This window comes from Phyllobates terribilis, unplaced genomic scaffold (genome assembly GCF_046119375.1).
Source record: "Phyllobates terribilis strain yellow unplaced genomic scaffold, ASM4611937v1 Scaffold_3__8_contigs__length_932513732, whole genome shotgun sequence".
Taxonomy (NCBI): domain Eukaryota; kingdom Metazoa; phylum Chordata; class Amphibia; order Anura; family Dendrobatidae; genus Phyllobates; species Phyllobates terribilis.
In genome coordinates this window covers 13,167,100-13,311,278 of record NW_027362763.1, presented here as the reverse complement: position 1 = coordinate 13,311,278, position 144,179 = coordinate 13,167,100, and the positions used below count along the sequence as shown (strand labels likewise).

Here is a 144,179-nt window from a genome sequence, read left to right as displayed (position 1 = left end):
ATAACAGTGACATCCACAGTGCCCCCATAATAACAGTGATATCCACAGTGCTCCCATAATAACAGTGACATCCACAGTGCCCCATAATAACAGTGATATCCACAGTGCTCCCATAATAACAGTGATATCCACAGTGCTCCCATAATAACAGTGACATCCACAGTGCCCCCATAATAATAGTGATATCCACAGTGCCCCCATAATAACAGTGACATCCACAGTGCTCCCATAATAACAGTGACATCCACAGTGCTCCCATAATAACAGTGATATCCACAGTGCTCCCATAATAACAGTGATATCCACAGTGCCCCCATAATAACAGTGATATCCACAGTGCTCCCATAATAACAGTGATATCCACAGTGCTCCCATAATAACAGTGACATCCACAGTGCTCCCATAATAACAGTGATATCCACAGTGTCTCCATAATAACAGTGATATCCACAGTGCTCCATAATAACAGTGATATCCACAGTGCCTCCATAATAACAGTGATATCCACAGTGCTCCCATAATAACAGTGACATCCACAGTGCTCCCATAATAACAGTGATATCCACAGTGCTCCCATAATAACAGTGACATCCACAGTGCTCCCATAATAACAGTGACATCCACAGTGCTCCCATAATAACAGTGATATCCACAGTGCTCCCATAATAACAGTGATATCCACAGTGCACCCATAATAACAGTGATATCCACAGTGCTCCCATAATAACAGTGACATCCACAGTGCTCCCATAATAACAGTGACATCCACAGTGCTCCCATAATAACAGTGATATCCACAGTGCTCCATAATAACAGTGATATCCACAGTGCCTCCATAATAACAGTGACATCCACAGTGCTCCCATAATAACAGTGACATCCACAGTGCTCCCATAATAACAGTGATATCCACAGTGCTCCCATAATAACAGTGACATCCACAGTGCTCCCATAATAACAGTGACATCCACAGTGCTCCCATAATAACAGTGACATCCACAGTGCTCCCATAATAACAGTGACATCCACAGTGCTCCCATAATAACAGTGACATCCACAGTGCTCCCATAATAACAGTGATATCCACAGTGCTCCCATAATAACAGTGACATCCACAGTGCTCCCATAATAACAGTGATATCCACAGTGCTCCCATAATAACAGTGATATCCACAGTGCTCCCATAATAACAGTGATATCCACAGTGCTCCCATAATAACAGTGATATCCACAGTGCTCCCATAATAACAGTGACATCCACAGTGCCCCCATAATAACAGCGACATCCACAGTGCTCCCATAATAACAGCGACATCCACAGTGCTCCCATAATAACAGCGACATCCACAGTGCTCCCATAATAACAGTGATATCCACAGTGCTCCCATAATAACAGTGATATCCACAGTGCTCCCATAATAACAGTGATATCCACAGTGCCCCCATAATAACAGTGACATCCACAGTGCTCCCATAATAACAGCGACATCCACAGTGCTCCCATAATAACAGTGATATCCACAGTGCTCCCATAATAACAGTGATATCCACAGTGCTCCCATAATAACAGTGATATCCACAGTGCCCCCATAATAACAGTGACATCCACAGTGCCCCCATAATAACAGTGATATCCACAGTGCTCCCATAATAACAGTGATATCCACAGTGCTCCCATAATAACAGTGATATCCACAGTGCTCCCATAATAACAGTGATATCCACAGTGCCCCCATAATAACAGTGATATCCACAGTGCTCCCATAATAACAGTGATATCCACAGTGCTCCCATAATAACAGTGATATCCACAGTGCTCCCATAATAACAGTGATATCCACAGTGCTCCCATAATAACAGTGACATCCACAGTGCCCCCATAATAACAGTGACATCCACAGTGCTCCCATAATAACAGTGACATCCACAGTGCTCCCATAATAACAGCGACATCCACAGTGCCCCCATAATAACAGTGACATCCACAGTGCCCCCATAATAACAGTGACATCCACAGTGCTCCCATAATAACAGTGACATCCACAGTGCTCCCATAATAACAGTGATATCCACAGTGCTCCCATAATAACAGTGATATCCACAGTGCTCCCATAATAACAGTGATATCCACAGTGCCCCCATAATAACAGTGACATCCACAGTGCCCCCATAATAACAGTGACATCCACAGTGCCCCCATAATAACAGTGACATCCACAGTGCCCCCATAATAACAGTGACATCCACAGTGCCCCCATAATAACAGTGATATCCACAGTGCCCCCATAATAACAGTGATATCCACAGTGCTCTCATAATAACAGTGATATCCACAGTGCTCCCATAATAACAGTGACATCCACAGTGCTCCCATAATAACAGTGACATCCACAGTGCTCCCATAATAACAGTGATATCCACAGTGCCCCCATAATAACAGCGACATCCACAGTGCTCCCATAATAACAGCGATATCCACAGTGCACCCATAATAACAGTGATATCCACAGTGCTCCCATAATAACAGTGATATCCACAGTGCTCTCATAATAACAGTGATATCCACAGTGCTCCCATAATAACAGTGATATCCACAGTGCTCCCATAATAACAGTGACATCCACAGTGCCCCCATAATAACAGTGACATCCACAGTGCTCCCATAATAACAGTGACATCCACAGTGCCCCCATAATAACAGTGATATCCACAGTGCTCCCATAATAACAGTGATATCCACAGTGCCCCCATAATAACAGTGACATCCACAGTGCTCCCATAATAACAGTGACATCCACAGTGCTCCCATAATAACAGTGACATCCACAGTGCTCCCATAATAACAGTGATATCCACAGTGCCCCCATAATAACAGTGATATCCACAGTGCCCCCATAATAACAGTGATATCCACAGTGCTCCCATAATAACAGAGATATCCACAGTGCTCCCATAATAACAGTGATATCCACAGTGCTCCCATAATAACAGAGATATCCACAGTGCTCCCATAATAACAGTGACATCCACAGTGCTCCCATAATAACAGTGATATCCACAGTGCTCCCATAATAACAGAGATATCCACAGTGCTCCCATAATAACAGTGATATCCACAGTGCCCCCATAATAACAGTGATATCCACAGTGCTCCCATAATAACAGTGACATCCACAGTGCCCCCATAATAACAGTGATATCCACAGTGCCCCCATAATAACAGTGACATCCACAGTGCTCCCATAATAACAGTGACATCCACAGTGCCCCCATAATAACAGTGACATCCACAGTGCTCCCATAATAACAGTGACATCCACAGTGCTCCATAATAACAGCGATATCCACAGTGCCCCCATAATAACAGCGACATCCACAGTGCCCCCATAATAACAGTGACATCCACAGTGCTCCCATAATAACAGTGACATCCACAGTGCTCCATAATAACAGCGATATCCACAGTGCCCCCATAATAACAGTGACATCCACAGTGCTCCCATAATAACAGTGATATCCACAGTGCTCCCATAATAACAGTGACATCCACAGTGCTCCCATAATAACAGTGATATCCACAGTGCTCCCATAATAACAGTGATATCCACAGTGCTCCCATAATAACAGTGACATCCACAGTGCCCCCATAATAACAGTGATATCCACAGTGCTCCCATAATAACAGTGACATCCACAGTGCTCCCATAATAACAGTGACATCCACAGTGCTCCCATAATAACAGTGATATCCACAGTGCTCCCATAATAACAGTGATATCCACAGTGCTCCCATAATAACAGTGATATCCACAGTGCCCCCATAATAACAGTGATATCCACAGTGCTCCCATAATAACAGTGACATCCACAGTGCTCCCATAATAACAGTGATATCCACAGTGCCCCCATAATAACAGTGATATCCACAGTGCTCCCATAATAACAGTGATATCCACAGTGCTCCCATAATAACAGTGATATCCACAGTGCCCCCATAATAACAGTGATATCCACAGTGCTCCCATAATAACAGCGACATCCACAGTGCTCCCATAATAACAGTGATATCCACAGTGCTCCCATAATAACAGTGATATCCACAGTGCCCCCATAATAACAGTGACATCCACAGTGCCCCCATAATAACAGTGACATCCACAGTGCCCCCATAATAACAGTGACATCCACAGTGCTCCCATAATAACAGTGATATCCACAGTGCTCCCATAATAACAGTGATATCCACAGTGCCCCCATAATAACAGTGATATCCACAGTGCTCCATAATAACAGTGATATCCACAGTGCCCCCATAATAACAGTGATATCCACAGTGCCTCCATAATAACAGTGATATCCACAGTGCTCCCATAATAACAGTGACATCCACAGTGCTCCCATAATAACAGTGATATCCACAGTGCTCCCATAATAACAGTGATATCCACAGTGCTCCCATAATAACAGTGATATCCACAGTGCTCCCATAATAACAGTGATATCCACAGTGCTCCCATAATAACAGTGACATCCACAGTGCTCCCATAATAACAGTGACATCCACAGTGCACCCATAATAACAGTGATATCCACAGTGCCCCCATAATAACAGTGATATCCACAGTGCCTCCATAATAACAGTGATATCCACAGTGCTCCCATAATAACAGTGACATCCACAGTGCTCCCATAATAACAGTGATATCCACAGTGCTCCCATAATAACAGTGACATCCACAGTGCTCCCATAATAACAGTGATATCCACAGTGCTCCCATAATAACAGTGATATCCACAGTGCTCCCATAATAACAGTGACATCCACAGTGCTCCCATAATAACAGTGACATCCACAGTGCTCCCATAATAACAGTGACATCCACAGTGCTCCCATAATAACAGTGATATCCACAGTGCTCCCATAATAACAGTGATATCCACAGTGCTCCCATAATAACAGTGACATCCACAGTGCCCCCATAATAACAGTGACATCCACAGTGCCCCCATAATAACAGTGATATCCACAGTGCTCCCATAATAACAGTGATATCCACAGTGCTCCCATAATAACAGTGACATCCACAGTGCTCCCATAATAACAGTGATATCCACAGTGCTCCCATAATAACAGTGATATCCACAGTGCTCCCATAATAACAGTGATATCCACAGTGCTCCCATAATAACAGTGACATCCACAGTGCCCCCATAATAACAGTGATATCCACAGTGCCCCCATAATAACAGTGACATCCACAGTGCCCCCATAATAACAGTGATATCCACAGTGCTCCCATAATAACAGTGATATCCACAGTGCTCCCATAATAACAGTGATATCCACAGTGCTCCCATAATAACAGTGATATCCACAGTGCTCCCATAATAACAGTGACATCCACAGTGCTCCCATAATAACAGTGACATCCACAGTGCCCCCATAATAACAGTGATATCCACAGTGCTCCCATAATAACAGTGATATCCACAGTGCTCCCATAATAACAGTGACATCCACAGTGCTCCCATAATAACAGTGACATCCACAGTGCACCCATAATAACAGTGATATCCACAGTGCTCCCATAATAACAGTGATATCCACAGTGCTCCCATAATAACAGTGACATCCACAGTGCCCCCATAATAACAGTGATATCCACAGTGCCCCATAATAACAGTGATATCCACAGTGCCCCATAATAACAGTGACATCCACAGTGCTCCCATAATAACAGTGATATCCACAGTGCTCCCATAATAACAGTGATATCCACAGTGCTCCCATAATAACAGTGATATCCACAGTGCTCCCATAATAACAGTGACATCCACAGTGCCCCCATAATAACAGTGACATCCACAGTGCTCCCATAATAACAGTGACATCCACAGTGCTCCCATAATAACAGTGATATCCACAGTGCTCCCATAATAACAGTGATATCCACAGTGCTCCCATAATAACAGTGATATCCACAGTGCCCCCATAATAACAGTGACATCCACAGTGCTCCCATAATAACAGTGATATCCACAGTGCTCCCATAATAACAGTGATATCCACAGTGCTCCCATAATAACAGTGACATCCACAGTGCCCCCATAATAACAGTGACATCCACAGTGCTCCCATAATAACAGTGACATCCACAGTGCTCCCATAATAACAGCGATATCCACAGTGCTCCCATAATAACAGTGATATCCACAGTGCTCCCATAATAACAGTGATATCCACAGTGCCCCCATAATAACAGTGACATCCACAGTGCTCCCATAATAACAGTGATATCCACAGTGCTCCCATAATAACAGTGATATCCACAGTGCTCCCATAATAACAGCGACATCCACAGTGCTCCCATAATAACAGTGATATCCACAGTGCTCCCATAATAACAGTGATATCCACAGTGCTCCCATAATAACAGTGATATCCACAGTGCCCCCATAATAACAGTGACATCCACAGTGCCCCCATAATAACAGTGATATCCACAGTGCTCCCATAATAACAGTGATATCCACAGTGCTCCCATAATAACAGTGATATCCACAGTGCTCCCATAATAACAGTGATATCCACAGTGCTCCCATAATAACAGTGACATCCACAGTGCTCCCATAATAACAGCGACATCCACAGTGCCCCCATAATAACAGTGATATCCACAGTGCTCCCATAATAACAGTGATATCCACAGTGCTCCCATAATAACAGCGACATCCACAGTGCCCCCATAATAACAGTGATATCCACAGTGCTCCCATAATAACAGTGATATCCACAGTGCCCCCATAATAACAGTGACATCCACAGTGCCCCCATAATAACAGTGATATCCACAGTGCTCCCATAATAACAGTGATATCCACAGTGCTCCCATAATAACAGTGATATCCACAGTGCTCCCATAATAACAGTGATATCCACAGTGCTCCCATAATAACAGTGATATCCACAGTGCTCCCATAATAACAGTGATATCCACAGTGCTCCCATAATAACAGTGATATCCACAGTGCCCCCATAATAACAGTGACATCCACAGTGCTCCCATAATAACAGTGATATCCACAGTGCTCCCATAATAACAGTGATATCCACAGTGCTCCCATAATAACAGTGACATCCACAGTGCCCCCATAATAACAGTGACATCCACAGTGCTCCCATAATAACAGTGACATCCACAGTGCTCCCATAATAACAGCGATATCCACAGTGCTCCCATAATAACAGTGATATCCACAGTGCTCCCATAATAACAGTGATATCCACAGTGCCCCCATAATAACAGTGACATCCACAGTGCTCCCATAATAACAGTGATATCCACAGTGCTCCCATAATAACAGTGATATCCACAGTGCTCCCATAATAACAGCGACATCCACAGTGCTCCCATAATAACAGTGATATCCACAGTGCTCCCATAATAACAGTGATATCCACAGTGCTCCCATAATAACAGTGATATCCACAGTGCCCCCATAATAACAGTGACATCCACAGTGCCCCCATAATAACAGTGATATCCACAGTGCTCCCATAATAACAGTGATATCCACAGTGCTCCCATAATAACAGTGATATCCACAGTGCTCCCATAATAACAGTGATATCCACAGTGCTCCCATAATAACAGTGACATCCACAGTGCCCCCATAATAACAGTGACATCCACAGTGCTCCCATAATAACAGCGACATCCACAGTGCTCCCATAATAACAGCGACATCCACAGTGCTCCCATAATAACAGTGACATCCACAGTGCTCCCATAATAACAGTGATATCCACAGTGCTCCCATAATAACAGTGATATCCACAGTGCCCCCATAATAACAGTGATATCCACAGTGCTCCCATAATAACAGTGATATCCACAGTGCTCCCATAATAACAGTGATATCCACAGTGCTCCCATAATAACAGTGATATCCACAGTGCTCCCATAATAACAGCGATATCCACAGTGCTCCCATAATAACAGTGACATCCACAGTGCTCCATAATAACAGCGACATCCACAGTGCTCCCATAATAACAGTGATATCCACAGTGCCCCCATAATAACAGTGACATCCACAGTGCTCCCATAATAACAGTGACATCCACAGTGCTCCCATAATAACAGTGATATCCACAGTGCTCCCATAATAACAGTGACATCCACAGTGCTCCCATAATAACAGTGATATCCACAGTGCTCCCATAATAACAGTGACATCCACAGTGCTCCCATAATAACAGTGATATCCACAGTGCTCCCATAATAACAGTGACATCCACAGTGCCCCCATAATAACAGTGACATCCACAGTGCTCCCATAATAACAGTGACATCCACAGTGCTCCCATAATAACAGCGACATCCACAGTGCCCCCATAATAACAGTGACATCCACAGTGCTCCCATAATAACAGCGACATCCACAGTGCACCCATAATAACAGTGATATCCACAGTGCTCCCATAATAACAGTGATATCCACAGTGCCCCCATAATAACAGTGACATCCACAGTGCTCCCATAATAACAGTGATATCCACAGTGCTCCCATAATAACAGCGACATCCACAGTGCTCCCATAATAACAGTGACATCCACAGTGCTCCCATAATAACAGTGATATCCACAGTGCTCCCATAATAACAGTGATATCCACAGTGCTCCCATAATAACAGCGACATCCACAGTGCTCCCATAATAACAGCGACATCCACAGTGCTCCCATAATAACAGTGATATCCACAGTGCTCCCATAATAACAGTGATATCCACAGTGCCCCCATAATAACAGTGACATCCACAGTGCTCCCATAATAACAGTGATATCCACAGTGCTCCCATAATAACAGTGATATCCACAGTGCTCCCATAATAACAGTGATATCCACAGTGCTCCCATAATAACAGTGATATCCACAGTGCCCCGATAATAACAGTGACATCCACAGTGCCCCCATAATAACAGTGACATCCACAGTGCTCCCATAATAACAGTGATATCCACAGTGCCCCCATAATAACAGTGATATCCACAGTGCCCCCATAATAACAGTGATATCCACAGTGCTCCCATAATAACAGTGATATCCACAGTGCTCCATAATAACAGTGACATCCACAGTGCTCCCATAATAACAGTGACATCCACAGTGCTCCCATAATAACAGTGATATCCACAGTGCTCCCATAATAACAGTGATATCCACAGTGCCCCCATAATAACAGTGACATCCACAGTGCCCCCATAATAACAGTGATATCCGCAGTGCTCCCATAATAACAGTGACATCCACAGTGCTCCCATAATAACAGTGATATCCACAGTGCTCCCATAATAACAGTGATATCCACAGTGCTCCCATAATAACAGTGATATCCACAGTGCCCCCATAATAACAGTGACATCCACAGTGCTCCCATAATAACAGCGATATCCACAGTGCTCCCATAATAACAGTGACATCCACAGTGCCCCCATAATAACAGTGATATCCACAGTGCTCCCATAATAACAGTGACATCCACAGTGCCCCCATAATAACAGTGACATCCACAGTGCCCCCATAATAACAGTGACATCCACAGTGCTCCCATAATAACAGTGATATCCACAGTGCTCCCATAATAACAGTGACATCCACAGTGCTCCCATAATAACAGTGATATCCACAGTGCTCCCATAATAACAGTGACATCCACAGTGCCCCCATAATAACAGTGACATCCACAGTGCTCCCATAATAACAGTGACATCCACAGTGCTCCCATAATAACAGTGATATCCACAGTGCTCCCATAATAACAGTGATATCCACAGTGCTCCCATAATAACAGTGACATCCACAGTGCCCCCATAATAACAGTGATATCCACAGTGCCCCCATAATAACAGTGACATCCACAGTGCTCCCATAATAACAGTGATATCCACAGTGCCCCCATAATAACAGTGACATCCACAGTGCCCCCATAATAACAGTGATATCCACAGTGCCCCCATAATAACAGTGATATCCACAGTGCTCCCATAATAACAGTGACATCCACAGTGCCCCCATAATAACAGTGATATCCACAGTGCTCCCATAATAACAGTGATATCCACAGTGCCTCCATAATAACAGCAATATCCACAGTGCTCCCATAATAACAGTGACATCCACAGTGCTCCCATAATAACAGTGACATCCACAGTGCTCCCATAATAACAGTGACATCCACAGTGCCCCCATAATAACAGTGATATCCACAGTGCTCCCATAATAACAGTGATATCCACAGTGCCTCCATAATAACAGCAATATCCACAGTGCTCCCATAATAACAGTGACATCCACAGTGCCCCCATAATAACAGTGATATCCACAGTGCCCCCATAATAACAGTGACATCCACAGTGCTCCCATAATAACAGTGATATCCACAGTGCCCCCATAATAACAGTGACATCCACAGTGCCCCCATAATAACAGTGATATCCACAGTGCCCCCATAATAACAGTGATATCCACAGTGCTCCCATAATAACAGTGACATCCACAGTGCCCCCATAATAACAGTGATATCCACAGTGCTCCCATAATAACAGTGATATCCACAGTGCCCCCATAATAACAGTGATATCCACAGTGCTCCCATAATAACAGTGACATCCACAGTGCCCCCATAATAACAGTGACATCCACAGTGCTCCCATAATAACAGTGACATCCACAGTGCTCCCATAATAACAGTGATATCCACAGTGCTCCCATAATAACAGTGATATCCACAGTGCTCCCATAATAACAGTGACATCCACAGTGCCCCCATAATAACAGTGATATCCACAGTGCCCCCATAATAACAGTGACATCCACAGTGCTCCCATAATAACAGTGATATCCACAGTGCCCCCATAATAACAGTGACATCCACAGTGCCCCCATAATAACAGTGATATCCACAGTGCCCCCATAATAACAGTGATATCCACAGTGCTCCCATAATAACAGTGACATCCACAGTGCCCCCATAATAACAGTGATATCCACAGTGCTCCCATAATAACAGTGATATCCACAGTGCCTCCATAATAACAGCAATATCCACAGTGCTCCCATAATAACAGTGACATCCACAGTGCTCCCATAATAACAGTGATATCCACAGTGCCCCCGTTCCTCCTGCACATACATTTCGGATGACGCTGGCGCCTTTTCTTAGTCAGTAGAATATATAATTACAGGCCTGCAGGTACAGTGGTGGCCAAAAGTATTGGCACCTCTGCAATTCTGTCAGATAATACTCAGTTTCTTCCTGAAAATGATTGCAATCACAAATTCTTTGGTATTATTCTCTTCATTTAATTTGTCTTCAATGAAAAAACACAAAAAGAATTGTCCTAAAGCCAAATTGGATATAATTCCACACCAAACCTAAAAAAGGGGGTGGACAAAAGTATTGGCACCCTTTGAAAAATCATGTGATGCTTCTCTAATTGGTGTAATTAACAGCACCTGTAACTTACCTGTGGCACATAACAGGTGTTGCCAATAACTAAATCACACTTGCAGCCAGTTAACATGGATTAAAGTTGACTCAACCTCTGTCCTGTGTCCTTGTGTGAACCACATTGAGCATGGAGAAAAGAAAGAAGACCAAAGAACTGTCTGAGGACTTGAGAAACCAAATTGTGAGGAAGCATGAGCAATCTCAAGGCTACAAGTCCATCTCCAAAGACCTGAATGTTCCTGTGTCTTCCATGCGCAGTGTCATCAAGAAGTGTAAAGCCCATGGCACTGTGGCTAACCTCCCTAGATGTGGACGGAAAAGAAAAATTGACGAGAGATTTCAACGCAAGATTGTGCGGATGGTGGATAAAGAACCTCGACTAACATCCAAACAAGTTCAAGCTGCCCTGCAGTCCAGGGGTACAACAGTGTCAACCTGTACTATCCGTCGGCGTCTGAATGAAAAGGGACTGTATGGTAGGATACCCAGGAAGACCCCACTTCTTACCCCGAGACATAAAAAAGGCAGGCTAGAGTTTGCCAAAACTTACCTGAGAAAGCCTAAAACGTATTGGAAGAATGTTCTCTGGTCAGATGAGACAAAAGTAGAGCTTTTTGGGAAAAAGCATCAACATAGAGTGTACAGGAAAAAAAAAGAGGCATTCAAAGAAAAGAACACGGTCCCTACAGTCAAACATGGCGGAGGTTCCCTGATGTTTTGGGATTGCTTTGCTGCCTCTGGCACTGGACTGCTTGACCGTGTGCATGGCATTATGAAGTCTGAAGACTACCAACAAATTTTGCAGCATAATGTAGGGTCCAGTGTGAGAAAGCTGGGTCTCCCTCAGAGGTCATGGGTCTTCCAGCAGGACAATGACCCAAAACACACTTCCAAAAGCACTATAAAATGGTTTGAGAGAAAGCACTGGAGACTTCTAAGGTGGCCAGCAATGAGTCCAGACCTAAATCCCATAGAACACCTGTGGAGAGATCTCAAAATGGCAGTTTGGAGAAGGCACCCTTCAAATATCAGGGACCTGGAGCAGTTTGCCAAAGAAGAATGGTCTACAATTCCAGCAGAGCATTGTAAGAAACTGATTGATGGTTACCGGAAGCGGTTGTTCGCAGTTATTTTGGCTAAAGGTTGTGCAACCAAGTATTAGGCTGAGGGTGCCAATACTTTTGTCTGGCCCATTTTTGGAGTTTAGTGTGAAATGATCAATGATTTGATTTTTGCTTCATTCTCTTTTGTGTTTTTTCCTTGCAAGCAAATTAAATGAAGATAATAAGAACAAAGAATTTGTGATTGCAATCATTTTCAGGAAGAAACTGATATTATCTGACAGAATTGCAGGGGTGCCAATACTTTTGGCCACCACTGTATAACCAGCTCCCGCTGTTCTCGTCCATCACTGTGACTGGAGCAGGCTCAAGTGACATTAGACGCTGCTCCTGTAACATTAGAATCACTAGATTCCTCCCCAGAACACCATCGCCCCCTGTGGCCACAATCTGCATGACATTAGCACAGGTCTCAGCTGTCATGAACCACCTGGTGCTGAGCAATGGGGTATCTGTCAGAAGGTAGAGGCAAGTGTGATTGTGTAGGGTGGTCTTCATCATCTCCTCCATGAAATAAATGGAAGGGAAAGGGTTAAATAATGACTGAGGCCGATGTGCTGAAGCCGTGGGATGTGTCACTTCTAACCTGATATCTTCTCATACAGCGGATTACATCTATGTGTCTGATGACAAATCGCATCCCGGAGAGACAGAGACGAGGAAGAGCGATGTGCAGACCCGAGGTCGGTCCACCAGGATGATCAATAGTGTGTGCAGCCCCCGATCCCTGTACTACGCCTGGTGCCAGATACCAGTGTTATATCCTCCCCCTGATCCCTGTAGAACGCCTGGTGTCAGATACTGGTGTTATATCCCCCCTGATCCCTGTAGAACGCCTGGTGTCAGATACTGGTGTTATATCCCCCCTGATCCCTGTAGTACGACTGGTGACAGATACCGGTGTTATATCCCCCCTGATCCCTGTAGAACGCCTGGTGTCAGACACTGGTGTTATAACCCCCTGATCCCTGTAGTACGCCTGGTGCCAGATACTGGAGTTATATCCCCCCTGATCCCTGTAGTAAGCCTGGTGCCAGATACTGGTGTTATATCCCCCCTGATCCCTGTAGTACGCCTGGTCCCAGATACTGGTGTTATATCTCCCCTGATCCCTGTAGTACGCCTGGTGCCAGATACTGGTGTTATATCCCCCCTGATCCCTGTACTACGCCTGGTGCCAGATACTGGTGTGATAACCCCTCCTGATTCCTGTAGTACACCTGATGCCAGATACTGATGTTATATCCCCCTTGATCCCTGTAGTATGCCTGGTGCCAGATACTGGCGTTATATCCCCCCTGATCCCTGTAGTACACCTAGTGCCAGATACTGGAGTTATATCCCCTCCTGATCCCAGTAGTATGCCTGGTGCAAGAAACTGTTGTTATATCCCCCCTGGTCTCTGTAGTACGCCTGGTGCCAGATACTGGTGTTATATCCCCTATTTGATCCCTGTAGTATGTCTGGTGCCAGATACTGGTGTTATATGCCCCCTGATCTCTGGAGTACGCCTGGTGCCAGATACTGGTGTTATATCTCCCCTGATCCCTGTAGTATGCCTGGTGCCAGATACTGGTGTTATATCACCGCTGATTTATGTAGTACGCTGAGTGCCAGATACTGATGTGATATCCCACCGATCCCTGAAGTACACATGGTGCCAGATACTGGTGTTATATCCCCCCTGATCACTGTAATACACCTGGTGCCAGACACTGGTGTTATATCCACCCCCCGATACCTGTATTACACCTGGTGCCATATACTGGTGTTATATCCCCCCTGATCCCTGTTATATGCCGTGTGCCAGATACTGGTGTTTGATTCCTGTAGTATGCCTGGTGCCAGATTCTGGTGTTATATCCCCTCCGATCCCTGTAGTGCGCCTGGTGCCACATACTGGTGTTATCTCGCCCCTGATCTCTGTAGAACTCCTAATGCCAGATACTGGTGTTATAACCCCCCTGATCACTGTAGTATGCCTGGTGCCAGATACTGGTGTTATATCACACCCTGATCCCTGTAGTACGCCTGGGGCCAGATAAGGTCATTATATCCCCCCCCCCCAGATCCCTGTAGTGCGCCTGGTGCCAGATGCTGGTGTTATACTCCCCCTGCTCTCTGTATTACGCCTGGTGCCAGATACTAGTGTTAAACCCCCCCGATACCTGTATTACACCTGGTGCCAGATACTGGTGTTTTATCTCCCCTGATCCCTGTAGTACACCTGGTGCCAGATACTAGTCTTTGATCCCTGTAGTACGCCTGGTGTCAGATACTGGTGTTATAGCCCCACTGATCCCTCTAGTACACCTGGTGCCATATTCTGGTGCTATATCCTCCCTGATCCCCGTAGTACGCCTGGTACCAGATACTGGTGTTATATCCCCCACATCTCTGTAGTACGCCTGATGCCAGATACTGGTGTTATATCTTCCCCTGATCCCTGTAGTACGCCTGGTGCCAGATACTGGTGTTATATCCTCCCCTGATCGCTGAAGTACGCCTGGTACCAGATGCTGGGGTTATATCCCCCCTGATCCTTGTAGTATGCCTGGTGACAGATACTGGCGTCATATCCCCCCTGATTCATGAATTACACCTGGTGCCAGATACTGGTGTGATATCCTCCCCTGATCACGGTAGTATTCCTGGTACCAGATACTGGTGTTATATCCCCCCTGATCCCTGTAGTATGCCTGATGACAGATACTGGTGTCATATCCCCCCTGAATAATGTATTACGCCTGGTGCCAGATACTGGTGTGAGATCCTCCCCTGATCACTGTAGTACGCCTGGTGCCAGAAACAGGTGTTGTAGCCCCCCCCCTGATCTCTGTAGTGCGCCTGGTGCCAGATACTGGTGTTATATCCCCCCTGATCCCTGTAGTACGCCTGGTGCCAGATACTGGTGTTATAACCTCCCCTGATCTCTGTAGTGTGCCTGGTGCCAGATACTGGTGATAAATCCTCCCCTGATCCCTGTAGTACGCCTGTTACCAAATACTGGTGTTATATCCCCCGATCCCTGTAGTATGCCTGATGACAGACACTGGTGTCATATCCCCCCTTATCCCTGTAATACGCCGGGTGCCAGATACTGGTGTTTGATCCCTGTAGTATGCCTGGTGCCAGATTCTGGTGTTATATCCCCTCCGATCCCTGTAGTACGCCTGGTGCCAGATTCTGGTGTTATATCCCCTCCGATCCCTGTAGTGTGCCTGGTGCCACATACTGGTGTTATCTCGCCCCTGATCTCTGTAGAACTCCTAATGCCAGATACTGGTGTTATAACCCCCCTGATCACTGTAGTATGCCTGGTGCCAGATACTGGTGTTATATCACACCCTGATCCCTGTAGTACGCCTGGGGCCAGATAAGGTCATTATATCCCCCCCCCCAGATCCCTGTAGTGCGCCTGGTGCCAGATGCTGGTGTTATACTCCCCCTGCTCTCTGTATTACGCCTGGTGCCAGATACTAGTGTTAAACCCCCCCGATACCTGTATTACACCTGGTGCCAGATACTGGTGTTTTATCTCCCCTGATCCCTGTAGTACACCTGGTGCCAGATACTAGTCTTTGATCCCTGTAGTACGCCTGGTGTCAGATACTGGTGTTATAGCCCCACTGATCCCTCTAGTACACCTGGTGCCATATTCTGGTGCTATATCCTCCCTGATCCCCATAGTACGCCTGGTACCAGATACTGGTGTTATATCCCCCACATCTCTGTAGTACGCCTGATGCCAGATACTGGTGTTATATCTTCCCCTGATCCCTGTAGTACGCCTGGTGCCAGATACTGGTGTTATATCCTCCCCTGATCACTGCAGTACACCTGGTGCCAGATACTGGTGTTGTAGCCTCCCCTGATCCCTGTAGTACGCCTGGTACCACATACTGATGTTATATCCCCCCTGATCCCTGTAGTACGCATGGTGCCAGATACTGGTGTTATATCCCCACTGATCCCTGTAGTATGCCTCGTGACAGGTACTGGTGTTATATCGACCCACCAAATCCCTGTAGTATACCTGGTGCCAGATACTGGTTTTATATCCCCCCTGATCCCTGTAGTACCCCTGGTGCCAGATACTGGTGTTATATCCCCTCTGAACCATGCAGTATGCCTGGTGCCAGATACTGGTGTTACATCCCCCTTGATCCATGTAGTACGCCTGGTACTAGATACTTGTGTTATATCCCCCCCCCCACGATCCCTGTAGTACGCCTGGTGCCAGATACTGGTGTTATATCCCCCCATGATCCCTGTAGTACGCCAGGCACCAGATACTGGTGTTATATCCCCCCTGATCCCTTTAGTACATCTGGTGCCAGATACTGGTGTTATATCCCTCCAGATCCCTGTAGTATGCCTGATGCCAGATACTGGGGTTATATGCCCCCCTAATCCCTGTAGTATGCTTGGTGCCAGATACTGGTGATATATCCCCCCCCCAATCCTTGTAGTCCGCCTGGTGCCAGATACTGGTGTTATATCCCCCCTGATCCCTGTAGTACGCCTGGTGACAGATACTGCTGTTATAGCCTCCCCTGATCTCTATAGTGTGCCTGGTGCCAGATACTGGTGTTATATCCCCCTGATCCCTGTAGTATGCTTGGTGCCAGATACTGGTGATATATCCCCCCCGATCCTTGTAGTGCGCCTGGTGCCAGATACTGGTGTTATATCCCCCCCAATCCCTGTATTACTCCTGGTGCCAGATACTGGTGTTATATCCCCCCTGATCCATGTAGTACACCTGGTGCCAGATACTGGTGTTATATCCCCCCCAATCCATGTATTACTCCTGGTGCCAGATACTGGTGTTATATCCCCCCCAGATCTCTGTAGTATGCCTGGTGCCAGATGCTAATATTATATTCCCCCTGGTCCCTGTATTACACCTGGTGCCAGATACTTTTGTTATATCCCACCCTGATCCCTGTATAACGCCTGGTGCAGATACTGGTGTTATATCCCCCCGATCCCTGTATTTTGCCTGGTGATGGATACTGGTATTATATGCCTCCCCCCCGATCCCTGTAGTACGCCTAATGCCAGATACTGGTGTTATATCCCCCCTGATCCCTGTAGTACGCCTGGTGCCAGAAACTGGTGTTATATCCCCCTTGATCCATGTAGTATGCCTGGTGCCAGATACTGGTGTTATAGCCCCCCTGATCTTTGTAGTACGCCTAATGCCAGATACTTGTGTTATATCCCCCCTGATCCCTGTATTACTCCTGGTGCCAGATACTGGTGTTGTATCCCCCCCTGATCCATGTAGTATGCCTGGTGCCAGATACTGGTGTTATATCACCGCTGATTTATGTAGTACGCTGAGTGCCAGATACTGATGTGATATCCCACCGATCCCTGAAGTACACATGGTGCCAGATACTGGTGTTATATCCCCCCTGATCACTGTAATACACCTGGTGCCAGACACTGGTGTTATATCCACCCCCCGATACCTGTATTACACCTGGTGCCATATACTGGTGTTATATCCCCCCTGATCCCTGTTATATGCCGTGTGCCAGATACTGGTGTTTGATTCCTGTAGTATGCCTGGTGCCAGATTCTGGTGTTATATCCCCTCCGATCCCTGTAGTGCGCCTGGTGCCACATACTGGTGTTATCTCGCCCCTGATCTCTGTAGAACTCCTAATGCCAGATACTGGTGTTATAACCCCCCTGATCACTGTAGTATGCCTGGTGCCAGATACTGGTGTTATATCACACCCTGATCCCTGTAGTACGCCTGGGGCCAGATAAGGTCATTATATCCCCCCCCCCAGATCCCTGTAGTGCGCCTGGTGCCAGATGCTGGTGTTATACTCCCCCTGCTCTCTGTATTACGCCTGGTGCCAGATACTAGTGTTAAACCCCCCCGATACCTGTATTACACCTGGTGCCAGATACTGGTGTTTTATCTCCCCTGATCCCTGTAGTACACCTGGTGCCAGATACTAGTCTTTGATCCCTGTAGTACGCCTGGTGTCAGATACTGGTGTTATAGCCCCACTGATCCCTCTAGTACACCTGGTGCCATATTCTGGTGCTATATCCTCCCTGATCCCCGTAGTACGCCTGGTACCAGATACTGGTGTTATATCCCCCACATCTCTGTAGTACGCCTGATGCCAGATACTGGTGTTATATCTTCCCCTGATCCCTGTAGTACGCCTGGTGCCAGATACTGGTGTTATATCCTCCCCTGATCGCTGAAGTACGCCTGGTACCAGATGCTGGGGTTATATCCCCCCTGATCCTTGTAGTATGCCTGGTGACAGATACTGGCGTCATATCCCCCCTGATTCATGAATTACACCTGGTGCCAGATACTGGTGTGATATCCTCCCCTGATCACGGTAGTATTCCTGGTACCAGATACTGGTGTTATATCCCCCCTGATCCCTGTAGTATGCCTGATGACAGATACTGGTGTCATATCCCCCCTGAATAATGTATTACGCCTGGTGCCAGATACTGGTGTGAGATCCTCCCCTGATCACTGTAGTACGCCTGGTGCCAGAAACAGGTGTTGTAGCCCCCCCCCTGATCTCTGTAGTGCGCCTGGTGCCAGATACTGGTGTTATATCCCCCCTGATCCCTGTAGTACGCCTGGTGCCAGATACTGGTGTTATAACCTCCCCTGATCTCTGTAGTGTGCCTGGTGCCAGATACTGGTGATAAATCCTCCCCTGATCCCTGTAGTACGCCTGTTACCAAATACTGGTGTTATATCCCCCGATCCCTGTAGTATGCCTGATGACAGACACTGGTGTCATATCCCCCCTTATCCCTGTAATACGCCGGGTGCCAGATACTGGTGTTTGATCCCTGTAGTATGCCTGGTGCCAGATTCTGGTGTTATATCCCCTCCGATCCCTGTAGTACGCCTGGTGCCAGATTCTGGTGTTATATCCCCTCCGATCCCTGTAGTGTGCCTGGTGCCACATACTGGTGTTATCTCGCCCCTGATCTCTGTAGAACTCCTAATGCCAAATACTGGTGTTATAACCCCCCTGATCACTGTAGTATGCCTGGTGCCAGATACTGGTGTTATATCACACCCTGATCCCTGTAGTACGCCTGGGGCCAGATAAGGTCATTATATCCCCCCCCCCAGATCCCTGTAGTGCGCCTGGTGCCAGATGCTGGTGTTATACTCCCCCTGCTCTCTGTATTACGCCTGGTGCCAGATACTAGTGTTAAACCCCCCCGATACCTGTATTACACCTGGTGCCAGATACTGGTGTTTTATCTCCCCTGATCCCTGTAGTACACCTGGTGCCAGATACTAGTCTTTGATCCCTGTAGTACGCCTGGTGTCAGATACTGGTGTTATAGCCCCACTGATCCCTCTAGTACACCTGGTGCCATATTCTGGTGCTATATCCTCCCTGATCCCCATAGTACGCCTGGTACCAGATACTGGGGTTATGTCCCCCACATCTCTGTAGTACGCCTGATGCCAGATACTGGTGTTATATCTTCCCCTGATCCCTGTAGTACGCCTGGTGCCAGATACTGGTGTTATATCCTCCCCTGATCGCTGAAGTACGCCTGGTACCAGATGCTGGGGTTATATCCCCCCTGATCCTTGTAGTATGCCTGGTGACAGATACTGGCGTCATATCCCCCCTGATTCATGAATTACACCTGGTGCCAGATACTGGTGTGATATCCTCCCCTGATCACGGTAGTATTCCTGGTACCAGATACTGGTGTTATATCCCCCCTGATCCCTGTAGTATGCCTGATGACAGATACTGGTGTCATATCCCCCCTGAATAATGTATTACGCCTGGTGCCAGATACTGGTGTGAGATCCTCCCCTGATCACTGTAGTACGCCTGGTGCCAGATACTGGTGTTATAACCTCCCTGATCTCTGTAGTGTGCCTGGTGCCAGATACTGGTGATAAATCCTCCCCTGATCCCTGTAGTACGCCTGTTACCAAATACTGGTGTTATATCCCCCCTGATCCCTGTAGTATGCCTGATGACAGACACTGGTGTCATATCCCCCCTTATCCCTGTAGTACGCCGGGTGCCAGATACTGGTGTTTGATCCCTGTAGTATGCCTGGTGCCAGATTCTGGTGTTATATCCCCTCCGATCCCTGTAGTACGCCTGGTGCCAGATGCTGGTGTTATATCCCCCCTGATCACTGTAGTACGCCTGGTGCCAGATACTGGTGTTATATCCCCCCCTGATCCCTATAGTACACCTGGTGCCAGATACTGTTGTTATATCACCCCCTGATCCCTGTAGTGCGCCTGGTGCCAGATGCTGGTGTGATATTCCCCCTGATCTCTGTATTACGCCTGGTGCCAGATACTAGTGTTATGCCCCCCCGATACCTGTATTACACCTAGTACCAGATACTGGTGTTTTATTTCCCTTGATCCCTGTAGTACGCCTGGTGCCAGATACTGGTGTTTGATACCAGTAGTCCGCCTGGTGCCAGATACTCGTGTTATAGCCCCACTGATCCCTCTAGTACACCTGGTGCCATATACTGGTGCTATATCCTCCCTGAACCCTGTAGTATGCCGGGTACCAGATACTGGTGTTATATCCCCCCCCCCATCTCTGTAGTACGCCTGATGCCAGATACTGGTATAATATCTTCTCCTGATCCCTGTAGTACGCCTGGTGCCAGATACTAGTGATAAATCCTCCCCTGATCCCTGTAGTATGCCTGGTACCAGATATTGATGTTATATCCCCCCTGATCCCTGTAGTATGCCTGGTAACAGATACTGGTGTCATATCCCCCCTGATCCCTGTATAACGCCTGGTGCAGATACTGGTGTTATATCCCCCCGATCCCTGTATTTTGCCTGGTGACGGATACTGGTATTATATCCCCCCCACCGATCCATGTAGTACGCCTAATGCCAAATACTGGTGTTATATCCCCCCTGATCCCTGTATTACTCCTGGTGCCAGAAACTGGTGTTATATCCCCCCTGATCCATGTAGTATGCCTGGTGCCAGATACTGGTGTTATATCACCACCGATTTATGTAGTAAGCTTAGTGCCAGATACTGATGTGATATCCCACCGATCCCTGAAGTACACATGGTGCCAGATACTGGTGTTATATCCCCCCTGATCACTGTAATACACCTGGTGCCAGACACTGGTGTTATATCCACCCCCCGATCCCTGTATTACACCTGGTGCCATATACTGGTGTTATATCCCCCCTGATCCCTGTTATATGCCGTGTGCCAGATACTGGTGTTTGATCCCTGTAGTATGCCTGGTGCCAGATTCTGGTGTTATATCCCCTCCGATCCCTGTAGTGCGCCTGGTGATAGATACTGGTGTTATCTCCCCCCTGATCTCTGTAGAACTCCTAATGCCCAATACTGGTGTTATATCCCCCCTGATCACTGTAGTATGCCTGGTGCCAGATACTGGTGTTATATCCCCTCCTGATCCCTATAGTATGCCTGGTGCCAGATACTGGTGTTATATCACAGCCTGAACCCTGTAGTACGCCTGGGGCCAGATAAGGTTATTATATTCCCCCCCCAGATCCCTGTAGTGCGCCTGGTTCCAGATACTGGTGTTATATCCCCTCCTGATCACTGTAGTATGCCTGGTGCCAGATACTGGTGTTATATCCCCTCCTGATCCCTATAGTATGCCTGGTGCCAGATACTGGTGTTATATCACAGCCTGAACCCTGTAGTACGCCTGGGGCCAGAAAAGGTTATTATATTCCCCCCCCCCAGATCCCTGTAGTGCGCTTGGTGCCAGATGCTGGTGTTATATTCCCCCTGATATCTGTATTACGCCTGGTGCCAGATACAAGTGTTATACCCCCCCGATACCTGTATTACACCTGGTGCCAGATACTGGTGTTTTATCTCCCCTGATCCCTGTAGTACTCCTGGTGCCAGATACTGGTCTTTGACCCCTGTAGTACGCCTGGTGTCAGATACTGGTGTTATAGCCCAACTGATCCCTCTAGTACACCTGGTGCCATATTCTGGTGCTATGTCCTCCCTGATCCCTGTAGTACGCCTGGTACCAGATACTGGTGTTATATCCCCCACATCTCTGTAGTATGCCTGATGCCAGATACTGGTGTTATATCTTCCCCTGATCCCTGTAGTACTCCTGGTGCCAGATACTGGTGTTATATCCTCCCCTGATCGCTGAAGTACGCCTGGTACCAGATGCTGGGGTTATATCCCCCCTGATCCCTGTAGAATGCCTGGTGACAGATACTGGTGTCATATCCCCCCTGATTCATGTATTACACGTGGTGCCAGATACTGGTGTGATATCCTCCCCTGAACACGGAAGTACGCCTGGTACCAGATACTGGTGTTATTTCCCCCCTGATCCCTGTAGTATGCCTGATGACAGATACTGGTGTCATATCCCCTCTGATTAATATATTACGCCTGGTGGCAGATACTGGTGTGAGATCCTCCCCTGATCACTGTAGTACGCCTGGTGCCAGATACTGGTGTTGTAGCCCCCCCCATGATCTCTGTAGTGCGCCTGGTGCCAGATACTGGTGTTATATCCCCCCTGATCCCTGTAGTACGCCTGGTACCAGATACTGGTGTTATATCCCCTCTGATCCCTGTAGTATGCCTAATGACAGACACTGGTGTCATATCCCCCCTTATCCCTGTAGTACACCGAGTGCCAGATACTGGTGTTTGATCCCTGTAGTACGCCTGGTGCCAGATACTGGTGTTATATCCCCCCTCATCCCTGTAGTATGCTTGGTGCCAGCTACTGGTGATATATCCCCCCACAATCCCTGTATTATTCCTGGTGCCAGATACTAGTGTTATATCCCCCCTGATCCATGTAGTACGCCTAGTGCCAGATACTGGTTTTATATCTCCCCTGATTTCTGTTGTACGCTTAGTGCCAGATACTGATGTTATATCCCCCCTGATCCCTGTATTGCGCCTGGTGCCAGATATTGGTGTTATATCCCCCCTGATCACTGTAATATGCCTGGTGCCAGATACTGGTGTTATATCACACCCAGATCCCTGTAGTACGCCTGGGGCAAAATAAGGTTATTATATCCCCCCCCCCCAGATCCCTGTAGTGCGCCTGGTGCCAGATGCTGGTGTTATATTCCCCCTGATATCTGTATTGCGCCTGGTGCCAGATACAAGTGTTATACCCCCCCCGATACCTGTATTACACCTGGTGCCAGATACTGGTGTTTTATCTCCCCTGATCCCTGTAGTACTCCAGGTGCCAGATGCTGGTCTTTGATCCCTGTAGTGCGCCTGGTGTCAGATACTGGTGTTATAGCCACACTGATCCCTCTAGTACACCTGGTGCCATATTCTGGTACTATATCCTCCCTGATCCCTGTAGTACGCCTGGTACCAGATACTGGTGTTATATCCCCCTCATCTCTGTAGTACGCCTGATGCCGGATACTGGTGTTATATCTTCCCCTGATCCCTGTAGTACTCCTGGTGCCAGATACTGGTGTTATATCCTCCCCTGATCGCTGAAGTACGCCTGGTACCAGATGCTGGGGTTATATCCCCCCTGATCCCTGTAGTATGCCTAGTGACAGATACTGGTGTCATATCCCCCCTGATTCATGTATTACACGTGGTGCCAGATACTGGTGTGATATCCTCCCCTGAACACGGTAGTACGCCTGGTACCAGATACTGGAGTTATTTCCCCCCTGATCCCTGTAGTATGCCTGATGACAGATACTGGTGTCATATCCCCCCTGATTCATGTATTACACGTGGTGCCAGATACTGGTGTGATATCCTCCCCTGAACACGGTAGTACGCCTGGTACCAGATACTGGAGTTATTTCCCCCCTGATCCCTGTAGTATGCCTGGTGACAGATACTGGTGTCATATCCCCCCTCATTAATGTATTACGCCTGGTGGCAGATACTGGTGTGAGATCCTCCCCTGATCACTGTAGTATGCCTGGTGCCAGATACTGGTGTTGTAGCCCCCCCCATGATCTCTGTAGTGCGCCTGGTGCCAGATACTGGTGTTATAACCTCCCCTGATCTCTGTAGTGTGCCTGGTACCAGATACTGGTGATAAATCCTCCCCTGATTCCTGTAGTACGCCTGGTACCAGATACTGGTGTTATACCCCCCTGATCCCTGTAGTATGCCTGATGACAGACACTGGTGTCATATCCCCCCTTATCCCTGTAGTATGCCTGGTGCCAGATTCTGGTGTTATATCCCCTCCGATCCCTGTAGTATGCCTGGTGCCAGATACTGGTGTTATCTCCCACCTGATCTCTGTAGTACGCCTAATGCCAGATACTGGTGTTATATCCCCCCTGATCACTGTAGTACGCCTGGTGCCGGATACTGGTGTTATATCCCCCCCTGATCCGTATAGTACACCTGGTGCCAGATACTGTTGTTATATCACCCCCTGATCCCTGTAGTACGCCTTGGGCCAGATAATGTTATTATATTCCCCCCAGATCCCTGTAGTGCGCCTGGTGCCAGATACTGGTGTTATATCCCCCCTCATCCCTATAGTATGCTTGGTGCCAGCTACTGGTGATATATCCCCCCGCAATCCCTGTATTATTCCTGGTGCCAGATACTAGTGTTATATCCCCCCTGATCCATGTAGCACGCCTAGTGCCAGATACTGGTTTTATATCTCCCCTGATTTCTGTTGTACGCTTAGTGCCAGATACTGATGTTATATCCCGCCGACCCCTGTAGTACACATCGTGCCAGATACAGGTGTTATATCCCCCCTGATCCCTGTATTGCGCCTGGTGCCAGATATTGGTGTTATATCCCCCCTGATCACTGTAGTATGCCTGGTGCCAGATACTGATGTTATATCCCCTCCTGATCCCTATAGTATGCCTGGTGCCAGATACTGGTGTTATATCACACCCTGATCCCTGTAGTACGCCTGGGGCCAGATAAGGTTATTATATCCCCCCCCCAGATCCCTGTAGTGCGCCTGGTGCCAGATGCTGGTGTTATATTCCCCCAGATATCTGTATTACGCCTGGTGCCAGATACTAGTGTTATACCCCCCCGATACCTGTATTACATCTGGTGCCAGATACTGGTGTGTATCCTCCCCTGATCACTGTAGTACGCCTCGTGCCAGATACTGGTGTTGTAGCCTCCCCTGATCTCTGTAGTGCACCTGGTGCCAGATACTGGTGTTATATCCCCCCTGATCCCTGTGGTGCGCCTGGTGCCAGATACTGATGTTATATCCCCCCTGATCCCTGTAGTGCGCCTGGTGCCAGATGCTGGTGTTATATTCCCCCAGATATCTGTATTACGCCTGGTGCCAGATACTAGTGTTATACCCCCCCGATACCTGTATTACATCTGGTGCCAGATACTGGTGTTTTATCTCCCCTGATCCCTGTAGTACTCCTGGTGCCAGATACTGGTCTTTGATCCCTGTAGTACGCCTGGTGTCAGATACTGGTGTTATAGCCCCACTGATCCCTCTAGTACACCTTTTGCCATATTCTGGTGCTATGTCCTCCCTGATCCCTGTAGTACGCCTGGTACCAGATACTGGTGTTATATCCCCCACATCTCTGTAGTACGCCTGATGCCAGATACTGGTGTTATATCTTCCCCTGATCCCTGTTGTACTCCTGGTGCCAGAAACTGGTGTTATATCCTCCCCTGATCGCTGAAGTACGCCTGGTACCAGATGCTGGGGTTATATCCCCCCTGATCCCTGTAGTATGCCTGGTGACAGATACTGGTGTCATATCCCCCCTGATTCATGTATTACACCTGGTGCCAGATACTGGTGTGATATCCACCCCTGAACACGGTAGTACGCCTGGTACCAGATACTGGTGTTATTTCCCCCCTGTTCCCTGTAGTTTGCCTGATGACAGATACTGGTGTCATATCCCCCCTGATTAATGTATTACGCCTGGTGGCAGATACTGGTGTGAGATCCTCCCCTGATCACTGTAGTACGCCTGGTGCCAGATAATGGTGTTGTAGCCCCCCCGCATGACCTCTGTAGTGCGCCTGGTGCCAGATACTGGTGGTATATCCCCCCTGATCCCTGTTGTACGCCTGGTGCCAGATACTGGTGTTCTAACCTCCCCTGATCTCTGTAGTGTGCCTGGTGCCAGATACTGGTGATAAATCCTCCCCTGATCCCTGTAGTACGCCTGGTGCCAGAAGCTGGTGTTATATCCCCCCTGATCCCTGTAGTATGCCTGATGACAGACACTGGTGTCATATCCCCCCTGATCCCTGTAGTACGCTGGGTGCCAGATACTGGTGTTTGAGCCCTGTAGTATGCCTGATGCCAGATTCTGGTGTTATATCCCCTCCGATCCCTGTAGTACGCCTGGTGCCAGATACTGGTGTTATCTCCCACCTGATCTCTGTAGTACGCCTAATGGCAGATACTGGTGTTATATCCCCCCTGATCACTGTAGTACGCCTGGTGCCAGAAACTGGTGTTATATCCCCCCCTGATCCCTGTAGTATGACTTGGGCCAGATAATGTTATTATATTCCCCCCAGATCCCTGTAGTGCGCCTGGTGCCAGATGCTGGTGTTATATTCCCCCCCATCTCTGTATTACGCCTGGTGCCAGATACTAGTGTTATGCCCCCCTGATACCTGTATTACACCTGGTGCCAGATACTGGTGTTTTATTTCCCCTGATCCCTGTAGTACACCTGGTGCCAGATACTGGTGTTTGATACCTGTAGTCCGCCTGGTGCCAGATATTCGTGTTGTAGCCCCACTGATCCCTCTAGTACACCTGGTGCCATATATTGGTGCTATATCCTCCCTTATCCCTGTAGTACGCCGGGTACCAGATACTGGTGTTAAATCCTCCCCTGATCCCTGTAGTATGCCTGGTACCAGATACTGATGTTATATCCCCCCTGATCCCTGTAGTATGCCTGGTACCAGATACTGATGTTATATCCCCCCTGATCTCTGTAGTACGCCTGGTGACAGATACTGGTGTCATATCCCCCCTGATTCATGTATTACACCTGGTACCAGATACTGATGTTATATCCCCCTAATCCCTGTAGTATGCCTGATGACAGACTCTGGTGTCATATCCCCCCTGATTCATGTATTACGCCTGGTGCCAGATACTGGTGTGTATCCTCCCCTGATCACTGTAGTACGCCTCGTGCCAGATACTGGTGTTGTAGCCTCCCCTGATCTCTGTAGTGCACCTGGTGCCAGATACTGGTGTTATATCCCCCCTGATCCCTGTGGTGCGCCTGGTGCCAGATACTGATGTTATATCCCCCCTGATCCCTGTAGTACCCCTGGTGCAAGATACTGGTGTTATAACCTCCACTGATCTATGTAGTGTGCCTGGTGCCAGATACTGGTATAATATCCCCCCTGATCCCTGTAGTGCGCCTGGTGCCAGATACTGGTGTTATATCCCCCCTGATCCCTGTAGTGCGCCAGGTGCCAGATTCTGGTGTTATATCCCCCCTCATCCCTGTAGTATGCTTGGTGCCAGCTACTGGTGATATATCCCCCCACAATCCCTGTATTATTCCTGGTGCCAGATACTAGTGTTATATCCCCCCTGATCCATGTATTACGCCTGGTGCCAGATACTGGCGATATAGCCCCATTGATCCCTGTAGTACGCCTGGTATCAGATTCTGGTGTTATATCCCCCCTGATCCCTGTAGTATGCCTGATGACAGACACTGGTGTCATATCCCCCCTTATCTCTGTAGTACGCCGGGTGCCAGATACTGGTGTTTGATCCCTGTAGTATGCCTGGTGCCAGATTCTGGTGTTATATCCCCTCCGATCCCTGTAGTACGCCTGGTACCAGATACTTGTGTTATTCCCCCCCCCCATCTCTGTAGTACGCCAGGTGCCAGATACTGATGTTATATCCCCTCTGATCCATGTAGTACTCCTGGATCCAGATACTGGTGTTATATCCTCCCCTGATCCCTGTAGTACGCCTGGTACCACATGCTGATGTTATATCCCCCCTGATCCCTGTATTACGCCTGGTGCCATATACTGGTGTTATATCCCCCCTGATCCCTGTAGTATGCCTGGTGCCAGATACTGGTGTTATATCCCACCTAATCCATGTAGTATACCTGGTGCCAGATACTGGTGTTATGCCCCCTATGATCCTTGTAGTACCCCTGGTGCCAGATACTGATGTTATATCCCCTCTGAACCATGTAGTATGCCTGGTGCCAGATACTGGTGTTACATCCCCCCTGATCCATGTAGTACCCCTGGTACCAGATACTTTTGTTATATCCCCCCCATGATCTCTGTAGTACGCCTGGTGCCAGATACTGGTGTTATATCCCCCCTCATCCCTTTAGTACGTCTGGTGCCAGATACTGGTGTTATATCCCTCCTGATCCCTGTAGTATGCCTGGTGCCAGGTACTGGTGTTATATCCTCCCTGATTCATGTATTACGCCTGGTGCCAGAAACTGGTGTGATATCCTCCCTGATCCCTGCAGTACACCTGGTACCAGATACTGGTGTTGTAGCCTCCCCTGATCTCTATAGTGCGCCTGGAGACAGATACTGGTGTTATATCCCCCCTGATCCCTGTAGTATGCCTGGTGCCAGATACTGGTGTTATATCCCCCCTAATCCCTGTAGTATGCCTGGTGCCAGATACTGGTGTTATATCACCCCTGATCACTGTAGTATGCCTGGTGCCAGATACTGGTGTTATATCCAACCTAATCCCTGTAGTATGCTTGGTGCCAGATACTGGTGATATATCCGCCTCCCCGATCCTTGTAGTGCGCCTGGTGCCAGATACTGGTGTTATATCCCCCTTGATCCCTGTAGTATGCCTGGTGCCAGATACTAGTGTTATATCCCCCCTGATCCCTGTAGTATGCCTGGTGCCAGATACTGGTGTTATATCCAACCTAATCCCTGTAGTATGCTTGGTGCCAGATACTGGTGATATATCCCCCCCGATCCTTGTAGTATGCCTGGTGACAGATACTGGTGTTATAGCCTCCTCTGATCTCTGTAGTGTGCCTGGTGCCAGATACTGGTGTTACATCCCTCTGATCCGTGTAGTATGGTTGGTGCCAGATACTGGTGATATATCCCCCCGATCCTTGTAGTGCGCCTGGTGCCAGATACTGGTGTTATATCCCCCCCAATCCCTGTATTACTCCTGGTGCCAGATACTGGTGTTATATCCCCCCCAGATCTCTGTAGTATGCCTGGTGCCAGATGCTAATGTTATATTCCCCCTGATCCCTGTATTACGCCTGGTGCCAGATACTGGTGTTATATCCCCCCCCCCCCGATCCCTGTTTTACACCTGGTGCCAGATACTGGTGTTATATCCCCCCTGATCCCTGTAGTATGCCTGGTGATAGGAACTGGTGTTATATTGACCCACCTAATCCATGTAGTATACCTGGTGCCAGATACTGGTGTTATGCCCCCTATGATCCTTGTAGTACCCCTGGAGCCAGATACTGGTGTTATATCCCCTCTGAATCATGTAGTATGCCTGGTGCCAGATACTGGTGTTACATCCCTCCTGATCCCTGTAGTATGCCTGGTGCCAGATACTGGTGTTATATCCTCCCTGATTCATGTATTACGCCTGGTGCCAGAAACTGGTGTGATATCCCCCTTGATCCCTGCAGTACACCTGGTGCCAGATACTGGTGTTGTAGCCTCCCCTGATCTCTGTAGTGCGCCTGGAGACAGATACTGGTGTTATATCCCCCCTGATCCCTGTAGTATGCCTGGTGCCAGATACTGGTGTTATACCCCCCCTGATCCCTGTAGTATGCCTGGTGCCAGATACTGGTGTTATATCCCCCCTGATCACTGTAGTATGCCTGGTGCCAGATACTGGTGTTATATCCAACCTAATCCCTGTAGTATGCTTGGTGCCAGATACTGGTGATATATCCCCCTCCCCGATCCTTGTAGTGCGCCTGGTGCCAGATACTGGTGTTATATCCCCCCTGATCCCTGTAGTATGCCTGGTGCCAGATACTGGTGTTATATCCCACCTGATCACTGTAGTATGCCTGGTGCCAGATACTGGTGTTATATCCAACCTAATCCCTGTAGTATGCTTGGTGCCAGATACTGGTGATATATCCCCCCCCCATCCTTGTAGTGCGCCTGGTGCCAAATACTGGTGTTATATCCCCCCTGATCCCTGTAGTACGCCTGGTGACAGATACTGGTGTTATAGCCTCCCCTGATCTCTGTAGTGTGCCTGGTGCCAGATACTGGTGTTATATCCCTCTGATCCCTGTAGTATGCTTGGTGCCAGATACTGGTGATATATCCCCCCGATCCTTGTAGTACGCCTGGTGCCAGATACTGGTGTTATATCCCCCCCAATCCCTGTATTACTCCTGGTGCGAGATACTGGTGTTATATCCCCCCTGATCCATGTAGTACGCCTGGTGACAGAAACCGGTGTTATATCCCCCCCAATCCCTGTATTACTCCTGGTGCCAGATACTGGTGTTATATCCCCCCCAGATCTCTGTAGTATGCCTGGTGCCAGATGCTAATGTTACATTCCCCCTGATCCCTGTATTACGCCTGGTGCCAGATACTGGTGTTATATCCCCCCCCCCCCGATCCCTGTTTTACACCTGGTGCCAGATACTGGTGTTATATCTCCCCCCGATCCCTGTGTTACACCTGGTGCCAAATACTGGTGTTATATCTCCCCCTGATCCCTCTATTACACCTGGTGCCAGATACTGGTGTTATATCTCCCCTGATCCCTGTAGTATGCCTGATGCCAGATACTGGTGTTATTCCCCCCCCCCCTACATCTCTGTAGTACGCCAGGTGCCGCATATTGGTGTTATATGCCCCCAGATCCATTTAGTACCCCTGGTTCCGGATACTGGTGTTATATCCTCCCCCTGATCTCTGTAGTACGCCTGGTGCCAGATACTAGTGTTATATCCCCCCTGATCCCTGTAGTATGCCTGATGCCAGATACTGGTGTTATATCCCCCCTGATCCCTGTAGTATGCCTGGTGCCAAGTACTGGTGTTATATCGAACCCCCCTAATCCCTGTAGTATACCTGGTGCCAGATACTGGTGTTTTATCCCCCCCGATCCTTGTAGTGCGCCTGGTGCCAGATACTGGTGTTATATCCCCCCTGGTCCATGTAATGCATCTGGTACCAGATACTGGTGTTATCCCCCTCCCATCTCTGTAGTATGCCTGGTGCCAGATACTGGAGTTATATCCCCTCTGATCCCTGTAGTAAGCCTGGTGCCAGATACTGGATTTATATCCCCCCTGATCCCTGTAGTATGCCTGGTGACAGATACTGGAGTTATATCCCCCCTGATCCCTGTAGTATGCCTGGTGCCAGATACTGGAGTTATATCCCCCCTGATCCCTGTAGTAAGCCTGGTGCCAGATACTGGAGTTATATCCCCCCTGATCCCTGTAGTATGCCTGGTGCCAAGTACTGGAGTTATATCCCCCCTTATCCCTGTAGTACGCCTGGGGCCAGATACTGGAGTTATATCCCCCCTGATCCCTGTAGTACGCCTGGTGCCAAATACTGGAGTTATATCCCCCCTGATCCCTGTAGTAAGCCTGGTGCCAGATACTGGAGTTATATCCCCCCTGATCCCTGTAGTATGCCTGTTGCCAGATACTGGAGTTATATCCCCCCTGATCCCTGTAGTATGCCTGGTGCCAGATACTGGAGTTATATCCCCTCTGATTCCTGTAGTAAGCCTGGTGCCAGATACTGGAGTTATATCCCCCCTGATCCCTGTAGTATGCCTGGTGCCAGATACTGGAGTTATATCCCCCCTGATCCCTGTAGTATGCCTGGTGCCAGATACTGGAGTTATATCCCCCCTGATCCCTGTAGTATGCCTGGTGCCAGATACTGGTGTTATATCCCCCCTGATTCCTGTAGTATGCCTGGTGCCAAGTACTGGTGTTATATCGACCCCCCCTAATCCCTGTATTACTCCTGGTGACAGATACTGGAGTTATATCCCCCCTGATCCATGTAGTACGCCTGGTGCCAGATACTGGTGTTATATCCCCCCTGATCCCTGTAGTAAGCCTGGTGCCAGATACTGGAGTTATATCCCCTCTGATCCCTGTAGTACGCCTGGTGCCAGATACTGGAGTTATATCCCCCCTGATCCCTGTAGTAAGCCTGGTGCCAGATACTGGAGTTATATCCCCCCTGATCCCTGTAGTACGCCTGGTGCCAGATACTGGAGTTATATCCCCCCTGATCCCTGTAGTACGCCTGGTGCCAGATACTGGAGTTATATCCCCCCTGATTCCTGTAGTATGCCTGGTGCCAAGTACTGGTGTTATATCGACCCCCCCTAATCCCTGTATTACTCCTGGTGACAGATACTGGAGTTATATCCCCCCTGATCCATGTAGTACGCCTGGTGCCAGATACTGGTGTTATATCCCCCCTGATCCCTGTAGTAAGCCTGGTGCCAGATACTGGAGTTATATCCCCCCTGATCCCTGTAGTAAGCCTGGTGCCAGATACTGGAGTTATATCCCCCCTGATCCCTGTAGTACGCCTGGTGCCAGATACTGGAGTTATATCCCCCCTGATTCCTGTAGTATGCCTGGTGCCAAGTACTGGTGTTATATCGACCCCCCCTAATCCCTGTATTACTCCTGGTGACAGATACTGGAGTTATATCCCCCCTGATCCATGTAGTACGCCTGGTGCCAGATACTGGAGTTATATCCCCCCTGATCCCTGTAGTAAGCCTGGTGCCAGATACTGGAGTTATATCCCCCCTGATCCCTGTACTACGCCTGGTGCCAGATACCAGTGTTATATCCCCCCTGATCCCTGTAGTACGCCTGGTGCCAGATACTGGAGTTATATCCCCCCTGATTCCTGTAGTATGCCTGGTGCCAAGTACTGGTGTTATATCGACCCCCCCCAATCCCTGTATTACTCCTGGTGACAGATACTGGTGTTATATCCCCCATGATCCCTGTAGTATGTCTTGTGCCAGACACTAGTGTTATGTCCACCCACCTTCTCCACAGTATAACATAGGCACAGATTAATTTATTACATCGGCAGAGATTTTTGTCGGCATTCACAGCACTGGTGAAGTAGATCCTGGTGTTAATGGTGACAGGCGTCCCCACCTTAGTCTCATGGACGCAATTATAAGGGCACAGATGATGCAAAATTTTTAGGCTTACACTGAGGTGACGAGGGGGACACTTAATTATTTTTGATCCTGTGCCATCCTCATATGGTCGTGCATGGTATAACATGGGCACAGACAGTGGTATAACATGGGTACAGACTGTGGTAAAACATGGGCAAAGACTTTGGTATGACATGGGCACAGACTTTGGTATGACATGGGCACAGACTGGTATAACATGGACACAGACTTTGGTATATCATGGGCACAGACTGGTATAACATGGGCACAGACTTTGGTATAACATGGACACAGACTGTGGTATAACATGGACACAGACTTTGGAATGACATGGGCACAGACTTTGGTATGACATGGGCACAGACTGGTATAACATGGACACAGACTGGTATAACATGGGCACAGACTTTGGTATAACATGGGCATAGACTGTGGTATAACATGGACACAGACTGTGGTATAACATGGACACAGACTTTGGAATGACATGGGCACAGACTTTGGTATGACATGGGCACAGACTGGTATAACATGGACACAGACTGGTATAACATGGGCACAGACTTTGGTATAACATGGGCATAGACTGTGGTATATCATGGGCACAGACTGGTATAACATGGACACAGACTTTGGTATATCATGGGCACAGACTGGTATAACATGGGCACAGACTTTGGTATAACATGGACACAGACTTTGGTATAACATGGGCATAGACTGTGGTATAACATGGGCACAGACTGTGGTATAACATGGACACAGACTGTGTTATAACATGGACACAGACTTTGGAATGACATGGGCACAGACTTTGGTATATCATGGGCACAGACTGGTATAACATGGACACAGACTTTGGTATGACATGGGCTCAGTCTGTGGTATAACATGGGCACAGATAAGATTTGTCATGTTTATGAGGCTCCTTGTTTTCAGGGCGCCTCTTTGATGAAGTGCGGCGGGAGGTGAGAAGAATGGCAGGTAAGGAGCCATCCGTACTAATAATCCTGCAGAGATCAGTCTCACGGTTCTGTCCTGCGGTGACGTCCCCCCCGAACCGCGCCGTGGTGATGACAGCCCCCCCCCCCCCTCGACGCCTGAAGTTTTTGTGTCTCTCCGGAAAATCTACTATAGATAGATTCAGGGATGTGTTGGTGACCGCCCCTGTGGGATCTGTCATGGTGGCCTTATCTGTGTCAGAACCCTCGGTGATGGCCACCAGCAGATTCAGGGATGTGTTGGTGACCGCCCCTGTGGGATCTGTCATGGTGGCCTTATCTGTGTCAGGACCCTCGGTGATGGCCACCAGCAGATTCAGGGATGTGTTGGTGACCGCCCCTGTGGGATCTGTCATGGTGGCCTTATCTGTGTCAGGACCCTCGGTGATGGCCACCAGCAGATTCAGGGATGTGTTGGTGACCGCCCCTGTGGGATCTGTCATGGTGGCCTTATCTGTGTCAGAACCCTCGGTGATGGCCACCAGCAGATTCAGGGATGTGTTGGTGACCGCCCCTGTGGGATCTGTCATGGTGGCCTTATCTGTGTCAGAACCCTCGGTGATGGCCACCAGCAGATTCAGGGATGTGTTGGTGACCGCCCCTGTGGGATCTGTCATGGTGGCCTTATCTGTGTCAGGACCCTCGGTGATGGCCACCAGCAGATTCAGGGATGTGTTGGTGACCGCCCCTGTGGGATCTGTCATGGTGGCCTTATCTGTGTCAGGACCCTCGGTGATGGCCACCAGCAGATTCAGGGATGTGTTGGTGACCGCCCCTGTGGGATCTGTCATGGTGGCCTTATCTGTGTCAGAACCCTCGGTGATGGCCACCAGCAGATTCAGGGATGTGTTGGTGACCGCCCCTGTGGGATCTGTCATGGTGGCCTTATCTGTGTCAGAACCCTCGGTGATGGCCACCAGCAGATTCAGGGATGTGTTGGTGACCGCCCCTGTGGGATCTGTCATGGTGGCCTTATCTGTGTCAGAACCCTCGGTGATGGCCACCAGCAGATTCAGGGATGTGTTGGTGACCGCCCCTATGGGATCTGTCATGGTGGCCTTATCTGTGTCAGAACCCTCGGTGATGGCCACCAGCAGATTCAGGGATGTGTTGGTGACCGCCCCTGTGGGATCTGTCATGGTGGCCTTATCTGTGTCAGAACCCTCGGTGATGGCCACCAGCAGATTCAGGGATGTGTTGGTGACCGCCCCTATGGGATCTGTCATGGTGGCCTTATCTGTGTCAGAACCCTCGTTGATGGCCACCAGCAGATTCAGGGATGTGTTGGTGACCGCCCCTGTGGAATCTGTCATGGTGGCCTTATCTGTGTCAGAACCCTCGGTGATGGCCACCAGCAGATTCAGGGATGTGTTGGTGACCGCCCCTGTGGGATCTGTCATGGTGGCCTTATCTGTGTCAGAACCCTCGGTGATGGCCACCAGCAGATTCAGGGATGTGTTGGTGACCGCCCCTGTGAGATCTGTCATGGTGGCCTTATCTGTGTCAGAACCCTCGGTGATGGCCACCAGCAGATTCAGGGATGTGTTGGTGACCGCCCCTGTGGGATCTGTCATGGTGGCTCTATCTGTGTCAGGACCCTCGGTGATGGCCACCAGCAGATTCAGGGATGTGTTGGTGACCGCCCCTGTGGGATCTGTCATGGTGGCCTTATCTGTGTCAGAACCCTCGGTGATGGCCACCAGCAGATTCAGGGATGTGTTGGTGACCGCCCCTGTGGGATCTGTCATTGTGGCTCTATCTGTGTCAGGACCCTCGGTGATGGCCGCCAGTAGATTCAGGGATGTGTTGGTGACCGCCCCTGTGGGATCTGTCATTGTGGCTCTATCTGTGTCAGGACCCTCGCTGATGGCCACCAGCAGATTCAGGGATGTGTTGGTGACCGCCCCTGTGGGATCTGTCATTGTGGCTCTATCTGTGTCAGGACCCTCGGTGATGGCCGCCAGTAGATTCAGGGATGTGTTGGTGACCGCCCCTGTGGGATCTGTCATGGTGGCCTTATCTGTGTCAGAACCCTCGGTGATGGCCACCAGCAGATTCAGGGATGTGTTGGTGACCGCCCCTGTGGGATCTGTCATGGTGGCCTTATCTGTGTCAGGACCCTCGGTGATGGCCACCAGCAGATTCAGGGATGTGTTGGTGACCGCCCCTGTGGGATCTGTCATTGTGGCTCTATCTGTGTCAGGACCCTCGGTGATGGCCGCCAGTAGATTCAGGGATGTGTTGGTGACCGCCCCTGTGGGATCTGTCATTGTGGCTCTATCTGTGTCAGGACCCTCGGTGATGGCCACCAGCAGATTCAGGGATGTGTTGGTGACCGCCCCTGTGGGATCTGTCATTGTGGCTCTATCTGTGTCAGGACCCTCGGTGATGGCCACCAGCAGATTCAGGGATGTGTTGGTGACCGACACTGTGAGATCTGTCATTGTGGCTCTATCTGTGTCAGGACCCTCGGTGATGGCCACCAGCAGATTCAGGGATGTGTTGGTGACCGCCCCTGTGGGATCTGTCATGGTGGCCTTATCTGTGTCAGAACCCTCGGTGATGGCCACCAGCAGATTCAGGGATGTGTTGGTGACCGCCCCTGTGGGATCTGTCATGGTGGCCTTATCTGTGTCAGAACCCTCGGTGATGGCCACCAGCAGATTCAGGGATGTGTTGGTGACCGCCCCTGTGGGATCTGTCATGGTGGCCTTATCTGTGTCAGAACCCTCGGTGATGGCCACCAGCAGATTCAGGGATGTGTTGGTGACCGCCCCTGTGGGATCTGTCATGGTGGCCTTATCTGTGTCAGGACCCTCGGTGATGGCCACCAGCAGATTCAGGGATGTGTTGGTGACCGCCCCTGTGGGATCTGTCATGGTGGCTCTATCTGTGTCAGGACCCTCGGTGATGGCCACCAGCAGATTCAGGGATGTGTTGGTGACCGCCCCTGTGGGATCTGTCATGGTGGCTCTATCTGTGTCAGGACCCTCGGTGATGGCCACCAGCAGATTCAGGGATGTGTTGGTGACCGCCCCTGTGGGATCTGTCATGGTGGCTCTATCTGTGTCAGGACCCTCAGTGATGGCCACCAGCAGATTCAGGGATGTGTTGGTGACCGCCCCTGTGGGATCTGTCATGGTGGCTCTATCTGTGTCAGGACCCTCGGTGATGGCCACCAGCAGATTCAGGGATGTGTTGGTGACCGCCCCTGTGGGATCTGTCATGGTGGCTCTATCTGTGTCAGGACCCTCAGTGATGGCCACCAGCAGATTCAGGGATGTGTTGGTGACCGCCCCTGTGGGATCTGTCATGGTGGCTCTATCTGTGTCAGAACCCTCGGTGATGGCCGCCAGTAGAGGGTCAAGGACACCAATAGACATTTAATAAAGCCGTGGGACTAATGGTGGTAAACAAATCCTGACAACCTCCCGACCGTGATGCAAATTCTTCTTTCTTCTAGATTTTTGCATTGCCTGCGGCGATCTCGATGTCGCCACCCTGCACCCCCTCTTTATCGGGGCGCTGTGCAGCAGATGTACGGTAATTATCGCAGCACTAATATGGAGGGCGTATGACCAATCTGATATACAGAGGTCACGAGTCAGTACTCATCTGAGCCCAATCATTCTATATCGACCACTTGGCTGTTTCTGCCCCCCATTATAGAGCTGGTTCCTGAGCTGGGGCTACCATATAGGTGGGGATGGGCGGCAGAGTTACTGCAGCATCTGCATCTCCGGGGAACAGATTCTAATATGCAGTAAGAGGAGCTGCTGGAGGTGAGAGAAATGCAGAAATATGTGATAATGAAGGACACATTCACACATCTTATACAACAGCAGAGAAGAACGGATCCTGTGCGATTCAGTGGGGAGGCAGTGCCAGTCCTGGCCTCCAGGTGGCAGTGAAACCTACATATTTTGTTCATTGGTATAATAGGAAGTACTTTGCTGCCACCTGCTGGTCAGACTAGATACTGTCATTATTGAATTTTTGTAATTTACTGAATCTTCAGACTTGTTAATTTCTCCGGTCATCGGATTTATCTTGTCTTGTGTGCACATATCAAACTGTCTACATGGGGAACAAAAACCTTTTGCGTTCCAGGTGTTTCTGTGTGGACTGTGTGGACTTGTTGGTGGGACAAGGTACAGCTCAGAAGGCTAAAGAGCAAAACCCCTGGGACTGCTACATGTGCAGAGAGGAGGGCGTCCATGATTTACTGCAGAGACGAGAAGACTGGGCCAACCACCTGCAGTGTCTGCTGTCCAACACCCACGACCTGGACTATGTGAGCGCACACGGGGGGGGGGGGGGGGGGGGGCCACGGGGTCCGACACATGGCAGATGAAGGGTTAATGGGAATTACACAATATTTCATATGCATTTAACAGGACCCACCAGCGCTTTATCCCCCAGTACCAGCGAAGAGGAGGAAGCCCATACGAGTGCTGTCCCTCTTTGATGGAATTGCTACAGGTGAGCCGAGCTGCGGACTTTCACAGCAGCGCAGAGTATTTCAGGAGACGGGTGTGAGCCAGACGTGAATCAGGATCCACCAGCAGCTCAAAGGTTTCCATTAGGCTGCAATTGAGCTTGGACGGAGCCTCGTCCCCAGAAGCACAGAGTATTTCAGGAGAGGGGCGTGTGGTTGTTTCCTCCATTATATAAATGACCGTGAAGTAATAAGAGAATTAGGATTCCCCCGTGGCACAGAGTATTTCAGGAGATTATAGGGCTGATCTAGTGGAGGTCACAGGCTGATAGTTACATAGTGGAAGGGGGAAGATCATGAGCAGCACAGAGTATTTCAGGAGAGAAAAGTTCTACGTAATGGCGGTCAGGGACCTACCTGTCCATTCATATGATGATGATGGAGAGGACAAAATGGAGAAAATACGGAGAAAATGCCTGAGGTTTCATAGCAGAAAAATATCTACAGAGTCCAGAAATCACAGCAGATAATCTGCCCATCTCATACGTATCCATCATATCCACAGGACTGCTGGTGCTGAAGACCCTGGGAATAGGAGTACAGCGATATATCGCCTCCGAGGTGTGTGAGGACGCCATCGCCGTGGGAAGAAGACGTCACCCGGGAGAGATCACATATGTGGGTGACGTGCAGAATATCACCCGCAAACAGGTCAGCGATGAGGGGCAATATCAGAGAAAGCAGCGGGTGATCACCCTGAATAAGAAATCAGCAAAAGTACTATAATACCGCTCCCATATACAAGAATATAACTACTATAATACTGCTCCTATATACAAGAATATATCTACTATAATACTGCTCCCTATGTACAAGAATATAACTACTATAATACTGCTCCCTATGTACAAGAATATAACTACTATAATACTGCTCCCATATACAAGAATATAACTACTATAATACTGTCCCCTATGTACAAGAATATAACTACTATAATACTGCTCCCTATGTACAAGAATATAACTACTATAATACTGCCCCTATGTACAAGAATATAACTACTATAATACTGCTCTAATGTACAAGAATATAACTACTATAATACTGCTCTAATGTACAAGAATATAACTACTATAATACTGCTCCTATGTACAAGAATATAACTACTATAATACTGCTCCTATGTACAAGAATATAACTACTATAATACTGCCCCCTATGTACAAGAATATAACTACTATAATACTGCCCCCTATGTACAAGAATATAACTACTATAATACTGCTCTAATGTACAAGAATATAACTACTATAATACTGCTCCTATGTACAAGAATATAACTACTATAATACTGCCCCCTATGTACAAGAATATAACTACTATAATACTGCCCCCTATGTACAAGAATATAACTACTATAATACTGCTCCCTATGTACAAGAATATAACTACTATAATACTGCTCTAATGTACAAGAATATAACTACTATAATACTGCCCCTATGTACAAGAATATAACTACTATAATACTGCCCCCTATGTACAAGAATATAACTACTATAATACTGCCCCTATGTACAAGAATATAACTACTATAATACTGCCCCTATGTACAAGAATATAACTACTATAATACTGCCCCCTATGTACAAGAATATAACTACTATAATACTGCCCCTATGTACAAGAATATAACTACTATAATACTGCCCCTATGTACAAGAATATAACTACTATAATACTGCCCCTATGTACAAGAATATAACTACTATAATACTGCTCCTATGTACAAGAATATAACTACTATAATACTGCCCCTATGTACAAGAATATAACTACTATAATACTGCTCCTATGTACAAGAATATAATTACTATAATACTGCTCCCTATGTACAAGAATATATCTACTATAATACTGCCCCCTATGTACAAGAATATAACTACTATAATACTGCTCCTATGTACAAGAATATAACTACTATAATACTGCTCCTATGTACAAGAATATAACTACTATAATACTGCCCTATGTACAAGAATATAACTACTATAATACTGCTCCTATATACAAGAATATAACTACTATAATACTGCTCCTATGTACAAGAATATAACTACTATAATACTGCTCCTATGTACAAGAATATAATTACTATAATACTGCCCCTATGTACAAGAATATAACTACTATAATACTGCCCTTATGTACAAGAATATAACTACTATAATACTGCTCCTATGTACAAGAATATAACTACTATAATACTGCTCCTATGTACAAGAATATAACTACTATAATACTGCTCCTATGTACAAGAATATAACTACTATAATACTGCTCCTATGTACAAGAATATAACTACTATAATACTGCTCCCTATGTACAAGAATATAACTACTATAATACTGCCCCCTATGTACAAGAATATATCTACTATAATACTGCCCCCTATGTACAAGAATATAACTACTATAATACTGCTCCTATGTACAAGAATATAACTACTATAATACTGCTCCTATGTACAAGAATATAACTACTATAATACTGCTCCTATGTACAAGAATATAACTACTATAATACTGCCCCCTATGTACAAGAATATAACTACTATAATACTGCTCCTATGTACAAGAATATAACTACTATAATACTGCCCTATGTACAAGATTATAACTACTATAATACTGCCCTTATGTACAAGAATATAACTACTATAATACTGCTCCTATGTACAAGAATATAACTACTATAATACTGCCCCTATGTACAAGAATATAACTACTATAATACTGCTCCTATGTACAAGAATATAACTACTATAATACTGCCCCTATGTACAAGAATATAACTACTATAATACTGCTCCTATGTACAAGAATATAACTACTATAATACTGCTCCTATGTACAAGAATATAGCTACTATAATACTGCTCCTATGTACAAGAATATAACTACTATAATACTGCTCCTATGTACAAGAATATAACTACTATAATACTGCTCCTATGTACAAGAATATAACTACTATAATACTGCCCCCTATGTACAAGAATATAACTACTATAATACTGCTCCTATGTACAAGAATATAACTACTATAATACTGCTCCTATGTACAAGAATATAACTACTATAATACTGCTCCTATGTACAAGAATATAACTACTATAATACTGCTCCTATGTACAAGAATATAACTACTATAATACTGCCCCCTATGTACAAGAATATAACTACTATAATACTGCTCCTATGTACAAGAATATAACTACTATAATGATCTTTTTATTTAAAACTGACAACCAAATATTACAGAATAATTACATTAAAATCACAAAATAATAAATATTAAAGAAAATAAATCCTGTGTTGTTACATCACTTACACAATAATATTAGATAACATTGATAAATCCCGCCACATGAATGTTCCTCCAGTTCACATTACCGGAGTTAATCTTTATGTCCTTCTTATACACTGACTTGAGACTTTCCAGGATCTTATACCTGACACTATCACAGGACGGGACCTCCTTATTGATGAGCAGGCAGCACCGTGCACACCACAGATGATAGATGGTCACCACATTTATTACATATAGTGAGCTTCGGTTATACGCCCTGAGCTCAGGCTGGAAGTCTCCGTACAGCAGCTGACCATACGACTGTCCCACCAGGTGCCGTAACTTTAGGGACAAGGACACACACTCCCATACCTGCATACTGAAGGGACACTCTGGCAGCAGATGCTCCATGGTCTCCTGTATATGGGGACACTCTAGAAGCAGATGCTCCATGGTCTCCTGTATATGGGGACACTCTAGAAGCAGATGCTCCATAGTCTCCTGTATATGGGGACACTCTAGCAGCAGATGCTCCATGGTCTCCTGTATATGGGGACACTCTAGAAGCAGATGCTCCATAGTCTCCTGTATACAGGGACACTCTAGCAGCAGATGCTCCATGGTCTCCTGTATATGGGGACACTCTAGAAGCAGATGCTCCATAGTCTCCTGCATATGGGGACACTCTAGAAGCAGATGCTCCATAGTCTCCTGTATATGGGGGCACTCTAGAAGCAGATGCTCCATAGTCTCCAGCATATGGGGACACTCTAGAAGCAGATGCTCCATAGTCTCCTGTATATGGGGGCACTCTAGAAGCAGATGCTCCATAGTCTCCTGCATATGGGGACACTCTAGAAGCAGATGCTCCATAGTCTCCAGCATATGGGGACACTCTAGAAGCAGATGCTCCATAGTCTCCAGCATATGGGGACACTCTAGAAGCAGATGCTCCATAGTCTCCTGTATATGGGGGCACTCTAGAAGCAGATGCTCCATAGTCTCCTGCATATGGGGACACTCTAGAAGCAGATGCTCCATAGTCTCCTGTATATGGGGGCACTCTAGAAGCAGATACTCCATAGTCTCCTGTATATGGGGACACTCTAGCAGCAGATGCTCCATGGTCTCCTGTATATGGGGACACTCTAGCAGCAGATGCTCCATAGTCTCCTGTATATGGGGACACTCTAGCAGCAGATGCTCCATAGTCTCCTGTATACGGGGACACTCTAGCAGCAGATGCTCCATGGTCTCCTGTATATGGGGGCACTCTAGCAGCAGATGCTCCATAGTCTCCTGTATATGGGGGCACTCTTCTCTAGGACAGGGTCTGTCTGATACATTCCTGCACTTTAGGTTATCTCTGACGTACATCTTACCATGGAGCCCCAGCCACGCCACATCTCTCATATGAGTGGGAATTCTGGGATCTAGGACGTTTTTTGCAGCCTGTTTTACATCTAGACTTGGGGCGCCCCTCAATTGAACATGGACACTAAAGTGAGATGACAGCACGTTCTTATACAACTCCTTCCTACTGAGCTGCCTGACGTCCTCATACAGGATCCTCCATCTAATAACCTTACTTATTACATGGACACCATACCAAGAAACATTATTCTTTAGTCGTCCTGAGATTCTCTTGATGGGGTCCCCTACCGACCACACGGACACAAACTGCTGGATCTGGCTCTTAAACAAACAAGACCATGGCGTCTTCTCTGAATTCTTACAAAAAGAGAAATTCTTCATAAGAAACATGAGATTAAATAAGAGCTCAGGACAGGGCATGGAGAGACCACCCTCCTTATGGGGGAGATAGACAATGTTTCTCCTGACCACATTCACTCTGTTACCCCACAAGAAGTGAAAGAAGACATTGGTAAGTCTGGGGAGTAACGCATCGGGCACCGGGAACACCACACTGATATAGAGGAAGAGCGGGAGCGGGAAGGTCTTCAGCAGGCGGACCTTCTCCAGATACGTCAGCTTCCAGTGTCTCCAGCTCTGCACCTTCTGCTCACACACCACCAGCTTCTCCTCCCAGTTCACCTTCCCATCATCTACAGCTCCAAACACTACTCCCAAAATCTTTATCTGATCCTGAACTGTTCTGAAGGGCACAGAGAAGACATCACTGTCACCCCCCAACCACAACGCCTCGCTCTTCTCCATGTTCACAGAGGAGTTAGACACATTGGAGAAGGCTGTCATCTCCTGCTGTAGCGCCGTACAGTCTTCTCTAGAAGACACCACCACCGACACGTCATCCGCATAGGCGCAGAACTTTACATCCTCCACTGTACTCTGCAGGCAACACCTCAGCCCTGTGAAACCTCTATGATCCTGCACTTTTCTGAGGAAAGGATCCAGACTGAAAACATACAACAATGGGCTGAGAGGACAGCCCTGCCTCACCCCTGACATGATCCTGAAGGGCTCAGCCAAGTGACCATTAATCAGCGGCAGGCTTACAGCCTCCTTATACACAACCTGCAGCCACTGCACAAACCGCACCGGGAGGCCATAGTGTAACAACACCTGGTACAGGTAGTCATGATGGACTCTATCAAAGGCTTTACTCTGGTCTAAGCCCACAATATACGCCCCCACATTGTGCTGCTTAATGTACGTCACAGCTTCTCTCACCAGCAGCAATGAGTCCTCTATCGTCCGACCCTTCACACCACACGTCTGGTTGGCGATGATCAGCTCACCCGCCACCTCACTCAGCCGATAATACAAGATCTTGGCCAGGATTTTATAGTCAGTGTTTAGCAAAGACAGTGGACGCCAGTTCTTTACATCTTTTAGATTTCCCTTCTTTGCTAAGAGAACAAGAACAGATCTATACTGGGACTGTAGGAGCTTCCCTGCAGAGAGGCAATCATTATAAACCTGCACCAGGTCCGGAGCCAACAAGTCCCTGAACTCTTTGTAAAACTCGCTGGTCAGGCCGTCCAGTCCTGGGCTCTTGTTGGCCTTTAAGGAGTCAATGCTCCTCTTCACCTCATCCTCAGTTATGGGATCGGCCATACTATCTGCCTGCACCAGGTCTAACGTAGGTAGGGACACCCCCTTCAGATAAGCTTTAATGTCATCCTTATTAATATGAGCCCCTTTATACAGATCTCTATAATAATCCCCAATGATCCTGTGGACTTTCTCCGGCTCTGACTGCTCCACCCCATTCTCATCTAACAAGCCAGTGATCAGCTTCTTACTAACCCTGTTCTTACAGGCAATAAAGGGATCTGGATTATGGACGCCCCAACTATCAAACTGTCCCTCCGCCTTGAGAGACTTGAGGCGATCGTACTGCAGCTCCCTCATCCGCTGCTTTATATGGCTGACGCTCCGTCCGTCCACCTCCTCACCACCATTCATCCTGCTGTATAGCCGGCTGAGGTGCAGTCTCAGGGCTGTGTATCTCATATACTCCATATTACTACGTCTCCTGGCTGCTCGTATAATAAACTGCTTGATGTCACTCTTCATGATCTCCCACCACTCAGCTGTGTCATCACACATACACTGGGTGGTCCTACGTTCATTATAGAATGTGGTGAAGGCCTCTCTGAACCGAGGATCTTGGACCACAGAGCTGTTCACCTTCCAGTACCCCTTTCCACAGACCACAGCTTGGGCCAAATCCAGCGTCACACTCACCATACAATGGTCCGAATACTCCAGGGGGCTGATCCTGTACTGAGAGCATCTCACCTCCCTCTTTATATACACCCGGTCTATCCTACTGGCATTACCACCCTTATGGTAAGTGTACGTCTTACTGGTATGATGAGACCCATAGGGGTCTACTAGGTGGGCCTGCTGGACTATATTATTAAGGAACGTCTCATCATATCTTAGTTGCTTATGACTGCTGGATCTGTCCACATTACAGGACACATTATTAAAGTCCCCACACAATATAAATACTTTAGATGTAAAGCAATATGGTTTCATGTGGTCAAATAGTTCCCTCCGCTCTTTCCTGGTCTGCGGAGCATAAATGTTTATCGCTCTATAATGGATGGAGTCCAATGTAAAGTCCAGCATCAGACAGCGACCCGGACAGATCTCCAGGACTCTGTCCACCTGGACATTCATGGTATTAAAGAGGACCCCCACACCGTCATTTCTCTCCAGACCGAAGGACCAGTATGACGGCCCAAGTCTCCAGTCTCTCTTGGCTGCATACACATGAGCATTGCTCTTCAAATACGTCTCCTGCAAGAAGAAGACGTCAGATCTCTCGTCAGACAAACGCTGGTAAATCGCCTGCCGCCGGCTCACAGTCCTCACACTGTTCACATTAATGGAGTTTATTCTCAGCTGCATCCTGATCACTTAGACTTTTTGGTCTTCTTCCTCCTTCCACTGCTGTCACCTGTAGTGCCCCATCTCTTTGTGGACACGGGAGGGTCAGGATCCCCCTCATCAGAGACGTTTTCGAGGACGCATGAAGGACTTTGCTCCATTTGTGACTCTTCATCTTGGTCTTCTCCCAGCACATTGTAACGTCCAGGACTTATCGCCAGCACTGGAGGCTCAGAGGTTTTCTGTACTGTTGTGACTTTTCTGGTGGGATCCACAGATGCATTTTTTCTTTTTACGGTCACAAAGCCTTCCTCATCCACACTGGACAGTGCAGGCGGACTAACTGCTTCCACAGATGTACTGGGCTGATGCTTGGATGGTTTGGTGACAGGCTTTCTGGACACCTTAGGCCTCTCTTTAACAACTGGCATTTTAGGCCCTACTTTAGTGGCTGATCGAAGCTTAGGTCTTATTATATTGGCTGATGGTGGTTTAGGTCTTTCTTTAGTGGCTGGTGGGCCTTTAGATGGTTCTTCAGTGGCTGGTGGTCCTAGTAGTGCAGCATCCGTTAGTACCTCAGACTCTGGAGCAGGTTCACTGATACTGTGACTTCTGTCCTCATCCATACCAGCTTCTGGGACATCAGAACCTCTGGTGACATCTTCCTGAATAACTTCTGAGGAGGCCTGGCCATTATATTTATTGTGCTCTGCATGCCGGCAATCCCGGAACGTATGCCCTGGTTCTGAGCACAGATTACAGATGACGGGTCCTGTGCATTTGTCCTTTGTATGACCTGACTGTCCACATAATGAGCATGTGATACGAGAGCAGTTTATGGCGAGATGCCGGCCCCCACATCTATGGCACAGACGTGGCTGACCAGGGTAGTAGCAGATCCCCCTCTCTGAGCCCAGGTAGAAGGAGTGCGGCAGATGTCTGGTCACACCGCTCTCTTGTATCAGCTGGATTTTCAGTGTATATCCTCCATTCCATATCTGCTCCTCATCATAGATCTTGTCAGGATGACTTCTCACTATGCACTGCCGGTTCAGCCAGTGCTGCAGATCCGCCACCGCCACCACCTCAGACTGGAACAGGACAGTGGCCGTTATCTCCTGCGGCTTAGACAGCTGGATACAATGGAGGTGATCCCAGATCTCATCTTCTCTGGTGTCATTATAGATGTTCCAGAACAAATCCAGATCGCACTGGAGCTTAAAGCTGATGTCATAGATCCTGCTGGATGGGATATGGATCAGAGCGTAGACCTCAGACGCATTGAACTTCATGAAGTCTTTTAGGAGAACTTTCCCAATGTAAATTCTGGATGGGATGTTCTCCTCTGGTCCTGTGTATTTTATCCTGACTGCGTTTTTCCTCTGAGGAGGGGGGTTCACTGGTCTGGTGACATTAGAGAACAGTCTCCTGAACTGATGGTCAGCAGATGGGTCAGTGCCGGAGCTTTCACCAGCCGCAGATGGGTCAGTGCCGGAGCTTTCACCAGCCGCAGGTGGATCAGTGCTGGAGATCTCCACCGCTGCTGGAGGATTAGTGCTGGAGCTCTCCCTAGCTCCATGATTACTGACACCTGACTGTGCTGCAACAACACCCAGATCTACTACTGATGGTTGCACAGTATTGTCTCCAGTCACTGACATGGAGGGTTCAGAGTCCATTACCCCTGCAGTGTGGTCTCCATCCGCTGACATACATGACATAGAGTCCATCACCACTGATTGCTGCACAGTATTATCTCCAGTCACTGACATGGAGGGTTCAGAGTCCATTACCCCTGCAGTGTGGTCTCCATCCACTGACATACATGACATAGAGTCCATCACCACTGATTGCTGCACAGTATTATCTCCAGTCACTGACATGGAGGGCTCAGAGTCCATTACCCCTGCAGTGTGGTCTCCATCCACTGACACACATGACATAGAGTCCATTACCACTGATTGCTGCACAGTATTATCTCCAGTCACTGACATGGAGGGTTCAGAGTCCATTACCCCTGCAGTGTGGTCTCCATCCACTGACATACATGACATAGAGTCCATCACCACTGATTGCTGCACAGTATTGTCTCCATTCACTGACATGGAGGGTTCAGAGTCCATTACCCCTGCAGTGTGGTCTCCATCCACTGACATACATGACATAGAGTCCATCACCACTGATTGCTGCACAGTATTATCTCCAGTCACTGACATGGAGGGCTCAGAGTCCATTACCCCTGCAGTGTGGTCTCCATCCACTGACACACATGACATAGAGTCCATCACCACTGATTGCTGCACAGTATTATCTCCAGTCACTGACATGGAGGGCTCAGAGTCCATTACCCCTGCAGTGTGGTCTCCATCCACTGACACACATGACATAGAGTCCATCACCACTGATTGCTGCACAGTATTATCTCCAGTCACTGACATGGAGGGTTCAGAGTCCATTACCCCTGCAGTGTGATCTCCATCCACTGACACACATGACATAGAGTCCATCACCACTGATTGCTGCACAGTATTATCTCCAGTCACTGACATGGAGGGTTCAGAGTCCATTACCCCTGCAGTGTGGTCTCCATCCACTGACATACATGACAGAGTCCATCACCACTGATTGCTGCACAGTATTGTCTCCAGTCACTGACATGGAGGGTTCAGAGTCCATTACCCCTGCAGTGTGGTCTCCATCCACTGACACACATGACATAGAGTCCATCACCACTGATTGCTGCACAGTATTATCTCCAGTCACTGACATGGAGGGCTCAGAGTCCATTACCCCTGCAGTGTGGTCTCCATCCACTGACACACATGACATAGAGTCCATCACCACTGATTGCTGCACAGTATTATCTCCAGTCACTGACATGGAGGGTTCAGAGTCCATTACCCCTGCAGTGTGGTCTCCATCCACTGACATACATGACATAGAGTCCATCACCACTGATTGCTGCACAGTATTATCTCCAGTCACTGACATGGAGGGTTCAGAGTCCATTACCACTGCAGTGTGGTCTCCATCCACTGACACACATGACATAGAGTCCATCACCACTGATTGCTGCACAGTATTATCTCCAGTCACTGACATGGAGGGTTCAGAGTCCATTACCCCTGCAGTGTGGTCTCCATCCACTGACACACATGACATAGAGTCCATCACCACTGATTGCTGCACAGTATTATCTCCAGTCACTGACATGGAGGGTTCAGAGTCCATTACCCCTGCAGTGTGGTCTCCATCCACTGACACACATGACATAGAGTCCATCACCACTGATTGCTGCACAGTATTATCTCCAGTCACTGACATGGAGGGCTCAGAGTCCATTACCCCTGCAGTGTGGTCTCCATCCACTGACACACATGACATAGAGTCCATCACCACTGATTGCTGCACAGTATTATCTCCAGTCACTGACATGGAGGGTTCAGAGTCCATTACCCCTGCAGTGTGGTCTCCATCCACTGACATACATGACATAGAGTCCATCACCACTGATTGCTGCACAGTATTATCTCCAGTCACTGACATGGAGGGTTCAGAGTCCATTACCACTGCAGTGTGGTCTCCATCCACTGACACACATGACATAGAGTCCATCACCACTGATTGCTGCACAGTATTATCTCCAGTCACTGACATGGAGGGTTCAGAGTCCATTACCCCTGCAGTGTGGTCTCCATCCACTGACACACATGACATAGAGTCCATCACCACTGATTGCTGCACAGTATTATCTCCAGTCACTGACATGGAGGGCTCAGAGTCCATTACCCCTGCAGTGTGGTCTCCATCCACTGACACACATGACATAGAGTCCATCACCACTGATTGCTGCACAGTATTATCTCCAGTCACTGACATGGAGGGTTCAGAGTCCATTACCCCTGCAGTGTGGTCTCCATCCACTGACACACATGACATAGAGTCCATCACCACTGATTGCTGCACAGTATTATCTCCAGTCACTGACATGGAGGGCTCAGAGTCCATTACCCCTGCAGTGTGGTCTCCATCCGCTGACATACATGACATAGAGTCCATCACCACTGATTGCTGCACAGTATTATCTCCAGTCACTGACATGGAGGGCTCAGAGTCCATTACCCCTGCAGTGTGGTCTCCATCCACTGACATACATGACATAGAGTCCATCACCACTGATTGCTGCACAGTATTATCTCCAGTCACTGACATGGAGGGCTCAGAGTCCATTACCACTGCAGTGTGGTCTCCATCCACTGACACACATGACATAGAGTCCATCACCACTGATTGCTGCACAGTATTATCTCCATTCACTGACATGGAGGGTTCAGAGTCCATTACCCCTGCAGTGTGGTCTCCATCCACTGACACACATGACATAGAGTCCATCACCACTGATTGCTGCACAGTATTATCTCCATTCACTGACATGGAGGGTTCAGAGTCCATTACCCCTGCAGTGTGGTCTCCATCCACTGACATACATGACATAGAGTCCATCACCACTGATTGCTGCACAGTATTGTCTCCAGTCACTGACATGGGGGGCTCAGAGTCCATTACCCCTGCAGTGTGGTCTCCATCCACTGACACACATGACATAGAGTCCATCACCACTGATTGCTGCACAGTATTATCTCCAGTCACTGACATGGAGGGTTCAGACTCCATTACCCCTGCAGTGTGGTCTCCATCCACTGACACACATGACATAGAGTCCATCACCACTGATTGCTGCACAGTATTATCTCCAGTCACTGACATGGAGGGCTCAGAGTCCATTACCCCTGCAGTGTGGTCTCCATCCACTGACATACATGACATAGAGTCCATCACCACTGATTGCTGCACAGTATTATCTCCAGTCACTGACATGGAGGGTTCAGTGTCCATTACCCCTGCAGTGTGGTCTCCATCCACTGACACACATGACATAGAGTCCATCACCACTGATTGCTGCACAGTATTATCTCCAGTCACTGACATGGAGGGCTCAGAGTCCATTACCCCTGCAGTGTGGTCTCCATCCACTGACACACATGACATAGAGTCCATCACCACTGATTGCTGCACAGTATTATCTCCAGTCACTGACATGGAGGGTTCAGTGTCCATTACCCCTGCAGTGTGGTCTCCATCCACTGACACACATGACATAGAGTCCATCACCACTGATTGCTGCACAGTATTGTCTCCATTCACTGACATGGAGGGCTCAGAGTCCATTACCCCTGCAGTGTGGTCTCCATCCACTGACATACATGACATAGAGTCCATCACCACTGATTGCTGCACAGTATTATCTCCAGTCACTGACATGGAGGGCTCAGAGTCCATTACCCCTGCAGTGTGGTCTCCATCCACTGACACACATGACATAGAGTCCATCACCACTGATTGCTGCACAGTATTGTCTCCATTCACTGACATGGAGGGCTCAGAGTCCATTACCCCTGCAGTGTGGTCTCCATCCACTGACATACATGACATAGAGTCCATCACCACTGATTGCTGCACAGTATTATCTCCAGTCACTGACATGGAGGGCTCAGAGTCCATTACCCCTGCAGTGTGGTCTCCATCCACTGACACACATGACATAGAGTCCATCACCACTGATTGCTGCACAGTATTATCTCCAGTCACTGACATGGAGGGTTCAGAGTCCATTACCACTGCAGTGTGGTCTCCATCCGCTGACACACATGACATAGACTCCATCACCACTGATTGCTGCACAGTATTATCTCCAGTCACTGACATGGAGGGTTCAGAGTCCATTACCCCTGCAGTGTGGTCTCCATCCACTGACATACATGACATAGAGTCCATCACCACTGATTGCTGCACAGTATTGTCTCCATTCACTGACATGGAGGGTTCAGAGTCCATTACCCCTGCAGTGTGGTCTCCATCCACTGACACACATGACATAGAGTCCATCACCACTGATTGCTGCACAGTATTATCTCCAGTCACTGACATGGAGGCTCAGAGTCCATTACCCCTGCAGTGTGGTCTCCATCCACTGACACACATGACATAGAGTCCATCACCACTGATTGCTGCACAGTATTATCTCCAGTCACTGACATGGAGGGTTCAGAGTCCATTACCCCTGCAGTGTGGTCTCCATCCGCTGACACACATGACATAGAGTCCATCACCACTGATTGCTGCACAGTATTGTCTCCATTCACTGACATGGAGGGTTCAGAGTCCATTACCCCTGCAGTGTGGTCTCCATCCGCTGACACACATGACATAGAGTCCATCACCACTGATTGCTGCACAGTATTGTCTCCATTCACTGACATGGAGGGCTCAGAGTCCATTACCCCTGCAGTGTGGTCTCCATCCACTGACACACATGACATAGAGTCCATCACCACTGATTGCTGCACAGTATTATCTCCAGTCACTGACATGGGGGGCTCAGAGTCCATTACCACTGCAGTGTGGTCTCCATCCACTGACACACATGACATAGAGTCCATCACCACTGATTGCTGCACAGTATTGTCTCCATTCACTGACATGGAGGGCTCAGAGTCCATTACCCCTGCAGTGTGGTCTCCATCCACTGACATACATGACATAGAGTCCATCACCACTGATTGCTGCACAGTATTATCTCTATTCACTGACATGGGGGGCTCAGAGTCCATTACCCCTGCAGTGTGGTCTCCATCCACTGACATACATGACATAGAGTCCATCACCACTGATTGCTGCACAGTATTGTCTCCATTCACTGACATGGAGGGCTCAGAGTCCATTACCACTGCAGTGTGGTCTCCATCCACTGACACACATGACATAGAGTCCATCACCACTGATTGCTGCACAGTATTATCTCCAGTCACTGACATGGAGGGCTCAGAGTCCATTACCACTGCAGTGTGGTCTCCATCCACTGACACACATGACATAGAGTCCATCACCACTGATTGCTGCACAGTATTATCTCCAGTCACTGACATGGGGGGCTCAGAGTCCATTACCCCTGCAGTGTGGTCTCCATCCACTGACACACATGACATAGAGTCCATCACCACTGATTGCTGCACAGTATTGTCTCCATTCACTGACATGGAGGGCTCAGAGTCCATTACCCCTGCAGTGTGGTCTCCATCCACTGACACACATGACATAGAGTCCATCACCACTGATTGCTGCACAGTATTATCTCCAGTCACTGACATGGAGGGCTCAGAGTCCATTACCCCTGCAGTGTGGTCTCCATCCACTGACACACATGACATAGAGTCCATCACCACTGATTGCTGCACAGTATTATCTCCAGTCACTGACATGGAGGGCTCAGAGTCCATTACCACTGCAGTGTGGTCTCCATCCGCTGACACACATGACATAGAGTCCATCACCACTGATTGCTGCACAGTATTATCTCCAGTCACTGACATGGAGGGTTCAGAGTCCATTACCCCTGCAGTGTGGTCTCCATCCACTGACACACATGACATAGAGTCCATCACCACTGATTGCTGCACAGTATTATCTCCAGTCACTGACATGGAGGGTTCAGAGTCCATTACCCCTGCAGTGTGGTCTCCATCCACTGACATACATGACATAGAGTCCATCACCACTGATTGCTGCACAGTATTATCTCCAGTCACTGACATGGAGGGCTCAGAGTCCATTACCCCTGCAGTGTGGTCTCCATCCACTGACACACATGACATAGAGTCCATCACCACTGATTGCTGCACAGTATTATCTCCAGTCACTGACATGGAGGGTTCAGAGTCCATTACCCCTGCAGTGTGGTCTCCATCCACTGACACACATGACATAGAGTCCATCACCACTGATTGCTGCACAGTATTGTCTCCAGTCACTGACATGGAGGGTTCAGAGTCCATTACCACTGCAGTGTGGTCTCCATCCACTGACACACATGACATAGAGTCCATCACCACTGATTGCTGCACAGTATTGTCTCCAGTCACTGACATGGAGGGTTCAGAGTCCATTACCCCTGCAGTGTGGTCTCCATCCACTGACACACATGACATAGAGTCCATCACCACTGATTGCTGCACAGTATTGTCTCCATTCACTGACATGGAGGGCTCAGAGTCCATTACCCCTGCAGTGTGGTCTCCATCCACTGACATACATGACATAGAGTCCATCACCACTGATTGCTGCACAGTATTATCTCCAGTCACTGACATGGAGGGCTCAGAGTCTATTACCCCTGCAGTGTGGTCTCCATCCACTGACATACATGACATAGAGTCCATCACCACTGATTGCTGCACAGTATTGTCTCCAGTCACTGACATGGAGGGCTCAGAGTCTATTACCCCTGCAGTGTGGTCTCCATCCACTGACATACATGACATAGAGTCCATCACCACTGATTGCTGCACAGTATTATCTCCAGTCACTGACATGGAGGGCTCAGAGTCCATTACCCCTGCAGTGTGGTCTCCATCCGCTGACACACATGACATAGAGTCCATCACCACTGATTGCTGCACAGTATTATCTCCATTCACTGACATGGAGGGTTCAGAGTCCATTACCCCTGCAGTGAGGTCTCCATCCACTGACACACATGACATAGAGTCCATTACCACTGATTGCTGCACAGTATTGTCTCCAGTCACTGACATGGGGGGCTCAGAGTCCATTACCCCTGCAGTGTGGTCTCCATCCACTGACACACATGACATAGAGTCCATTACCACTGATTGCTGCACAGTATTGTCTCCAGTCACTGACATGGGGGGCTCAGAGTCCATTACCCCTGCAGTGAGGTCTCCATCCACTGACACATATGACATAGAGTCCATCACCACTGATTGCTGCACAGTATTATCTCCAGTCACTGACATGGGGGGCTCAGAGTCCATTACCCCTGCAGTGTGGTCTCCATCCACTGACACACATGACATAGAGTCCATCACCACTGATTGCTGCACAGTATTGTCTCCAGTCACTGACATGGAGGGCTCAGAGTCCATTACCACTGCAGTGTGGTCTCCATCCACTGACACACATGACATAGAGTCCATCACCACTGATTGCTGCACAGTATTATCTCCAGTCACTGACATGGAGGGTTCAGAGTCCATTACCACTGCAGTGTGGTCTCCATCCACTGACACACATGACATAGAGTCCATCACCACTGATTGCTGCACAGTATTATCTCCAGTCACTGACATGGAGTGTTGAGAGTCCATTACCCCTGCAGTGTGGTCTCCATCCACTGACACACATGACATAGAGTCCATCACCACTGATTGCTGCACAGTATTATCTCCAGTCACTGACATGGAGTGTTGAGAGTCCATTACACCTGCAGTGTGGTCTCCATCCGCTGACACACATGACATAGAGTCCATCACCACTGATTGCTGCACAGTATTATCTCCAGTCACTGACATGGAGGGTTCAGAGTCCATTACCCCTGCAGTGTGGTCTCCATCCGCTGACACACATGACATAGAGTCCATCACCACTGATTGCTGCACAGTATTATCTCCATTCACTGACATGGAGGGTTCAGAGTCCATTACCCCTGCAGTGTGGTCTCCATCCACTGACACACATGACATAGAGTCCATCACCACTGATTGCTGCACAGTATTATCTCCATTCACTGACATGGAGGGTTCAGAGTCCATTACCCCTGCAGTGTGGTCTCCATCCACTGAGATACATGACATAGAGTCCATCACCACTGATTGCTGCACAGTATTGTCTCCATTCACTGACATGGAGGGTTCAGAGTCCATTACCCCTGCAGTGTGGTCTCCATCCACTGACACACATGACATAGAGTCCATCACCACTGATTGCTGCACAGTATTATCTCCAGTCACTGACATGGAGGGCTCAGAGTCCATTACCCCTGCAGTGTGGTCTCCATCCACTGACACACATGACATAGAGACCATCACCACTGATTGCTGCACAGTATTATCTCCAGTCACTGACATGGAGGGTTCAGAGTCCATTACCCCTGCAGTGTGGTCTCCATCCGCTGACACACATGACATAGAGTCCATCACCACTGATTGCTGCACAGTATTATCTCCAGTCACTGACATGGAGGGTTCAGAGTCCATTACCCCTGCAGTGTGGTCTCCATCCACTGACATACATGACATAGAGTCCATTACCCCTGCAGTGTGGTCTCCATCCACTGACATACATGACATAGACTCCATCACCACTGATTGCTGCACAGTATTATCTCCAGTCACTGACATGGAGGGTTCAGAGTCCATTACCCCTGCAGTGTGGTCTCCATCCACTGACATACATGACATAGAGTCCATCACCACTGATTGCTGCACAGTATTGTCTCCATTCACTGACATGGAGGGTTCAGAGTCCATTACCCCTGCAGTGTGGTCTCCATCCGCTGACACACATGACATAGAGTCCATCACCACTGATTGCTGCACAGTATTGTCTCCATTCACTGACATGGAGGGCTCAGAGTCCATTACCCCTGCAGTGTGGTCTCCATCCACTGACACACATGACATAGAGTCCATCACCACTGATTGCTGCACAGTATTATCTCCAGTCACTGACATGGAGGGTTCAGAGTCCATTACCCCTGCAGTGTGGTCTCCATCCGCTGACACACATGACATAGAGTCCATCACCACTGATTGCTGCACAGTATTGTCTCCATTCACTGACATGGAGGGTTCAGAGTCCATTACCCCTGCAGTGTGGTCTCCATCCACTGACACACATGACATAGAGTCCATCACCACTGATTGCTGCACAGTATTGTCTCCATTCACTGACATGGAGGGTTCAGAGTCCATTACCCCTGCAGTGTGGTCTCCATCCGCTGACACACATGACATAGAGTCCATCACCACTGATTGCTGCACAGTATTATCTCCAGTCACTGACATGGAGGGCTCAGAGTCCATTACCCCTGCAGTGTGGTCTCCATCCACTGACACACATGACATAGAGTCCATCACCACTGATTGCTGCACAGTATTATCTCCAGTCACTGACATGGAGGGCTCAGAGTCCATTACCCCTGCAGTGTGGTCTCCATCCACTGACACACATGACATAGAGTCCATCACCACTGATTGCTGCACAGTATTATCTCTATTCACTGACATGGGGGGCTCAGAGTCCATTACCCCTGCAGTGTGGTCTCCATCCACTGACATACATGACATAGAGTCCATCACCACTGATTGCTGCACAGTATTGTCTCCATTCACTGACATGGAGGGCTCAGAGTCCATTACCACTGCAGTGTGGTCTCCATCCACTGACACACATGACATAGAGTCCATCACCACTGATTGCTGCACAGTATTGTCTCCAGTCACTGACATGGAGGGTTCAGAGTCCATTACCCCTGCAGTGTGGTCTCCATCCACTGACACACATGACATAGAGTCCATCACCACTGATTGCTGCACAGTATTGTCTCCAGTCACTGACATGGAGGGTTCAGAGTCCATTACCCCTGCAGTGTGGTCTCCATCCACTGACACACATGACATAGAGTCCATCACCACTGATTGCTGCACAGTATAATCTCCAGTCACTGACATGGAGGGCTCAGAGTCCATTACCACTGCAGTGTGGTCTCCATCCACTGACACACATGACATAGAGTCCATCACCACTGATTGCTGCACAGTATTGTCTCCATTCACTGACATGGAGGGCTCAGAGTCCATTACCCCTGCAGTGTGGTCTCCATCCACTGACATACATGACATAGAGTCCATCACCACTGATTGCTGCACAGTATTGTCTCCATTCACTGACATGGAGGGCTCAGAGTCCATTACCCCTGCAGTGTGGTCTCCATCCACTGACACACATGACATAGAGTCCATCACCACTGATTGCTGCACAGTATTATCTCCAGTCACTGACATGGGGGGCTCAGAGTCCATTACCCCTGCAGTGTGGTCTCCATCCACTGACACACATGACATAGAGTCCATTACCACTGATTGCTGCACAGTATTATCTCCAGTCACTGACATGGGGGGCTCAGAGTCCATTACCCCTGCAGTGTGGTCTCCATCCACTGACACACATGACATAGAGTCCATCACCACTGATTGCTGCACAGTATTGTCTCCATTCACTGACATGGAGGGCTCAGAGTCCATTACCCCTGCAGTGTGGTCTCCATCCACTGACACACATGACATAGAGTCCATCACCACTGATTGCTGCACAGTATTATCTCCAGTCACTGACATGGAGGGCTCAGAGTCCATTACCACTGCAGTGTGGTCTCCATCCACTGACATACATGACATAGAGTCCATCACCACTGATTGCTGCACAGTATTGTCTCCATTCACTGACATGGAGGGCTCAGAGTCCATTACCCCTGCAGTGTGGTCTCCATCCACTGACATACATGACATAGAGTCCATCACCACTGATTGCTGCACAGTATTGTCTCCATTCACTGACATGGAGGGCTCAGAGTCCATTACCCCTGCAGTGTGGTCTCCATCCACTGACATACATGACATAGAGTCCATCACCACTGATTGCTGCACAGTATTATCTCCAGTCACTGACATGGAGGGCTCAGAGTCCATTACCCCTGCAGTGTGGTCTCCATCCACTGACATACATGACATAGAGTCCATCACCACTGATTGCTGCACAGTATTATCTCCAGTCACTGACATGGAGGGCTCAGAGTCCATTACCCCTGCAGTGTGGTCTCCATCCACTGACATACATGACATAGAGTCCATCACCACTGATTGCTGCACAGTATTGTCTCCAGTCACTGACATGGAGGGCTCAGAGTCCATTACCCCTGCAGTGTGGTCTCCATCCACTGACATACATGACATAGAGTCCATCACCACTGATTGCTGCACAGTATTGTCTCTATTCACTGACATGGAGGGCTCAGAGTCCATTACCCCTGCAGTGTGGTCTCCATCCACTGACACACATGACATAGAGTCCATCACCACTGATTGCTGCACAGTATTGTCTCCATTCACTGACATGGAGGGCTCAGAGTCCATTACCACTGCAGTGTGGTCTCCATCCACTGACACACATGACATAGAGTCCATCACCACTGATTGCTGCACAGTATTATCTCCAGTCACTGACATGGAGGGCTCAGAGTCCATTACCCCTGCAGTGTGGTCTCCATCCACTGACACACATGACATAGAGTCCATCACCACTGATTGCTGCACAGTATTATCTCCAGTCACTGACATGGAGGGCTCAGAGTCCATTACCCCTGCAGTGTGGTCTCCATCCGCTGACATACATGACATAGAGTCCATCACCACTGATTGCTGCACAGTATTGTCTCCATTCACTGACATGGAGGGCTCAGAGTCCATTACCACTGCAGTGTGGTCTCCATCCACTGACATACATGACATAGAGTCCATCACCACTGATTGCTGCACAGTATTATCTCCATTCACTGACATGGAGGGCTCAGAGTCCATTACCACTGCAGTGTGGTCTCCATCCACTGACATACATGACATAGAGTCCATCACCACTGATTGCTGCACAGTATTATCTCCAGTCACTGACATGGAGGGTTCAGAGTCCATTACCCCTGCAGTGTGGTCTCCATCCACTGACACACATGACATAGAGTCCATCACCACTGATTGCTGCACAGTATTGTCTCCATTCACTGACATGGAGGGTTCAGAGTCCATTACCCCTGCAGTGTGGTCTCCATCCACTGACACACATGACATAGAGTCCATCACCACTGATTGCTGCACAGTATTATCTCCAGTCACTGACATGGAGGGCTCAGAGTCCATTACCCCTGCAGTGTGGTCTCCATCCACTGACACACATGACATAGAGTCCATCACCACTGATTGCTGCACAGTATTGTCTCCAGTCACTGACATGGAGGGTTCAGAGTCCATTACCCCTGCAGTGTGGTCTCCATCCACTGACACACATGACATAGAGTCCATCACCACTGATTGCTGCACAGTATTGTCTCTATTCACTGACATGGAGGGTTCAGAGTCCATTACCACTGCAGTGTGGTCTCCATCCACTGACACACATGACATAGAGTCCATCACCACTGATTGCTGCACAGTATTGTCTCTATTCACTGACATGGAGGGTTCAGAGTCCATTACCCCTGCAGTGTGGTCTCCATCCACTGACACACATGACATAGAGTCCATCACCACTGATTGCTGCACAGTATTATCTCCAGTCACTGACATGGAGGGTTCAGAGTCCATTACCCCTGCAGTGTGGTCTCCATCCACTGACACACATGACATAGAGTCCATCACCACTGATTGCTGCACAGTATTATCTCCATTCACTGACATGGAGGGCTCAGAGTCCATTACCACTGCAGTGTGGTCTCCATCCACTGACATACATGACATAGAGTCCATCACCACTGATTGCTGCACAGTATTATCTCCAGTCACTGACATGGAGGGTTCAGAGTCCATTACCCCTGCAGTGTGGTCTCCATCCACTGACACACATGACATAGAGTCCATCACCACTGATTGCTGCACAGTATTGTCTCCATTCACTGACATGGAGGGTTCAGAGTCCATTACCCCTGCAGTGTGGTCTCCATCCACTGACACACATGACATAGAGTCCATCACCACTGATTGCTGCACAGTATTATCTCCAGTCACTGACATGGAGGGCTCAGAGTCCATTACCCCTGCAGTGTGGTCTCCATCCACTGACACACATGACATAGAGTCCATCACCACTGATTGCTGCACAGTATTGTCTCCAGTCACTGACATGGAGGGTTCAGAGTCCATTACCCCTGCAGTGTGGTCTCCATCCACTGACACACATGACATAGAGTCCATCACCACTGATTGCTGCACAGTATTGTCTCCAGTCACTGACATGGAGGGTTCAGAGTCCATTACCCCTGCAGTGTGGTCTCCATCCACTGACACACATGACATAGAGTCCATCACCACTGATTGCTGCACAGTATTATCTCCAGTCACTGACATGGAGGGCTCAGAGTCCATTACCACTGCAGTGTGGTCTCCATCCGCTGACACACATGACATAGAGTCCATCACCACTGATTGCTGCACAGTATTGTCTCCAGTCACTGACATGGGGGGCTCAGAGTCCATTACCCCTGCAGTGTGGTCTCCATCCACTGACACACATGACATAGAGTCCATCACCACTGATTGCTGCACAGTATTATCTCCAGTCACTGACATGGAGGGCTCAGAGTCCATTACCCCTGCAGTGTGGTCTCCATCCGCTGACACACATGACATAGAGTCCATCACCACTGATTGCTGCACAGTATTATCTCCAGTCATTGACATGGAGGGTTCAGAGTCCATTACCCCTGCAGTGTGGTCTCCATCCACTGACACACATGACATAGAGTCCATCACCACTGATTGCTGCACAGTATTATCTCCAGTCATTGACATGGAGGGTTCAGAGTCCATTACCCCTGCAGTGTGGTCTCCATCCACTGACACACATGACATAGAGTCCATCACCACTGATTGCTGCACAGTATTATCTCCAGTCACTGACATGGAGGGCTCAGAGTCCATTACCCCTGCAGTGTGGTCTCCATCCGCTGACACACATGACATAGAGTCCATCACCACTGATTGCTGCACAGTATTATCTCCAGTCACTGACATGGAGGGCTCAGAGTCCATTACCACTGCAGTGTGGTCTCCATCCACTGACACACATGACATAGAGTCCATCACCACTGATTGCTGCACAGTATTATCTCCAGTCACTGACATGGAGGGCTCAGAGTCCATTACCCCTGCAGTGTGGTCTCCATCCGCTGACACACATGACATAGAGTCCATCACCACTGATTGCTGCACAGTATTGTCTCCAGTCACTGACATGGAGGGTTCAGAGTCCATTACCCCTGCAGTGTGGTCTCCATCCACTGACATACATGACATAGAGTCCATCACCACTGATTGCTGCACAGTATTGTCTCCAGTCACTGACATGGAGGGTTCAGAGTCCATTACCCCTGCAGTGTGGTCTCCATCCGCTGACACACATGACATAGAGTCCATCACCACTGATTGCTGCACAGTATTGTCTCCAGTCACTGACATGGAGGGTTCAGAGTCCATTACCCCTGCAGTGTGGTCTCCATCCGCTGACACACATGACATAGAGTCCATCACCACTGATTGCTGCACAGTATTGTCTCCAGTCACTGACATGGAGGGTTCAGAGTCCATTACCCCTGCAGTGAGGTCTCCATCCACTGACACACATGACATAGAGTCCATTACCACTGATTGCTGCACAGTATTGTCTCCAGTCACTGACATGGGGGGCTCAGAGTCCATTACCCCTGCAGTGTGGTCTCCATCCACTGACACACATGACATAGAGTCCATTACCACTGATTGCTGCACAGTATTGTCTCCAGTCACTGACATGGGGGGCTCAGAGTCCATTACCCCTGCAGTGTGGTCTCCATCCACTGACACACATGACATAGAGTCCATCACCACTGATTGCTGCACAGTATTGTCTCCAGTCACTGACATGGAGGGTTCAGAGTCCATTACCCCTGCAGTGTGGTCTCCATCCACTGACACACATGACATAGAGTCCATCACCACTGATTGCTGCACAGTATTGTCTCCAGTCACTGACATGGAGGGTTCAGAGTCCATTACCCCTGCAGTGTGGTCTCCATCCACTGACACACATGACATAGAGTCCATCACCACTGATTGCTGCACAGTATTGTCTCCAGTCACTGACATGGGGGGCTCAGAGTCCATTACCCCTGCAGTGTGGTCTCCATCCACTGACACACATGACATAGAGTCCATCACCACTGATTGCTGCACAGTATTGTCTCCAGTCACTGACATGGAGGGTTCAGAGTCCATTACCCCTGCAGTGTGGTCTCCATCCACTGACACACATGACATAGAGTCCATCACCACTGATTGCTGCACAGTATTGTCTCCAGTCACTGACATGGAGGGTTCAGAGTCCATTACCCCTGCAGTGTGGTCTCCATCCACTGACACACATGACATAGAGTCCATTACCACTGATTGCTGCACAGTATTGTCTCCAGTCACTGACATGGAGGGCTCAGAGTCCATTACCCCTGCAGTGAGGTCTCCATCCACTGACACATATGACATAGAGTCCATCACCACTGATTGCTGCACAGTATTATCTCCAGTCACTGACATGGGGGGCTCAGAGTCCATTACCCCTGCAGTGAGGTCTCCATCCACTGACACATATGACATAGAGTCCATCACCACTGATTGCTGCACAGTATTGTCTCCAGTCACTGACATGGAGGGCTCAGAGTCCATTACCCCTGCAGTGAGGTCTCCATCCACTGACACATATGACATAGAGTCCATCACCACTGATTGCTGCACAGTATTGTCTCCAGTCACTGACATGGAGGGCTCAGAGTCCATTACCCCTGCAGTGAGGTCTCCATCCACTGACACATATGACATAGAGTCCATCACCACTGATTGTTGCACAGTATTATCTCCAGTCACTGACATGGGGGGCTCAGAGTCCATTACCCCTGCAGTGTGGTCTCCATCCACTGACATACATGACATAGAGTCCATCACCACTGATTGCTGCACAGTATTATCTCCAGTCACTGACATGGGGGGCTCAGAGTCCATTACCCCTGCAGTGTGGTCTCCATCCACTGACACACATGACATAGAGTCCATCACCACTGATTGCTGCACAGTATTATCTCCAGTCACTGACATGGAGGGTTCAGAGTCCATTACCACTGCAGTGTGGTCTCCATCCGCTGACACACATGACATAGAGTCCATCACCACTGATTGCTGCACAGTATTGTCTCCAGTCACTGACATGGAGGGCTCAGAGTCCATTACCACTGCAGTGTGGTCTCCATCCACTGACACACATGACATAGAGTCCATCACCACTGATTGCTGCACAGTATTATCTCCAGTCACTGACATGGAGGGTTCAGAGTCCATTACCACTGCAGTGTGGTCTGCATCCACTGACACACATGACATAGAGTCCATCACCACTGATTGCTGCACAGTATTGTCTCCATTCACTGACATGGAGGGCTCAGAGTCCATTACCCCTGCAGTGTGGTCTCCATCCACTGACATACATGACATAGAGTCCATCACCACTGATTGCTGCACAGTATTATCTCCAGTCACTGACATGGAGGGTTCAGAGTCCATTACCCCTGCAGTGTGGTCTCCATCCACTGACACACATGACATAGAGTCCATCACCACTGATTGCTGCACAGTATTGTCTCCAGTCACTGACATGGAGGGCTCAGAGTCCATTACCCCTGCAGTGTGGTCTCCATCCACTGACACACATGACATAGAGTCCATCACCACTGATTGCTGCACAGTATTATCTCCAGTCACTGACATGGAGGGCTCAGAGTCCATTACCACTGCAGTGTGGTCTCCATCCACTGACATACATGACATAGAGTCCATCACCACTGATTGCTGCACAGTATTATCTCCAGTCACTGACATGGAGGGCTCAGAGTCCATTACCACTGCAGTGTGGTCTCCATCCACTGACACACATGACATAGAGTCCATTACCACTGATTGCTGCACAGTATTATCTCCAGTCACTGACATGGAGGGTTCAGAGTCCATTACCCCTGCAGTGTGGTCTCCATCCACTGACACACATGACATAGAGTCCATCACCACTGATTGCTGCACAGTATTATCTCCAGTCACTGACATGGAGGGTTCAGAGTCCATTACCCCTGCAGTGTGGTCTCCATCCACTGACATACATGACATAGAGTCCATCACCACTGATTGCTGCACAGTATTGTCTCCAGTCACTGACATGGAGGGTTCAGAGTCCATTACCCCTGCAGTGTGGTCTCCATCCACTGACACACATGACATAGAGTCCATCACCACTGATTGCTGCACAGTATTATCTCCAGTCACTGACATGGAGGGCTCAGAGTCCATTACCCCTGCAGTGTGGTCTCCATCCACTGACACACATGACATAGAGTCCATCACCACTGATTGCTGCACAGTATTATCTCCAGTCACTGACATGGAGGGCTCAGAGTCCATTACCCCTGCAGTGTGGTCTCCATCCACTGACACACATGACATAGAGTCCATCACCACTGATTGCTGCACAGTATTATCTCCAGTCACTGACATGGAGGGCTCAGAGTCCATTACCACTGCAGTGTGGTCTCCATCCACTGACACACATGACATAGAGTCCATCACCACTGATTGCTGCACAGTATTGTCTCCAGTCACTGACATGGAGGGCTCAGAGTCCATTACCACTGCAGTGTGGTCTCCATCCACTGACACACATGACATAGAGTCCATCACCACTGATTGCTGCACAGTATTATCTCCAGTCACTGACATGGAGGGTTCAGAGTCCATTACCCCTGCAGTGTGGTCTCCATCCACTGACACACATGACATAGAGTCCATCACCACTGATTGCTGCACAGTATTATCTCCAGTCACTGACATGGAGGGCTCAGAGTCCATTACCACTGCAGTGTGGTCTCCATCCACTGACACACATGACATAGAGTCCATCACCACTGATTGCTGCACAGTATTGTCTCCAGTCACTGACATGGAGGGCTCAGAGTCCATTACCACTGCAGTGTGGTCTCCATCCACTGACACACATGACATAGAGTCCATCACCACTGATTGCTGCACAGTATTATCTCCAGTCACTGACATGGAGGGTTCAGAGTCCATTACCCCTGCAGTGTGGTCTCCATCCACTGACACACATGACATAGAGTCCATCACCACTGATTGCTGCACAGTATTATCTCCAGTCACTGACATGGAGGGTTCAGAGTCCATTACCCCTGCAGTGTGGTCTCCATCCACTGACACACATGACATAGAGTCCATCACCACTGATTGCTGCACAGTATTATCTCCAGTCACTGACATGGAGGCTCAGAGTCCATTACCACTGCAGTGTGGTCTCCATCCACTGACATACATGACATAGAGTCCATCACCACTGATTGCTGCACAGTATTATCTCCAGTCACTGACATGGAGGGCTCAGAGTCCATTACCCCTGCAGTGTGGTCTCCATCCACTGACACACATGACATAGAGTCCATCACCACTGATTGCTGCACAGTATTATCTCCAGTCACTGACATGGAGTGTTGAGAGTCCATTACACCTGCAGTGTGGTCTCCATCCGCTGACACACATGACATAGAGTCCATCACCACTGATTGCTGCACAGTATTATCTCTAGTCACTGACATGGAGGGTTCAGAGTCCATTACCACAGCAGTGTGGTCTCCATCCACTGACACACATGACATAGAGTCCATCACCACTGATTGCTGCACAGTATTATCTCCATTCACTGACATGGAGGGTTCAGAGTCCATTACCCCTGCAGTGTGGTCTCCATCCACTGACATACATGACATAGAGTCCATCACCACTGATTGCTGCACAGTATTATCTCCATTCACTGACATGGAGGGTTCAGAGTCCATTACCCCTGCAGTGTGGTCTCCATCCACTGAGATACATGACATAGAGTCCATCACCACTGATTGCTGCACAGTATTGTCTCCATTCACTGACATGGAGGGCTCAGAGTCCATTACCCCTGCAGTGTGGTCTCCATCCACTGACATACATGACATAGAGTCCATCACCACTGATTGCTGCACAGTATTATCTCCAGTCACTGACATGGAGGGCTCAGAGTCCATTACCCCTGCAGTGTGGTCTCCATCCACTGACACACATGACATAGAGTCCATCACCACTGATTGCTGCACAGTATTATCTCCAGTCACTGACATGGAGGGCTCAGAGTCCATTACCCCTGCAGTGTGGTCTCCATCCACTGACACACATGACATAGAGACCATCACCACTGATTGCTGCACAGTATTATCTCCAGTCACTGACATGGAGGGTTCAGAGTCCATTACCCCTGCAGTGTGGTCTCCATCCGCTGACACACATGACATAGACTCCATCACCACTGATTGCTGCACAGTATTATCTCCAGTCACTGACATGGAGGGTTCAGAGTCCATTACCCCTGCAGTGTGGTCTCCATCCACTGACACACATGACATAGAGACCATCACCACTGATTGCTGCACAGTATTATCTCCAGTCACTGACATGGAGGGCTCAGAGTCCATTACCCCTGCAGTGTGGTCTCCATCCACTGACACACATGACATAGAGACCATCACCACTGATTGCTGCACAGTATTATCTCCAGTCACTGACATGGAGGGTTCAGAGTCCATTACCCCTGCAGTGTGGTCTCCATCCGCTGACACACATGACATAGAGTCCATCACCACTGATTGCTGCACAGTATTATCTCCAGTCACTGACATGGAGGGTTCAGAGTCCATTACCCCTGCAGTGTGGTCTCCATCCGCTGACACACATGACATAGACTCCATCACCACTGATTGCTGCACAGTATTATCTCCAGTCACTGACATGGAGGGTTCAGAGTCCATTACCCCTGCAGTGTGGTCTCCATCCACTGACATACATGACATAGAGTCCATCACCACTGATTGCTGCACAGTATTGTCTCCATTCACTGACATGGAGGGTTCAGAGTCCATTACCCCTGCAGTGTGGTCTCCATCCACTGACACACATGACATAGAGTCCATCACCACTGATTGCTGCACAGTATTATCTCCAGTCACTGACATGGAGGGTTCAGAGTCCATTACCCCTGCAGTGTGGTCTCCATCCGCTGACACACATGACATAGAGTCCATCACCACTGATTGCTGCACAGTATTATCTCCAGTCACTGACATGGAGGGTTCAGAGTCCATTACCCCTGCAGTGTGGTCTCCATCCGCTGACACACATGACATAGACTCCATCACCACTGATTGCTGCACAGTATTATCTCCAGTCACTGACATGGAGGGTTCAGAGTCCATTACCCCTGCAGTGTGGTCTCCATCCACTGACACACATGACATAGAGTCCATCACCACTGATTGCTGCACAGTATTGTCTCCAGTCACTGACATGGAGGGCTCAGAGTCCATTACCCCTGCAGTGTGGTCTCCATCCACTGACATACATGACATAGAGTCCATCACCACTGATTGCTGCACAGTATTGTCTCCATTCACTGACATGGAGGGTTCAGAGTCCATTACCCCTGCAGTGTGGTCTCCATCCGCTGACACACATGACATAGAGTCCATCACCACTGATTGCTGCACAGTATTGTCTCCATTCACTGACATGGAGGGTTCAGAGTCCATTACCCCTGCAGTGTGGTCTCCATCCACTGACACACATGACATAGAGTCCATCACCACTGATTGCTGCACAGTATTGTCTCCATTCACTGACATGGAGGGTTCAGAGTCCATTACCCCTGCAGTGTGGTCTCCATCCACTGACACACATGACATAGAGTCCATCACCACTGATTGCTGCACAGTATTGTCTCCATTCACTGACATGGAGGGCTCAGAGTCCATTACCCCTGCAGTGTGGTCTCCATCCACTGACACACATGACATAGAGTCCATCACCACTGATTGCTGCACAGTATTATCTCCAGTCACTGACATGGAGGGTTCAGAGTCCATTACCCCTGCAGTGTGGTCTCCATCCGCTGACACACATGACATAGAGTCCATCACCACTGATTGCTGCACAGTATTGTCTCCATTCACTGACATGGAGGGTTCAGAGTCCATTACCCCTGCAGTGTGGTCTCCATCCACTGACACACATGACATAGAGTCCATCACCACTGATTGCTGCACAGTATTGTCTCCATTCACTGACATGGAGGGTTCAGAGTCCATTACCCCTGCAGTGTGGTCTCCATCCGCTGACACACATGACATAGAGTCCATCACCACTGATTGCTGCACAGTATTGTCTCCATTCACTGACATGGAGGGTTCAGAGTCCATTACCCCTGCAGTGTGGTCTCCATCCGCTGACACACATGACATAGAGTCCATCACCACTGATTGCTGCACAGTATTATCTCCAGTCACTGACATGGGGGGCTCAGAGTCCATTACCACTGCAGTGTGGTCTCCATCCACTGACACACATGACATAGAGTCCATCACCACTGATTGCTGCACAGTATTGTCTCCAGTCACTGACATGGAGGGCTCAGAGTCCATTACCCCTGCAGTGTGGTCTCCATCCACTGACATACATGACATAGAGTCCATCACCACTGATTGCTGCACAGTATTGTCTCCAGTCACTGACATGGAGGGTTCAGAGTCCATTACCCCTGCAGTGTGGTCTCCATCCACTGACACACATGACATAGAGTCCATCACCACTGATTGCTGCACAGTATTGTCTCCAGTCACTGACATGGAGGGTTCAGAGTCCATTACCCCTGCAGTGTGGTCTCCATCCACTGACATACATGACATAGAGTCCATCACCACTGATTGCTGCACAGTATTATCTCCAGTCACTGACATGGGGGGCTCAGAGTCCATTACCCCTGCAGTGTGGTCTCCATCCACTGACATACATGACATAGAGTCCATCACCACTGATTGCTGCACAGTATTATCTCCAGTCACTGACATGGGGGGCTCAGAGTCCATTACCCCTGCAGTGTGGTCTCCATCCACTGACACACATGACATAGAGTCCATTACCACTGATTGCTGCACAGTATTATCTCCAGTCACTGACATGGGGGGCTCAGAGTCCATTACCCCTGCAGTGTGGTCTCCATCCACTGACATACATGACATAGAGTCCATCACCACTGATTGCTGCACAGTATTATCTCCAGTCACTGACATGGGGGGCTCAGAGTCCATTACCCCTGCAGTGTGGTCTCCATCCACTGACACACATGACATAGAGTCCATTACCACTGATTGCTGCACAGTATTATCTCCAGTCACTGACATGGGGGGTTCAGAGTCCATTACCCCTGCAGTGTGGTCTCCATCCACTGACACACATGACATAGAGTCCATTACCACTGATTGCTGCACAGTATTATCTCCAGTCACTGACATGGGGGGCTCAGAGTCCATTACCCCTGCAGTGTGGTCTCCATCCACTGACACACATGACATAGAGTCCATCACCACTGATTGCTGCACAGTATTGTCTCCATTCACTGACATGGAGGGCTCAGAGTCCATTACCCCTGCAGTGTGGTCTCCATCCACTGACACACATGACATAGAGTCCATCACCACTGATTGCTGCACAGTATTATCTCCAGTCACTGACATGGAGGGTTCAGAGTCCATTACCCCTGCAGTGTGGTCTCCATCCACTGACATACATGACATAGAGTCCATCACCACTGATTGCTGCACAGTATTATCTCCAGTCACTGACATGGGGGGCTCAGAGTCCATTACCACTGCAGTGTGGTCTCCATCCACTGACACACATGACATAGAGTCCATCACCACTGATTGCTGCACAGTATTGTCTCCATTCACTGACATGGAGGGCTCAGAGTCCATTACCCCTGCAGTGTGGTCTCCATCCACTGACATACATGACATAGAGTCCATCACCACTGATTGCTGCACAGTATTGTCTCCATTGACTGACATGGAGGGCTCAGAGTCCATTACCCCTGCAGTGTGGTCTCCATCCACTGACACACATGACATAGAGTCCATCACCACTGATTGCTGCACAGTATTATCTCCAGTCACTGACATGGAGGGTTCAGAGTCCATTACCACTGCAGTGTGGTCTCCATCCACTGACACACATGACATAGAGTCCATCACCACTGATTGCTGCACAGTATTGTCTCCATTCACTGACATGGAGGGCTCAGAGTCCATTACCACTGCAGTGTGGTCTCCATCCGCTGACATACATGACATAGAGTCCATCACCACTGATTGCTGCACAGTATTGTCTCCATTCACTGACATGGAGGGCTCAGAGTCCATTACCCCTGTAGTGTGGTCTCCATCCACTGACACACATGACATAGAGTCCATCACCACTGATTGCTGCACAGTATTATCTCCAGTCACTGATATGGGGGGCTCAGAGTCCATTACCCCTGCAGTGTGGTCTCCATCCACTGACATACATGACATAGAGTCCATCACCACTGATTGCTGCACAGTATTATCTCCAGTCACTGACATGGAGGGTTCAGAGTCCATTACCCCTGCAGTGTGGTCTCCATCCGCTGACACACATGACATAGAGTCCATCACCACTGATTGCTGCACAGTATTATCTCCAGTCACTGACATGGAGGCTCAGAGTCCATTACCCCTGCAGTGTGGTCTCCATCCACTGACATACATGACATAGAGTCCATCACCACTGATTGCTGCACAGTATTGTCTCCAGTCACTGACATGGGGGGCTCAGAGTCCATTACCCCTGCAGTGTGGTCTCCATCCACTGACATACATGACATAGAGTCCATCACCACTGATTGCTGCACAGTATTATCTCCAGTCACTGACATGGAGGGTTCAGAGTCCATTACCCCTGCAGTGTGGTCTCCATCCACTGACACACATGACATAGAGTCCATCACCACTGATTGCTGCACAGTATTGTCTCTATTCACTGACATGGAGGGCTCAGAGTCCATTACCCCTGCAGTGTGGTCTCCATCCACTGACACACATGACATAGAGTCCATCACCACTGATTGCTGCACAGTATTGTCTCTATTCACTGACATGGAGGGTTCAGAGTCCATTACCCCTGCAGTGTGGTCTCCATCCACTGACACACATGACATAGAGTCCATCACCACTGATTGCTGCACAGTATTGTCTCCAGTCACTGACATGGAGGGTTCAGAGTCCATTACCCCTGCAGTGTGGTCTCCATCCACTGACACACATGACATAGAGTCCATCACCACTGATTGCTGCACAGTATTGTCTCTATTCACTGACATGGAGGGTTCAGAGTCCATTACCCCTGCAGTGTGGTCTCCATCCACTGACACACATGACATAGAGTCCATCACCACTGATTGCTGCACAGTATTGTCTCTATTCACTGACATGGAGGGCTCAGAGTCCATTACCCCTGCAGTGTGGTCTCCATCCACTGACACACATGACATAGAGTCCATCACCACTGATTGCTGCACAGTATTGTCTCTATTCACTGACATGGAGGGTTCAGAGTCCATTACCACTGCAGTGTGGTCTCCATCCGCTGACACACATGACATAGAGTCCATCACCACTGATTGCTGCACAGTATTATCTCCAGTCACTGACATGGAGGGCTCAGAGTCCATTACCCCTGCAGTGTGGTCTCCATCCACTGACACACATGACATAGAGTCCATCACCACTGATTGCTGCACAGTATTGTCTCCAGTCACTGACATGGAGGGCTCAGAGTCCATTACCACTGCAGTGTGGTCTCCATCCGCTGACACACATGACATAGAGTCCATCACCACTGATTGCTGCACAGTATTATCTCCATTCACTGACATGGAGGGCTCAGAGTCCATTACCCCTGCAGTGTGGTCTCCATCCGCTGACACACATGACATAGAGTCCATCACCACTGATTGCTGCACAGTATTGTCTCCAGTCACTGACATGGAGGGTTCAGAGTCCATTACCCCTGCAGTGAGGTCTCCATCCACTGACACACATGACATAGAGTCCATTACCACTGATTGCTGCACAGTATTGTCTCCAGTCACTGACATGGGGGGCTCAGAGTCCATTACCCCTGCAGTGTGGTCTCCATCCACTGACACACATGACATAGAGTCCATCACCACTGATTGCTGCACAGTATTGTCTCCAGTCACTGACATGGGGGGCTCAGAGTCCATTACCCCTGCAGTGTGGTCTCCATCCACTGACACACATGACATAGAGTCCATCACCACTGATTGCTGCACAGTATTGTCTCCAGTCACTGACATGGAGGGCTCAGAGTCCATTACCACTGCAGTGTGGTCTCCATCCACTGACACACATGACATAGAGTCCATCACCACTGATTGCTGCACAGTATTATCTCCAGTCACTGACATGGAGGGTTCAGAGTCCATTACCACTGCAGTGTGGTCTCCATCCACTGACACACATGACATAGAGTCCATCACCACTGATTGCTGCACAGTATTATCTCCAGTCACTGACATGGAGGGTTCAGAGTCCATTACCACTGCAGTGTGGTCTCCATCCGCTGACATACATGACATAGAGTCCATCACCACTGATTGCTGCACAGTATTATCTCCAGTCACTGACATGGAGTGTTGAGAGTCCATTACCCCTGCAGTGTGGTCTCCATCCACTGACACACATGACATAGAGTCCATCACCACTGATTGCTGCACAGTATTATCTCCAGTCACTGACATGGAGTGTTGAGAGTCCATTACACCTGCAGTGTGGTCTCCATCCGCTGACACACATGACATAGAGTCCATCACCACTGATTGCTGCACAGTATTATCTCTAGTCACTGACATGGAGGGTTCAGAGTCCATTACCACAGCAGTGTGGTCTCCATCCACTGACACACATGACATAGAGTCCATCACCACTGATTGCTGCACAGTATTATCTCCATTCACTGACATGGAGGGCTCAGAGTCCATTACCCCTGCAGTGTGGTCTCCATCCACTGACACACATGACATAGAGTCCATCACCACTGATTGCTGCACAGTATTGTCTCCAGTCACTGACATGGAGGGCTCAGAGTCCATTACCCCTGCAGTGTGGTCTCCATCCGCTGACATACATGACATAGAGTCCATCACCACTGATTGCTGCACAGTATTATCTCCAGTCACTGACATGGAGGGTTCAGAGTCCATTACCCCTGCAGTGTGGTCTCCATCCACTGACACACATGACATAGAGTCCATCACCACTGATTGCTGCACAGTATTATCTCCAGTCACTGACATGGAGGGCTCAGAGTCCATTACCCCTGCAGTGTGGTCTCCATCCACTGACACACATGACATAGAGTCCATCACCACTGATTGCTGCACAGTATTGTCTCCAGTCACTGACATGGAGGGTTCAGAGTCCATTACCCCTGCAGTGTGGTCTCCATCCACTGACACACATGACATAGAGTCCATCACCACTGATTGCTGCACAGTATTATCTCCAGTCACTGACATGGAGGGTTCAGAGTCCATTACCCCTGCAGTGTGGTCTCCATCCACTGACACACATGACATAGAGTCCATCACCACTGATTGCTGCACAGTATTGTCTCCAGTCACTGACATGGAGGGCTCAGAGTCCATTACCCCTGCAGTGTGGTCTCCATCCACTGACACACATGACATAGAGTCCATCACCACTGATTGCTGCACAGTATTATCTCTATTCACTGACATGGAGGGTTCAGAGTCCATTACCCCTGCAGTGTGGTCTCCATCCACTGACATACATGACATAGAGTCCATCACCACTGATTGCTGCACAGTATTATCTCCAGTCACTGACATGGAGGGTTCAGAGTCCATTACCCCTGCAGTGTGGTCTCCATCCACTGACACACATGACATAGAGTCCATTACCACTGATTGCTGCACAGTATTGTCTCCATTCACTGACATGGAGGGTTCAGAGTCCATTACCCCTGCAGTGTGGTCTCCATCCACTGACACACATGACATAGAGTCCATCACCACTGATTGCTGCACAGTATTATCTCCAGTCACTGACATGGAGGGCTCAGAGTCCATTACCACTGCAGTGTGGTCTCCATCCACTGACACACATGACATAGAGTCCATTACCACTGATTGCTGCACAGTATTGTCTCCATTCACTGACATGGAGGGTTCAGAGTCCATTACCCCTGCAGTGTGGTCTCCATCCACTGACACACATGACATAGAGTCCATCACCACTGATTGCTGCACAGTATTATCTCCAGTCACTGACATGGAGGGTTCAGAGTCCATTACCCCTGCAGTGTGGTCTCCATCCACTGACACACATGACATAGAGTCCATCACCACTGATTGCTGCACAGTATTATCTCCAGTCACTGACATGGAGGGCTCAGAGTCCATTACCCCTGCAGTGTGGTCTCCATCCACTGACACACATGACATAGAGTCCATCACCACTGATTGCTGCACAGTATTGTCTCCATTCACTGACATGGAGGGCTCAGAGTCCATTACCACTGCAGTGTGGTCTCCATCCACTGACACACATGACATAGAGTCCATCACCACTGATTGCTGCACAGTATTATCTCCAGTCACTGACATGGAGGGTTCAGAGTCCATTACCCCTGCAGTGTGGTCTCCATCCACTGACACACATGACATAGAGTCCATCACCACTGATTGCTGCACAGTATTATCTCCAGTCACTGACATGGAGGGTTCAGAGTCCATTACCACTGCAGTGTGGTCTCCATCCACTGACACACATGACATAGAGTCCATCACCACTGATTGCTGCACAGTATTGTCTCCAGTCACTGACATGGAGGGTTCAGAGTCCATTACCACTGCAGTGTGGTCTCCATCCACTGACATACATGACATAGAGTCCATCACCACTGATTGCTGCACAGTATTGTCTCCAGTCACTGACATGGAGGGTTCAGAGTCCATTACCACTGCAGTGTGGTCTCCATCCACTGACACACATGACATAGAGTCCATTACCACTGATTGCTGCACAGTATTGTCTCCATTCACTGACATGGAGGGTTCAGAGTCCATTACCCCTGCAGTGTGGTCTCCATCCACTGACACACATGACATAGAGTCCATCACCACTGATTGCTGCACAGTATTATCTCCAGTCACTGACATGGAGGGCTCAGAGTCCATTACCACTGCAGTGTGGTCTCCATCCACTGACACACATGACATAGAGTCCATTACCACTGATTGCTGCACAGTATTGTCTCCATTCACTGACATGGAGGGTTCAGAGTCCATTACCCCTGCAGTGTGGTCTCCATCCACTGACACACATGACATAGAGTCCATCACCACTGATTGCTGCACAGTATTATCTCCAGTCACTGACATGGAGGGTTCAGAGTCCATTACCCCTGCAGTGTGGTCTCCATCCACTGACACACATGACATAGAGTCCATCACCACTGATTGCTGCACAGTATTATCTCCAGTCACTGACATGGAGGGCTCAGAGTCCATTACCCCTGCAGTGTGGTCTCCATCCACTGACACACATGACATAGAGTCCATCACCACTGATTGCTGCACAGTATTGTCTCCATTCACTGACATGGAGGGCTCAGAGTCCATTACCACTGCAGTGTGGTCTCCATCCACTGACACACATGACATAGAGTCCATCACCACTGATTGCTGCACAGTATTATCTCCAGTCACTGACATGGAGGGTTCAGAGTCCATTACCCCTGCAGTGTGGTCTCCATCCACTGACACACATGACATAGAGTCCATCACCACTGATTGCTGCACAGTATTGTCTCCAGTCACTGACATGGAGGGCTCAGAGTCCATTACCACTGCAGTGTGGTCTCCATCCACTGACACACATGACATAGAGTCCATCACCACTGATTGCTGCACAGTATTGTCTCCAGTCACTGACATGGAGGGTTCAGAGTCCATTACCACTGCAGTGTGGTCTCCATCCACTGACACATATGACATAGAGTCCATCACCACTGATTGCTGCACAGTATTATCTCCAGTCACTGACATGGAGGGTTCAGAGTCCATTACCCCTGCAGTGTGGTCTCCATCCACTGACACACATGACATAGAGTCCATCACCACTGATTGCTGCACAGTATTATCTCCAGTCACTGACATGGAGGGTTCAGAGTCCATTATAATATTTGTATAATCTGTTGCAGACAGACATTCACTAGCACCAGTGAGCGGGGTCTCACTCACAGCGCTGAGGGGGGTCTCACTCACAGTATCAGTACAGGGTGCACTTTCTTTCTCACTCTCAGCAGCTGAGCTCACTTCATTGCTGCATACAGAGGTCACTGCAGTTAACCCCTCGTTGGCTGGCACACTTTCCTCTGCAGCACTTTCTGGTGTCTCGGACCCCTCACATTGTGCCCCTGATATCAGCGCTGCACTTCTCACTGGGCTTCCTTGCTCCACAATGCTGTACACAGTTTTATATTTAATGTCCTTATTCCCTATGAAGCGTTTTCTGCTCACAGTCTGGGCTCTGGATCCTTTTTTTTTCTCTTTAGCCCAAGTCTCCTTTCTGGGCACAGAGATTAAACCTTTCTCCAGTTTTTCTTTCCTGATCAGCAGCTCTCGGCTGCAATCATCCAGACACTCGCACTTCATCAGCTTTACCTTAGGATCAGTCTCTTTCTTAATTTCTTCTTTTAGTTTGCTGATTTGCAATTCCAGCTTAAATACACTTTGCCTTGTAACTTTATCATTTAATCCTCCAACATAACAAACAGGTTTAGAAGACTCACCAGCCACCATCTCCAGCTTTCCATTACCATCAGGTGCAGGCTGCAGGCCAGACTCCAGACCAGGGGCTTTCCCTGGATCATCAGCCCAGCTCCCCTCCCTTCCACCTGGGTCAGAAGCCTCCGCCCTGCTGAGAGCTCTCAAGCACACGTCTATCCTCTCCTATGGACAAGAATAGAACTACTATAATACTGCTCCTATGTACAAGAATATAACTACTATAATACTGCTCCTATGTACAAGAATATAACTACTATAATACTGCCCCCTATGTACAAGAATAGAACTACTATAATACTGCCCCTATGTACAAGAATATAACTACTATAATACTGCTCCTATGTACAAGAATATAACTACTATAATACTGCTCCTATGTACAAGAATATAACTACTATAATACTGCTCCCTATGTACAAGAATATAACTACTATAATACTGTCACCTATGTACAAGAATATAGCTACTATAATACTGCACCTATGTACAAGAATATAACTACTATAATACTGCTCCTATGTACAAGAATATAACTACTATAGTACTGCCCCTATGTACAAGAATATAACTACTATAATACTGCTCCTACGTACAAGAATATAACTACTATAATACTGCCCCCTATGTACAAGAATATAACTACTATAATACTGTCACCTATGTACAAGAATATAGCTACTATAATACTGCACCTATGTACAAGAATATAACTACTATAATACTGCCCCCTATGTACAAGAATATAACTACTATAATACTGCTCCTATGTACAGGAATATAACTACTATAATACTGCGCCCTATGTACAAGAATATAACTGCTATAATACTGCTCCTATGTACAAGAATATAACTGCTATAAAACTGCTCCTATGTACAAGAATATAACTACTATAATACTGCCCCCTATGTACAAGAATATAACTACTATAATACTGCTCCTATGTACAGGAATATAACTACTATAATACTGCTCTTATGTACAAGAATATAACTACTATAATACTGCTCCTATGTACAAGAATATAACTACTATAATACTGCGCCCTATGTACAAGAATATAACTGCTATAATACTGCTCCTATGTACAAGAATATAACTGCTATAAAACTGCTCCTATGTACAAGAATATAACTACTATAATACTGCTCCTATGTACAAGAATATAACTACTATAATACTGCCCCCTATGTACAAGAATATAACTACTATAATACTGCCCCCTATGTACAAGAATATAACTACTATAATACTGCTCCTATGTACAAGAGTATAACTACTATAATACTGCTCCTATGTACAAGAATATAACTACTATAATACTGCTCCCTATGTACAAGAATATAACTACTATAATACTGCTCCTATGTACAAGAATATAACTACTATAATACTGCCCCCTATGTACAAGAATATAACTACAATAATACTGCCCCCTATGTACAAGAATATAACTACTATAATACTGCTCCTATGTACAAGAGTATAACTACTATAATACTGCCCCTATGTACAAGAATATAACTACTATAATACTGCCCCTATATACAAGAATACAACTACTATAATACTGCCCCTATGTACAAGAATATAACTACTATAATACTGCTCCTATGTACAAGAATATAACTACTATAATACTGCTCCTATGTACAAGAGTATAACTACTATAATACTGCCTTATGAACAAGAATATAACTACTATAATACTGTCCCTATGTACAAGAATATAACTACTATAGTACTGTCCCTATATACAAGAATATAACTACTATAATACTGTCCCTATTTACAAGAATATAAGTTCTATAATACTGCCCCCAATGTACAAGAATATAATTACTATAATACTGCTCCAGATGTACAAGAATAAAACTACTATAATACTGCCCTATGTACAAGAATATAACTACTATAATACTGCCCCTATGTACAAGAATATAACTACTATAATACTGCCCCAATGTACAAGAATATAACTACTTTAATACTGCCCCCGATGTACAAGAAAATAACCACTATAATACTGCTCCTATGTACAAGTTTATAACTACTATAACACTGCCCCTTATGTACAAGAATATAACTACTATAATACTGCCCCTATGTACAAGGATATAACTCTTATAATACTGCCCCTATGTACAAGAATATAACTACTATAATACTGCCACCTATGTGCAAAAATATAACTACTATAATACTGTCACCTATGTACAAGAATATAACTACTATAATACTGCCCCCTATGTACAAGAATATAACTGCTATAATACTGCTCCTATGTACAAGAATATAACTGCTATAATACTGCTCCTATGTACAAGAATATAACTACTATAATACTGCTCCTATGTACAAGAATATAACTACTATAATACTGCCCCCTATGTACAAGAATATACTATAATACTGCCCCCTATGTACAAGAATATAACTACTATAATACTGCTCCTATGTACAAGAGTATAACTACTATAATACTGCCCCTATGTACAAGAATATAACTACTATAATACTGCCCCTATGTACAAGAATATAACTACTAAAATACTGCCCCTATGTACAAGAATATAACTACTATAATACTGCTCCTATGTACAAGAATATAACTACTATAATACTGCTCCTATGTACAAGAGTATAACTACTATAATACTGCCTTATGAACAAGAATATAACTACTATAATACTGTCCCTATGTACAAGAATATAACTACTATAGTACTGCCCCTATATACAAGGATATAACTACTATAATACTGTCCCTATTTACAAGAATATAAGTTCTATAATACTGTCCCCTATGTACAAGAATATAACTACTATAATACTGCCCCCGATGTACAAGAATATAACTACTATAATACTGCCCCCTATGTACAAGAATATAACTACAGTACTATAATACTGCTCCTATGTACAAGAATATAACTACTATAATACTGCTCCTATGTACAAAAATATAACTACTATAATACTGCCCCCTATGTACAAGAATATAACTACTATAATACTGCTCCTATGTACAAGAATATAACTACTATAATACTGCCCCTATGTACAAGAATATAATTACTATAATACTGCCCCCTATGTACAAGAATATAACTACTATAATACTGCTCCTATGTACAGGAATATAACTACTATAATACTGCTCTTATGTACAAGAATATAACTACTATAATACTGCTCCTATGTACAAGAATATAACTACTATAATACTGCGCCCTATGTACAAGAATATAACTACTATAATACTGCTCCTATGTACAGGAATATAACTACTATAATACTGCTCTTATGTACAAGAATATAACTACTATAATACTGCTCCTATGTACAACAATATAACTGCTATAATACTGCTCCTATGTACAAGAATATAACTACTATAATACTGCCCCCTATGTACAAGAATATAACTACTATAATACTGCTCCTATGTACAGGAATATAACTACTATAATACTGCTCTTATGTACAAGAATAAAACTACTATAATACTGCTCCTATGTACAACAATATAACTGCTATAATACTGCTCCTATGTACAAGAATATAACCACTATAATACTGCTCCCTATGTACAAGAATATAACTGCTATAAAACTGCTCCTATGTACAAGAATATAACTACTATAATACTGCTCCCTATGTACAAGAATATAACTACTATAATACTGCTCCTATGTACAAGAATATAACTACTATAATACTGCCCCCTATGTACAAGAATATAACTACTATAATAGTGCCCCTATGTACAAGAATATAACTACTATAATACTGCTCCTATGTACAAGAATATAACTACTATAATACTGCTCCCTATGTACAAGAATATAACTACTATAATACTGCTCCTATGTACAAGAATATAACTACTATAATACTGCCCCTATGTACAAGAATATAACTACTATAATACTGCTCCTATGTACAAGAATATAACTACTATAATACTGCCCCTATGTACAAGAATACAACTACTATAATACTGCTCCTATGTACAAGAATATAACTACTATAATACTGCTCCTATGTACAAGAGTATAACTACTATAATACTGCCTTATGAACAAGAATATAACTACTATAATACTGTCCCTATGTACAAGAATATAACTACTATAGTACTGCCCCTATATACAAGAATATAACTACTATAATACTGTCCCTATTTACAAGAATATAAGTTCTATAATACTGCCCCCAATGTACAAGAATATAATTACTATAATACTGCTCCAGATGTACAAGAATATAACTACTATAATACTGCCCTATGTACAAGAATATAACTACTATAATACTGCCCCTATGTACAAGAATATAACTACTATAATACTGCCCCAATGTACAAGAATATAACTACTATAATACTGCTCCCTATGTACAAGAATATAACTACTATAATACTGCTCCATATGTACAAGAATATAACTACTATAATACTGCCCCAATGTACAAGAATATAACTACTATAATACTGCTCCCTATGTACTAGAATATAACTACTATAATACTACTCCTATGTACAAGAATATAACTACTATAATACTGCTCCTATGTACAATAATATAACTACTTTAATACTGTCACCTATGTACAAGAATATAACTACTATAATACTGCCCCCTATGTACAAGAATATAACTGCTATAATACTGCTCCTATGTACAAGAATATAACTACTATAATACTCCTCCTATGTACAAGAATATGACTACTATAATACTGCCCCCTATGTACAAGAATATAACTACTATAATACTGCTCCTATGTTCAAGAATATAACTACTATAATACTGCTCCTATGTACAAGAATATAAATACTGTAATAATGACCCCTATGTATAAGGATATAACTACTATAATACTGCCCCTATGTGCAAGAATATAACTACTATAATACTGCTCCCTATGTACAAGAATATAATTTCTATAATACTGCTCCTATGTACAAGAATATGACTACTATAATACTGCCCCCGATGTACAAGAAAATAACCACTATAATACTGCTCCTATGTACAAGTTTATAACTACTATAACACTGCCCCATATGTACAAGAATATAACTACTATAATACTGCCCCTATGTACAAGGATATAACTACTATAATACTGCCCCTATGTACAAGAATATAACTACTATAATACTGCTCCTATGTACAAGAATATAACTACTATAATACTGTCCATATGTACAAGAATATAACTACTATAATACTGCCCCCTATGTACAAGAATATAACTACTTTAATACTGTCACCTATGTACAAGAATATAACTACTATAATACTGCCCCCTATGTACAAGAATATAACTGCTATAATACTGCTCCTATGTACAAGAATATAACTACTATAATACTGCTCCTATGTACAAGAATATAACTACTATAATACTGCTCCCTATGTACAAGAATATAACTACTATAATACTGCTCCTATGTACAAGAATATAACTACTATAATACTGCTCCTATGTACAAGAATATAACTACTATAATACTGCCCCCTATGTACAAGACTATACTATAATACTGCCCCCTATGTACAAGAATATAACTACTATAATACTGCTCCTATGCACAAGAGTATAACTACTATAATACTGCCTTATGAACAAGAATATAACTACTATAATACTGCCTTATGAACAAGAATATAACTACTATAATACTGTCCCTATGTACAAGAATATAACTACTATAGTACTGCCCCTATATACAAGGATATAACTACTATAATACTGTCCCCTATGTACAAGAATATAAGTTCTATAATACTGTCCCCTATGTACAAGAATATAACTACTATAATACTGCCCCCGATGTACAAGAATATAACTACTATAATACTGCCCCCTATGTACAAGAATATAACTACAGTACTATAATGCTGCTCCTATGTACAAGAATATAACTACTATAATACTGCTCCTATGTACAAGAATATAACTACTATAATACTGCCCCCTATGTACAAGAATATAACTACTATAATACTGCTCCTATGTACAAGAATATAATTACTATAATACTGCTCCTATGTACAAGAATATAACTACTATAATACTGCCCCCTATGTACAAGAATATAACTACAGTACTATAATACTGCTCCTATGTACAAGAATATAACTACTATAATACTGCTCCTATGTACAAGAATATAACTACTATAATACTGCCCCTATGTACAAGAATATAACTACTATAATACTGCTCCTATGTACAAGAATATAATTACTATAATACTGCTCCTATGTACAAGACTATAACTACTATAATACTGCCCCCTATGTACAAGAATATAACTACTATAGTACTGCTCCTATGTACAAGAATATAACTACTATATTTATGTGGTTGGTCATGAAGAACAGACTAGTATGTGTATAACCCTGATTGTTGTCTCCTCTTTGATTCTGAAACCATGATGTTGATTTAAAGAGACCCTACTCTAGCAACTATGCAAATAGATTAGCGCAAACAATGATAGCTGAGCCCTGTGAGTAATGCCCTCCCTAACCCCTTACCTGTGAATGTGTATTTGCAAGGACAACTATAACTATTTTAAGGGGCATGTGCTTCTGTAGCGGTGAGACTTGACACAGAGATTGGAAAAAGACTTTACAAGGAGAATCAAATATCAGACTCTCTTCACACTACCAGCTTGGCTTTACCCAAAGAGACACAGATTTGGATTCTACATGTTTCTAGCCTAAGGGTTTATAGCCCTGACTGGAAAGATATGGATCTGCTCCACTGACCATCAGAGAGACCATTTGGGGAGACCAGGTTGGGACGTTGAAGTCACCTGGCCCCATGGATTTGTTGTTTGGGGTTGCCAGATGGGAATCCGGTTGCCTGAAACCAGGGCGAAAGAGTCTCAGTGGGCCCCTTTAACACATCCCACAATTCATGATGCACAGATAGGGCGGAGAAATATACACTGCTCAAAAAAATAAAGGGAACACTTAAACAACAGAATATAACTCCAAGTAAATCAAACTTCTGTGAAATCAAACTGTCCACTTAGGAAGCAACACTGATTGACAATCAATTTCAGATGCTGTTGTGCAAATGGAATAGACAATAGATGGAAACTATTGGCAATTATCAAGACACCCTCAATAAAGGAGTGGTTCTGCAGGTGGGGACCACAGACCGCACTCAGTACCAATGCTTTCTGGCTGATGTTTTGGTCATTTTTGAATGTTGACTCTACAACCCACAGAAGTTGCTCAGGTAGTGCAGCTCATCCAGGATGGCACATCAATGCGAGCTGTGGCAAGAAGGTTTGCTGTGTCTGTCAGCGTAGTGTCCAGAGGCTGGAGGCGCTACCACGAGACAGGCCAGTACACCAGGAGACGTGGAGGGGGCCGTAGGAGGGCAACAACCTTGCAGCAGGACCGCTACCTCCGCCTTTATGCAAGGAGGAACAGGAGGAGCACTGCCAAAGCCCTGCAAAATGACCTCCAGCAGGCCACAAATGTGCATGTGTGTGCACAAACAGTTAGAAACCGACTCCATGAGGGTGGTATGAGGGCCGACGTCCACAGATGGGGGTTGTGCTCACAGCTCAACACCATGCCGGATGCTTGGCAGATGCCACAGAACACCAGGATTGGCAAAGTCGCCACTGATGCCCTGTGCTCTTCACAGATGAAAGCAGGTTCACACTGAGCACATGTGACAGACGTGACAGGGTCTGGAGAAGCCGTGGAGAGCGATCTGCTGCCTGCAACATCTTTCAGCATGCCCGATTTGGCAGTGGGTCAGTAATGGTGTGGGGTGGCATTTCTTTGGAAGGCCGCACAGCCCTCCATGTGCTCGCCAGAGGTAGCCTGACTGCCATTAGGTACCGAGATGAGATCCTCAGACCCCTTGTGAGACCATATGCTGGTGCGGTTGGCCCTGGGTTCCTCCTAATGCAGGACAATGCCAGAACTCATGTGGCTGGAGTGTGTCAGCAGTTCCTACAAGATGAAGGCATTGAAGCTATGGACTGGCCGCCCGTTCCCCAGACCTGAATCCGATTGAGCACATCTGGGACATCATGTCTCGCTCCATCCACCAACGTCACATTGCACCACAGACTGTCCAGGAGTTGGCGGATGCTTTAGTCCAGGTCTGGGAGGAGATCCCACATGAGACCATCCACAACCTCATCAGGAGCATGCCCAGGCATTGTAGGGAGGTCATACAGACACGTGGAGGCCACACACAATACTCAGCCTCATCAGGAGCATGCCCAGGCGTTGTAGGGAGGTCATACAGGCACGTGGAGGCCACACACAATACTGAGCCTCATCAGGAGCATGCCCAGGCGTTGTAGGGAGGTCATACAGGCACGTGGAGGCCACACACAATACTCAACCTCATCAGGAGCATGCCCAGGTGTTGAAGGGAGGTCATACAGGCACGTGGAGGCCACACACAATACTCAGCCTCATCAGGAGCATGCCCAGGCGTTGTAGGGAGGTCATACAGGCATGTGGAGGCCACACACAATACTCAGCCTAATCAGGGGCATGCCCAGGCGTTGTAGGGAGGTCATACAGGCACGTGGAGGCCACGCACAATACTCAGCCTCATCAGGAGCATGCCCAGGCGTTGTAGGGAGGTCATATAGGCACGTGGAGGCCACACACAATACTCAGTCTCATCAGGAGCATGCCCAGGTGTTGCAGGGAGGTCATACAGGCACGTGGAGGCCACACACAATACTCAGCCTCATCAGGAGCATGCCCAGGCGTTGTAGGGAGGTCATACAGGCACGTGGAGGCCACACACAATACTCAGCCTCATCAGGAGCATGCCCAGGCATTGTAGGGAGGTCATACAGGCACGTGGAGGCCACACACAATACTCAGCCTCATCAGGAGCATGCTCAGGCATTGTAGGGAGGTCATACTGGCACGTGGAGGCCACACACAATACTCAGCCTCATCAGGAGCATGCCCAGGCGTTGTAGGGAGGTCATACAGGCACGTGGAGGCCACACACAATACTCAGCCTCATCAGGAGCATGCCCAGGCGTTGTAGGGAGGTCATACAGGCACGTGAAGGCCACACACAATACTCAGCCTCATCAGGAGCATGCCCAGGCGTTGTAGGGAGGTCATACAGGCACGTGGAGGCCACACACAATACTCAGCCTCATCAGGAGCATGCCCAGGCGTTGTAGGGAGGTCATACAGGCACGTGGAGGCCACACACAATACTCAGCCTCATCAGGAGCATGCCCAGGCGTTGTAGGGAGGTCATACAGGCACGTGGAGGCCACACACAATACTCAGCCTCATCAGGAGCATGCCCAGGCGTTGTAGGGAGGTCATACAGGCACGTGGAGGCCACACACAATACTCAGCCTCATCAGGAGCATGCCCAGGCGTTGTAGGGAGGTCATACAGGCATGTGGAGGCCACACACAATACTCAGCCTAATCAGGGGCATGCCCAGGCGTTGTAGGGAGGTCATACAGGCACGTGGAGGCCACGCACAATACTCAGCCTCATCAGGAGCATGCCCAGGCGTTGTAGGGAGGTCATATAGGCACGTGGAGGCCACACACAATACTCAGTCTCATCAGGAGCATGCCCAGGTGTTGCAGGGAGGTCATACAGGCACGTGGAGGCCACACACAATACTCAGCCTCATCAGGAGCATGCCCAGGCGTTGTAGGGAGGTCATACAGGCACGTGGAGGCCACACACAATACTCAGCCTCATCAGGAGCATGCCCAGGCATTGTAGGGAGGTCATACAGGCACGTGGAGGCCACACACAATACTCAGCCTCATCAGGAGCATGCTCAGGCATTGTAGGGAGGTCATACTGGCACGTGGAGGCCACACACAATACTCAGCCTCATCAGGAGCATGCCCAGGCGTTGTAGGGAGGTCATACAGGCACGTGGAGGCCACACACAATACTCAGCCTCATCAGGAGCATGCCCAGGCGTTGTAGGGAGGTCATACAGGCACGTGAAGGCCACACACAATACTCAGCCTCATCAGGAGCATGCCCAGGCGTTGTAGGGAGGTCATACAGGCACGTGGAGGCCACACACAATACTCAGCCTCATCAGGAGCATGCCCAGGCGTTGTAGGGAGGTCATACAGGCACGTGGAGGCCACACACAATACTCAGCCTCATCAGGAGCATGCCCAGGCGTTGTAGGGAGGTCATACAGGCACGTGGAGGCCACACACAATACTCAGCCTCATCAGGAGCATGCCCAGGCATTGTAGGGAGGTCATACAGGCACGTGGAGGCCACACACAATACTCAGCCTCATCAGGAGCATGCCCAGGCGTTGTAGGGAGGTCATACAGGCACGTGGAGGCCACACACAATACTTAGACTCATTGTGACTTGTTTTAAGGACATTACATCACAGTTGGATCAGCCTGTAGCGTGTTTTTCCACTTTAATTTTGGGGGTGACTCCAGATCCCGGCCTCCATTGGTTAATAAATTTGATTTCCATTGATGATTTTTGGGTGATTTTGTTGTCAGCACATTCAGCTTCTACAGAACAAAGTATTCAATGAGAAGATTTCATTCATTCAGATCTAGGAGGGGGGATTTTAGTGTTCCCTTTATTTTTTTGAGCAGTGTATTTAAAGTACAATGCCGAAGATTTCCCTTCTTACATCACATGACCGATGTCTATTGTAAATTCTACAATAGCTCATAAACCGGCGAGTCGCTCCACACAGTGTACTGGCCCCCATATAACGCTGCATGCAGGCTGTGCCCCCACATAATGCCTCATGCAGGCTGTTCCCCCCATATAATGCCTCATGCAGGCTGTTCCCCCAACATAATGCCCCACGCAGGCTGTTCCCCCCACATAATGCCCCACACAGGCTGTTCCCCCCACATAATGCACCATGCAGGCTGTTCCCCCAATATAATGCCTCATGCAGGCTGTTCCCCCCCATATAATGCCCCATGCAGGATGTCATCCCTCCCCCTTATAATACCCCATGCAGGATATCACACCCACCCTCCTCTCTTATAATGCCCCATGCAGGATGTCACACCCACCCTCCTCTCTTATAATACCCCATGCAGGATGTCACACCCACCCTCCTCTCTTATAATACCCCATGCAGGATGTCACACCCACCCTCCTCTCTTATAATACCCCATGCAGGATGTCACACCCACCCTCCTCTCTTATAATGCCCCATGCAGGATGTCACACCCACCCTCCTCTCTTATAATACCCCATGCAGGATGTCACACCCACCCTCCTCTCTTATAATACCCCATGCAGGATGTCACACCCACCCCCCTCTCTTATAATGCCCCATGCAGGATGTCACCCTCCCCTCCGTTATAATGCCCCATGCAGGATGTCACCCCTCCCCCCTTATAATACCCCATGCAGGATGTCACACCCACCCTCCTCCCTTATAATGCCCCATGCAGGATGTCACACCCCTCCCACCTTAAAATGCCCCATGCAAGATGTCACACACCCCCACCCCACCATATAATGCCCCATGTCTCCATACAATAAAAAAAAAAAATCAAATACTCACCTCACTTCTCACCTGCTGCCGCTGCTCCGGACTCCTCACCCATGCCGGTGACTTCCCGCTCTGCGCTGTGACTGCTCAGGAGAGAGCACGGTGTAAAGACGTCACCGCGCCCTCTGACCTCAGACGTCACAGTGCAGCAGCCGCGGAGGATGCAGGAGCTGCTGCGGAGGCACAGGGAGAGGTAAGTATTGCGTCGGGATCAGTTGATCAAGTCAGTGATCATCACATGATTGAAAAAAATAAAAGGCAATTCAGAAGTCTGTAAGACCATGTATTTTTAGCATATGCAAAAGGTGCATATTATAAAAGTATATAGTGAACATATACTGACCAGAGGCAAATCACAACCCCTCCACCTGCTCCAACGCACGTTTCGCTGCTGCTTCATCAGGGAGTGAGATGGAGAGGGAGGGAGCGATATTTAAGGAATGATTACAGCTGTGGTTACTTACAAATCAAGGACGTCATGTTATCATGCGCCAAACACTAGCCCATGCGTCCAGCAAGCCGCCCCGCTCGTGACCGGTTCAACCAACGTAATTTCAGTGCTGCAAATAACAACAGACACCGGGAGCAGCGATGGAGACTCAGTTCTGGAGCTCGGGAGGGTGCGTAAAGCACAATTGGTATTTTAATCATAAAAAGGTATTTTATAAGAAAATGTATATTTGAAAAGGGACCGCCCCTTTAACCGGTGCATATTGACTTATGGAATTGTTACTTCCAGTAGGTGGCATTAGAGTTCCCGTCGTCTTCCTTCCGAAGAAATGCTTCCATTGTCTCTGCGCACACCTGACGCCACGGTCGTAGACTGTTTTTAGTTATCAATAGTAAAACAGTGATTAGTAATATCTGAGGTGTCGTCACAGTGTACTATTCTTCATTACTGGAATACAGTCATGTGTGTAACAGAAAAATATAGGAAAGTACAAACAGATCTCATGTCTATTCTTCCCCATAGCGGAGTGAGGATCGGCTAATCGAGAAGATCGATCACAGGGATTAGAGACACCCGATCGCACTTGTTGCCGGCTGTTAATGACAATCCAGTCTTCTCACCTCCTCCTGATCTCTAAGAAAACTTATATAAAATAAAGATCAATACACCATTTACTATTTGTGTACCTACAGTGCACACCAAAAGTTTGGACACACCTTCTCATTTAAAGATTTTTCTGCATTTTCATGACTTTGAAAATTGTACATTCACACTGAAGGCATCAAAACTATGAACTAACACATGTGGAATTATATACTTAACAAAAAAGTGTGAAACCACTGAAAATATGTCTTATATTCTAGGTTCTTCACAGTAGCCACCTTTTGCTTTGATGACTGCTTTGCACACTCTTGGCATTCTCTTGATGAGCTTCTAGAGGTAGTCACCGGAAATGGTCTTCCAACAATCTTGAAGGAGTTCCCAGAGATGCTTAGCACTTGTTGGCCCTTTTGCCTTCACTCTGCGGTCCAGTTCACCCCAAACCATCTCGATTGGGTTCAGGTCTGGTGACTGTGGAGGCCAGGTCATCTGGCGTAGCCCCCCATCACTCTCCTTCTTGGTCAAATAGCCCTTACACAGCCTGGAGGTGTGTTTGGGGTCATTGTCCTGTTGAAAAATAAATGATGGTCCAACTAAACGCAAACCGGATGGAATAGCATGCCGCTGCAAGATGCTGTGGTAGCCATGCTGGTTCAGTATGCCTTCAATTATGAATAAATCCCCAACAGTGTCACCAGCAAAGCCCCCCCCACACCATCACACCTCCTCCTCCATGCTTCACGGTGAGAACCAGGCATGTAGAGTCCATCCGTTCACCTTTTCTGCGTTGCACAAAGACACGGAGGTTGGAACCAAAGATCTCAAATTTGGACTCATCAGACCAAAGCACAGATTTCCACTGGTCTAATGTCCATTCCTTGTGTTCTTTAGCCCAAACAAGTCTCTTCCGCTTGTTGCCTGTCCTTAGCAGTGGTTTCCTAGTAGCTATTTTACCATGAAGGCCTGCTGCACAAAGTCTCCTCTTAACAGTTGTTGTAGATATGTGTCTGCTGCTAGAACTCTGTGTGGTATTGACCTGGTCTCTAATCTGAGCTGCTGTTAACCTGCGATTTCTGAGGCTGGTGACTCGGATAAACTTATCCTCAGAAGCAGAGGTGACTCTTGGTCTTCCTTTCCTGGGGCGGTCCTCATGTGAGCCAGTTTCTTTGTAGCGCTTGATGGTTTTTGTAACTGCACTTGGGGACACTTTCAAAGTTTTCACAATTTTTCGCACTGACTGACCTTCATTTCTTAAAGTAATGATGGCCACTCGTTTTTCTTTACTTAGCTGCTTTTTTCTTGCCATAATACAAATTCTAACAGTCTATTCAGTAGGACTATCAGCTGTGTATCCACCAGACTTCTGCACAACACAACTGATGGTCCCAACCCCATTTATAAGGCAAGAAATCCCACTTATTAAACCTGACAGGGCACACCTGTGAAGTGAAAACCATTTCCGGTGACTACCTCTTGAAGCTCATCAAGAGAATGCCAAGAGTGTGCAAAGCAGTCATCAAAGCAAAAGGTGGCTACTGTGAAGAACCTAGAAGATAAGACATATTTTCAGTTGTTTCACACTTTTTTGTTAAGTATATAATTCCACATGTGGTAATTCATAGTTTTGATGCCTTCAGTGTGAATGCACAATTTTCATAGTCTTGAAAATACAGAAAAATCTTTAAATGAGAAGGTGTGTCCAAACTTTTGGTCTGTACTGTATATAAAGGGAGCCTACACAGAAATATGCCTGCTCCATACATAGGAATAAAGGACGACCCATACTGAACAGCATCAGATAATGGCGAGATTACAACATTATATACGTATGAAGATGAGAAACCTTCACATAATAATCTATAATCTCAAACAGTTCAGATGAGACTTTATAACGGATATTTTTGCAGGTCGAGGAGTGGGGGCCTTTCGATCTACTGATTGGTGGAAGTCCATGTAATGACCTATCTGTGGTCAATCCCCTACGGAAAGGTCTATATGGTAAGTCGATCATTGGATTTCAGTTCTGTTCTTCTGTAGGACTGTAGATGTGTAGGACTATCCTGAATGTGAGTTCAGAAATAAGGAGAGATAACAAAACCAACACGATGTGCTGGACTGTATCTGACGGGCATGTGTTGCCTTCATCAGGGGGCACCGGATCGCTCTTCTTTGACTTCCCCCGTTTGCTTCACATAATCAAGCCGCAGCCTGATGAAGATCGACCATTCTTCTGGATATTTGAAAATGTCGTCTCCATGGAAAAAAAGTTCAAGAGAACGATATCCCAGCATCTGGAGGTGAGAAGCAGTCGCATGGGGCCTAGTTAACTTCATTGCTACTGCTCGAAGAGGCTTTCTGCTAACAACTGCAAATGTATTGCCCTGGAGCTAAGCCCTGGAGAGGCAGCTGTCATAGATTGCAAGGCTTCCTTTACAACAGGCAGGATTGGATGTAGCTGTGATCCAGGATCGTCAACCCCTTAGATGCTGTAGTGAATAGTGACCGAGGCATTGCGGGGTTTACAAATTTCCTTTTCATAAAGGGAAAGTTGCAGTTGTTAGGGGTCAAAGTTGTATTTTAATTTAATTTGTCTTATACTCCAGTTACATCCCAAACTGAGAGGTCCAGAAATGGAAAAGAATTACAATTTTAAAAGCAGCTCTGGATGTGATTGGAGTACAATGGTATGATGCAAGTGAAGCAAGATAGTGCACCATTACAGAATGTATAATATCCAGTTATGCATTGTAACGTAATGTTCACATGTGGAGCAAAACTTTAACTAGAGATAGCGGTGTTCGACTAGAACTGTTCGCCAATCTCAAATTCGAGCTGTTTTGGGCGGTGTTCGAGTTGTTCGACGAACCCGAACGATTTGCAAAAAATTCGGCTGTTCGAGGTTATGTTCGATAACTGTTCGTGCACCAAAAGCGTGTCCTGCATGTCTGGCGCTATTTAGAGCACCAATCATGCAGGGATTGTCTGCCACTCACTGTAATGCCACAGCCATGGTGGTTGTGGCATTACAGTGATTGCCCAAATCGATGGGTACAGTGCCAACAGTGAAACATGAAAAGCCGGCAATTCAGCAGCGGCATACAAATGTACCCGACAATTTAGAACCGAAAGAATAGAGCTTCACACATAGATTAGATAGATATAAACATGTCAGCCACATATATACGAAGTACAGTGAAAGTGCTGCTTACTGTACTTGTCATTTAGCGTAAAGGATTTATCAAAAAAAATAATAGTGTTTTCATGCACCGTCTCTTTAAAAAAGCCGGCCGGCAATTCAGCAGCGGTACCCGACAATTTAGAATAGAAAGAATAGAGAATCACACATAGATTAGATAGATAGAAACATGTCAGTCACATATATATGAAGTACAGTGACAGTGCTGCTTACTGTACTTGTCATTTAGCGTAAAGGATTTATCAAAAAAAATAAGTGTTTTCATGCACCTTCTCTTTAAAAAAGCCGGCCGGCAATTCAGCAGCGGTACCCGACAATTTATAACAGACAGAATAGAGCTTCACACATAGATTAGATAGATAGAAACATGTCAGTCACATATATATGAAGTACAGTGATAGTGTTGGTTACTGTACTTGTCATTTAGTGTAAAGGATTTATTAAAAAAAATAATAGTGTCTTCGTGCACCGTCTCTTTAAAAAAGCCGGCCGGCAATTCAGCATCTGTACCCGACAATTTAGAATAGAAAGAATAGAGAATCACACATAGATTAGATAGATAGAAACATGTCAGTCACATATATATGAAGTACAGTGACAGTGCTGCTTACTGTACTTGTCATTTAGCGTAAAGGATTTATCAAAAAAAATAAGTGTTTTCATGCACCTTCTCTTTAAAAAAGCCGGCCGGCAATTCAGCAGCGGTACCCGACAATTTATAACAGACAGAATAGAGCTTCACACATAGATTAGATAGATAGAAACATGTCAGTCACATATATATGAAGTACAGTGATAGTGTTGGTTACTGTACTTGTCATTTAGTATTAAAATAAAGGATTTATTATTAAAAAAATTGGCGTGGGGTTCCCCTTAATTTTAGGCTCTAGCGGAGGTTAAGCAGACGGCTGGGGCAGATGTTTGAAGCCTGGGAAGGGGGTAATACCCACGGAGCTTCCCAGGCTACTAATATCAGCCCCCAGCTGAATACATAGCCTTTACTAGCTATTAAAATGGGGGACCCCCCAAAAAAAATGACGTGGGGTCCCCCCTAATTTAATAGCTAGCAAAGGCTAGGCAGACAGCTGGGGGCTGATATTAATAGCCCAGGAAGGGAGCCATGAATATTGGCCCCCTCCCAGGCTAGAAACACCAGCCGTCAGCCGCCCCAGAAATGGCGCATTCATAGGATGCGCCAATTCTGGCACTTAGCCTCGCTCTTCCACGCTGCCCTGGTGCGGTGGCAGGGGGTAATAGGGTTGGGGTTGATGTCAGCTTATAATGCCAGCTGACATCAAGCCCAGGTTAGTAATGGAGAGGCGTCTATAAGACACCCCCATTACTAACCCCATAGTCAAAGTTAAAAAAAACACAAACACCCAGAATAAAGTCCTTTAATTGAAATAAAGACACAATTCTTTATTGTTCTAAATTAAACCATACTTACCGTCACACCCATTCCAGCTGAAGCCAACGATCTCCTGCAATAAAAGAAAAATAATAAAGCAACCTCATCCTTACCTTTCCATGGTTCCCACGACAGCTTCAGCTCTGCTACATTCACATGACAGGGTGGACCACAGCAGAACGCTGCCATCCAGCCTCTCATCCCGCAGACACTGAGAAGCGCAGGCATGCTTGCGCTGCTCAGCGTCTCTCTGTGACGACATCCAGATGAGCCGAGTTCATGTCCAATGAACTCGGCTCACCTCATGCACGTCACTGACAGCGTGGGAAAATTCTCACGCTGAAGCGGTGAGTGCAGGAGAATTCTCCCACGCTGTCAGTGACGTGCATAAGGTGAGCTCATGTCCAATGAACTCAGCTCACCTCCTGCACGTCACTGACAGCGTGGGAGAATTCTCCTGCACTCAGCGCTTCAGCGTGAGAATTCTCCCACGCTGAAGCGCTGAGTGCAGGAGAATTTTCCCACGCTGTCAGTGACGTGCATAAGGTGAGCTCATGTTCAATGAACTCAGCTCACCTCCTGCACGTCACTGACAGCGTGGGAGAATTCTCCTGCACTCAGCGCTTCAGTGTGAGAATTCTCCCACGCTGAAGCGCTGAGTGCAGGAGAATTTTCCCACGCTGTCAGTGACGTGCATGAGGTGAGCTGAGTTCATTGGACATGAACTCGGCTCATCTGGATGTCGTCACAGAGAGACGCTGAGCAGCGCAAGCATGCCTGCGCTTCTCAGTGTCTGCGGGATGAGAGGCTGGATGGCAGCGTTCTGCTGCGGTCCAGCCTGTCATCTCAATGTAGCAGAGCTGAAGCTGTCGTGGGAACCTTGGAAAGGTAAGGATGAGGTTGCTTTATTATTTTTCTTTTATTGCAGGAGATCGTTGGCTTCAGCTGGAATGGGCGTGACGGTAAGTATGGTTTAATTTAGAACAATAAAGGATTGTGTCTTTATTTCAATTAAAGGACTTTATTCTGGGTGTTTGTGTTTTCTTTTAACTTTGACTATGGGGTTAGTAATGGGGGTGTCTTATAGACGCCTCTCCATTACTAACCTGGGCTTGATGTCAGCTGGCATTATAAGCTGACATCAACCCCAACCCTATTACCCCCTGCCACCGCACCAGGGCAGCGTGGAAGAGCGAGGCTAAGTGCCAGAATTGGCGCATCCTATGAATGCGCCATTTCTGGGGCGGCTGACGGCTGGTGTTTCTAGCCTGGGAGGGGCCAATATTCATGGCTCCCTTCCTGGGCTATTAATATCAGCCCCCAGCTGTCTGCCTAGCCTTTGCTAGCTATTAAATTAGGGGGGACCCCACGTCATTTTTTTTGGGGGGTCCCCCATTTTAATAGCTAGTAAAGGCTATGTATTCAGCTGGGGGCTGATATTAGTAGCCTGGGAAGCTCCGTGGGTATTACCCCCTTCCCAGGCTTCAAACATCTGCCCCAGCCGTCTGCTTAACCTCCGCTAGAGCCTAAAATTAAGGGGAACCCCACGCCAATTTTTTTAATAATAAATCCTTTATTTTAATACTAAATGACAAGTACAGTAACCAACACTATCACTGTACTTCATATATATGTGACTGACATGTTTCTATCTATCTAATCTATGTGTGATGCTCTATCTTTCTGTTCTAAATTGTCGGGTACCGCTGCTGAATTGCCGGCCGGCTTTTTTAAAGAGACAGTGCATGAAAACACTATTATTTTTTTAAATAAATCCTTTACACTAAATGACAAGTACAGTAAGCAACACTATCACTGTACTTCATATATATGTGACTGACATGTTTCTATCTATCTAATCTATGTGTGAAGCTCTATTCCTTCTATTCTAAATTGTCGGGTACAGATGCTGAATTGCCGGCCGGCTTTTTTAAAGAGACGGTGCATGAAAACACTAATATTTTTTTTAATAAATCCTTTACACTAAATGACAAGTGCAGTAACCAACACTGTCACTGTGCTTCTTATATGTGTGACTGACATGTTTCTATCTATCTAATCTATGTGTGATGCTCTATTCCTTCTTGTCTAAATTGTCGGGTACCGGTGTATGCCGCTGCTGAATTTGCCGGCCGGCTTTTTTAAAGAGAGTGTCTTCTGAGCAGTTTGTCAGCTTTTGGACACCTTTGCAGGTGTTTTCTATGTGTTTCTATGTGTTTTTGTTTGCCTGCCATTGGTTTTAACGGTGTTCGACGGTGTTCTAAGGTGTTCGACGAACAGTTCGACGAACAGTTCCTCGAACATCCCGGTGTTCGAGGAACCGAACCGAACCCGAACACTATGGGGGTGGCTCAACACTAACTTTAACCCCTGGGGCTGTATGGAATCAGGATTTTGAGTGTGTCCTGATGGTGAAATATAATACTGTGCGTACGGCCTCAGCAGTACTAACATTACACTAAGGCTGTGTTCCCACTATGCGTTTTTTAAGCATTTCCGCAGCAGCAATTCCGTTGCAGAAATGCTTAAAAACACTTGGTTGAAGGTCTGCCATGTTCCCCAATGATAATCCGCATGTGCTGTGTACATGCTGCGGAAATTTCCGCTGCGGATTATCATTGCGGAAAATTCCGCAGCTCTACCAATTATTTTGCGGAATCACAGCGTTTTCGCCACCATTGACTTGCATTGAATGGCATAATATCCGCATCACTACATGTACACATGCAGATAACATGCTTATATCATGTGGTTCAATGTGCGGATGGTACCCAGGTTTGGAGAAGAGGAGACTCTCCTCCAGAGCCTGGTACCATAGAACCTGTAAAAAAAAAAAGAATAAAATAAAAAATATACATTATACTTACCTTCTGATGGCCCCCAGTGTCTTTATCTGATCCGTCCTGGCTTCCCGGCAGCTCGTGATGATCTAAAAGGACCTGCCATGACGTCATTTAGTCATGTGATGGGTCACGCGACTAAATGACATCATGGCAGGTCCTTTTAGACCGCAGCGAGACACCGGGGACACCGGACGGATCGAATAAGGACACCGGGGGTCATCAGAAGATAAGTATAATATTTATTTTTTTATTTTTTACCATTCTTTTACGGTCACACTATATAAATCCATGCCGGTTGCATGGATTTATATAGTGTGACCAAGTTGTCAAGCACTTTCCAAGTGATGCTAAAATCGCTTGTCAACCCACATGTGGAAATGCAAGTGAAGAACGCTTCACTTGTCCCTGGCAGGAAAAACGCATGTAAAATCCGCATGCACACTCCGCACGCACAATCCGCATGCATTTTTTCTGCCAGGGAGATGCAGAAACGCTCAGGAAAAATCCGGAGCATTTCTGCATCATGGGCACATAGCCTAAGATGTCACCACCGTACAATGTAATGTTACGCTGTATTTGAGTCTTGCACACTGATTTGCCCCAAATTACATTCAAACTGAAAAATCAGGATCGAGACGCTCAGTAATTAAGGTTTTCCTCTTCCAGATGAACCCAGTGAAGATTGATGCCAGCACAGTATCTGCGGCTCATCGCACCAGATACTTCTGGAGTAACCTCCCCGGCATGAACAGGTTAGTAACACAGATCTGTTAAAAAAAAACAAAAATAACGTCGTCAATGTATCGCCCACTGTGGGATCCCGAGATAAGTCTGAGAGACCCTTTGCCATTTGTATCTATGCCTAAAGTACAAGACAGGTCCACACACTAATACTGAGTTCTGAAGAACTATTTTAGGCAGCATTGGCTGGTAGTAACTTTTATAGTCTTCAGTGCAGTGATGATTGGATTGTGGAGATGTCATCAGATATTGACAATGTGTCTTCTACCTCATTGGATTCCACACAATGAAATTACTGTTTGATTTCCAGAAATAAAAGTTTATGTTATAATACTGATGTAAGAGTGAGGAGCGCTGAGGCCTCGCTCCAAAAAAATGATTAGTGTACAGGATACCGATAATTACAGGAAACTGTCAGCTTGGAGGCTGCCCGTCTTGTGCTGCTTTTATATGGGAAACCATTGTCCCATATTGTGCCTTGTAGACAATAGGAAGCTGGTAATGGAGGGCCCACGCTATAGAGCGCTGAACTGGCTACTTCTGATATGTTAAGCCCCGGTTTTTACAATTGTGAACACCAACCACTCAGACAGGAGGGGATCCCTCTATAAAGCTACATAACTCCTATCACAGGCGGTGTCTGTCATTGCTTACATACAGGACCCCTGTACAGCTGCACATATGACTACAGTGGCGGCTATGGATATACTATCTCCAGACCTGGTGTAACCTCTGTATATCTCCACACTTGGTGTATGCTTCATGTGGCAGTGTCAATCAGCTGCTTCCAAGGCCAGCAGAATATTGTCATGTATGTATTATAAGAATCATAGACTTGCAGGTTGGGTCGTTATCACTAGTCTGGTCTCTTCTGGAATGATGACCATCAGTTTACCAGGGACTTCACCACAAATCATTATTATATATAGAAGTATTTTTTGGACGCTGAATGTGACTTTTATTTGTGCGTTGATTGGCGGTATTGTGAAGCAAATGTTTGTCAAGTTAATATGGACAGCATTTTTTGGATACAATCATTCAGACCATGTATGGCACTTTTATCTAGGCATTAAACCTTAATGTTATCTGGGTCATATATGGAAATATTATTTAGCACTATATGGGAGTATTTAAGAATAATATTTGTATCCTAACCGCAGGGTAATTCCAATATTTGGGTCTTCTGGTTCCATGTTTCCTAATTTTGTAGATAGTTAGTGGGAGCAGTTGCTTTGATCTGACTTCTTGAAGATGGATGATACTTACAGAATTCCACTTGTGATAGAATTGCTGTAAACTTGCAGCCTTGTGATAAAGCGAGAATGAATAATCTCTGGAGTTTTGACGTTTGGCTCAGTCGTTCCTGCCGCACCGTTGTATGCACTGTACTAACCCCTCTGTCGCTCCAGGCCTCTGGTGGTTACAGCAGATGACAAGACGACGCTCCAGGACTGCTTAGAACCGGGAAGAATTGCAAAGGTGAGAAGTGATGGGAAGGTGGAGGAAATGAGAGAAGCGAATCACATTGATGGATTTATTAATATCGCAGAAATGCAGAATACACAGTGAGGATCAGTGATCCACCTCGATCACCCAGTCTGGAGGAATGGTCTCTTTCCACCATAAACCTAAGAAGTAGCTAAAATTTAGCAAATGATCTGAAGTGACAGTGGAAGATTTAAAGTCATTTTCCAGACTTATGATATTGATAGTTAATACTTCGGATGAGTCCTGATTATCAGATCAGTGGAGGTCCAACATCTAGTGCCACCACCGATCTGCTGTTTTCACCTCTACTAGTGGCTGGATGTAGGAGTATGCGGAATAGGAACAGCACAGCGCCATAAACTGTATAGGGGCAGCTCAGATTACATTCACTTCAATAGAAGCTGAGGTTTAGTATCGAGCGCGGCCACTATGCAGTGCACGGATCTGTGCCGTCTTATTGTTTGCATCCAGCAGCCGCTGGAGCTGAGAACAGCTGATCTGCAGGGGTGCAGAAGATGCAAAGCTGAGCCGACAGTGCAAGGACCTTCTCTACCAGATCCATAATCATTATGTGACGTCTGACCTCTCCTCATTCTGGTACCAACAGGTGCAGCAAAAGTGGAAGAAAAAAAAACCCTAGGCAGAATCTCGCAAGGTTCAGTCAGAACAAGACATTGGGACATTTCCCACAACGCAGACATAGGGCAAACTTGCTCCAGTATCGAGTTTCCAAAACTCCTGATTTGGTATATTTTAGAGCTCGTACACAGATTTTCTCGGATGAGTGCTATCTGCAGTTTTCACAGATAGCCCTTATATCCATGTTATTCTATGGGGCTGTGAACATTTCCACTTTTTTTTTTTTCTGGGACTTAACGGTCTGCAGAAAAACAGACATAATCAAAGTGTCGGATCAAAATCGGCAAAGCAAGTCGTTGGGTCCGTGTAAAAAAAAAAAAAAAAGTAAAACGGATTTTCACGAACTGACAGAATGGAAAAAGTGGAGAAACTTTTGTTTTTCCTCTCCACGTCCAAGAAAAACTGCTGCCGCTCCGAGCAAAGTCTGATGAGAATAATCAGACACTTTTTCTCGGATGTTGACTCTACCCTTATACTTTCATTTTTTCCTCGCCTTCTTCCAAGTGTCTTCTTTTTTCCAGCGAATTTACCATATGATGGCTTGTTTTATGCGTGACGAGTTGTAGTTTTGAATGAGATCATTTATTTTACCATGCAATGTATGGAAGTAGACTGAATTGGTGACAAAAAAAAAGCAGTTCCACCATTGTTTTTTTGGACTTCTTTCCTTATTTAGTAGAAATGACCCCACAGTGAGATCTTCCAGCTAAGAACTAGGGATGAGCAGACCCGTGAATGTTTGGGTTCGTCGGGTTCAAGCGAACTTTAGTCCAGAGTTCAGCTCGGGTTCTAGAACTGTACCCGAAGTTCCGGGAGAAGCCATGTTTGAAGTTCAGGAGCGGACACTAGGTGTCCTGTATGAACCCCGAACTTTACAGTTCTGGTTCGCTCATCTCTATTCAGAACCATTACGGTGATCCCAAACTTCTATAGGTTTTTGTGTTGCCATTTTCTGAGGCCCGTAACGTATTTTTCAGGAGCGGTGTGGGGGCGTTTTGGGGGGTTTTTTTGCACGCGGAGCTGGAGTTTTTATTGAAAGCATTTTGGAGGATCGGAGTATACAGAAAAAAAAGACGATCTCCAATCTGCGTCTGGGCCACTAGGACTATAAGAATGGCGGCATTCGGGTCTTCAGCAGGCCCCAGATCTCACAGAAACCCAATGGTACTCAGCAATCACATCGGAAAGGGGACGATAGGCACCACAATGACTGCATGACTCAATGGCTCCACTCAACTGAAGATGTCAGAGATTAAGCGGCTAAACAGCAGCAACCGGAGCTAGATCCATCGGGTGCCGGCTGTATAACACAGCTCCGGTCCTCCATGAACCCCCCCACCTGACGTACCAGTCCGTCCACTATCAGGAAGGAGGTTGATGCTTTATTTTCCTCCTATGAGTGTGTATTGAGTATGGTGCTTCATATAAAGCAGGTGCCAGCTGTGCTATACAGCTGACAACCGCCTGTAACAGCTGTGATCAGAGACCGCTCCGATCCGGTGAAATTCAAACACAAAAACTAAAGCTCTTCTGCCATTGTTTTTAGTTTTTGCTTTTACAGCATTTCTTGTGTAGTGTGATTCCTACGACGATGCCGAACTTAGGAGGGTATTTTATTATTATTATTATTATTATTATTATTATTAAGCTGTGAAAATAGTCAGAAATTTAAAAACCAAATTGTCTTGTGTCACCATACACAGACCTGTAATGTAATTTTTCAGTCAATGGAGCTGTGTGAGGGCTCGTCAGTTGTTATCTGTGTGGGGAGATGATATTTTTTTTTATTGACATCACTTTGGGGTAAATATAAGTGCTTCTCACAAAATTAGAATATCATCAAAAAGTTAATTCATTCCAGTTCTTCAATACAAAAAGTGAAACTCCTATATTCTATAGAGTCATTACACACAGAGGGATCTATTATATAGAGTCATTACACACAGAGGGATCTATTATATAGAGTCATTACACACAGAGGGATCTATTATATAGAGTCATTACACGCAGAGGGATCTATTATATAGTGTCATTACACACAGAGGGATCTATTATATAGAGTCATTACACACAGAGGGATCTATTATATAGAGCCATTACACACAGAGGGTTCTATTATATAGAGTCATTACACGCAGAGGGATCTAATATATAGAGTCATTACACACAGAGGGATCTATTATATAGAGTCATTACACACAGAGGGATCTATTATATAGAGTCATTACACACAGAGGGATCTATTATATAGAGTTATTACACACAGAGGGATCTATTATATAGAGTCATTACACACAGAGGGATCTATTATATAGAGTCATTACACACAGAGGGATCTATTATATAGAGTCATTACACACGGAGGGATCTATTATATAGAGCCATTACACACAGATGGATCTATTATATAGAGTCATCACACACGGAGGGATCTATTATATAGAGTCATTACACGCAGAGGGATCTATTATATAGAGTCATTACACGCAGAGGGATCTATTATATAGAGTCATTACACACAGAGGGATCTATTATATAGAGTCATTACACGCAGAGGGATCTATTTCACGTGTTTATTTCTGTTAATGTTGATGATTATGGCTTACAGCCAATGAAAACACAAAAGTCATTATCTCAGTATATTAGAATACTTTATAACAACAGCTTGAAAAATGTTTTTAAAATCAGAAATGTCTGATCAGTAAATGCCTCAATACTTGGTCGGGGCTCCTTGTGCATCAATTACTGCATCAATGTGGCAATGTGACATGGAGGGATCAGCCTGTGGCATGGAGGGATCAGCCTGTGGCACGGAGGGATCAGCCTGTGGCATGGAGGGATCAGCCTGTGGCATGGAGGGATCAGCCTGTGGCATGGAGGGATCAGCCTGTGGCATGGAGGGATCAGCCTGTGGCATGGAGGCGATCAGCCTGTGGCCCTGCTGAGGTGTTATGGAAGCCCAGGTGGCTTTGATAGCCGCCTTCAGCTCGTCTGCATTGTTGGGTCTGGGGTCTCTCATCTTTCTCTTGACAATACCCCATAGATTCTCTATAATAGATTCTCTATGGGGTTAAGGTCAGGCGAGTTTGCTGCCAATCAAGCACAGTGATACTGTTGCGTGTAAACCAGGTATTGGTACATTTGGCCGTGTGGACAGGGGCCAAGTCCTGCTGGAGAATGACATTTCAGCACCATGGAGGACGTCCTCATAATCCTTGAAGCGACTGGAAACACAAGAGGTTAAAAGCCCCTTCCCCACCCACCCTCCAGTTTTTTTCCTGTCCCTGGGAGGATAGGAACAGGAGAGGAGCAAGGGGTCTTACCGGATGGTGGATCCAGGGGGATCGGGCTGCCTAGCTTCTCCTTCCGCCTGAGATGTCCGCGGCTGCCTCCCCCCCCCCCCCCCCCCAGCGCGTTTCTTCAGCCGGCCCAGTGTAGCGCTGCTCCTGGCCTCGGAGCTGCTTCCCTCTGGCGAGGGCTCTCGGCTCCAGCGCAGCCCTCCTGAGCGCGATGCCTCCAGGACCCGATGTGACACACTTCCGGTACGCGCAGGAGCATGTGCTTTTTGAAAATTTAAAGCTGCAGTCGGCGTGCGTTTCAGGCTGGAACGCATGAAGCAGAGAAGACTGCAGGACAGGTAGTGTAAAATGCTTGCCTGTGTCCTGTGTATCTGCTGTGCTGGTGACTGTTAAGATTGGAGGACTGAGAACTGAGACCCCATCTGGTGCACATGAGTAGGTATGGTCCTATGGAACAGGGTATTCTGGGAATACTGGCTATAGTTTTTCCCCCATAAATAAATGATATATTCCTCCATGTCCCTCTATGTCTTATAGGACAGGGTTCCCACTAATCCACCAACGACAGTTAAGAAGGATAATAAAAAGGATACTGTAAAGCCTAAGAGATGTGTCATCTGTAACACCAAGTTGCCCCTAGCATGTGGAAAGTACTTATGTGAGAGCTGCACTTCCAGGATAGTTCGGGAGGAACAGCCATCCATCCTGGCAGAGGTGCATGATCAGGGAAGAGGTTCAAGCCTTCATTTCTGGCCTAGTTTCATCCCAGGCAGTCCAACCAGGGCCCCAAGCAAAGAGGCCTAGGTGGGAGATGGAACTTAGTTCAGAGGATGAGCTACAATCCTACGGGTCTGAGGACGACGAGGAAGATGACACATCTTCTAACCCGCCAGAAGAAGGAAACAGATACCTGTTTTCGTCGGAGTATACGGCCGAACTCTTGAAGTCTGTCAGAAACACCATGCAGGTGGAAGAGACTCTGAAATCTCATTTCATACAGGATGAGATGCTCGGAGGCCTCAGGTCGCAGAGAAACAGAGTTTTCCTGGTTAAGAACCATATCCGGGCTATGATCCTGGAAGAGTGGGAAGACCCTGAAAAGAGGCTAATCGTCCCACGGGACTTTAGACTCTGTCTACCATTTGACCCTGAGGACATTAAAACATGGGAGGAGATTCCCAAGATTGACGTCCCGGTAGGCAAGATAGCTAAAAAGTATTCAATCCCCTTGGAGGACTCTTCTAGCCTGAAGGACCCGATGGACAGGAAGGCGGATGTAACATACCTGGCGGCGTCCTTGCATGGTGGTCCATCTCCCACTGTGCAAGAGGGCGCACTTGATCTCCTGTCCAGAATGTCTCTCTGGCTTCCCTCCATGCTGTCTGTTTGTGTCTGTTTCTGCTGCTTAAGGGCGGCGCCCGATCACTTCCTGCCTTTTGTACCTGCTGTGGGTCACACCCCTTGTGCGTCCTCAGCCTATTGCTGTCTGTCACTTGGTATATAGCTCAGCAGCTCCCTTCTATCCCTGCCTGAGCATAGTGTTTCCTTCAGTGTGTGCTTGCACTCTGAAGGTGCCAGGTCCCGTCTCTTGTCTCCTGCTTTTTTATCAGTTCCCGTGTCTGAACTGAGTCCTGTATGTCTCCTGCTTTGCGGTATCAGCTCCCGTGTCTGAACTGTGTCCTGTATGTCTCCTGCTTTGCGGTATCAGCTCCCGTGTCTGAACTGTGTCCTGTATGTCTCCTGCTTTGCGGTTTCAGCTCCCGTGTCTGAACTGAGTCCTGTATGTCTCCTGCTTTGCGGTATCAGCTCCCGTGTCTGAACTGTGTCCTTTTTGTGTTCTCTGGTCTGTCCTGTCTGAACACGCTCCTTGCCTGTTCGTTCCGCCTTCTAGTGGCCGATTTCCTAGACCCGCTCCTGCGTCTGGTCTGTCCTGTCTGAACACGCTCCTTGCCTGTTCGTTCCGCCTCTCTGGGGGCCGTATTCCCAGACCCGCTCCTGTATCCCTCTGCAGTGTCGGTCTCCTCCGTACACTCAGTTCCAGTCTGAACTCTCTCCTGTCCTTTACCTGTTTTGCCTCTATGTCCGTTCCCTTCCTTTTTCTGCAGAGTCTGAACTCGTACCTAACTCCTGCTTGTTGTCTCTGCAAGTACTGTGTGAGTATCTGGCTCTGTCTTTCCCTTCCTGTCTGTTCCGTGTGAACAGAGCCCTGTCCTCCCTGCTCAGCCTTGTCTGCACTCTAGCTGTGCTTGCCTGTAACCCTCTGCCTGTATTGTTCCTGAGTCCCGGTGTGTACTGGGTCCTATCCCGCCTGTGTTCCTACCTGCTAGTGCCTCCCTGTCTGCACTCTAGCTGTGCTTGCCTTTACCCCCCTGCCTGCATACCCGCCTGCCTGCATACCAGTCGTGCCTGCCTATACCCACCAGTCTGTGTGCCAGCCTACCAGCCTGTTCCTGTATTCCCCTGTGTGGGTCAACAGCCGTGTCCGGGGTCTGTCCTGGAGTAGCACCTGGTCCCTCTGCTCGGTTCCTCCTTGGTGCACTGGCGTCGTATGCCGTCGTGCGACCCTGGTCGGATCGGGTGAATACTTAGTCACGCCCCTCCAGGCATTCACTCTCCGGCACGGTCCAGTGGAATCACTACAATCACACGCACACGCCGCTTAGCCCGGGCGTGTGCATAACAGCATGCTCAGGCCATGGTTCCCGTTGAGCCCCACGGCCTTCGCTCTTTGAGAAGTTTTTCCAGCGAATACATGCATTAAAATAAAATAAATAATTTTTTTTCCCCCTTTAGCTGAGTTCCAGGCGAGTTACGCACCCGTCCAGATGGATCTATCAGCCCTCGTTCCTGTGGATCCGCCACGTTACTATGGGGATCCAAGACAGTGTCGTGCATTTGTGGAGCAATGCATGCTACACTTTAAGGCCTACCCTCTCTATTTTCCTTCCAATTGGGCTAAAGTGGCCTTTATGATTGACTACCTAGCGGGTGATGCCTTGAAATGGGTCACCCCCCTATGGGAAGCATGGGATCCTGTCATCCTTGACCTGCAGGCCTTCCTGGTGGCCTTTCGTATGGTCTTCGAGGACCCTAACTCTGAAGCCCCTGCTGAAGCTTCACTTCCCAATATCCCGGAGCAGCCCCGACGGGTAATGTGTGTGGGTAGCGCAATAGTCCTCCAGCCCAATGAGACTACTGCCCACCCAGAATCCTCACAGGGTGACTACGCTTTCCGGAATACTTCTCTCAACCTCAAGAGGCAGTCCAGACGTGCTAGACTTAGAGGCAAGCCGTCACGCCAGGGTCTGTCCTCCCTGAGACCTCCTGACCCCAACCTTGAAGTCCCTACTGAAGCTTCATCTCCCTGTATCCCGGAGAAACCCCAATGGGTAATGTGCGTGGGTAGTGCACCAGTTCTCCTGGCCGAAGAGACTTCTGCCCATCCAGACTCCACACAGGAGAACTTCCTGCACCCGGCATCAGATGCTTCTTTCTCTTTAACCGGTGTGCATGTCCAAGGATGCTCCAAAGCTGTGGTTACCTCAGAGTCTGTGCACCTCTACTACCTGGCGGAGGATCCCCTGTTGCCTCCTGAACCCTCCGGGATACCACTCGATGACAAATGGAGAGAGACTTCTCTACACCCGGTACTCAATACTTTGTCCGCTTCGTCCTGTGAGCCTGACAATGGGTACCCCAAAGTGGTAGTTACCTCCGAGTCTCTACACCCCTCCGACCAGGCGGAGGATCTCCAGTTGTCTCCTGAACCCTTCGGGGTGCTACCTGGTAGCGAAAGGACAGAGACTCTCCTATACTCTGTACCTGATACCTCGCTCGCTTCGTCCAGTGAGTCCAACTTAGTGTACTCCGAAGCAGAGGTTACTCCTGAGTCTCTACACCCCTCCGACCAGGCGGAGGACCTCCAGTTGTGTTCAGAATCCTTCGGGGTGCCACCTGGTGGTGAATGGACAGAGACTTTCCTATATCCTGGATCTGATACCTCGCTTGCTTCGTCCAGTGAGTCCGACCTAGTGTACTCTGAAGCAGAGGTTACCCGTGAGTCTCTACACCCCTCTGACCAGGCGGAGGACCGCCAGCTGTCTCCAGAACCCTTCGGGGTGCCACCTGGTGGTGAATGGACAGAGACTTTCCTATACTCGGTACCCGATACCTCGCCTGCTTCCTCCAGTGAGTCCGACCTAGTGTACTCTGAAGCAGAGGTTACCCGTGAGTCTCTACACCCCTCTGACCAGGCGGAGGACCGCCAGCTGTCTCCAGAACCCTTCGGGGTGCCACCTGGTGGTGAATGGACAGAGACTTTCCTATACTCGGTACCCGATACCTCGCCTGCTTCCTCCAGTGAGTCCGACCTAGTGTACTCTGAAGCAGTTGTTTTCTCTGAGCCTCTGCACTCTTCTGACCCGGCGGAGGACCTCCAGTTGTTTCCTGAATCCTCCGGGATACCACCAGATAACAAAGAGACAGTGACTTTTCCTCATTATGTACGTGATAACCCGTCTATTTCTTCCTGTGAGCTTGACAAGATGTACCTCGAAGCAGAGATTACCCTTAAGTCTCTGTCCCCCTCCAACCCAGTGAACGACTGGCCCTCGAATTCCCTGCGGAAGATTCTGGCAGGCCTGAAGAAGAGGGGGCGTAAGGGGGGAGGTACTGTAACATACCTGGCGGCGTCCTTGCATGGTGGTCCATCTCCCACTGTGCAAGAGGGCGCACTTGATCTCCTGTCCAGAATGTCTCTCTGGCTTCCCTCCATGCTGTCTGTTTGTGTCTGTTTCTGCTGCTTAAGGGCGGCGCCCGATCACTTCCTGCCTTTTGTACCTGCTGTGGGTCACACCCCTTGTGCGTCCTCAGCCTATTGCTGTCTGTCACTTGGTATATAGCTCAGCAGCTCCCTTCTATCCCTGCCTGAGCATAGTGTTTCCTTCAGTGTGTGCTTGCACTCTGAAGGTGCCAGGTCCCGTCTCTTGTCTCCTGCTTTTTTATCAGTTCCCGTGTCTGAACTGAGTCCTGTATGTCTCCTGCTTTGCGGTATCAGCTCCCGTGTCTGAACTGTGTCCTGTATGTCTCCTGCTTTGCGGTTTCAGCTCCCGTGTCTGAACTGAGTCCTGTATGTCTCCTGCTTTGCGGTATCAGCTCCCGTGTCTGAACTGTGTCCTTTTTGTGTTCTCTGGTCTGTCCTGTCTGAACACGCTCCTTGCCTGTTCGTTCCGCCTTCTAGTGGCCGATTTCCTAGACCCGCTCCTGCATCTGGTCTGTCCTGTCTGAACACGCTCCTTGCCTGTTCGTTCCGCCTCTCTGGGGGCCGTATTCCCAGACCCGCTCCTGTATCCCTCTGCAGTGTCGGTCTCCTCCGTACACTCAGTTCCAGTCTGAACTCTCTCCTGTCCTTTACCTGTTTTGCCTCTATGTCCGTTCCCTTCCTTTTTCTGCAGAGTCTGAACTCGTACCTAACTCCTGCTTGTTGTCTCTGCAAGTACTGTGTGAGTATCTGGCTCTGTCTTTCCCTTCCTGTCTGTTCCGTGTGAACAGAGCCCTGTCCTCCCTGCTCAGCCTTGTCTGCACTCTAGCTGTGCTTGCCTGTAACCCTCTGCCTGTATTGTTCCTGAGTCCCGGTGTGTACTGGGTCCTATCCCGCCTGTGTTCCTACCTGCTAGTGCCTCCCTGTCTGCACTCTAGCTGTGCTTGCCTTTACCCCCCTGCCTGCATACCCGCCTGCCTGCATACCAGTCGTGCCTGCCTATACCCACCAGTCTGTGTGCCAGCCTACCAGCCTGTTCCTGTATTCCCCTGTGTGGGTCAACAGCCGTGTCCGGGGTCTGTCCTGGAGTAGCACCTGGTCCCTCTGCTCGGTTCCTCCTTGGTGCACTGGCGTCGTATGCCGTCGTGCGACCCTGGTCGGATCGGGTGAATACTTAGTCACGCCCCTCCAGGCATTCACTCTCCGGCACGGTCCAGTGGAATCACTACAATCACACGCACACGCCGCTTAGCCCGGGCGTGTGCATAACAGCGGATGACCTTTTAAAAAGGACCTGGGAGACTTCAGCAGCTATCATGAAAACTAATATTGCGGCAACGTCTGCTGCCAGGTCTATGTACATGTGGGTCGACGATCTTGAAGAACAGTTAAGATCTAAGACTCCTAGGGATACTATCCTAAAATAACTTCCCTTACTGAGATTGGCGATGGGTTTCATGGCTGACGCTTCAGCAGAATCTGTCAGATTTGCAGCCAGGAATAGTGTGTTATCAAACGTAACTAGACGGACTATCTGGTTAAAGACACGGTCAGGGGATAGTCAGTCAAAAAAGTTCAATTCTCTTCTCAGGAGCTAGATTTGGGCGTGTTCTGGATGATATTCTAGAGAAGGCGTCAGACAAAAAGAAAGGGTTTCCCGAGGAAAAATCGAGCTAATATCAGCCCTTTCGTAGAACTCGTCCTCCTCCTACCAGCAAGAGAATAAAGGAAAAGGAAAAGTTGGTAGATGAAGTTACTCCAAAGGAGGTATGGGTAGAGGTCCACCTTATGGCTTTGGGTCTGGAAAACAATGTCGCCATGCTTGTAGGGGAGCCACTGAGTCAGTTCATCTCAGGCTGGCAGGCCATAACTCAAAATCAGTGGGTGTTAAATACTCTGAGTTCAGGGTACAGGATAGAATTTTTCCAGTACTCACCCGAAAGGTTCATTTTATCAGAGTCCCAGCCTGCAGTAAAAATTTCCAAAATGTGGTCAGAACTAGTTCAGAATCTTCTGCAAATAGGAGCAATAGTTGCGGTTCCCCAAAGCGAACGGTTTCAGGGTCACTACTCGATACTGTTTTCCATAAAACAGCCATCAGGGGAAACACGGGTAATTCTAAATCTAAAGCCATTAAATCGGTGGGTAACATACAAGCATTTCAGGATGGAGTCGATCAAGTCCACCATCCCTCTAATAGACAAAGACGCAATAATGTGCATCTTGGATCTAAAAAAGGCATACTATTATGTTCCCATTCATCAACAGTATCAAAAATATCTTTGTTTCGCCATCAGGTCCAGCGATCATGTTCATCACTTCCAGTTCTGTTGCCTACCCTTCGGCCTAGCCTCTGCCCCATGGGTCTTTACTAAGTTAGTAGCAGAGATTGTAGCTTACCTGAAGAAAACAAGAGTCATTGTGGTCCCTTACCAAGACAACTTTTTACTTGTGGCCGGTTCTCATGTAGAGCTGCTGGAACACATAACATTTACAGTGTCCACCCTCAAAAATCTAGGTTGGTTGATAAATTAGGAAAAGTGGGACCTAGTCCCAGGAACCAGAAAGATCTTCTTAGGGGTCACTTTAGACTCCCATCTAAGAATCTCGTTTCTACGCACGGTTAAACAAAAAGTGATAATAGACAAGGTATTTCAATTCTCAAGAAGTCGTTTCTCGATCAGGTCAGCAATGAAGATTCTCGGATTGATGACGGCCTGAACTCCTTGTGTGAGGTGGAGTCAATTTCATTCATGGGAACTGCAAAAAGCGGTTTTGTCTTGTTGGGACAAAAAGCAATTGTCCCTAGTCAAGTTAATGCCTCTGTCACGGATGACAAAAGAGAGTCTGGGGTGGTGGACAGTCCCAGAAAATCTTCAGCTGGGGGTAGACTGGGTTCCCTCTCCAGTTGAAGTCATCAAGACCGACGCAAGTAAGTCAGGTTGGGGTGGTCACATAGAAGGAAAATATTTTCAAGGGGCTTGGTCTCTAGAAGTTCAGGCTATGTCATCAAACTACCGGGAACTTCACGGCGTGTGGGAAGTTCTTCGGCGAAATGGTCACCTGGTGCGAAACAAACACAAAGATACTGTCGGACAGTATGATGACGGTATCTTTTCTGCGACATCAGGGAGGCCCGAAACACAGAATACTTCAAAGTCTGGCGTTGAAAATATTTGTCTGGGTAGAAAAGTTGGCCCTATCAATCTCGGCAGTCCACTTAAAAGGGGCTCACAATCTGTTAGCAGATTTTCTGAGCTGACATGAAGTTCTACTTTCAGAATGGGAACTAAATGGGGAGTTTTTCCACACTTTGTGTCGCCGATGGGGTGTCCCACTGATAGACCTGTTCGCGACGAGAAAAAATGCAAAGGCCAAGAAATTTTATTCTCTAAATCCCCAGAATAACCCGACGGGAATTGATGCTTTATCCCAGGCATGGTCAGAAAGTCTCTCTTACGCCTTCCCTCCCTTACCTTTGATTCCGAGGGTCCTAAGGAAAATACAGGAAGATCAGATAAAGATAATTCTGATAGTCCCTTTCTGGCGAAGAAGGAGTTGGTTTCCGCTTTTGTCCAAGATGGCCCTGGAGGATCCAATATTGCTTCCCTTTAGGAAAGATATCCTTCTCCAGGGACCAGTCTTATATCAGAACTTGGGCTGACTACACCTCTCGGCTTGGATGCTGAGAGGCAGATCCTGAAATCCTGAGGGCTATCAGATCAGGTTATAACTACGTTACAGGCAAGTCGATAACCAGTCATCTCAGCTATTTATAGGAAAATCTGGAAGAGGTTCTGTTTAGAAAGTGGAAGTTCTGCAGTGGCTATAACAAGCTCTAATATCCCAAAGATCCTGGATTTTTTTCAGGCGGGGTTTAACAGAGGTCTGAGTCTAAGCACTCTATAAAAGTTCAGATCTCGGCACTAACTGCATTCTTTGACACTTCTCTAGCTTCGCATCCATGGATAGCCAGGTTAGCAAAAACAGTTAAGAGGCTAAGGCCTTGGGTAAAAAGATTTGTTCCACCGTGGGATCTTAATTTGGTGCTTAATGACCTATGCAAGCAGCCATACGAGTTGGCCAAGGAAATAAACATCAGTAGGTCTACCCTTAAGACAGCCTTTCAAGTTGCTATCACCGCTGCTAAGAAGATGGGGAAACTACAGGCTTTATTCGTAAAAGATCCATACTTGCAGATTTATGACGATAGAATCGTCCTGAGGTTAAAGCCAGGGTTTCTACCTAAGGTAGTCTCTACAAAAAATATCAATCAGGAGATTGCCTGCCTTCATTTTGCCAATTCCCAGAAAATCCAAAAGAACTGTTTTTCCATTCCTTAGATGTAAGATAGTCGGTCATTCGTTATCTTGAGGCCACTCGTGATTGGAGAATAGATCATAACCTGTTCTTCCAGTATGCTGGTAGGAATAAGGGGAGAAAAAACATCTAAGAAGACCATCGCCAGGTGGATTAGATCCATGATAGGTCTCGCCTATTCAGTAGAGGGGAAGAGTCCCCCGGAAGTGTTGAAATCCCAATCTACCCGTTCAGTGTCTATGTCCTGAGCAGAGAAAGGTGGGGTCTCTATAGAACAGATAAACGCTGCAGCGACATGGGCAAGTCGGAGTACCTTTTCTAGGCACTATAAACGGAATGTCCTGGCAGGACTGGGAGTAGCTTTTGGCAGGAAGGTTCTCCATGCGGTAGTCCCACCCTAGGGAAATACTTTGGTATTCTCCATGGTGCTATCAGGGGGACGTCCTGGAAAGTGGTAATTAGACTTACCGGTAATTGTGTTTCCAGGAGTCCATCCTGACGGCACAGTTAGTTCCCTCCCTCGTTAAATGTCTATACATTGTGAAGTAACATGTGCATGTAGATATTAATAAATGTGTTGCATCCATCCTGGTGTGGTACTTAGAAAAAACACTGGAGGGTGGAGGAGGGGAAGGGCTTTAAACCTCTCATATTTCCGGTGCCTGGAAGGATTTGGAGGACGTCCTCCATGGTGCTGTCAGGATGGACTCCAGGAAACACAGTTACCGGTAAATCTAATTACCGCTTTCCTTCCACTCATCTTTCCATTAATATGTTGGAATACAGCACTCTGTGAATACCCAGCTTCTTTAGCAATGACCTTTTGTGGCTTACCCTCCTTGTGGAGTGTGTCAATGACTTCCTTCTGGACATCTGTCAAGTCAGCAGTCTTCCCCATGATTGTGGAGCCTACTGAAACAGACTAAGGGACTTTTTTAATCAATTTGGAAGCCTTTGCAGGTGTTTTTTTGTTAATTATTCTAATTTACTGAGATAATGACTTTTGTGTTTTCATTGGCTGTAAGCCATAATCATCAACATTAACAGAAATAAACAATTGAAATAGATCCCTCTGTGTGTAATGACTCTATATAATAGATCCCTCTTTGTGTAATGACTCTATATAATAGATTCCTCTGTGTGTAATGACTCTATATAATAGATCCCTCTGTGTGTAATGACTCTATATAATAGATCACTCTGTGTGTAATGACTCTATACAATAGATCCCTCTGTGTGTAATGACTCTATATAATAGATCCCTCTGTGTGTAATGACTCTATATAATAGATCCCTCTGTGTGTAATGACTCTATATAATAGATCCCTCTGTGTGTAATGACTCTATATAATAGATCCCTCTGTGTGTAATGACTCTATATAATAGATCCCTCTGTGTGTAATGACTCTATATAATAGATCCCTCTGTGTGTAATGACTCTATATAATAGATCCCTCTGTGTGTAATGACTCTATATAATAGATCCCTCTGTGTGTAATGACTCTATATAATAGATCCCTCTGTGTGTAATGACTCTATATAATAGATCCCTCTGTGTGTAATGACTCTATATAATAGATCCCTCTGTGTGTAATGGCTCTATATAATAGATCCCTCTGTGTGTAATGACTCTATATAATAGATCCCTCTGTGTGTAATGACTCTATATAATAGATCCCTCTGTGTGTAATGACTCTATATAATAGATCCCTCTGTGTGTAATGACTCTATATAATAGATCCCTCTGTGTGTAATGACTCTATATAATATAGGAGCTTCACTTTTTTGGATTGAAGAACTGAAATAAATTAACTTTTTGATGATATTCTAATTTAGTGAGAAGCACCTGTGTGTTGTTTTGATCGCTTCTCGCTGCATTTTTTGGTGGCGTTGTAGCAACAGAAACACCTTGATTCTGCCATTTCAGAATTATTATTTTTTTTTATCCTTGAGGCTTTTGCCAAATTTTAAAAATTTTTACTATTTCGATAGATCGGACTTTTCCAGGCGTGGCAATATCAAATATGGTTATTTTTTTTTTTTTTTTATTTGTAGTGATTCCAATTTATATATACCATCTATATAATTTTAGTTGTTATATTTATTTTTGTTTATGTATTATATTTGTTTTAATCTACTTTTTTTTTAATTTTTCATTTGTATTTTTTAGTCCCCTTAGAGAACTTTTTTCCTCCACCAAAAATGTATCAAAACCCAAAGTGAAAAAGGGGGTGGGAGTTCAAAAGACTAGAAATCTGGTTTTACAATAGGAATGAATAAGAAGAGTAATTCAAGCAAAAATTTTTATTTCTTTAAACAATTTATACTTACAATCATTTAATTATATAGTTCTACTCTTCTCATTAATTCTGGTCTCCCCAGAAATCAAACCCACAACCTGCATCATTGAAGGCAGCAGCAAAATCTTCGAGCTACAGGCATCATTGTCATTGTAGACCGTGGGAGAATTTTCTATACTTGAAAGTGAAAGATATTCTGCTGACTATAGGCTTAATACACTGGTCTATAGAGATACATCTCTATATACACAGTGCATTTCTACGTCCCTGTATTCTAGAGGTCAGAGAGATTTTTTTTTCCCCTATAAAATTCCTACAAAATAATGAAAAACAATTACAAGAATGACATTTTCATATTTGATGTCCCTATCATCGTCATGACCCCGCATAGCACGGTGATCATATTATTTATGGTAATCAGTAAATGGCGTAACAAAAAAAAAAAAAAGGATTGGAATTGATTTTTTTTTCTATAGGTTTCTATGTGGAGTACTCAGGGGTGGGACCAAAAACTTTGTGCAGCTCATGTGGCGCCCACACATTTGTCCCTCCCCTGGGAAGGGGGTATTTGTTTTTTTCAATTGTACCCTTATAAAAATAAAAAAATAATAATAATAAAAAAGAGAAAATTAAAGGGGCTGTCCACCACTAGGACAACCCCCTCTCAATTCCTACATTCCCCCATGTAAAATAAAAGCAGCCGATTCTCACTGCCACTTCCGGTGCCATTCCAACGATGTCGGTGCCAGATCTCCCTTGACCTTATTATGCCACGTGACCACTGCAGCCAATCAGCAGCGGCTTCGCTGTCACCTCACTTGGAGGAATCTGAACATCTGACCTCTGACCCCCCTGAACGAAGCGACAGTAAAGCGACTGCTGATTGGCTGCAGTGGTCACATGGTGTAATAAGGTCATGGGAGATCCAGCGCTGACATCACTGCAATGGCACCGGCACCGGCGGGGAGAATAGGCAGTTTCTTTTTTACATGGGGGAATATAGCAATTGAGAAGGGGCTGTGCGAGTGGTGGAAGACCCCTTTAACCTTTTCTCAGAGAAGCCTGCGGCACCGAGGGATCAACGACCGGAGGATTCTTTACAGTTACAGCAATAAAAATGAGAGTCTTCTATGCATTGGGGCAGATTTGCAGTGTAGTGGGGGGGAGGGGGTATCAGGTATATGATATTCCATCAGGATGATTATGTGCCCCCATTACTATCTCTGACAGTTCACTAAAATCCGCACAATCACCACGAATCGCTTCTCCATGCGGCAGGGAAAAGACCACGAATACCCGGTGACCATGAACGGGGAGGAGGACGTCTTGTGGTGCACGGAGATGGAGAGGTAATGTAACCTGGCCCCAAGCCTTCACCTATAGAGATGGGATCAGGTAGCCAAACACTTCTACTGACCGAGCCTGATATTACGTCCTGTGCTCCGGTCACATCCAGAGCTGCATTTACAGTTCTGATGCTTTGTATTTGCATCTTTAGCAGCTTTGGATGTAAATGGAGAAAAGACAACATGGCTTCAAATAAGAAGAACAAGAAATATCGCAATAAAGTGTGGACACTACCACCCCTTCACTGCCCTAGGCCACCAGGGACGTAGCCATTTACCTCTTCAGAATATTCAACCACCAGGAATGTTAATAGTAAACTTGTCAGCACTCCAGACCACCAGGAAAGCAGACATTAACTCCTTCAAAAGCTTCAACCACCACAAATGCAGACTTACCCCCCACAGTACACAAGACCTCCAAGGATGCCAACATCTCCAGCACACCAGACCACCAGGGATGCCAACATCTCCAGCACACCAGACCACCAGGGATGCCAACATCTCCAGCACACCAGACCACTAGGGATGCCAACAACTCCAGCACACCAGACCACCAGGGATGCCAACATCTCCAGTACACCAGACCACCAGGGATGCCAACATCTCCAGCACACCAGACCACCAGGGATGCCAACATCTCCAGCACACAAGACCACCAGGGATGCCAACATCTCCAGCACACCATACCACCAGGGATGCCAACATCTCCAGCACACCATACCACCAGGGATGCCAACATCTCCAGCACACCAGACCACCAGGGATGCCAACATCTCCAGCACACCATACCACCAGGGATGCCAACATCTCCAGACCACCAGGGATGCCAACATCTCCAGCACACCATACCACCAGGGATGCCAACATCTCCAGCACACAAGAACACCAGGGATGCCAACATCTCCACCACACCATACCACCAGGGATGCCAACATCTCCAGCACACCAGACCACCAGGGATGCCAACATCTCCAGCACACCAGACCACCAGGGATGCCAACATCTCCAGCACACCATACCACCAGGGATGCCAACATCTCAAGCACACCAGACCACCAGGGATGCCAACATCTCCAGCACACCAGACCACCAGGGATGCCAACATCTCCAGCACACCAGACCACCAGGGATGCCAACATCTCCAGCACACCAGACCACCAGGAATGCCAACATCTCCAGCACACCATACCACCAGGGATGCCAACATCTCCAGCACACCATACCACCAGGGATGCCAATATCTCCAGCACACCATACCACCAGGGATGCCAACATCTCCAGCACACCAGACCACCAGGGATGCCAACATCTCCAGCACACCATACCACCAGGGATGCCAACATCTCCAGCACACCATACCACCAGGGATGCCAACATCTCCTGCACACCATACCACCAGGGATGCCAACATCTCCAGCACACCAGACCACCAGGGATGCCAACATCTCCAGCACACCAGACCACCAGGGATGCCAACATCTCCAGCACACCAGACCACCAGGGATGCCAACATCTCCAGCACACCAGACCACCAGGAATGCCAACATCTCCAGCACACCAGACCACCAGGGATGCCAACATCTCCAGCACACAAGAACACCAGGGATGCCAACATCTCCAGCACACCATACCACCAGGGATGCCAACATCTCCAGCACACCAGACCACCAGGGATGCCAACATCTCCAGCACACCATACCACCAGGGATGCCAACATCTCCAGTACACCATACCACCAGGGATGCCAACATCTCCAGCACACCAGACCACCAGGGATGCCAACATCTCCAGCACACCAGACCACCAGGGATGCCAACATCTCCAGCACACAAGAACACCAGGGATGCCAACATCTCCAGCACACCAGACCACCAGGGATGCCAACATCTCCAGCACACCAGACCACCAGGGATGCCAACATCTCCAGCACACCAGACCACCAGGAATGCCAACATCTCCAGCACACCATACCACCAGGGATGCCAACATCTCCAGCACACAAGAACACCAGGGATGACAACATCTCCAGCACACCACACCACCAGGGATGCCAACATCTCCAGCACACCATACCACCAGGCATGCTAATATTAGTTCCAGGACTTACTGGAACACTGGGGAACCAGTCATTAACCCCTCCAGCACTCCAGACACCAGGGGTGTTATCAATAATGTCTCTAGTGCACTAAATCACCAAGAGCACAGACATTAACTCTAGCCATACACTAGACCACCAGGGATACTGAAATGAACCCCTCGAGTAAACTAGACAATCAGGGGTGCTAATATTTCCAGAAGTGCACTACATCACCATTAATGTAGGTATTAACCTCTCAGATACACTAGTCCACCAGGGAAGCTGACATTAACCCCTTGCAAACACTAGACATTAATAATAATGCCTCTAGTAAACTAAATTACTAAAGACATTAACTCTTTCAGTGCACTTGACCACCATGGATGCTGCCGTACTCTCCACAGGATAGTTGGTGACTTGCAGGTTGGTGGGGTCCTACCAATCCCAAGGACAGGGTATGGAATGGATAGATGGTTGCACATGTGCGGGAGGCCACGGCTCCATGCTTTTTCTCTGGGATTGCTGTAAATGACCAACTACAGCGCTCTGCTCGCTCCATCTCCGACAGTCCCACAGAGAACAAAGGATGCCGTGGCCTTCAAAAGCCAATCATTGCCCGCTCTCGGTGGACCTCACCAATCCTAAAGGTATCGCCTCCAGAGAAGCATTAATTCATGTGTCACCCCAGATCATCAGGGATTCACCCCAGATCGAGGAGATACTTTACAACACCCCTTTGTCTGGTGGCGGTGGCGGTGATGGCTGGAGATCCCACTAGTCCACCTCTGAAAAAACCTCTGTAGTTTCTGAAGAGAAGTCTGGAAAAATAGACGCGCATCAGGGCCCGATACAGCCCCACTGGGTAGTGCGGTCACGAGCATCCAATTGTCACATGACCACAGTGGCCCCACATAGTCCTCCATACAGTATAATGGCCCCACATAGTCCTCCATACAGTATAATGGCCCCACACAGCCCTCCATACAGTATAATGGCCCCACATAGTCCTCCATACAGTATAATGGCCCCACATAGTCCTCCATACAGTATAATGGGCCCCACATAGTGCTCCATACAGAATAATGGCCCCACATAGTCCTCCATACAGTATAATGGCCCCACATAGTCCTCCATACAGTATAATGGCCCCACATAGTCCTCCATACAGTATAATGGGCCCCACATAGTGCTCCATACAGAATAATGGCCCCACATAGACCTCCATACAGTATAATGGCCCCACATAGTCCTCCATACAGTATAATGGGCCCCACATAGTCCTCCATACAGTATAATGGCCCCACATAGTCCTCCATACAGTATAATGGCCCCACATAGTCCTCCATACAGTATAATGGTCCCACATAGTCCTCCATACAGTATAATGGCCCCACATAGTGCCCCATACAGAATAATGGTCCCACATAGTCCTCCATATAGTATAATGGCCCCACATAGTCCTCCATACAGTATAATGGCCCCACATAGTCCTCCATACAGTATAATGGGCCCCACATAGTTCTGCATACAGTAAAATGGGCCCACATAGTCCTCCATACAGTATAATGGCCCCACATAGTCCTCCATACAGTATAATGGGCCCCACATAGTCCTCCATACAGAATAATGGGCCCCACATAGTCCTCCGTACAGTATAATGGGCCCCACATAGTCCTCCGTACAGTATAATGAGCCCCACATAGTGCTCCATACAGAATAATGGCCCCACATAGTCCTCCATACAGTATAATGGCCCCACATAGTCCTCCATACCGTATAATGGCCCCACAGAGTCCTCCATACAGTATAATGGGCCCCACATAGTCCTCCATACAGTATAATGGGCCCACATAGTCCTCCATACAGTATAATGGCCCCACATAGTCCTCCATACAGTATAATGGCCCCACATAGTGCCCCATACAGAATAATGGTCCCACATAGTCCTTCATATGGGGTTGCGGGCTAAATATAATCGCCTTGATGACTAGATTTGGCCCAAAGTCAAGAGTTTGACTTGTGTGCTCTAAATCAAGGAAGCTTGCCTCCATTCTCCCCACAGGGTCTTCGGATTCCCCCCTCATTACACTGACGTCTGTCAGATGAGTCACAGCTCCAGGCAGAAAGTCTTGGGCCAGTCCTGGAGTGTCCCTGTTATCCGCCATCTTTTCAGCCCCCTGAAGGAGTATTTCTCCAGTGTGTAATATCATAGAACCACAGAGGAGACAAGATAGCGACAGTCGAGAAGAAACATTTGGTTTTATCCCTTGTTATTGTATATAAAGAACAGTTTACAGATTTTATAACTTGTGTGATGTCTCTTTATTCAATTGCCGTATGGCGGAGCACCGGGGTTACTGATATAGCTGATAATCCACTACGGGGCAGTATGGAGACCTCATGTCTCAGACCTCTGTTCACTCCACCTTTTGGAACAGAGACTACGGGGCAGATTTATCACAGATTTTTGTCTTTCTTCTTCCTCCTAATGATTTATACTACATACAGTGCTGGCCAAAAGTAGGAATCTAGTGATTCTAATGTTACAGGAGCAGCGTCTAATGTCACTTGAGTCTGCTCCAGTCACAGTGATGGACGAGAACAGCGGGAGCTGGTTATACAGTGGTGGCCAAAAGTATTGGCACCCCTGCAGTTCTGTCAGATAATATCAGTTTCTTCCTGAAAATGATTGCAATCACAATTTCTTTGTTCTTATTATCTTCATTTAATTTGCTTGCAAGGAAAAAACACAAAAGAGAATGAAGCAAAAATCAAATCATTCATCATTTCACACTAAACTCCAAAAAAGGGCCGGACAAAAGTATTGGCACCCTCAGCCTAATACTTGGTTGCACAACCTTTAGCCAAAATAACTGCGAACAACCGCTTCCGGTAACCATCAATGAGTTTCTTACAATGCTCTGCTGGAATTGTAGACCATTCTTCTTTGGCAAACTGCTCCAGGTCCTGAGATTTGAAGGGTGCCTTCTCCAAACTGCCATTTTGAGATCTCTCCACAGATGTTCTATGGGATTCAGGTCTGGACTCATTGCTGGCCACCTTAGAAGTCTCCAGTGCTTTCTCTCAAACCATTTTATAGTGCTTTTGGAAGTGTTTTGGGTCATTGTCCTGCTGGAAGACCCATGACCTCTGAGGGAGACCCAGCTTTCTCACACTGGGCCCTACATTATGCTGCAAAATTTGTTGGTAGTCTTCAGACTTCATAATGCCATGCACACGGTCAAGCAGTCCAGTGCCAGAGGCAGCAAAGCAACCCCAAAACATCAGGGAACCTCCGCCATGTTTGACTGTAGGGACCGTGTTCTTTTCTTTGAATGCCTCTTTTTTTTCCTGTACACTCTATGTTGATGCTTTTTCCCAAAAAGCTCTACTTTTGCCTCATCTGACCAGAGAACATTCTTCCAAAACGTTTTAGGCTTTCTCAGGTAAGTTTTGGCAAACTCCAGCCTGGCTTTTTTATATCTCGGGGTAAGAAGTGGGGTCTTCCTGGGTATCCTACCATACAGTCCCTTTTCATTCAGACGCCGACGGATAGTACAGGTTGACACTGTTGTACCCTCGGACTGCAGGGCAGCTTGAACTTGTTTGGATGTTAGTCGAGGTTCTTTATCCACCATCCGCACAATCTTGCGTTGAAATCTCTCGTCAATTTTTCTTTTCCGTCCACATCTAGGGAGGTTAGCCACAGTGCCATGGGCTTTACACTTCTTGATGACACTGCGCATGGAAGACACAGGAACATTCAGGTCTTTGGAGATGGACTTGTAGCCTTGAGATTGCTCATGCTTCCTCACAATTTGGTTTCTCAAGTCCTCAGACAGTTCTTTGGTCTTCTTTCTTTTCTCCATACTCAATGTGGTACACACAAGGACACAGGACAGAGGTTGAGTCAACTTTAATCCATGTTAACTGGCTGCAAGTGTGATTTAGTTATTGCCAACACCTGTTAGGTGCCACAGGTAAGTTACAGGTCCTGTTAATTACACCAATTAGAGAAGCATCACATGATTTTTCAAACAGAGCCAATACTTTTGTCCACCCCCTTTTTTAGGTTTGGTGTGGAATTATATCCAATTTGGCTTTAGGACAATTCTTTTTGTGTTTTTTTCATTGAAGACAAATTAAATGAAAATAGTAATACCAAAGAATTTGTGATTGCAATCATTTTCAGGAAGAAACTGAGTATTATCTGACAGAATTACAGGGGTGACAATACTTTTGGCCAGCACTGTACATAAGACATACTGCTAGGGAATTTAGATTGTGAGTCCCAATGGGGACAGATCCATTTAACTTTCCCTGCACAACTGCCCAAACTCGTCCCAAGAGCTGCACTGACACCAATATGCCAAAAGGAACATTCACTCTCTACGCCTGGGAGGACGAAACAACCTAGTAACATGAGGCGTCAGGCCCCCTGGAATGGCCTGGTCACTTGGGGAGTATGCGGGCATGATGGCTCTCCTAATCCATCTAGCTAAGATGCTCTTGGGACCCTGAAAGGAAACTAAGGGTGACGAGCATCTCTTCCAGGATTTTGTGGCCAAGATATAACTCTCAAGACTTCTCTTGACATTCAGACGATGGAACTCTTTCCTTGGGGTCCCAGGATTTACACAAAAGGAAAGAAGAACAATCTTATGAATTCTGTGGAACCTAGAGGCTACCAGAGTCAGGTTTTAACACTACTCTGTCTTCAAGAAACTGAGTAAATGAAGGACCTACTGATAGTGCTTGAAGATCACTAACCCTGTGGGTTTTGAATGTGATTAACCAGACATAAGCTGAATCCAAGGGCTCGAAAGTGGGGGATTAGTGTCGTGAGTAGTGTTGAGCGATACCTTCCGATATCGAGAAATATCGGATCGGATTGGATCGGACCGATACCCAAAAAGTATCGGATATCGCTGATTCCGATAGCGGAAACCAATGCAAGTCAATGGGACACAAATATCGGAATGAAAATAAACCCTTTCTTTCCTTGTAGGTTAATTCTACATGAAGGAAAACAACTAAGAATAATGTAGAATGTATTGGGGGAGGTGGGGGAGACAATAAAGGCATAGAGGTTTAGCCCAATCAAATGGAATAGCAGGAATTAATATTTTTTTTAAGACGTTCTGAGTTAAAAAAATATTCACTATGTTAAGTTTTTTTATATTTTGTCAGATATTTATGTTTCACTACTTCCATGCTCTTCACTTTCTTTTTTACTTCTCCCACACTTTCTCCTTCATCATCCTCAGCATCAGCATCTTCTTCATCAACTTCTTCACCTTCTTCATCTTCTTCGTATTATTCTTTTTTTTACATTCTTCATATTCTTCTTATTCAACTATTATTCTTCTTCATATTCTACTTCTTCATCGTCTTCATATTCTTCTTCTTCATCATATTCTTATTTGTGACAGGCATTCCTGTAGTTGTTATCTATAAAAGTTTGAACATTACACCTTTCGTTCTGCCCATCACAAAAGATTTACAACAGGATTTGTCCGTGTTCAGTTTGGCCTGCAGCAGCAGGTCTTTTCCAGGGGCACCACGAGGAGGAACGGACTCACCCCCATACACTGCTTAGTCTTCTTCTGCTTATAATTTAGATAATATCGTTTGCTCTGATTTTCAGTCTTATGCTTAATGTTCTTCTGCTTTTTGTTCTGCAGCTTCTTGTTCTTCTGCTTCTTGGTTTTCTGTCTCTTGTTCTTCTGTATCTTGGTGGTTGTCTTCTTGTTCTTTGTCCTCTTGGTCATCTTCTTGGTCTTCTTCGGGGTGGTCTTCAGGGTCGTCTTCAGGGTCCTCGTCTTCGGGGTACTCGTCTTCTTCAGGGTGGTCTTCAGGGTCCTCGTCTTCAGGGTCCTCGTCTTCGGGGTCCTCGTCTTCTCAGGGTGGTCTTCAGGGTCCTCGTCTTCAGGGTCATCGTCTTCGGGGTCCTCGTCTTCTTCGGGGTGGTATTCAGGGTCCTCGTCTTCAGGGTCGTCGTCTTCGGGGTCCTCGTCTTCTTCGGGGTGGTCTTCAGGGTCCTTGTCTTCAGGGTCGTCGTCAGGAAGATCCAGAGTGATTACAAGAACCATTTCAAAAAGCTTGAACTTGGAAATGTAGCAGAAGGTACAAGAAGGCTGAGGAACCAGCTGACGGTACTGGAACCCGGATGGGTAGCAGAAGGTACAAGAGCAAATGGAACAACTGAGAACCAACTGACGGTACTGGAACCCGGATGGGTAGCAGAAGGTACAAGAGCCAATGGAACTACCGAGGACCAGCTGACGGTACTGGAACTCGGTTACTAAGCAGGAGGTACCTGTGCCAGAAAGCACTACCAAGGACCAGCAGACGTTGGTGGAACTTGGATACCGAGAAGGAGGCACCTAAGCCAAAGGCACTGCCAAGAAGCAGCTGACAGTACTGGAAGCCGGATGGGTAGCAGAAGGTACACATGAAAAAAAAAGTTGCAAGGCCGCAAGCCGGCCTGAGTTACCGAAACCCACAGTCCTACAGGGGGTGCTTGTCCTATTGGCACTATGGAACCAGCCTTCATTGCCAGATCCCGCAGCCCACATAGGAGTCACCTAAACTGCAGGCACCATAGAGCTGGCTAAACCGACCGCAACACGACAGGACAACGTATTGGAGGCAAAGTGACGTTGACACTACCCGGAAACAGCTGGCGTGCTGGAACAAGGCTGGGTAGGAGGGAGTACCCGTGCCAAAGACACTGCCTGGAAACAGCTGACGGTACTGGAACCCGGATGGGTAGCAGAAGGTGCAAGAGCCAATGGAACTACCGAGGACCAGCTGACGGTACTGGAACTCGGTTACTAAGCAGGAGGTACCTGTGCCAGAAAGCACTACCAAGGACCAGCAGACGTTGGTGGAACTTGGATATGGAGAAGGAGGCACCTAAGCCAAAGGCACTGCAGAGAAGCAGCTGACCGTACTGGAACCCGGATGGGTAGCAGAAGGTACAAGAGCAAATGGAACTACTGAGAACCAGCTGATGGTACTGGAACCCGGATGGGTAGCAGAAGGTACACATGAAAAAAAAAGTTGCAAGGCCGCGAGCTGGCCTGAGTTACCGAAACCCACAGTCCTACAGGGGGTGCTTGCCCTATTGGCACTATGGAACCAGCCTTCATTGCCAGATCCCGCAGCCCACATAGGAGTCACCTAAACTGCAGGCACCATAGAGTCGGCTAACCCGACCGCAACACGACAGGACAACGTATTGGAGGCAACGTGACGTTGACACTACTCGGAAACAGCTGGTGTGCTGGAACAAGGCTGGGCAGGAGGGAGTACCCGTGCCAAAGACACAGCCGGGAAACAGCTGGCAGGGCTGTAACCCAGGGTAAATACTGAAAAAGAGTGGAGCCAGAGGTTTAATTGGAGCAAGTTTTAAATCTGTAGTAGTAGTGAGAATGTGGACAGAGCAGGAGAATTTGCCGGACACACAGCAGGGGATCAGCTGATGTTACTGAACCCCAATAATACGGCAGCAAGTGTTGACTGTGCAGACGGCACTTCTGAGCGGCAACTGGCGGTGTTGGAGCTCAGGGATAATACTGAAAACAGAGAGGAGCCAGAGGCCTAATTGGAGCACGTTTAAAATCAGCAGTAGTGTGAATGTGGACAGAGCAGGAGAAATTGCCGGACACACAGCTGGGGATCAGCTGATCTTATTGAACCCCAATAACACTGGAGCAAGCGTTGACTATGCAGACAGCACTTCTGAGCAGCAACTGGCGGTGTTGGAGCCCAGGGTAAATGGTGAAAACAGAGAGGAGCCAGAGGCCTAATTGGAGCACGTTTAAAATCAGTAGTAGTGTGAATGTGGACAGAGCAGGAGAAATTGCCGGGCACACAGCTGGGGAACACGTTACTGACGTTACTGAACCCAAATAGCATGGCAGCAAGTGTTGACTGTGCAGACGGCAATTCTGAGCTGCAACTGGCGGTGTTGGAGCCCAGGGATTACAGTTCAGGTGGTAGAAACATGAACACAACAGGAGACCTGGATACTGTTGCCAACCAATTATTTAATCTGGAAGAGAACTGGCAAATTCATGCAAGATCCAGGCCTTGTTCATTTTCAAAAAAGTAAGCCGGTCAACGTTATCGGAGGATAGTCGCATGCGACCGTCTGTTAGTACACCACCTGCGGCACTAAAGACGTGTTCCGATAATACACTAGCAGCAGGGCAAGCCAGCACCTCCAATGCATATTGACTAAGCTCTGGCCATGTATCCAGCTTACAGACCCAAAACTTGAAGGGAGAAGAGCCATCTGGGAGTACACTGAGAGGGCAAGACATGTAGTCTGTCACCATCTGACGGAAACGTTGCCTCCTGCTGACTGGAGCCGTCTGTGATGGTGTAGACATTTGTGGCGGGGACACAAAAGTTTGTCACATTTGGGCCATACTGGTCTTGCCTTGTGCTGAGGCGCTGCTTCTGTTCCTTCTTTGTGCAGAGCTTCCTCCACTGCCTCGACGCACTGAGCTGCTTTGGAAAGCACTAGCAGCACTGCTCTCGGGTGGAATTGAGAACATGATTGAATGCATCAGTGCGTCTTGTTACTCCCGCATTTTACGCTCCCGGTTCAACGGTGTTATGAGGCTTTGTAAGTTGTCCCGGTAGCGAGGATCTAGGACGGTGGACACCCAATAATCAGCCGTGTTGAGAATGTGGGCGATGCGGCGGTCGTTTCTCAGGCACTGCAGAATGAAATCAACCATGTGCTGCAGACAGCCAACTGGCCAAGAAACGCTGTCCCCTGCTTGAGGCGTGATCTCTGCCTGCTCTGCATCACCCCACCCTTGCTGTAGATACTGACTACTAGAGCATTGTGTACCTCCCTCCTCTGGACAGATGTCTTCCTCATCCATTGACTCCTCCTCATCCTCCTCACAAAGTGTCCCCTGCCTAGGCCTTTGTGAGGAACCACGTTGCGCAGACTGTACAGAAGCAGATGGCATTTGTGACTCCTCATCCTCCACCTCTTCCAAAACCTCCTCCCTTAGTGCTTGCAGTGTTTTTTCAAGCAGGCAGATAAGGGGGATAGTCATGCTGACTAGTGCATCATCTGCACTCGCCATCCGAGTGGAATAATCGAAGGCAGGCAAAATGTGGCAAATGTCCTTCATAGAGGCCCACTCAGTGGTGGTGAAGTGTGAACGGCGCGCACTGCGACTTGTTTGCGCCTGCTGCAGCTGGTACTCTATTACTGCTGCCTGCTGCTCACACAACCTCTCCAACATATGTAACGTTGAATTCCACCTGGTGGGTAGGTCACATATGATGCAATGTTCTGGTAGACATAATCGGCGCTGCAGAGCTGCAATGTGCGATCTTGCGTTGCTGGAATGCCGCAAGTGAGCGCACTCTATGCGGACCTTGTGCAGCAGTGCATCAAGATCCGGATAGTCCCTCAAAAAACTCTGCACAACCAAGTTGAGCACATGTGCCAGACATGGGATGTGAGTGAGGTTGCCTAGGCCCAGAGCTGCCACCAGATTTCGGCCATTGTCACATACTACCATGCCTGGCTGGAGATTCGCTGGCACAAACCACACATCGCTCTGCTGCTTGATGGCATTCCAGAGCTCCTGCGCTGAGTGGCTTCGATTCCCCAAATAAATAAATTTTAATACGGCCTGTTGATGTTTGGCCATGGCTGTGCTCATATCGGTCATCATAACAGGTAACCGTTCACGGGTCGATGTGGAGGTAGACCGTGACGGCTCCTGCAGCGCTGATTCAGAGGAACTGGAGTATGAAGAGGAGTCAATGTGTACAGACTGGATTCCTGCAATCCTTGGAGTTGGCAGAACACGTACAGCGCCACTCTCAAGATCTGTACCCGGCTCCACAACATTTACACAATGGGCAGTGAGGGAAAGGTATCGTCCCTGTCCATGCTTACTGGTCCACGCATCGGTGGTCAGGTGGACCTTGCTACTGACGGCGTTTTGTAGCGCATGTTTAATTTTTCCCTCCACATTCTGTTGCAGGGCAGGGATGGCTTGCCTGCTGAAATAAAAGCGGCTGGGCACGTTGTATTGTGGGACTGCCAATGCCATCAACTTACGGAAGGTGTCAGTCTCCACCAGCCTGAATGATAGCATTTCAAGGGCCAGTAGTTTAGCAATGCCAGCATTCAGAGCCTGTGCTCGGGGGTGGTTTGCCGAGTATGGGTGCCTTTTCTCTCATGCCTGTGCTAACGATGGCTGTAGACTGGCCTGGGAGTGTGAGGATGACAGGGAACGTGGTGCTGTAGGTGGAATGACACTGTGTCTCTGTACAACAGTGCCAGAGGTTCTTCCATAGCGATCCTGTGAGGAAGCCGAACCAGCTGTGTGTAAGCTGGAGGAAGAGGCTACAACACGAGCTGAAGAGGTGGTAGGTGGCGCTGTAGGTTGGCCTAGGTCTTCAGTGTGTCTTTGTAACTCCACCATGTGCTTGGTCCGCACATGTTTCCACATATTTGTGGTATTGAGGTGTCAGGGTAAAAAAGAATATATATTTTCTCTACTTTTATACTTTTATACGCTTTGCTTATGTACTAACCACCATTTTGTGTCTTATAACAATAAGCTTTCCTTGCTACGTGTTACTTAGATTGAAATTTATGCTAAGATGGCGCCGGTATCAGCCAGCACCTGTTTCAGAGAAATGAAACCGAATCATCAACTGACGGTTGTCTGCCCAGAGACTGAGTTAAGGAGTCGTGGACCAATCAGGAGTGGCCGGATACTAGATATTTATGGCTTACCCCGCCCCGAACAATCCATTTATGGCTTACCCCGCCCCGAACAACCCCTTTCCCCTCCCCATTATGTAGTGTATTTAAGTTTGTGCATGCGGAAATAAAGACAGAACATTGCTGAGATCGTGGCTTGCCAGTAGCCTTCTGAGCATGCTCTGAGTTTGAACCAGCTTGTTGTCTGACTCATTCTTTGAATGGTTGACCCATGCTCATAGCCTTAATTTGGAGTGACTGGAGGACGAGTGGAATGTCGCTACGACCCCGACAGAGGTTGCTGACACTTTTCCCTCTTTTCACCTTCTGATTACACAGCTTGCATTTGACAAAGCAAATGTCATCTGCAACTGTGTCAAAAAAGGACCAGGCACTGCAAGTCTTGGGAGCGCCCGCTTTGGGTTTTGGAAGAGCCATGCTCCTAATGGGTGCCGAAGTGGAGGCTACAGGCAACCAAGTCTGCACCCTCCCTCTCCCTCCTTTTGGGGCCGTTCGGGGAATCTCTTCATCAGAGCTGCTTCCACCACCTTCCTGTCCCTCACGCCATGATGGGTCAAGGACCTCATCATCTACACCACCCTCTTCAAACAACTGCTTCTCCTGGGTAGTCTCGACAGCACAGTACACACCAGAAAGTGGCACCTGAGTCTCATCATCAGATGCATACTGAGGTGTGCTGCTGACCATAGGCACTGGCCCACCCGCCTCTTCAGATTCAGAGAGACAAAACAGTTGCGCATCACTGCATACTACCTCTTCTTCAAATTCTCGAATTCTGCTTGGCTGGCCCCCTCTTTCCAAGCCAAGAGATTCAGAGAACTGAAGTAGAGATGGCTCCTGTCCAGGGCTCTGTGACTGCCTGGGCAATTTCGCAGGTGGTGAAGAGACAGATGGGTGCTCTTCAGTGCTCAGGACCTGAGAGGATCTGGAACTAATTGAAGTTGATGCGTTAGCTGCCATCCATCAGACAACGGCTTCAATTTGGTCCTCCCGCAGCAGTGGGGTACGGCTAGCTCCTACAAAGCTGCGCATAAAGGACTGTTCCCTGGTAAAACTGGGGGATGCTGAGTCACTGGTGCCCGCAGCAGGCACAGAATCCCCACGTCCTCTCCCTGCAGGCACAGAATCCTCACGTCCTCTCCCTGCAGGCACAGAATCCTCACGTCCTCTCCCTGCAGAAACTCCACGCCCACGCCCACGACCACTACCACATGCCTTACTCCCTGCCTTCTTCATCTTGGTAGACTGATAAAGATAGGCAGAAAAGTACTAAGAGCTTAGTGTGCTTATTCCTGAACAGCTGCTAACAGGTATAAGAAACGCTAATTTTATAAAGTGTGGACTAGACTTTAATATGAGCTAATGTGGCCTACACAACTGTAAAGTGGAGAGTTTGGTGAACTTTATTTAGGTTTTTTTTGTCACAAAAAGACACTGGATGTGCCCAAAGATGTAATAACGATAGTATCACAAACTTTTTGTAGCTATTACAATGTAGGAAGGTAACCTACAATGCAATAGATGAGGCTACAAAATATAGGCTAATACTAATCTGGCTGGGGCTGCAGGGCCCAATGCTGCAGAAAGGCTCCTCTATCTACTCCTATATAGTGTGTTTGGAACCAATTTAGCTGAATACGGATGGAACCACCACACTAATAGGAGAAATCAGGAAAAATTATGAATTGGCAAAAAAGGACAATGTATGAGGCAGTGACACACACTGAGTGCACTACAACCAGACGTGGCTGAAGCACACACTACAGGGTGAGCTGCACTCACACACACACAGACCTTGCAGACAGCGGTGAACAGCACAGAGAACTATGCACTAGCGCTGCAAGGCACAGCGATTTATAAAGTAGCTTGGGTAAAGCAGAATAGACCAAATTGGTAGCTAAAACTGTCCCTCAGAACAACAGCGTCCTATCCCTAACTGAATTCACAGCAGAGTGAGCTGAAAATGGCGGCGGCGGCTTTAATAGTGCATCATGACATCATTTCAGCAGCCAATCACAGCCATGCCATTAGTTAAGATGCCTACATGCCTAACAGGATGTGCCCACACTTCTTAGGATCCTCATTAGCTGAATAAAATGGCTCATTGCATTATGGGAACTTCCGATTCCGGTATCCAATATTCTAAAAGTATCGGAACTAAGTATCAGAATTCCAATACTGCGAATATCGGCCGATACCCGATATTTCAGTATCGGAATGCTCAACACTAGTCGTGAGTACCAAATTCAAGTCCCAGGAAAAAAAGTTTTGTGGTGGACACTGGCCTAAAACCAAAGCATGCTTTTATGAACCAAGATATCCAACGATTACATGCAAGGTCACAAGCATATAAAGTATCTAATGCTGACGCTAGAACTTTTAGTGTACTCTTAGACAGTCCTATCTCTAATCCCTCCTGGAGAAATTCCAAATTGGAACTAATATGCCATCCTCTTTTTTCAACCCCGAACTATGTAGGAAATTACACCATGTTCAACTGTATATTTTCATGGTTATTGGCCTCCTACTTTTTTTGCAATGTAGAGACCAGATTAGACGAAAAACCTTTTTTTCTACCATACTATTTCAAATTCCATGCTGTCAAATGTAGGCTGGACAACTGAAGATTGAGAACTGGACCCTGGGATAGCAGATCTGCAAACTCTGGTAGAACCCTGTCAGGGATCACCACAGGGACGACACCGGGGAGATCACACAATATCTCAACGTTGCCGTCACACTGTCAGTATTTCATCCAGAATCGCGAGCACATGATCCAGACTACTCGCTATGTGGATATTGGCAAGTGGCCAGTGAGAGTATGGCATCACACCTCGGGATACCAACGCATGGAATCTGTGTTTACGCCCACGTACCGTCACAGTCAGCTTCAGAATAGCCCGATTATTAATATTATTCTCTGCCACCAGCGTCCAGATTTGAAATCTAATACAGTCCTGGGCGGACGCCTGCGTTTTGGTAGCGTTTATGTTTTTGTGCGTTCCATGGGCCGGAAACCGGAAATCATGTGACACAGGAGGCGGCACAGGGGCGCTATGCATGACTGAACCTGCATACTTTATACTCTCTCTAGCCTCCTGAACACTGACTATATACCTTGCACTGAATGTGTGATAGGGATGGTTGACTTGCTTTGGGTTCTGTCTCTAATGCCTATACTGCGCATTGATACACTTATGTGTTGCGGAATTCACTCATTAACTGCTACTGTCTCAATGTTTAACGGTTTTTGGGTATATGACTGTGATGCCTATGGTAGCTTTATACTGTACCCTGTTGTCCCTCACAGTCTGAGGTGCTTTTTTTTTACATGTATTTGTATCTTCGTGTGTTATTGCATATTTCCTTATGTAATAAAATTTAGTTTTTACTATATTTGCTGGCAGTTTGGTCAGTGATCACATGCTTCGATCTATTGCCAGACTCATTGATTTACACTGTAACAATGTTGTCTGATAAGATCCTTACATGGTAAACCCTGTATACCGGGATTTAACTCTCGTAGTACTAATTTTATTGCCGAAAGTTTTTTTTTCAGATTGGGAAGAACCAGATTTCTCCTCGTCATACCACAGGCCCTTGACCAAAAATGAGTCCCCCTAGGTGAGCTCCCCATGTCTGAACACTCGTGTCTGTTATAATCTGGGGTATTTGATTCATCCAGGACATCTCTGGAAAGGTTCTCTGCTTCTAGCCACCAAAAAAAGAGATTGGATAGTAGAGGTGGAGAGAGTTCATTTAGCCTCTATACGACTTTGATATTTTCTTTTTCCAGTACTCTCAGCTGCACATCAGGGGGTAGTCCTTCCTTGACCTATGTAGGGACAGGATCACAGCAAGGTTAAAGGGCCGTCCCTGTCTACTCCAACCTCCAGTGTTTTTCCTGTCCCTACAGGGAATAGTGCTCATAGATATCATGTTGAGCTTCATTGTATGGATTTGGGGCCAAGTAGTCCCAGACTGACACCTCTCTGAGTAGAGGTCCCTCAGCCATCAGTTGCTGTGTCAGAGTACCTACTCAGGTGGATCGCTGGGGGGGTCTTTGATTGCCTTTCCCCCTGTCAAGCCGTCCGGGGCCAACATCTCTCTGGGTAGAGGTCCCTCAGTCAACAGCCAGCCAGTGCACCTTCTCCAATAATGCAGTATTGGTGATTGTGACGTTGCTTCCCACCATGGTGGGCTCTCGGCATTACGCTGTTCTTCTAATGATATCAGTAGGTGAAGGTTATGAGGGAGGAAGGGGTGAAGCTATGGGATGTGGTGGAGGCAGCACAGGTAAATGTCTCGAAGGGCGAGGCCTACTGGCCTTATGTGCTGAAGTTTGGCTCCAGTTACGGAAGCTAGACTTTGGACCTCTGGCCTTGGCCGTACGTCTCATGGTTTGACTTCACTTTTCCGCGTGTCATAACTGCACAGGGCCTCATGATTGGGCTTCAGAGCTTAACTTATGTCGAAGCCATGTTTGTCCTCATCTTGTGGTTGAATAACGCTCATACTTCCACTGTTTTCCCGCCAGACTATTATCAGTCTAACTACTCCAGGTCTGTAGGAGGACACATGGTATTAGTGTAAGTCGTGTACTTGGAGTGTTCTTCAGGACACGGAGGAGCGAGTACACCAAATCTTACACAGTTTGATCCCAAAAGAACTATCTGACTTATTTAAAGTGAATATTTTCACCTAGAGAATACAGAAACATTTAAATATGATACAAACAGTCAACAGCTGAACCTCCGTGCTATACAGCACGGCACCTAACAATCTGGATTTACCATCTTTTTTATAGCTTTGCCCGCTGGCATACCTCTAAAAACCGGCCGCCTATTACCCTTTTACACCTTAAGAATTGGATTAATTATATGCATGTACCGTACAGGCGAACCTGCGCTACAACACTGAGGTTTTACAATCTTACAAATCTTTCCTCTATTTCCCCAAACATCCTTTTCCCTTCCCGTAGTGTTTACAGAGGAACAATCCGTCGTCAACTGTAATGAAAATACCCAAAACAAACTACGGTGACGGACGTTTAGCCGTAAATATGCAGTTACATCAATACAGTCAAATCCCGGCACTCAAATATGTTTTTAATGAACAACCACAGAAGACATTTCAGCCGATCCCGAGCTTTTATCAAAATCAATGGGCTGAAACTTATCCTGGTTTCTTTATGATTATACTAGCTATTGAGCCTGTTCTACGACCGGGTGGCGAACATTTTTATTGATATATGGTCTCCCATGCTGCTATGTGCTGCCCCCCTCCTGGTATTTGTGCTGCCCCCATCCTGTTATGTGCTGCCCCCATCCTATCCTGGTATGCATGGCACCCCTCATCCCCATCCCGGTATGCATGGCACCCCTCATCCCCAATCTTGGTATACATGGCACCCTTCAACCCCCATCCTGGTATGCATGGCACCCCTCATCCCCAATCTTGGTATGCAGGGCACCCCTCACCCCCATCCTGGTATGCATTGCACCCCTCATCCCCAATCTTGGTATGCATGGTATCCTTCATCCCCAATCCTGGTACGCATGGCGCCCCTCATCCCCAATCCTGGTACGCATGGCGCCCCTTATCCCCAATCCTGGCATGCATGGCGCCCCTCATCCCCAATCCTGGCATGCATGGCACCCCTGATCCCTCATCCTGGTATGCATGGTACCCCCTCATCCCCCCAATCCTGCATGTATGGCACCCCTCATCCCCCAATCCTGGTATGTATGGCCCCCCCCTCATCCCCAATCCTGGTAAGCATGGCCCCTCTCATCCCCCAATCCTGGTATGCATGATCCCCCAATCCTGGTATGCATGGCCCCCCTCATCCCCCAATCCTGATGTGCATGGCACCCCTCATTCCCCAATCCTGGTATGCATGGCCCCCCTCATCCCCCAATCCTGGTATGCATGGCACCCCTCATCCCCCAATCCTGGTATGCATGGCCCCCCCTCATCCCCCAATCCTGGCATGCATGGTACCCCTCATCCCCCAATCCTGGTATGCGTGGCGCCCTCATCCCTTTCACGCTGTACAAAAAAAAAATGAAAAACACTTATACTCACATTTCTTCCCTGTGCTCCAGTGCTGCTGTGTCCTGTTCTGCCGGAGGCCGGGGGAGGAGTGTGGCGCCAGAGTACGCACGAGCCCATAACGCGCGGTCCAGCGCCATTTTCTGAAGACACACTGCAAATGTGTCTTCATTAAAATAGAGCCGGACAGCGCTACGCGCATGCGCCGATTCCGACGCCTTCACTCCACCCCCTGTCTACGGCAAGAAGAGAGGCGAAGCGGCAACGCTCCTTCCGGTCAGGTATGTAAGTATGGCGCCGGAGATCGCGGTATGCGTTCAGTGTCTACACATACTGCGATCTCCGGCGCCATACACTCCTCTTACCTGTAACGGCTGGATGCCTGCTTCTGTCTGGAGCCAGACTGCGCGTCACGCATGCGCAGTCTATAGAGGCTTCAGACAGAGGGACACTTGTACGATTATATTATAGATACCTGAAGAAGGCTCATAAGACCTGAAACGCGTTGTATGCTATGTTAATAAAGTTTGGTTAATATATCACCGCATCCTACCTACTGTGTTCCGGGAGCGCATACCACCTGGAGAATAATCACATATATAATATCTTACAGCAGTGACAGAACATATGGAAGGCTGCAGTAGTAAGTTTCTGTGTAACTCCTTTTCCAGAATTGACTATTTCCTTGAACTCAGGTCCCTTGTCCACATGAAGTTCTGTGGAGGAACAGAGAACTAATTTTAGTCTGGAGTCTATGGTATTTGTATTGAGAATCCATTTGTTTGAGGGTATCATCCCAGGCAGAAAGAAAGAATCTCAGCCTCCTTGGACCCGAGGCATGGTGTCAACTGTCTATATTTCTTGGTTTGGGAGGAGAGACCTCCAAACATGAATCCTATACTTTTCTTCCTGTAGTCTCCCCACTTATCCTGGTTTCTTTATGATTATACTAGCTATTGAACCTGTTCTACGCCCGGGTGGCGAGCATTTTTTATTGGTATATGGTCTCCCATGCTGCTATGTGCTGCCCTCCTCCTGGTATTTGTGCTGCCCCCATCCCGTTCCCCCATCCTGTTATGTGCTGCCCCCCTCCTGGTATTTGTGCTGCCCCCATCCCATTCCCCCATCCTGTTATGTGCTGCCCCCATCCTATCCTGGTATGCATGGCACGCCTCATCCCTATCCTGGTATGCATGGCACCCTTCACCCCCATCCTGGTATGCATGGCACCCTTCACCCCTAATCCTGGCATGCATGGCACCCCTCATCCCCAAGCCTGGTATGCATGGCACCCCTCATCCCCAATCCTGGTATGCATGCCACCCCTCATCCCCATCCTGGTATGTATGGCACCCTTCGCCCCCAATCCTGGTAAGCATGCCATCCCTCATCCCCAATCCTGGTATGCATGGCACCCCTCATCCCCAATCCTGGTACGCATGGCACCCTCATACCAAATTTGGTATACATGGCACCCCTCATCCCCAAATCCTGGGTTGTATGGCACCCAATCCCTCATCCTGGCATGCATGGCTTCTTTATCCACAATCCTGGTACGCATGGCACCCTCATACCAAATTTGGTATACATGGCACCCCTCATCCCCAAATCCTGGGTTGTATGGCACCCAATCCCTCATCCTGGTATGCATGCCACCCCTCACCCCCCAATCCTGGTATGCATGCCACCCCTCACCCCCCAATCCTGGTATGCATGGCACCCCATCTCTCATCCTGGTATGTATGGCCTCGTCATACCAAATTTGGTATACATGGCACCCCTCATCCCCCAATCCTGGTTTGTATGGCACCCAATCCCTCATCCTGGCATGCATGGCTTCTTTATCCACAATCCTGGCATGTATGGCACCCAATCCCTCATCCTGGTATGCATGGCTCCCCTCAACCCCCAATCCTGGTATGCATGGCTCCCCTCACCCCCCAATCCTGGTATGCATGGTACCCCCTCACCCCCCCATCCTGGTATGCATGGCACCCCCTCACCCCCCCATCCTGGTATGCATGGCACCCCCTCACCCCCCCATCCTGGTACGCATGGCACCCCTCACCCCCTCATCCTGGTACGCATGGCACCCCTCGCCCCCAATCCTGGTACGCATGGCCCCTCACCCCCCTCCAATCCTGGTATGTGTGGCCCCCTCTAATCCTGGTATGTGTGGCCCCCTCAGCCCCCTCCAATCCTGGTACGTGTGGCCCCCTCACCCCCCAATCCTGGTATGTAAGGCACCACTCATCCCTATCACGCTGCACACATACAAAAAAAAACAATTATACTCTCCTTTCTTCCCTGTGCTCCAGCGCTGTGTCCCGTTCTGCCGGAGAAATGCGGCACCGGAGTACGCGCATGCCCATACCGTGCTGTCCGGCGCCATTTTGCTGAAGCTAAACCGCAAATGTGTCTTCAGTAAAATGTCGCTGGATAGTGCTATGCGCATGCACCGATTCCGATGCCTCACTCCTGCCCCGGTCTCCGGCGAGAAGAGAGGCACCGCAGCAACGCTCCTCCTGGTCAGGTAAGTATGGCGTCGGAGATCGCGGTATGTGTTCAGTGTCTACGCCTACCGTGATCTCCGGCGCCATACACCTCCTCTTACCTGTAACGGCTCCATGCGTGCTTCTGTCTGGAGCCAGACTGCGCGTCACGCTTGACAATCTCTAAAGGCTTCAGACAAAGGGATGCATCTCCAGTTATATTATAGATCTTCTCCTTCAAGAGGATTAATTCATGAAAAAGGTAAAAACCAAGCTAGGGAACTCCTTTCTGCTATCCTCTGCTTTTTATAGAGTGTCATTCAGCACAGATCCAAACAGGTATTTCCCCACGGCAGGGTATGGAACAGTCTTGACTTGGACTGAATATCCCCTGTCCAACACTTTAACCTCAGGGCTTTCTGCCCTTTGTATCATAAGAAGATAACTTAGTAATAAGGCTTCAAAGGAAAGTAGTTTGAATCTCCAGAAGATCCAGCCATATCAAAGACCTGGCCATACAGGTGGCTTAAAAGAACCAGCTGAAGACTCCCAGGTGACCATCTGCGGGGTCTTTCAATGCCTCCAATATAAAAGGCAGTAATGATATTGTGGAGGATTTTGACAAAGCTACAATTCTTTGTACCTTGGCCCAGATGGCTGAAGTGTCTTCCCTGGCCTTGGCCCAGATGGCTGAAGTGTCTTCCCTGGCCTTGGCCCAGATGGCTGAAATGTCTTCCCTGGCCTTGGCCCAGATGGCTGAAGTGTCTTCCCTGGCCTTGGCCCAGATGGCTGAAGTGTCTTCCCTGGCCTTGGCCCAGATGGCTGAAGTGTCTTCCCTGGCCTTGGCCCAGATGGCTGAAGTGTCTTCCCTGGCCTTGGCCCAGATGGCTGAAGTGTCTTCCCTGGCCTTGGCCCAGATGGCTGAAGTGTCTTCCCTGGCCTTGGCCCAGATGGCTGAAGTGTCTTCCCTGGCCTTGGCCCAGATGGCTGAAGTGTCTTCCCTGGCCTTGGCCCAGATGGCTGAAGTGTCTTCCCTGGCCTTGGCCCAGATGGCTGAAGTGTCTTCCTCAAAAGGGGTATTTATTTTCAAAACCATGAATCCATGTAGTGATTAGAAGCAACGCGTTTTAAATGCTCACCGGCGTTCAAGCTCACACAAAACGTTGTGAGCGTTCCAAACACGTTGCCTTTGATCACTACATGGATTCATGGTTTTTAATCAGCTTGTAATCTCTCCACTCTTTTCGCAGACTAATACACGTGTGATCCCATGGCTTTCTCTGCTCCTGCACACTTTGAGCCACCAAGTTTAGCTGGTTACAACTTTTTTGGATTCTTCCACTCTCGTTTTAATGAGTGATAATACATAGTCGCTAAACGTTTACGATGTTTCAGCCCCAAACATAGTCTTTAATAGACTTCGGTACTTTGAGCTCATCCATGTCCGTAGCGAGCCTAATGGCCTTAATCATCTTGTCTGTCCTCTATTGGGAAACACGGCTGTCCTGCTTCACTTTCATCTGAAGAGAAGGCAACCTAATCCCTTTTTGATATGCCAAATTCAACCAAATCTGAGGGTATGGCTTTGGCAAAAAAAAAAAAAATGGAAGCTGGCACGTTTAGGTGGGAATGAAGCTTGGGATTCCAAGATGGTTTTTCTAAGGGTATGGCTTTGGCTCTCCCGGAGTCATCTCCTTTTATATTCTTTAAGGTGGATTAGGGCTTTAAATGGAATTTTTTCTTCAGCCTTAATCTAATCTCCGAGAAAAGCAAAGTGGATTCTTCAAAAATTGTTGTTTTTTTTCCCCCCTATACAGGACTGAATCCTTGTGTCCTGCATCCGGTAGCTTTGTTTTACATAATGCGAAAGCCTGGCGCTTAGTCTTAGCGATGCATTTCCTAGGCCTGTCCTATAAAAGGCAGAAAGTATAAAATCCTCTATTAAAAGGTGCACTTTCACAGAGGTCACTTAGATCCTCAAGTAAGAAAAGGGAAAATTGGTGGAGGTCACCACGCTGCGAGGTGATCGATGTCCAGGATCGAGCTACACGAGCCACTTCTGCGGTGGAGGGAGCCGCTTGCGCAGAGGAGATCCAACACAACCATCTGCCATTAAAATTCAGGTTTATTCGCAAGCCATTAGAAAACAAAAAGGATCCAAGGAAACCTTCTGGGTCAACACAAGCACAGTTAGTCGTAAGATGGTTGTTGCCGGATTCCTTCCTTTCTCCTCCACTTAGCCCCTCAGATGGCTTCAAATAATGGATTAGGAGGTGAAATCGCACCTTCCGAATGACCCCTTCTGAAGGCTGTGGGTTTATCCATCCTGACGTGCAGACATGAATACCCTCCCGGTATTAACCTCTGCAGGTCTATTCGTTATTTTCTGCCATTATCGCCCTCTGACGTTCACACATGTGTAAGGGTCCTCGCCCCGCGGGCGTACAGATATTAGACACTCAAGAGAAATAGACGAGACTCAAGACCATAAAGTGTAAAATGTGCGCGGACCGTTTATTGCAAGATCCAGAAATGTTGCGGAAGTGATAATCACAGGTCGGGCGCCGGACTGGAATCAGCGCCGATAGCAGCAGAAAGCGTAAAACCCCGGATGGCCAGACAGGAGGCGAAACATCAGGGCACAGTCAGTCCTTATAGAATTCGGTTATAAAATATATTCTATAAGTGATCAATATGAATATATATAAAAGTATAAAAATAGAGATTTATATAACAAAATTTGATTGTACAGTCGGTAAATTCACAGTGATCAGCCTACAAATGCAAAGCAATGTGATAAAAAGGTTTTTTGCTCGTATAAAAACAGCATAAAAGTTTCGCTGGAAAGGCTTTCATTTTGCACAAGTGTTTTGGCCACCATTGTGCTTTCAGGCACAATAGAGAAGTTAAAAAGGAAAAAGTGCAAGAAAAATCACACAATGCAATCAAAAAATTGCAAAAGCTCATTACTACAAAAATGTAAGCTTAGTGGCGGGTGATCAGGCCCTGCCCCGATGAGGTGACCCTGCAGCGACGACACCTGGAGACACAGTGCAACCCTGCGCCGACGACCATATCAAACACTGCACCAAAGACGCCTGGAAATACCAGGAGACTGCAGCAACAATATGGACACCGTGCAGCAGTAGCACCCGACGACGCCAGGTGACCCTGCAGCAACACCGCAGCTAATGGAGCAGCTACACCGCAGCTAATGGAGCAGCTACACCGCAGCTAATGGAGTAGCTACAGGGACTTCACACAGATCCAGCGTCTTGACGTGGAACAATCCAGAGCCACATATTTTCCTGACTCAACGCAGCTGCAGGTAATCTTGAAGTTATCATACCTATGAGGCATAGAAAACAGGGTCAGGAACACGACATATACCGTCACTATGTACCACAGAAGACATTTCATACACTACTACATGTCTGTTTAGGATGAGGCGTGAGCGCTCCTGGCCAGTATCCATAGTATGGATGCCGGCGAGGAGCGTCCAGCCCAACTATGGATGCCGGCGAGGAGCGTCGCGTCCAGCCCAACTATGGATGCCGGCGAGGAGCGTCCAGCCCAACTATGGATGCCGGCGAGGAGCGTCCAGCCCAACTATGGATGCCGGCGAGGAGCGTCCAGCCTTAGTATCATCAGTAATAGTCTATGGGTTGCTGCTCTGAGGTTACTTTACTCCCTGGGGCGGTGGTTCAGTGACCCCACATACATCTCACCATATTGTTACTCACCCTATGGGCCCGGGCCACACAGAACCGTTCAGCTGCTTCCACTCCCCAGAATCTGTGTCCTTTTTCAGATCGATCCAATAGTCATGGTTGGCCAGATTATGGAGCGACCCGATCTCCTGCTGAAACATGATGAGGAGGCTCGTCATACAGTGTCCATAGGACCCAGGAAAACGGGACCAAGATCCCAGACAAGGACGTTAAGTGGATCCAAACCTGGTCCCCTAATAACAGAACAGTCAGGGGGATCTTTGAATACAGATCGGTGGCCTTCAAGGAGAACATTTCCCAGTGTGTAAACTTGCCCCCGGTAGTCGCGTGAGTGGACCGCCGGGGCCAGCTAGAAGAAATTGTGTTGGGGGAGCGAGATTGTACCTGGATCTGCTGTTTCCATTACACTGAGTGAAGTTTTGCTCCCGTTAACAGTTTCATTCAATAAGCCAGACCAGTCCTTACAGACAATGTCCATTTTATATTTGGCCACTTGTAACACCATGATCCCAACACTCGGGAGTCTTTAGCCATGACAGTCCCAGGGGCCACTTGTTGACACCATGCTCCCTGTTCTTAGTACTCACAGCAGGGCGCTACCTTCTTCCCAATTTCCCCCTTTTCCGCTGGACCGTGCTTTTCCCGGACTAAGCTTTTTCTCCATGCAGGGGTCCCCAGATGCCTGTGCTGTCCTGCCGCCTCTGACTAGCTTCTACATGCTGAACCTGTATCCCTCTCCACACTCTGCCCACCGATCAAGTCCTGCCTGGATCCAGTCGCCTGTTTGTGCCCAGTCACTCCGCCCCCTACCTGTCCGACTAGGCGTTAACACTCATCTCTGAACCCCGGATCCTGCAGCTCACAGGGAAATCTGCTCAAGGGGAAAGACCGTGACCCCTTGATGGCTGGTGGTTATTACTGCAGACAATATAGCAGGTACATAACTTTATACACAAATAACTTTTAGTAACTTTCCTCAACGTCTTCTTGATGGTGGACACAGCTCCTACCCACCCACCAGTGTACACCCAGCCCATTCCCTCCTTCGGATGTTTTCGGATTACCAGCATCTCGTTGCCCGGGGGCAGCAGCGTTCCTCCATGTGACTCGCAGAATTCCAGGCTGGAATTCCAGTCCATCTTTTCTTGAGATACAAAGTAGCACTGGCCATCAGATCTCATCCACTTATTGGGACAGGAAGGAGGGACGGGAGGAACAGGAGGACAGGAGGTCTCCCGAAAAGCTGGATGGAGAGAGAAAGATCAATGTAAATTGAGGCTTCTACTCCACAGAAGCCACAAATCTCACAGGAGATATTAAATACCCCACATATTTATAACAGAGCAGTGGCCCCCCTATATCAATGGCTGGACCTTACAGGACAAGCACTTTTTATCTTTTGTATAAAATGATTGGTAGCAGTAGTGCCGCCCCCTCATTGTGCAGTATTAGCGTCTGGTCTGCGCACAAATAGGGGGTTGGTGGGATTTTAGATTGAGTATTTATAGACCAATCAAAAAAAGTTATGGATATTTTGGTTTACAGGTGAGATTTATGGAAAACGTAAAAAATTCACGTAAGTGATGTTTTATCATGACAGTCG

The 144,179-nt window shown here is 47.4% G+C and overlaps 2 protein-coding genes across 3 annotated transcripts in view; one reads left to right on the top strand and one right to left on the bottom strand.

Moving 5' to 3' along the window:
* Positions 1 to 38,160: 38,160 nt before the first annotated feature.
* On the top strand, positions 38,161 to 121,751 carry LOC141257873 (DNA (cytosine-5)-methyltransferase 3A-like). The gene is made up of 12 exons (XM_073672881.1): positions 38,161 to 38,203; positions 38,312 to 38,391; positions 38,518 to 38,630; positions 38,959 to 39,142; positions 39,246 to 39,330; positions 39,852 to 39,997; positions 93,014 to 93,104; positions 93,255 to 93,403; positions 99,220 to 99,305; positions 100,704 to 100,773; positions 117,330 to 117,448; positions 121,585 to 121,751. Exons 1-12 carry the CDS (start codon positions 38,161 to 38,163, stop codon positions 121,724 to 121,726), a joined length of 1,308 nt encoding a protein of 435 aa, XP_073528982.1. The 3' UTR covers positions 121,727 to 121,751.
* Positions 121,752 to 141,335: 19,584 nt separating this feature from the next.
* LOC141258679 (killer cell lectin-like receptor subfamily G member 1) overlaps positions 141,336 to 144,179 on the bottom strand; it is a 21,672-nt gene continuing 18,828 nt past the window's right edge. Inside the window, exons 3-5 of one of the 2 annotated variants that reach the window (XM_073673671.1) lie at positions 143,641 to 143,819; positions 142,589 to 142,707; positions 141,336 to 142,194 (exon numbers count right to left, since the gene is read on the bottom strand). In XM_073673671.1, the coding sequence (XP_073529772.1) occupies positions 142,092 to 142,194; positions 142,589 to 142,707; positions 143,641 to 143,819 (401 nt within the window). In that variant the 3' untranslated portion in view covers positions 141,336 to 142,091. The remainder of the gene's footprint in view (positions 142,195 to 142,588; positions 142,708 to 143,640; positions 143,820 to 144,179) is intronic. The other variant, XM_073673672.1, reaches the window with a different exon arrangement.

Excerpts from the sequence above, each read along its gene's own strand:
- LOC141257873 (XM_073672881.1), top strand. The coding sequence starts at position 38,161 with ATGGTGGCTCTATCTGTGTCAGAACCCTCGGTGATGGCCGCCA. Across the intron at positions 38,392-38,517 it reads CGCTGTGCAGCAGATGTACG|AGCTGGTTCCTGAGCTGGGG; the intron begins GTAATTATCGCA and ends CCCCCATTATAG. Across the intron at positions 38,631-38,958 it reads AGTAAGAGGAGCTGCTGGAG|GTGTTTCTGTGTGGACTGTG; the intron begins GTGAGAGAAATG and ends TTTGCGTTCCAG.